We start from the raw sequence: 121,904 nt of genomic DNA, 5'->3' as shown, positions 1-121,904 counted from the left end.
CGAGGCGAGCGGTGTCGGGAGATGTAGTCGAGGGAGCGGCGGGTACGGGGATGGTGTGTGAGAGAGACAGTCATTGAGCATATGACTGTGTGTGATGTGTCAGTGTGAGTGCACGTGTATGACTGTCTGTGTGTGATGGGGTTAGGGGAGAAGTGTATAATCGTGTCAACGTGTGATTGTCGAAGAGAGTGTGTGTGATTGTGTCTATGCGTGATACTGCCAGCCTCTGCGTGTGTAATTGTGTCTGTGATGTCAGTGTGCGCACACACAATGGTGTCAGTGTGATTGTGTCAATGTGTGTGTGAGATACTGTCAGCCTGTGTGAGCGCAAAGGTGTCCATGTGCTGGTGTCAGTCAGTGTGTGCATGCACAGTGGTTTTAATGTGGCATGTGAGAGATGGTGTCAGTGTGACACTGTCATGGTGTGTGTGATTATAATAATGTTTTGACACTATCAGAATGAAATGTTTTTATTTTATCAGAGTGAAACAATTTAACAATATTGAAACAAAGCTTTTCAGTGTTTTGGAATCTAAAAAATTTGGAATTTCCATTCTGTGGAAAATTTTGACATTTTGAACAAAACCAAACTTCAAAATGTCAGAATTTCCCATGGAACAGAAATTCTATTTTCCAACCAGATCTAGTTTTAGACTTTCACCCTAGAATGTCCTATTGTCCTGCAATACATACAATCAACACTTAGTAAAGTTATACAGTAAAGGTATTAGACACATCTATGGAAGAACACAGTTTTACACAAAAATAAATTGTGATTAGCTGCTGTACTGTATTTTTCCATAACCATTTTCAAATGTCTTCACATGTGAAACAAGCAATTTCACATTTGGAAGAGGGCTTTAACTTGCCTACTTTCTATAATTTATGATAATCCTAAATGCAACTGAATACACATCTCTAATGAATGAAATCATTCTGAAACACATAGTTCAGGTGGAAGTACACAGCAATACAAACATTGGCCCTAACCCTTAATTGTTGCATTAAGGGTATGTCTGAACTGAAATTAGATACTGGTTGTTGGTCTGTTCCAGCTGACTTGAGCTCAAGGGATGCAGGCTAAGGGGCTGTTTAATTACAGTGTAAAGTTCCTGACTGCAGCCTTAGCTCTGGGACCTACCCACCTCTCAGGGTCTCAGAGTCGAGGGCCCAGCCTGAGCTTAAACATCCACATCACAATTAAACAGCCCCTTAGCCCAAGCCCTGCAAGACCAAGTCACCTGGCATGGGTCAGTCGCAGGTTTTTAATTGCAGTATAGACATACCTTGTGTAGATGAGGAGTAAAACATCATGCACAAGCACAAGGGGATAGTATTCACAATATCTTCCATGAAACTGGAGGTTTATTATTTTGCTCAACATGCAATGTACAGTAGATTAATCGTAAGGCAAGTTTACAGAGACAGCATCCCACAAGCATAAAGCAGAGACCTTGAAATCTAAATAGGGAAGAGAACAAAAAGTGCAGAAAACTCTGTTGGAGAAGCTGGACAACAGATGAGCAACTGCAGAGAGGGACAGAGCTTTTCAAGCTTATGAGGCTCTCTGTGGAGTAAATCTTCCACTAAAATCCCTTGACAATGTAACCCTGAAGGAGTACTTAGAAGGATCTGAAAAATATTGGAATCATACCAAGTTCAAGACATCTACAGCAATTCTACTTGCCAGCAATAGTTGAAAATCATGTAAATTAAATTAAAGAAAAGCTGAAGACTTGAGATAGATGGAATATTTGAACTCCACTAGGCTCATTCAGCTATGTCCTATAGCTAAAAAATTAGTTAAAATAAAACACTTTAATATAGCTACATACAAGTTCAGACATTTAAGTAAATACAATAGATGTCATACTAACAGAATGAGGGTCTATATCCTGGAAAGAAGGGACTCTGAAAAGGGTTTAGGGGTTATAGTGGACCACTAATGAAACATGAGGTCCCTGTCATGTATTTCTTGTACACAGTAGGTGACAGGGCTGCTACTAGCAGATCAGGCTTTTGTACAGATAGGAACTGGCTACAGAGATTCCTTCTCAGAAAGTTCAAAATAAGATCCTTGAATGTTCTGCCAAGTATGGTCAAGGTTAGCTTAAATAAGGTGTGTTTCACACAGTGCCAACTAATGGCTGAACTGCATAATACAGTTTAACATTTGTGACAAAAAGTTTCTCCTCTACCTTGGTGGGTCCTGCACTTATTGGCAGATTTGTTCACCTCAGTGATCTTCCCCTCTGGTGGAACCCACAGTCTGGGTCAGCTCCTCCTGTGTCTGATCAGGAGTTGGGAGGGGAACCCAGGCCCACCCTCTACTCCAGGTTCCAGCCCAGGGCCCTGTGGATCACAGCTGTCTATAGTGCCTCCTGTAACAGCTGCATGACAGCTACAACTCCCTGGGCTACTTCCCCATAGCCTCCTCCAAACACCTTCTTTATCCTCACCACAGGACCTTCCTCCTGGTGTCTGATAACGCTTGTCCTCCTCAATCCTCCAGCAGTACACTCTCTCACTCTCAGCTCCTTGCCTTCTTGCTCCCAGCTCCTCACACACGCTCCTTCTCCTCTGGCTCCTCCCTGCCTGACTGGAGTGAGCTCCTTTTTAAACCCAAGTGCCCTGATTAGCCTGCCTTGATTGGCTGCAGGTGTTCTAATTAAAGTAGCTATCTCTACTGCCTTCTAGAAAGATCTTAATTGGCTCCAGGTGCCTTGATTAACCTGGAGCAACTGCCATTTGGTTACCAGGGTACTAGGGATTTGTTTAGCCTGGGGCTAACATACCTGTTTCTCAGTACTTTACTGTAGCCATCTGGCCTTGCCCCATCACACATTCCATTACATCTCCCCTTTTAAGTTCTACATTCCTACCATATGCAAAATGTACACTATCATGATATCTTTGAAGTTCAGTATGCATCAGTCTGTTAAGTGTCTCTGAATCATACTGGCTTTCTAATTACATGACCAGAATGCATAACAACTTGAGCATCTGGCTGTCCATTAGTTGAAATCACTGGCTGGGGTTGGTTTGGAATCTTTGAGTCTTCTTTTTGTTCTGCACCTGCCATCTGTAGAGTTTGCTCTGTAAATTGTTCCTTTTGAGGAACGAACTGTAGATGTTGATGGTTTCTGCTGAACTCTCCACTGTTGGTCTTGATCACTCATGATTTGGGCAATTAATTTTTTTTCTTTACAACAGCTGGACCTGTCCATCCTTTTTCTCCATCCCGCTTGATACAAACAAGGTCACCAGGTTCTAAACTTGACAGTTTTCTGAGTGTTGTCTGTTGCAAACGTGTTTGTAAGCTTTTTTGCCTTTTAATTTGCTCTGGCTACACTCTTCATGTCTGGCCACTTTGGATTTTCTTCTAAAGTCAGAGCAACAGTCCTGACTTGTCTTCCCATCAGGAGTTGTGCTGGACTACATCCAGTAGCTGCTATTGGTGTTGATCTGTAACTCAGTTGAGCAAGGAATGGATCTTCCTGCTGCAGGATTTTCTTGGCTATCTGTACAACTCTCTCAGCTTCTCCATTCACTTGTTGGTAATATGGGCTGCTGGTAATACGATCAAATTCATAGTTCATTCAGAATGACTTAAATTCTGCTGCAGTAACTGCCTGGCACCAAAGCCGACTCCAGGGAAAACTGCATCTTGGAATTGTGGGAACGATGAGTATGGAGACAACTCCACACCGGAATGGCTGGGAGAAGCAAAGTTCAAAGCAATTGTCACTCAAGCCTGAGCCATTGCACAGCATCCAGTGACTGCTGCCTAGGCCCATAACTACTTGTTTTAGTGACCAGGGTGAGCTCCCAGTCCTGGCTCTACTGTAGCTCTTCAGCCCAGAGATGACATGTGGGATGATCACATAACCACCACCAGCCACCCCTTCCCCCCCCCCCCCCCCGCTATCAAGATTTACGCATCACCTCTGGGCTGAGGAGCAGCAACAGAGCCAGAAGTTCCAGGACAGCAGCGAGTGAGCGCCTTGGGGAACATTTCAGGGCAGTTGGGCTCTGCAGCCAGGGGGCAGTGCTGGCCGGTGCCAGCCTTCTTTGCAGGAGAAGCAAGAGTGCATTGGGGCGCAGCTTGGAGCTGTGCCACCCGCCCTGCCTGGGGAGCACCTGGCCATGCAAAGGCAGCCTGGCTTGGGAAGCAGGGCAGGCAGCCAGGGGCTCAAGTGGGCCAGGCAGCTCCCACCAGCTTCTGATCCGCCAGCTCCTGGCAGAAGGCGACGATTTTCAAACTGTGAGGTGAGCCCCACAGTTTGAAAACCTCTGGGCTAAATGGAAGGCAGAAATCGCCCCCGTTTTCCATCCCCATGGCATTGCGCACTGGACAGTTGCTCTGCTCACCCCGCCATGGTTACAGCCGTGGGAAGATCATCATGTCTAGGTTATTTTAGTCCAATAATTTCTTTATAGGTATTATTATTTCTGTTTGTACAGTGTAAGGAGCCTCCACTCTTAAGCCTCTGACTCCACTGTTTCCAGTCCCCCTCTCCATGCATTCCATCACTTATAAATGGAATGAAAATTCCTGGGGATATTTTGTTTTCATTTAAACTCAGGTAGACTCATAGACTTTAAGGCCAAAAGGAACCATTATGATCATCTAGTCTTACCTCCTGCATGTTTCGGGCCACAATCCCTCATCCACCCACTCCTGTAATAGACCCCTAACCTCTGGCTGAGCAATGTGGGTTCAGTTCCCTGGTCTGCAACAGACTTTGTGTGTGACATTGGGCAAGTCACATATCCTCTCTATGCCTCAGCTCCCCATCTGTGGAACATGAACAGTAGCTCTTCCCTGCCTTGCAGAGCTGTTGTGAGAATAAATATATTAGTGATTGTGAAGCCCATTGAGCTCTGCTGATGCAAAGTGCTATATTAGAGATAGGTTTTATTAGCAAGCTGCAAATCTCCAAGTACTTCATGAGCCCATTTGTTCCTCAATAGACAACATCACCTCATTTCCAAAACTGCCACTCTTCAAACCACTTACGCTGAAAAAGGCATATCATTTAAATTTCGGACACCACACTATTTACATACAAAAGAATGATGCATATCGGACCAAATGTCTCTGTGTAAGTGAACTGACTTAAATCTATTTTACACCAAGATTGGTTTGGGCCTAATCTGTATTTTTGATCATCAGTGTTTAAAAATCAAAATCGAACATGCTGGTATTACTGTAATATATAGTCCCATTAAGAAGTTATAATTGTGTTAAAATAGTTGGGGATAACTCCTCACAATCCCCTGGAAGGTAAGTAAGTGTCTTTACCCTCATTCTGCATCTGTAACAAGGCAGAGGCGTTTAGGGCCCAATTCAGTGTTGCCAGGTCTTACAATTTTATCACAAGCCTTACAGTATTCAAAGAGTCATATTAATAAAGTGCTTTGAAGATGAAAACTCTCAATATGATTAATGCATGGAATCTGCTTTCCTGGTCATGTCATGTCAAAGGACCATTGATTTCAAGGGGAACAGAGCCAAGTCCATTGTTATTACAATGAATTTTCTGTCTCTGCTTTGTGCTGTGTTTATTGATTCCTAATTTTTGTTTTTACAAGTTTTTAAAAAAAATGATGTGGAAATTCTGTAAGAATTAAAATTTCTCAAAAGCCAAAAAGAAGAGAGATTTGTAAAAACCACCATTACAGGATGCCAAGGGATTTGCTTTGATTAAATCTAGGGCATAAGGGAAGATTAGGAGAAATACTGCGGCAGAAGAATAAGAGAGAGAGAGAGAGATTATTTTTAGTGTAAAATTGACAGAGCTGGAATCATTTTTTGCTTGCTTGTTTTTAAAAACAGCCTTAAAAAAACCAGCATTTTCAGTGAACTTGCAGGTAGAACTCATTAGAATTCTAAAGGAACAGAGAAAAGTTCTTTTCAAAGCAATCGACATTATGGGCCCAGAAGGGAATCCTGGCAAGAGGACACCCATGCATGCCAGAATAGCTAATAGCACAGTGGGCAGGTACTTGGGTTATGGGAGACCCAGGTGCAAGCCCCTACTCTACTTGATTGAGACCACAGACTTGAACCTGGGTGTTTTCAGATACTTAGAAAAAAGGAATTGCAAGTATAAACCATGAGAGTCCTGAATTTACCTAAGGGTAGGCCATACCAATAATGCCAGCTGTCATTGATGATTTCACAGGGAGTGCTACTTAAAATTCAGTGGCACTGTATGGCTCTCACAATAATTTACATCTATGTTTCTGTTATTTTACTGACCACAAAACACAGATTTTATGAGGAAAAACTATTTGAGAGCAATCACTATCTCCCAGATGAGTATATGTACAGCCATCAACAACCATAGCTGTGCTTCTTGACCTTGTGTCTTGAGGTCGCAATATGATACGACTATAAATACTGCTATGTCCCCAGCGACACTGACTTGTTGGTGTTCCATTATCCTTTCCATATATACAGCCTTCCAGAGGAAATATGCCCATATGTTTTTCTAGCCAGGGATCTCCATTGCTTTCCACTTGCAATCAGTACTACTGAGATGGACTCCAGCCCAAAGCCTGTTGAAGTCACTGGATCCCAGGGGCTGTGAATTGAATCTGTACATACAAACAACCTTTTAAAATGACCACTAGGACCAAGTAGCGATGGAAGGAGGCCTTCTTCCCTTCTGTAAGATTTTTTTATCACATTTCTTTTTACTTCAGCACAACATGTTTTCTAATCTAAATCTTTGGTTTATCATTTTTTTATGCTGCTGGCCCAGAGACATACAGCGCCCCTGGTGAAAACTGAGACAGGAGCCCTGATGATCTCTGCAAGGTTGTGTAAAAAACACTAAGCATGACCTCTGTGATCTGTGGTCCCCAACACTATAAGTATAGGGCTCATTGTTTCCTAGCCTAGTGGCTTGAGCACTAGATGGGGACTTAGGCAAGTTGGGTTCTGTTCCCAGCTTGGCTACTAAGCTGCTGGATAGTCTTGTTTCACTTTTTGTGCCTCAGTTTTCCCCTCTGTAAAATGGGGATAATGGTACTGCCATTTTTGAGATCTATTGATGAAAAGCACTATGTAAGAACTAGGGGTGTCGTTATTTCAACAGCAACTCCAATAGTTTCTCTAAGTACTGGGACCACACAGCACTTGATTCCCATCCACAGCCTCTTACAGAAAACAGTGATTTCTCCAGGCAAAAGTAAAAACAAGGTGTGTGTGGGGGAAATCTTTGTTTTTCTTTCACCAGCACGAGTGCATTTTTAAATGTAGGGCACTGGATTGGGAACTAGGAGACCTGGGGTCTATTCTTGGCTCTGCCACTGATTTGCAGTGTGACCCAGGCAGGTCACTTCTCCACTCTGGGCCTATATTTACATCTCAGCCCTTGTCTATTTAGACTGTAAGCTCTTCAGGGCAGGGACTGTTTCTTACTATGTCTGTACAGCACATAGCACAATGGTACATTGGTCTTGCCGGTGCCTCTAAGTACTTCTGTGATACAAATTCTACTGTTAATAACAACAGATCTCCCGCCGCTTGCTATAGCCCACGTGGCCTGATTGCAACAAGCAACCAAGATGAATTATTCAGTTAAAGTTCCACCTAAACACATAACCTAATTATCTTTATATTCTTAGTCTATAACTTATCAAGCACTGGCCATCATCACTTTTCACATCTGGCTACAGCTTTGTTTCTTGGGTTGCCATTTTGGTTGGATGTATGACTGGAGGTTTCATCATTGCCTGACAATCTTTAATTAAAGATTAATCTTTAATTCCAGAAGACTCCAGGATAATCCCAGAGGGTCGGCAACCCTTCTTCTTTGGATGCTATCTATGGCCTCTCAAGGAGATGGGACGGACATTAATGAATGAGACACTGCTGCATACTGCAGATGCACTGTCCAGGCTGAGCACTAAGCAGCATTCACAGACCAATACGTACGTCCATGACACATTAGCACACACTTTGTAGTGTCTTATTCCCTGGGGTAGCTAAGAAAGGGAGCCCAGTTTCTACCCAAACCAGCGTGCAGCCTTTGGGGCATATGAGCTCCTGTAGCTGCGGAAGTGGTTCTGCAGGTCCCATCTGCTGCTAACAATCCCTAGGAGGAAGAGCACCACTGACTCTAAATGCAGAACTTCCACTCACTGACTGACAGGAGGCGCTGCTTTGCATCCAGGGCAGCCCATTCACCAGAGCACACAAGTTCTATCTACCACTAGACAGAACTTTCAAACAGGGTGTAAATGGGATTTGCCTGGTGTATAAGCCTTGCGCTGGCCTGAACTTAACCTTAAGTGAATGTAGAGCCTGTGAATGGTGCTGGATTGACAGCCCCTGCAAGATGCAGAATTAGATTCCCCAAAACCTATGAAAGCATGAGTACTGGCATTACAAGTGTCTCTCCAGCATGCCCCAAACCTCCCAGGGAGGAGCAATCTGCAGGCATAAGAGCACAGTTCAGTCTCCACCTCCATGCAGTACATGGCCTCTCTACTGACATGGGCAACATGGAGACGTACGATGATGTTTTAACCCGGTTCTCTCTCACTTCAGGTTGATGCTTCCTCACCTCAATAGTTCTTGCTCAGGTGAGTAGACCCAAGTCAATGGAGTTACTCACCTGAGTAAGGGATGCCCTGGTGAGTAAGAGTTTGCAGGATCAGAGCAGTGGATGATCAACAACATTGAAATTTTTCACGGGGGCATTTGACTCTCCTTGGGCTTTAAGTGTGGAACATGCAATTTCTGTGACAATAATAGTTCCCAGGGCTTTGCCCTGCTCCTTCCCAAAGGGCTGAACAATGGCACGCTTTGTGGGGGCTATTTTTTCCATTTCATTCCATGAAGATTCAGTCTATAAAGTCTTCCTGATTTTCGCTCACATCTATTCTAATGATCACATTTTCCCTTCTTTAGGCTTCCCCTGCCCTCCTCCTCTGACTTATGGGTGCCACATGAGCTTTCACATCTTGCTACTGAGGCCTGGACACAGAGTGTGCTGCTTTCTGCTGTTCTGCAAGGAACTCTGCCTGTCAAGAGAACTGGCTAACTAGCTAACTTCTGATTGATAGACATCCTGCTGGAGAAGGGGAGTATGAGACATATAGGACCAGCTCCTCAGCTGGCAGAAATCCGCACAGTTTTGACTTCAGTGGTCAGCTACACTGATTTACACCAGCGAGGGAGCTGGCCTTTGTTCTTCTCTAGAATAGACACAGTTGAAACGCCTTCTCAGCAAAAGATTCTCTCTCTCACTCATTCAGGCTCTACTTTTGTGAAATGTGTCACTTTCACCTTTGCCAGTTTCAGCTGCTATTCTCCCTTCTCAAAGAATCTGGGTTTTTTCCTGGACAAGTCCCACAGTGATTTTTTAAAAATTATTTTAAGACACACAGTGATAAACTCAGAGTAAAACTGAATTTGACACATATGCACAATAGATTCTGTTCCAAAGGGTGCTTTTCTTTCCCCCGGGCAGGTTGTCGAAAAGGAACTGTGGCAGATGTACTCATTATAATTAACAATACCTGTAAGACAGGGCTTCTCAAATTTTTGTTAGTGTGGCTTCCATATAAAGGCAGGGTTTGTCTTGCCCCTTCTAATCCTAGTTACTGCCTGAGAATGCATTGGGATCAAATATAGCGCTGTGGAGAAGAAGAGCTCTCAAGAAGGCACCTGAGAAGGCCATACCTGCTGGGGTAGAAGCCCAAAGAAGTTCTGGTTAAAAAACAAAGGATTTGGAGTGTTACTTGTAATTCCTAAATTAAATGACACTAGATTAGATTGAGATACATGGTGCTAAGATGCAGTAGTGTAGAGGTGTGTCTGCTGGGTGGTGGATGGAAGTAACCCATCTTGGGGAACTCCACCAGTGTCGCATAGAATAGTATGGAATAAGGTGCCAGAAACCAACTGTACTAGGAGAAGGGAAACTCCGATTTCAAACTGGGGCAGACAGGGCTCCCTTAGCCTCTTTTAGGCAAATCTGCATAGGAGAAGGACAACTGTGATTTCATATCCAAGCAGTCCAAGCTCGTTAGGCTTGGAAGGGAAGTGGGACTGGGGTGGAATCACTGATGCCTGTTCCTAGGAGGCCAGCAGGCTGTGTCATGGCATTCCCATAAGCTGGATAAAGTGGCTCGAGCTAACAAGACATTACTCTGACAACTTACTTTGTATAGAAACAGTACGGCAAGACAGACTGACTTATATGGATTTCGACCCAGGCCTATCAAACCTAGCAGATAGAGAGGGTTGTGGATTTCAGATAAGGGTTAAACGTATTACCTGTACTGCGAGCTGGAATGTACAACTCTATTTGTTCCAGGCCAGACTGAGCTAGTACCTAGATAAGGAATTTATAAGTTCCCTTTGCTGCTATCCAGGAGACATATTGGCTGGGTGCAGGCAGGTTCACCATTGGAAGTTATACTTTCCGTTATTCCAGACATTCAAGTGGACAAGCAAAGTCCAGGAGTGGGGTTGCCATAGCAGTGGATAGGACAACAGTTCTTCAGTGAACAGCTGGCAACCAGTGTCTGAGCAGATTGTCGTGGCAAGGTTTATTGCTGTCTACAATAAACTGCACAACAGTGAGCTGATGTTACATGCCATCCAAAGCAGCAGAAGAGGAAGAGAAGGATGGGTTTTTATCAACAGTCGGGTAGCACTGTAGACGAGTTTCCTGATCATGATATATGATTTTTATAATGGGAGATGATGATATTCTAGGGTGCCATCCAGACCAGAGAGGGACTGTGTCACCCCTGCCCTGCAATTTGGGGTGCCTCACAATGCTTTGCTGCTGTAGCTCCCAACCTGGGCTCCTCAGAAAAAGACAAACAGCATACAGGTCACCCCTGAGTGTTTGTGTATACTGTCACGGTTTATACTGTTATGTTCACCACTTTTACAAAACTATGATAAATTTTGTACAAAGTATGCCTTGTGGAATTTCATTTGAAACATCATAATCTGCTGAACATTAGTGTTCTGGTAAAATATGTGTATCAACATTGTATGTGAAGTAATTCCCAAGTGTTCTTTCCTGGGTTCTCACAATGGGTTGGGTTTTTTTGCACTTGGGTGGTAGCAGCATCTACCCATCCAAGGTCAGAAAGAAGCTGTGACCTTGGGAGTTTAATACCAGCCTGGAGTGGCCAGTATTAATTTTTAGAATCCTTGTGGGCCCCCATCTTCTGCACTTGAAGTGCCAGAGTGGGAAATCAGCCTTGACACATGCTAAAAATGTTTTTATACAAATATGAATTTGAAAAAGTCAGCAAACATTTGAAAAAGTTGACTCTTTTTTTTGCAAAAAAACCTAAATAAAATCCCATTTTTGAGAAAAGCTAATAGTCTTCTTTGCATCATGCCACTGATCTGCACTGTCCTTTCTCTGACAGGAGAGTAGGGTTTCTCAAAGAAGGAATCCCATCTTCCTCCGAAGCTTTGCACTGTGACCTTCTACCAATAGGTGGGAGGCCCATCAGACACAGCTCTCAGGTTGAATACTGCAAAGTAACATCATCCTTCCAAGCTCTGTGATGCCTCTGCAATGCTCCTTCTTCATACTGAGGTAGGACCAGAGCCAGGAATCACACCTCAGTCCATCACACAAAGCACCAAACATGGCTATCAACCTACAGAACTTACCTTATAAAGGAATGTGTGATCCAGGACTGGATAGAAGTGACTTGCTGCTTGAGGGGCTGAATGCTTGTGACCTTCACTGACACCAACAGGGAGCTGTGGGTGCTCTGCACCTCTTGGGGTGAAGCTAAGTGGTTGCATTTGTTGCATATCACTAGTTTGGAATAAAGATGGCAATCCAGAGGGATGGCCTGAGAAGCTGATGATTTAGCAGCGGGTCAGCAAGGGCGTTTTTATAGCAATATAAATAAAATGTTCCTCCACATGGCAACAGTTCCTATAAAACACCCAGCCTGGGTTATAGGTTTGATGCAAAAGTGAAGTGTTTAATTGTTCACCACACTAAAACAGTGTAAGAATTTCTTTGGCAAATGTACTCAATTCTTCTTGCCAGAGTTCTCAGGCCTAACTTGGCCCATTTCATTTTGTTGAAGGGGGGAGGAATTACATAGGCTCAATTAAAATTAATTCTTCATTACATGCAGGGAGCAGAATCAAGGTACCAAGCTGGGTTTTGCGGCCCATATTTCTTTCAGCTCCAGAGGGGGTGTATATCCTCAGCTGCAGACCGCAGCTGCTGGAATGGGAAATTCTTGTGTCTTTATTTTCCTATCAGCATTACTCAAAGGCAGTTGGCATCGTTCACCTTGGGAGCCCGGAGACCTGCAATAATCCAGTAACCTATTAAAGGCACCTGGAATGTCACAAACTCATGAAGTATCATTTGGTTCAGGAACCCTCCAGTAAATCAAAGATGGGCTTGCCCTTCTGTAGCCCGGCTAATTCATCAGGCTTCATTTCACTGTCAGGATCCATTAGGTGTTCAGAACAAAGATAGATATGGACGGAGAAGGCATTCAGGGGAGGACCGGAGAAGGTGGATGGAGAAGTTCATATGAACAGAACATCCATCAGGGCCAGATTTTCAAAGGAGCTCCAAATCCATGATCAAAGCTAGAGTTTGTTGCATGAAAGTGGCATATTTGGGGGAGGAAACTGCATATAACTGTGAATGAAGTCAATGGAGCTAGGTTAATTTACACCAGCTGAGGATCTGACTTTTGAATGTTAGTTTCTCTTTTACATACCTGCTAAGACTGGATTTCAGGACTGTTTCTCTAGACACAGTTCATGGCATCAGACAACCTATATTAGAGCTTGGGTCCTGGCACCCTAGATCAGCTCTCTCATGATGGCAGGAGTACTTGTTAACACCAACCAGGCCACAACGGGGAGTTGAAGTGGCAGGGGGAAATGAGGGTCTGGAAAAGGAGAGGTCCTCTAGGGAAGCCCCTGGGAACAGCCAAACATGGGGAATGAGTTTACATGAGAGGTGATGTTTTGCCATTATAATATAGGTACCAACTGAGCTAAATCACAGGAAAGAGAGGTCATGTAAGGGGTGGTCACACAGATACACCCTCCTCAAGGGCCTTGGATGCTCTGAGAGCAGTGAAAAATGGCCTTTGAGTAAATGAGAATCAGGCCCTTACTGTCTAGAATAGGGTGGGAACGTCACTGCCTTGCAGTCATCCAGAAAAGAACCTATGGTTGTAAAGCCACAGGGCTCTTGAGGATGCCCACAGCCAGACTGCCCTGTCCCAAAGGGAAGTGGAGCCGGGCTGGTTACCCCAGGGGTGTATGGATTCACAACCCTGGGAACACACAGTAGACAGACTCATTGAACGTGGGGTGAAGTTAAAAGCTCCCATTCCCATGGGTGGTGGGTATAATAGGCAAGAGGAGGCCTTGTCTCGAGCAGAAGGGATCCCCAAGTAACTTTACACAGTGAAAAAGCCTTCCAGAGAGGTAGTAGCAGAGATCACTGAAACTGTTAAAGAGCCATTCAGGTGGTAATGGAGCCATTTAACAGGCATTTGCCAGCGCCCAGAAAGCCTTTGGCCACATTCGCTGGCTTTTGTATTGTACAGAAATGTGTTATTGGGGTTAAAAACAGTTTCCAAATGATCCATCAGTTATTCTCTGTACCCAGCTGAAGTAACTGCTGTCCTGGCTCAAGGAGGAGCTGACGTAGCCAGTGAGTTTATTTCTTAATCTAGTCATTTTATTCAAACCCAGTTTAATTAACGAGCTTGGCCTGGAATTCTGTGTAAGGAAAGTGATTAAACTACTGCCCTAATGCAGGCTGTCAATGACAGGCACTTTTTCAAAAGGAGCAATCAGGCTTCAGGTTGGTGCAGGTAGCCCGGCTTTTCATCTCTCTCTGTACAGCATACACCGAACTCCCGCTACTCAGAGGAGCATAGATCTGGCAATTGAGCTATGCCTGTTGCCTGTTCAGTTCCCTTGGGAAATGTTGTTAGTGCTTTGAGGTGAAAAGGGAAGAGGGTGTCACAGGGAGAGGGGGCAGCAGCAGGGTGAGGAGGTGAGGGCCAAGCCAGCTGCACAGAAGGTGGTGGTGGTCTTGTGGTGGGCAGGGAAAGGGTCTGGGGGGGGGGACGAGGAGGCGAGCAGCAGGTGGGGGAGCGGTAGGCAGGTGGGGGAGGAGGGGAGCAGAGGGAGGGTTTGGGGGGGTAAAGAGGTGAGTGGCAAGTAAGTGGTGGGTGGGGTGGAGTGTGAGCGGGGCTGTGGGCGGAAGAGGCAGGACAAGGAGCTCACCTCCCCCAGGGGAAGTTTCACCCACTGCCCATGGCCGTTCCCCAGCAGAACTCCCAGGAAGGGTGGTAGAGCATTTCCTCTTTTCTGTGACTGACAGCAGGAGGCATCAGATGGCAGCAATGTTCTGCATTAAAATGAGAGCTACAATCAACTCAGAAGCACAATTATTGTGCATTTACCAATGGAAACGGCCTACATGGAAGCCAGAGGCTGCACCGGGATCAGAGAGTCCTGGGCACCAAGGAGCTCTATGCAGCTTTGTGGGAGTCATTCGGGACACCAGATTGGCTGGCTGGACCTCAGTGCAGATGCTTTCAATGGCACCAGAGGGTGGATCTAGAGGTCCGAAGCCGAGGCTCAGTGAAACAAGCCGAAGTGATTGTAAGAAGCCCTGTCTGCCAGATTCCTTAGGGCCCTCAATCTTCTGTCTCTGGCCTTGAATCTGCAAGGCTTGGAAGAGGTGCTGTAATTGTCAGCTTCAATGCAATGCGTAACAGACACCCATTCAGTGCCGCACCCTGCCCCCTCCCACCTGCCGGTGGTGGCTGGGTCACAGAGAGAGGTTGATGAGCCTGCTCCAGGCTTGGCTGACAGAAGGGGGGATTTTTTAGCTCAAGCAGTAGAGGATTGTGCTTTTCAGTCCCAAAGTCCAAGGTTCGGTCCTCCACCCAATGACCACGCTTAGTGCAGGGCCATCTAGGCATCCTGATCTTGGTGTAACTGGAGCCAGGTCAATGACACACAGTGCCAGAGCGTAGCCTTCCTCCCAATAAGATGCTCTTCCACAGTCACAGAGCCACCCCAGTCACCTTCCCCTGGGCCCCGATCCAGTGAAGTAGTTAAGCTCATGTGTAACTCTGAGCATGTGAGGAATCCTATTGGCTTTTACTCACATGCCTGAAGGGAAGCACCCACTTAAGAGCTTTGCTCGAGCAGGGCCCTCACGTGACATTCAGTTTAAAGAGGGATGGATGAAAGAGCTCCATCTAATTTCAAATCCACCCTACCAGCATGGGCGGGGAAGTGGGGGCAGTAGTATTCTTAATGTTGTGTTCTACTTAGGAGAGACTGTGAAAAAGGCATCAGAAAGAAGAATTCTAATCAACAACAGAGTAAAAGCCTTGGGTCCCATTCCCAGCTCCACCACAGCCTGCTGAGTGTCCTTGGGCAAGTCATGTGACTGCTCAGTGCCTTGGTTTCCCCTCCCCATTGGGTGCTGCCTCTATTTAGACTATAAGCTCTTTGGGGCAGAGACCATCTCTAACGATATGATTGTACACTGCCCAGACCCACAGATCTCTGTGGGGTGCTGCTGCATGACAAACAATACACACACTGACCTTTCCAAGGAACTCTTGCCCCTAAAGGGAGGAGAGAAGGAGAAGATAGCAGCCATTCCCTCTCCAAAGCCAGGAATGGGGTTTCTCCCCCCAAAAAAGAGCCTAACCACCAGTATATCAGAGATTCAAAATGTAAGAGGAAGTCAATTTCTATAATATTTTAAAATATATCATGTCTCCCTCGTCTTTCCCTTCCTATCCTTCACTTTTCTTAGAAGACAGAAACCCTCCATATATTTGAGACATTCCCAAGTTTCCCCTTTGACTAACTTCTCTCTACTTTCCTTTCTTTTCACATGTATAGTATAGCATTCCCCCTCTCCCGCCGACCCCTCCCTTTCTTCTGGATCATTCTCTTTTCCGATTTGTCTCTTCTGCGCCTGTTTTGAACGTGAAAATTTTCAGGCTGGAATTTTCCAACAGGCCTGTCACAGGAGGGGCTTCCTTGCCTTGGATTCCTCTTTGCAAGCAGTCCTCTACACACTCATCCTGTAGCTTCAACACTGCATGCTTCCTTCACGACATCCTACTCAAGAGTTAGGATGTCTTTCCCCAAGCGCCTAGCTATTCCCTAGGCACAGGCAAGTGGAGGTGGGAGAAATCTGATCTCTTTGAGATCCTGGGCATCTTTGCTCTCCCTTCCAGCCCTCCCCTCTTTCTGCCTGTTTCCCTTTTAAAGGTCCCCAGCTGACCTGTTAACTGGTTAGTCAGCCAATCCTTAACCAGTTCTCTCCCCAGTACGGCCCCTGAGCGGAAGGTTAGAGTGCAGAGTGGTGAGTCACTCCAGCTCTGTCACAGGTCCTAAAGGAGTAAGGCACCCAACTCACATTGACTTCCAGTGGGATTTGGGCACTTATTCTTATAGGCCTTTTTAAAACCTCAGCCTCAGAATTTTCTCCCACTAGCATTCTCTCTCTATCCTATCAGTCCTTTAGTTCTCTCTCTCCTTCACCTGTTCCCCATTGTGATTCATGTAGGATGGATCCTGAGTGTGGGTTCTGCTTTCTGTCCCAGTTGGGAGTGTCTTAAGAGGCTAACCAGCTGACAGATTGTATCTGCAGGAGTTGCCTACCCAGTGCAAGAGGGATGATAGCTCAGAGCATGACATGAGCTCAGCACATTAGGTTGCTGCATATTATGTGACTGTGCTAACAGGGAACAAAACCAGCTGGCTGATCCAATAAAGATGAAGGTTTCCTTATGGTCCTTCCAGGGGTGCTCTGTTAACCAAGCACTTTCTAGGAATTGCCAGACTGGATTAGAGCCAAAGTCCATCTAGTTCTGTATCCTGTCTCTGCAATATCCTGTGACCAGATGCTTCCACGGCAGGTACAAGAAACTCTTCCATGCACAATTATGGGACAAACTGCCCCCAGGAAAGTTTCTTCCTGACCTCATCAGTTAGAGGTGCCCTGAAGCATGAGGGTTTATCTCCCTTCTAAACTCTTCTGGGATTTAATCCTTACTTTTGTAAGTCTGGTTATTCTTGTTTTCCACATAAATATCTATTCCTTTTATGAATGCTGCTAAGCTCCTGGCTTCAGTGGCATCTTATAGCAATGATTTCTAGAGTCTAGTCATGCAGCGTGTGAAAAAAGATTGCCTTGTATCCATTTCAAATGTGCCACCTTTCCATTGTAGTGAATGCTCCCTGGCCTCCGTACTATGAGACAGAGTGAATAGACGTTCCCAAGCTACCTTCTCTGTACCGTCCATTATTCTCTCCACCTCTGTTGTGGCCCCTCCCTAACGTAAACAGCCTCATTGTTTCCAATCTTGTATAAAACAGCATCACTTATTATTCTCATTGGCCATCTCTGAACCCCCTAAGACGTGAAATGGGGTGAGGAGTACTGCATGTCCTATCCCAGGTGATGGGTATTAGTGGTTTAGGTCATCCCACTGTAATTCCGTTAAGGAATGGGTTGGAAGCTAATAATCATCCTAATGTTTTGTTTGACTGCTGCTTCATTGAGCTTCACACCGTGATACCCAGACCTTTCCCTGAGTTGGCAGAGTTAGTTTAGGGCCCAGTAAGATGTATGAACAGATCAGATTATTTCCTTCTATCTGAATTCCTTTGCATTTTGTACCACCAACTCTCATCCATGCTCTCTCTCCTCTGATCCGAGCTTCTCTTTCTAGTTCAGATCCCCAGAGTGTTACTTGTTGCTTTTCTATCCCTTTGCACCTCTTCCCAAAGTGGCATAATATTTAGCTCCCCAGGTTAATTCAGAGCCGAATAGTGGGCAGACTGCTGTACATTGTTAATTACCCTTTGTTACCACTTGATGGCAGCATCACATCGGTCACTTTCAAGAAAGCCACTATGCTGTAGAAGAGTCTCACAGGCCAGTTTAAGGGTGCCCCAGCTTCAGGAGCAGGCGTGAGAACAGTGGCACGGTTTGGAAAGATGGCCAGGCTCACATCCATCCTTCCCGACCCTGACACGTAGTGATGTTCTGCTGTGACTAGCATTTGTTTAAATGCAAACAGAAGGAATGCCCGCGCGTTTCACTGCAGCCTGGCGCATGTCCCAGTTCTCAGTTCCTGATTACATTTCCTTCCTGAAGGCTAGAGATTAAAACCAAACAAAATCATGAAGACGCCTTCGTCTGCAGCCTTTGTTTTTCAGTGATCAAGGCAGCACCAGAAAAAGCAGAGCTGCGTCCCTACGTTCCTGAGTCCTCTTTCTCACTATTCATGTATTATGCGTTCCTTGCTGGTAACAGTCACATATTCCAACTTCATGGAATGATGCAAGAGAAGAATGGCTCAGTAATATACTCTTGAAGGCCCTGATTTAGCCAAGTACTTACGAATATGCCTAAATTGAAGTACCTGAGTAATCTCAGCAATACCCGTGAGTTTACTCACTCGCTTAGAGCTAGGCACATGCTTCAGTGCCTTGCTGCCTGATGGCCCAATCCTTCATAATCATAAAGTGCCATAAGTTCTAAGTGGCCCCATTGACACAGAGGCCTGCGAGATCAGGGCTTTAGGGCTTGTTGACACAGGGACGTTTATTGCCATAACTGTACTATGATGGTTATGATGGTTTAACTCCCTGTTTTGACATGCTTATACCGGTATACCTCCCCAGAATAATTATACCAGTATAGTTATGCTGGTAAACTTCCCCACCTAAAACAAACCCTTTGTGTAGAATTCCTCAGCACTGCACAGAAAAAAAATAATGTTCCCTAACAGTTATGTTCGATTTGTTTTGCTTCCATGTTCGGCCTTAAGGCTGCAATTTTCAAAGCTGTTTGGCTGCCCAATGCCCCATCATATCAATATTAATACAAATCTCTGCTATAGCAAGTCTCTTCTATAGGGAACGGAGGGTTTTATTGACTGGAATTTCAACAGCGTTGTTTGTGGAGGGAAAGGGGACTCAATTCCCTTCTCTCATCAGCATGAGAACAAATGTTCCTGTGCAAAGTATAAACAGTTAGTTCCTATGACAAAGCTTCTTTTCAACTGTGTTTACAGAACAGTAATCGCTCCACAGAGAACACCTTGGTAAATATGGTGACTGCTATGGCTCAAACTGAGTGGGAAACACCTGCTTTAAAATCTAAGGATAAAAATAGAGTTCACGGAGTTGCACAAAATCTGGTCTTGCAGTCATAACCCGTAAAGGGACTTTGCATTTCTATAGCCCTTTATTATTGTTATCCTTTGTCTTACAGATTAATAGTGTCTAAGGACTCGTGTTTAGATCAGTGCCCCACTGTGGTAGGGGCACGGTGCAACCACATAGGAGGTATCTGGCCAGGAGAACTGACCATTTGAATACACAAGACAGCCAAAGAACGGGTTGGAGGGAGGGGAAGGAAATTGATATCTGCCACAGACAGAGACTTCTTGGGCAAGTCAGCCAATCTGCAATGGGACAGTCCAGCCAGAACACGCCAGAACTCCCCTTGGGTACTTTTGGGAAGAGTGCGCTGCACAGAGGATGCCATTTTGCAGAGCACGCTGCTCTGCCCGCGCTGGCATGACCTTGCACAGCTAATCTTATTTTGCCTCAATTCTCCATCTGTAAAAGAGAGGTAATGGCACTTCCTGCCTCCCATTCTCTGTCTCCCTTGTGTATTTAGATTGTAAATCTCTTCAGAGCAGGGGTTGCCTCTTACCATGTGTGTGCACAGAACCCTGGAGGAGTCACTCCTTGGCCAGTGCGCCTCCTCCTGGCCCATTGCTCCTCTTCCCAGCTGGGCATGCTGCAGCAGCATCTCCAACTCTGGCATCTCCCATCAACAGCCCGTCCGAGCCTGCAGTGGTTGGTCCTTCTCACAGCTTGGCCCTGCAGCAAGGTCACTCATAGTCCCCACTGATGGAGAGTCTAGCACACAGAGAGTCTCATGACCTTATATGGCAGGTCTGGGCTCTGTGGTCCTTGCCCCCTTGCACCAGGAGGGCTCTTACATCCCTTTTCCTGGTGGCAGACAGGGGAGCCCAGGCCCTCCCTCTCCTTTGGGTTCCAGCCCAGGCGCCCCATGCCAAGCAGCTCAGGGCTGCTCCCTCAGCCTCACTGCTGCTTTTCGGGGCCACTTCCCACCTTCACCTGCCTCTAAGCCCCTTTCTCAGAGCTGCTTCTTCTCGTGCTTCTTCCCTGCAGGGTCCAGCTCCTTGAGCCACTTCCTGCCAACTTGTGGCAGATGCTACATCCCCTCGGCTCCTTAGCAGCCTCCTCCTCTCTGCAACCCTATAGTTTAACTATAGTTAAAAAAAAAAAAGTGCTTCCAAGTTTTCCTGTCCTTTCTGTCCATCCCTTCACCGCCTCTCCCCCCACTCCCCACTGAAGAGAGCCCTTAAAGGGACAACAGTCCTTCCCTTCCAGATAGCTGGACAAAGAGTTTCCCTTTCTTTACTTCTGACTATCCGATGAACTAGTTTTAAAAGAACCCTTCAGCAAATCAGTACCTTAGTAAGACATAATCCTTGTTATACCTAAAATCTTGGAAACAAATTTTTTTAAAGTTGGTGAAATTTCATAACCATGTCTCTTGTTTGGAGATCACACAAAGTAAATTACTGTTCCCTTTTTCTAAAAGCAATGAACATTGTTATGAACACACTAACCTCCTCTGATTAATTTAAATAATGTCTTTGTTTCAGTGAGTTAAATATGTAGTAATCTGGAATGCTGGGCTTAAGGTTTGAGTACATTTAAATATATAAATTCAGCTTAGAAATACTGATTAAGAAGGTAAAACAAGAGAAAGCTGTGTATGTATTATCAATATTGTATGTTGTATTCAGCAGGACAGCTTACTCACCTTACTACGAAGTTTTTGCAAATAATCTCTGACAAATTCAGGGCATATCAAAAAACCTGTGACTGACATTTTTTATTCCCAATTTTTAGTGTTTTTAATTAGGTACTTTCTTCATGTCCATTCTGTATGAGGGAGAGGGTATGGGAGTCTCTGCAGGGAACTGTAACTCTCCATCACCATGAGGCAGGCTGGGCATCTCATTATCCTTTGCTGTCTCATCCCTCCTCCCCCTCCCCCACCAGGCTGTGAGCTTGGGCTGCCATCCGGCATAGGGGCACCAGTTTAATAATACTGCTTAGGGCCCCATAAATCCTAAGGACGGCCCTGATGCCTGTGCTAGTCTCTTGGCTTCTCGACTCCCAGCAGGCACAAGTTTCACAATTCTATTTGCATCCCGTCCTAGGTTTTTTTTGTTTTCAGTAAAAGTTGCCATTTCTTTGGCCCCCTGTTTGCAGCTGTGGGGAGGTGTGTGAAGCCATCATCAGCCTCTGCAAATGCGGCAAGTGTCTCCTGCCAGGTCCAAGTGCTGAGGCAGGCTTGCAAATAGACAATCATCCAAGTGATGAAGAACCAACTTCTCGCCATCACCACCCAGACAGAAGAGTTTCTAAATGTCTTAAAAAAAACCAGGCAGGAGGGAAACTGCTCCGCCCACAGGGACATAGAGCTCTCCACACCTTGTTCTAGACACAGGCGTATGGGGGTGCTCTGGGGCAGCAGTGACGGATTGTGAGCTGACAGTGAGACAAAGCTCGCCCGGCATGATTTCTGATTACTTTGGTCAGCTGGTGTAGAACAGGAGGTGAGACATCAACCACAGCAGAATAGTGGCAAATAGCTTCTTCCAAGTCACTATAATGGAAGTTGGATCGAGCCCTATATGTTAATTTCTTCTCTGGGTTTTTTGCGACATCCTTTGTTATCATGAGGTTTCCAGTCCCGTGTTGCTAAGACTTTTTGCCACTTTAGCCCTCTGGATAATCTGCTTTGAGTTGATCTCTGATATCTGGCTAGTCAGATACCTCACTAACGAAAGCACCTGGGCCCAGATCCTTTCAACCTTTTTTCATTTGTGGACCTCTAAAAAAATTAAAATGGAAGTGCAGACACCTTTGGAAATCTTACACGCAGTCTGCGGACCCCCAGAGATCTGGGGACCACAGGTTGAAAATCACTGACCTACATAGACAAGTAACTTAGCTATATATTCACTGCAGTGTCTGAAATACTCTGCTCCAAAATCCATCTGGCTGCTTCACTGCCTAGTCCCAGTGAAATTCAGACAAGTATCCTGCCTCCTTCCATGTTCTTTGCCCAATTGCTTCATTCTCCTGCATGCATTCGTATTATGCTAGAGACTTGTTTGGGGTTGGTCCTTTAGGGTACAATTTTTCAGCTCCCATTGAAATTAAAGGGAGTCTTTCCATGGACTTCAATGGGCTGCAGATCAGACCCTAATAAAAAGAACAACATTTTTCACTACCAGTCTATAGGACCTTGCTGCATTTTACAAACACACTTGAATTTCTGCTAACAATGGGAACTTCATTCCTGCTCCCTTGACACGGCCTGTCAATTTTCTTTGGGCGACATGGCCCAGCAACCACCATGCACCTGATTTACTGAGAAAGAAAGCACAGGGCTGTGTCCTCACTGTTATGAGATGGGCAGGCAGCCGCTCTTTACCAGTCCGTGGACCGGGAAAGTAGTGGAACAGACTGACACATTTCAGGCAAGCAGTTCATAGTCTCAGCTCTCTCCATTTTTAGAGACATTTTCACTGGCAAGCAGCTGCTTTTATTTAGCTGCACAGTTTCTTGGGGGAATGATTTGGCCAGAAGCCAAGTTTATCCTTTTTAGCAACTGAAAAAATGGGTCAGTATTCAGGCCACGTGTACACTACTGACAGTTCTGACATTGCTATGTGACTAGAGCATGTGCACGTTTGGCTGCTTTCGCTGGTGCCGCACATTCTTCCAGGAGAGGTTTTGTTAGCAAAAGACATAGTGCACCATGGGTAGGCATCCCAATGTCTTCTTCACCGGTGCAATGCCTTGTAGGATATTTTTGCCATGAATAATGGGATACCACCACTTTGCTCAGGGAATCATGGGATCTTGGGGTCAGGGTCCCACAATTCCCTTTCCTCCGTCCCATAATTTTCCCTTTAAAAAATTCCCAGAGTTCATCATGCTGTTTATTGTTCTCTCTGCCATCCCACCATCAGAACCATGGACCCAGCACAGATCAGCATCCTTGTGTCTGTTTTAGAGACAGGGCACACAATTCTTCTATATTTGCAGAACTTCGGTCACTATCACTCCCACAGTGGGTGGCAATGTGGCGATAAAAACGAGACTGCCCATTTGGAGAAGAATGAGTGAATGTTGCAGATAGCACATAAAAATCGCAGGATGCTGCAGATATTCGTTGACTAGCTATACGTGGTGGAAAACCCCTTTTGGACCTGAGAGATGAGCACTGACTAGGGGGATTGCAGCGTGAAGCTGATCTGGGGTGATCAGCAGCAGCTGCAGGACTTTCAGATGTGCATGGCCACGTTCCCAGATCTGTGTGCGGAGCTTGCCCCAGCCCTCCAGCACAGATAAACCAGAATGAGTTTCTTTGACAGGTGATGATCACACTCTGGGAACTTACAATCCCAGACTACTATCGGTCTGCGGGCAAACAGTTCAGGGTTGCAAAGTCCACAGAGGGGGTAATTGTCATCCAGATGGGCAGGGCCATTAAGTTACTGACTACAGGTTCTGCGGGTGCTGGTGGATGACTGGGAATATTTTACTCATACTACTGTTGGCTGGTCAGGGAAGGTGCATGATGTGCACATCTTTAGGAATACTGGACTATTCCAACAGTTGCAACCAGGGACATTCTTCCTGGACCAGCACATTCACACAGGTGGGGCTGAAATATCAACAGTGATTCTGGGGAGCCCAGCCTACCTTTTGCTTCCCTGGCTCAAGAAACTGGATATGTAGATTTTCTTTGGTGCAATGGTTAATTTCAGAAAAAGTGGGAGAAGGATTGAGGGAGGGAGGAAGATGGCAACACAACATTGTGATACAACAACTAAAAACACCCTAAAAATAGTGACCCTTTGTGAATCATAAGTGATACTTGCACTGGCCTCAGTACCACAAAGATGCTGACCCATGGCAGAAGTAACTCCCACTGAGATCTATTAATAGGATACCAGGCAGCCTTGATCCTACATTAACATGTGGTCACTGTCATCTTTCCCAGGATTCACAACTGCCTGGAGATTGATTTCTTCTCTCTGTGATGAGACAACTATTTTAATAATGCATCACACATGGGTTCTTTATGCTTTGCTCTTGGGCTAACCTCTCGGCGGTCATTGGCACCGCTCACTCACCAGCTCTCTGAAAAGTGACGAATTACGTATCAAAACAAAGCTGGGAAATTAATTCGCTAATTTCAACCCAGATGCTGCAGTCCTAATAAATTTCATGCTTAATTAAGACAGGTTGGAATTTTATTCCAGGCCTTGTCCTTTGCCGTCACAATATTTTCCCCTCTGAACAGTCTGTGGGGATATTCGCTTTGAGAAATAAGTAACATTTGTACCAGAAGTGTATATATGTGTGTGTGCATAAACACACACAGACACACACAGAAAATATCAGATTCTCAGGGAAAACATACAGAAGGGCAATGGGCCATAGATCTTCAACTTAAAGCCAGTTTACACCAGCTGGAGCTCTAGCTCATAAGAGAACTGCTATAGAGTAAGAGAGCCAGAAGCCTGATTCAAGTCAATGGGAGAATTCACTGGGTTTTGCATCAGACCCCAGATCCTCAACTCATGTAAACTGGGGTAGCTCTATTGAAGTCAGCTGGAGCTACACTAATTTACACCAGCTGAGGACATGGCCCAAATTATTCAATGCATTGAGATAACTAAACCAAATCTAGTGTGCAATGTCTAACAACCACAACAAGACACTAGGTTGCCAAGAAAGTGTCTAAATGCTAAACAGCTTCTCTGTCATACCCATGAAATACATACAAGGAAATAGAAATACTCCCTGCTGATAAATAGGAATTTGTTCTCTTGCAACTGAGTTAATGGATCAGATCCTCAGCTGGTGTAAACTAGAACAACTCCACTGATTTATGCCACCCCAACACATGACCCAATATTTGTAATTTGAGCTCCATGGCTAAGAGACTGTATAAAAAGGGAAAATTATTTATTAATGATTATTATGATAACAGTCATCATCTTCTCAGAGCAGCCTCAGCACTGAAGGTTTATTTAAGCCGAGGGCACTGAAGTGCCATGTTTGCCTCATTGTAATGAAGGAGAAAATAGTACTTTCCCTTTTCTGCCCAGGTGGGAAGCTCTTTTATTCATGCAATTCATGTCATGTGGACTATGCTTGCTCACATCCTCTTACTGTTCTCCTCAGCCCACAACTAACTCCAGGCTACTTCAGCTCAGTGTATATGAATGGATACAGGATCCTATCTGTACTGTGTGGTCCTGATTCCCCACATCCTTACACCAGCTGGTGGAATGTTGGCGTCACAAGTGCATACGTTGTTGGATCAGGGCCATAGGCTTTGGGGAAGGAGTGTTATTTACACTAGGGAAGGAGTCTCCTTAACACAACTCAGTGCTGGCTAAGCCACAGAATTCACTAGCCATGTTCCCAGGGGAGGCTGCTCACTTTAACCCTTGAACAGACGTAAGGAGCCAGATCTTCAGCACCTCCTAAGGTCTCTCTGCACTGCTGGAAGGTTGAAAGGGGAGAGTAACCCTGCCTGGGGCTGGCCAGGATTATACTACACCTGCCTCACTCTGACTGAGGGGGCATGCTGGGGAAGGAGATGATGTGGGACAGAGGGCACAGCCCTCTGGATGATCCTTGGTTGCAATACAGTCTCTATGGGACTTCTCCAGCCAGCATGACTCAGAGCTTGTCTAGACGAAGAGTTAGTACATGGCAAGCGGGAGTGTAAATCTACCTCGCACTAATGTACCATGCTCAGGTCCCTTTGAGTCGCTGCATTCTGTGAATGCCCAATCAAGCATGCTTAATAGTGCACCGCTCAAGGACAGCAGTTCTCAAAGTTACATATTCGAGTATCCAAGACGGAGGTACTTCTGCAGTCATCCAGTCAAGGACCAGAAGGAATACCATGTGACTTAGCTAACCAATCCCAACTAAGCAACGCAACTCAAAATCCAAATTCTGAGTATCAAATACTCGCAATGAATTTCTTGCAATCAGCCCTTAGAGTAAAATATTTGGCAAATAAATGGGTGCCAGTAGAACAACATCCTTGAGGAAAAGCAGAAGAACAAGCTAGGTTCTGTCACAACACTTAGTCATTGCATATTATTGGCTCAGCTCTAATTATTTGATACATCTTCCATGGGGCTCCAGAGGCGCCATTTGCACAGGGATGGATGTGATGATCTAACAGGCCCCTTCCATCCCTGACTTTCATGATTTATAAGCAAACCCCCAGCTGACCAAAGAGGCATAGGAACAACCCACGCCAGAGATTATCATTTATCAGTGCCATCCCTGGAGCTGGCTGGGTGAGTAGCTAGATTGTGGCCCCAGGCTGCTGTAGCATTACCACCTCTGGTAACAGTGCTGACCCAGAGCCCAGAGATGGGCTCCCACTCGACCACTAGGTCAGTCTTTTATCATCCCACTTAAAACTCAGCTAACGGGAGCAGGAGAGGAAAATCCTGATGAACAGGGACTGAGGCTTCAACTTTTTATGTGCTCCCCATTCTGAAGAGAGGACAAGATCCTCACCTAGTGTAAACAAGGGTAGCTCCATTGAACTCAGGAGAATGACGTTGATTTACACCTGCGGAGGATGCACTGAAAAAACCAAACAACACAAAACATTGCAGAATATGCAGCAAGGAAGAGATCCACTGAGCAGTGATAAGAATGCAAAAGAGTCTTCTATTCCCTCCAGTGGGTTGGTTTTGCCACATTCCAACAGCTGAGTTGGTTAAAAAAACATATGCAGGCAGGATGGCGGAAACTCCCAGAGCTGCTAACATGGGTCCTCCGAACAGATTCCTCTACACCCTCATTGCTAACAACCTGCAACACAATTCACAGCAGATAGCCTTTCCTGTTCATGGTTTGCTCAAGATCAGAGGCACTTTGGGGGACCAATGATTTGTATTAACAGGCTGTTAATTGTAGCTAGAACTGCAAAGAATATACAATGCTTTTGTGCAGAGCAAGAAATAAAATCTGAGCCAGCTCCCGCAAAGAATATCAGAACAAAGCAACATTATAATAATACCTGGTTGGAAATATTGTGCATATTCTGAGAGCTAATTTTAGCTAAATCTACCGGGGATGCTTCAATTTGTCATAACTATGCCAGGCTTCATCACTGTACGCCACTAGCTAATGACTTTTAATGAAAACTCAGTGGAGGGAAAAAATATAATAATTAAAGCGAATTGAGCAATGCTAGGATAAATGCCTATGGCTTTAGATAGATAGATAAATAGATAGACAATTATTGCTGGCAGAGCGATTGTGCTCAAGAAGTACAAAAGACAAAATGCTTTATTAGATTGTAACGATTGCTATTAATATTACAGCGCACCTCCTACCTCAACCAAAATGAGGGCCCCGCTGTGCTAGGTGCTGCACAAAAGTCCCTGTCCCAGAGAGTTTACCGTGTAAATCGACATGACAGAGAAACGGTGGGAGAAAGGAGTATTATTATCCCCATTTTACAGATGATGAACCAAGGCCCAGAGAAATTAGGATGAAGGTTTCCCAAAGTGCGTCAGGATATGGGCCTGAGAGGTACTTAGGTGCCAAACTCACATTCATTTCAAAGACTTAGTACAAGACCCACTGATCTTCAGCTCTCAGTGACCTATGCTTGTAAGTTACTCAGGTGCTTTTGAAAACCCCATGGGAGCAACAGGGAGCTGCAGGGTGCTCAGCAGTTTTGAAAAATCAGGCCATTTAGGTGTTTAAATATAGAGTTGGAAGGATCCCATTGAAAAAAAGTCTTGACATTTGGTCACATAGAGATAGGGTGACCTGATTTTATAGGGACAGTCCCAATTTTTGGGTCTTTTTCTTATATAGGTTCCTATTACCCTCCACCCCCTGTCCCGATTTTTCACATTTGCCGTCTGGTCATCCTACACATGGAGTCGGTTGCTGAATGGGAATAAAACCCAGATCTCTGTAGTCCCCTTTCAGTGTCTTAACCACACTTCACTGTCGTTAGTGCGATTCGTTATTTGTGTCACAGCAGTGATCACTGTTATTAAATTGTTGAAACATACACCCCAGACCAAACCTCTCAGGTCAAGAATGTCGCTTGCCTGGACTTTGATACCAAGTGGGGATGTGTCGTACTAGGAAGCAGACAGCTGTATTGTCATCAGCGGAAATATTGAGGCTACTTCAGAATAAATGTCATTTGTAAACCGATAACAAAACATTAACAGAAACTGCATACAGACACCCTGTGTTTTGTCTGTGTACAATGAACACTGAGAACAAACACACTGCATCCACAATGCACGTGCAAGGCTTAGGCACAGTGGCTGTTCTTGGAGCAGTTTCAGTAGGATAAGCAATGGGTTTAAAGGCAAAGAAAGAATGGAGAGAAATGAGACTACACAAGGTTTGTGGACAGGCTGGGTGCTGTTTGTTATCCCAAAGCTCTGGGTGACATTCCAAGTCTCCTATCACAAATACACGTGTACCCATCTGCCAGGTGCAGTCAGCAGCAACAAGGGCTGGGTTCAATATCTAGGGGTCCCTCTTAACAATACGAAACAGAACCGCCTCAAGCCCCTGCCCCCAGTAATCTTGGAAAACTGAACACTACCTCTGGTCACCTTTTAGAGGCAATTCTTCCCCTTTCTATTAAAAGGGAAAGAAAACCAGGCATTAGTTTGGGAAAACACCATAACCACATTCAAAAGCATCTGACTATAAGCAACTCCGACTCCACAGTTCACTGAGCAGTGTCTTTTAACTCAGTTTCCCATCTTGCGGTGGGAAATTGCAATGAATGAATGTTCTCTTAATACACCACTCCCCCCTCCTTCCCCACTCACAGTTGCCTGTACTTGGTTAGCAATGACTCAGAGTTCAGAAGTGTGTTCTATAGGGCTCATCTCCCACCCCAGAAAAGGGAGATGGGGGTGTTGAGCAATGTCTCTGTGGTCGCTGCATGCCTCTGCAACCGGCTGTTTGCTGCTGCCTCTGCTGCCGCTGGGCTGTCAGATACTCACTGCCATTTCTGCTCCCCCCTAGTCTGAGGTTCCACCACTTAACCCTGCTCTTTAGTGATGTCAGCTCTTAGTGCTTTCACTGGGTGGCAGAGGATCTCACTGCCAGCACAGCCTCTGCGTTGTCTTTCCTTGCACCACTGTCCCTGCACCAGGTCTAAAGCATAGTCCCTACACCTGCTTATCAGCAATTCAGCTCTAGTAATCACCAGACAGAAAAACTAACCAGGGCCACTCGGGGAGGAGGGGGAAGTGGGGCAATTTGCCACAGGCCCGACAGGGCCCCATGAGCCCTGGCCTGGCGGCGGTCTGGTCTTTGGTGACATTTCAGCGGCAGGGAACCCTTCAGTGCTGCCAAAGACACGGAGCAACTGAAGGGTACCCTGTTGCCAAAATGCCACCAAAGACCCAGACCATCGCTGGGTGAGTACAAGCACCGCAGCTCCCCCGCTTTGCCCCAGGCCCCCTGAATCTTCTGGGTGGCCCTGACTCTAACTCTTGATTGGCTCTAATCTGCTCTGTCTTTAGCCACTAGAGAGAAGGTCAAATGATGTCCAGGGCTCCTTAGGCAAAGCCTACACCACTAAGTAAGAACACCTGTCTTCCCCCTCCCCACTAGGGCTTTGGCATCCCTACTCCCTGCTTTGTGAGGTTCCGTTTAGGGTGACCTCCCTAGTCAGGGCAGCTAAATACAGTTCTGCTGCCCTTTCCTCACAGAATCAGGATAACAACATTCCGCCATCCCCACACTAAAGTGATTCGTAATCCAACACAAGCCAAAAATGATCATTTCGACAGAGTAGTTCCATCATGGTGCACACCTAGGCAGAGGAGGCGTGTCTATGCAAACATGGTCTGTTCCTGAAGTCTTTCGTCCCCATTCATCATTAGATGTCAGAGGACAGTTCATGCAGACCCTGCTCACACATGTCAATATGGTACCAGGTAAATAATCACTCTATTCCTGGGCCAAATCTATCCCTGTGTAACTCCACTGATTTCAGTAGGGGTGGTGCCAGGATGAATTCGGGCCTATGTGTTAATGCCTGTGTGAGTTAGCTGGCTAATGCCACAATCGGATCATTTCACTCTCCAGGGGAGGCTTTTTGTTTTCTTTTCTGCATCACTGGAGCAACAGAATGCGGGATGGTTTGCTTTGGACAGAAGCCCCCTGAGAAGGCAGCTGCCAGGCCTCAGATTTAGGTTGTGCCTTCCTGAGCTCTGACGCACCTCCCCTTCCCACCCCCCGACACATACCATTACACATACCCCTGCCCTGCTCTGCTCTGTCTTACCAGCAGGAGCCATTCGGTCCTCGGGGAATGATGGTCTGTGCATAGCCCTTTTCTCTGCAACAACTGATGGAGAGCCAACCCCAAGCATTAAAATATGAGAGTCAGGCCCCAAAACATCTTGAGGTAAAGGGAAATGGTAGAGTCCAGTGGTTGAAGCACTAGCCTCAGACTTGGGAAATGTGAGTTCATGTCCCTGTCTTACCATAGATTTCCTGTGTGACCTTTGGCAAGTCACTGAGGGGTAGACACCTGCAGCCGGCCTGTGCCAGCTGACTGGGCTCAGACCAAGGGATTGTTTAAATACTACAGTGTAGGCTGGGCTCTGGGACCCTCCCTAGAGCCTGGGTTCCAGCCTGAGCGCCGACACCACAGTAAAACAGTAAAACAGACCCTTAGCCTGAGCCCTGCAAGCCCAAGTCAGCTGGCACGGGCCAGATGCGAGTATCTAATTGCAGTGTAGACATGCCATTAGTCTTGCTGTGCCTCAGTTCCCCATCTGTACAATGGGGATAATGGCACAGCCCTGCCTATCAGCGGTGTTGTGAGGAGAAAGGCATAAAAAATTATGAGATGTTATGGTAATAGGGGTATATAAATACCTAAGATGGACAGATAAAATACAAAATGAATCGAAATATATCATGCACACTCTGATCGTTTGCAAGTTGAAGCTAAGGTAAAGCAATAGAGGATGAGTAGATAGTACAGGAATAGGAGTGAAAGGGCAGAAAGCCGGGTGAGAGAAATGGGACTGAAATTGCTTGTGATAAATTACACCAGTTGAGGATCTGGTTCATTTGACTGAGTGGAGAGAAACAGAGAAATGAAATCACATTGAGTGGGCATTAATTCCCAGACAGCTGCTAGACCAAAAGTCTCTAGTTAAGAAACATTTAAATGTATCATTGTTAACTAACATCTGTACTGCTTTTCCTTAGGTGCTTCATGCCCTTATGAACACCCTGGGCTGATTCTCAGCTGATTTCCAGCAGCTCAGCATCACCATTGTCAATGAAGCTAGGTTGATTTGTACTAGCTGGTCCTGAATGTCACATCATCTTCTTTAAGGAAACTCTAGTTCCTATGCCAGTAAATCAATTACCGTCTATGATATAACCACAAACCTGTGTACATTGTTCTCAAAAGCATGGCTGTGTCGCCTCGGGAATGGAGACATTCAAAGACCCCACAAAACTGCCAGCCTTTGATCCCATGGGCGGTTTAGCATTCTTGAGTGTTAATTTCAGTGAGCTAAGAGTTCACCTTATTAAAACCAGGCTGATTGTTCAGGGTATCTGTATTTCCTTTGGGTGAAATGAGGACACGCATGCACTGTAAAGATGTTTCAACCCCCCGAACTCATGAGAGTGGCTGGCCCAGTACAGGTTGCTAAGACAGGGATGGACTTTAGCACAGCTAAGAGGGCAGGTGATAGCTGGGGTGGATGCAGATGCTGTCTCTGAGGTTAGGGTTGGATCTGAATCTGCAGGAGCTGCCTCACTCAGCCCTACTTATCCATCTAAGCCAATTTAAATCTTCCATCGTCTTTGTTCTCACACTGGCTTCACTTTGTATCTGACTGAAATCCAGTGTAGGTACTTACAGGGCCTCCATTACTGTGGTATCTGAGCAACCCTCATTCTTTAATGTCTTTATCCTCACAACACCTCTCAGAGGGAGGGGAGTGCTATCATCCCCATGACGCTGATGGAGAACTGAGTTGCAGAGTGACTAAAGGCTAGATTTTTAAAGGTATTTATGTACTTGGTAGGATTTTCAAAAGCACCCACACCTCTAACACCTATTGCAATCACCCTTCTGAAAATTCCACAAGGTGCCTAAATACTGATGAGGTTCAGGGCTAAGTGACTTGACCAAGGTACACAGGCAGGGCAGGTGCTACCATTTAGGCGGACTAGGCGGTTGCCTAGGGCGCCAAGATTTGGGGGTGCCATAAAGCAGTGCCCCCCAATTTTTTTTAAGTATTTCAGCTGCTGCTGAGGGAGGGGGAACCTGAGCTGCTGCCGGCAGCCCAGGGCTTCCCCTGCATCAGCGCGCCGCCAGCAGCCCGGGGATTCTACTGCGCAGTTGCTGCTTCACTTCTCCCGCCTCCCAGGCTTGCGGCGCCAATCAGCTGTTTGGTGCTGCAAGCCTGGGAGGAGAATTAGAGCAGGACAGTGTGCTCGGAGAGGACGCAGAGCAGAGGTGAGCTGGGGTAGGGAGGTACCGCAGGGATCCCTGGGCCAGGGGGTGGGGAGCTCCAAGGGGGTGGGGAGGTACACGTCAGGGCTGTGGGGGCGCAAGGTGGAAGTTTCGCCTAGGGTGGGAAACTTCCTTGCACTGGCCCTGTACACAGGAACTCTGTGGCAGAGCAAGAAACTAAACCCTGGGATCCACATGGACACACACTCAAAAGAGAGGCTCCAGCTTCCCCTCAGACAACTCCTACTGTTCAATTATGTGTATTCATAGCAAAATCCCACAAAACAGTTAACAATTTTGGGTCCAGTGTAAAATCAATGGAATTTAACAATAGAACATTGGCCAGACATCTGTGATGGAACATATGGCACAATCTTCTTACCTTATATAAGTGAGCTTTGGAAAAATGTTTAATTAATCTCACTGCTCTATGTAGGGAGGACTGGGCCCATCTCAACCAGCCCAGTGCTTGGCAAATGCTCAGAAGCTAGGAGAAAAATTCCATCAGGCTTAGCCACCACAGTGCAGAGACCTAAATCAATTCCTTTGAGGTCTCTTGGCTTTCGCAAAGGAAACTCCAGGCTTGATTAAAGCAAATAAACAAAAGTGCAGGTGGCAGGGCCATACTCACTCAGAACCCGCAGACTTCAAGGAATAATTAAGGCTTAAAACCAGTCTCTCTCACCCCCTGGCCTTTCCTGCTTTTCGTTCTCCGCTGCCAAATGCCGCAGAGTGCTCATCTCTGCAGTGATGCTGGGGCTGCCTGTCTTGTGTTCCCATAAGAACAGGCAACGCCTGGCAGAAGTGCTGCAGTGGCATGCAAGTACTCAAAGGAGGGCTGCCAACTTTCTAACTGCACAAAAGTGAACACTCTAACCCTGCCCCTTTGCCAAGGCCCTGCCCCCTGCTCACTACATTCCCCCTCCCTCAGTGGCTTGCCCCCCCACACACACTTTCACTGGGCTGGGAAAGGGGGTCAGGATGTGGGAGGGGGTGAGTGCTCTGGCTGGGGGTGCAGGATCTGAGGTGGGGCGGGGGATGAGGAGTACAGGAAGGGGGTCTGGGTTGTGAGAGGGGTTAAGGGCTGGGCCATGGAGTTGGGGCATGAGCTTACCTCATGTGGTTCCCAATTAGCAGTGCAGAGGGGTTAAGACAGATTCCCTGCCTGTCCTTGCACTGCGCTGTGCCCCAGAAGCAGCCAGCAGGTCCGGCTCCTAGGCATGGGGGCCAGGGGCCTCAGTGCACTGCTCTCGCCCACAGGCACCGCCACCCCAGCTCCCCCTGGCTGCTATTCCTGGCCAAAGGGAGTGCAGAGCTGGTGCTTGGGGCAGCACATGGAGCCCTGTGGCCCCACCCACCCCTGCCTAGGAGCTGGACCTGCTGCTGGCCACTTCTGCGGCACAGTGCGGTGCCAGGACAGCTGGGAATAGCGCCTGCCTTAGCCCCACAGCACAGCCGACTGGACTTTTCACGGCCCAGTCAGCAGTGCTGACCAGAGCTGCCAGGGTTCCCTTTCAACGGGTGTTCTGGTCAAAAACTGGACACCTGACAACCCTAGCTGAAAGGGGCCAAGTGCTGAGGAGGCTGGCTTTGAAGAGGAAGAGCAGCAATGTCTCTAAAGCGCTGAAGACTAACATTTTCTAGAAGCTTCCTCTCACATCGGAGGCACCCCATGGTAAAGACAATTGAAGAGGTGGCTTCGCAGCACCTCTGAAACGCAGGACCGAGCAGTCTCAGGTTCAGCATCCAAAACCCAGGGCCTCCTACATTAAGTGCCCTCCTGGAAGTAATTTTAGGCCACTCTCTCTCCTCTGTTGAATCTCACCTCAAGATTCATTTTTTCTCTGACACCAAGAGAAGCCAGCCCTGAGCCAAGCAATAATGGTTAGGCAGGGCAGCGGCCAGGGTTTGGGGTTGGGCCTTTGGATGATTTGGAACCACTGAGTTCCGTACTTCGCTAATTCATGTCACAGCTCGCTGGGCCACCTGCAGAACAGAGCAGCTACTGAGGCCTGAGGGGACGCGCTGCTTCATCACAAGGGGGAGAAGGGAGCTCTCAGCTGGGATGCTTACACAACATGCCAGGAGCCGGGGCCAAAGGAGAGGAGTCAGGCTGCCTGGAGAGTGTCGCAAAAGTAACCTTGTCCTTGCAACTACTCACCGACCCGTTGGACACCAGGAAGCCTTCTGATGCCCGAGCTGTAGCTTTGTGTGTGGGGGGGGGGAGGGGCATAGCACCGGGATGGGAACGATGGGCATTCGTGGCAATAAATTAACGCTAGCAGAGACTGTAAGGGACACTCCACAGCGGGACTCTGCCCACATCGTTCCTTCGTTAGCAGGAGTTATCGCCCCCCTCGTTTCAGTGGAGAAACTCCTGTCTGAGGGGCCTCCATGACCTGCCCCATCTCCAGGACCCCCGAGGATACTCACTGCAGCCCACCCACGTGAAGGATACTCTGGCACGAGTTCTAGGAGGAGCTGAAGGAAACACAGCATTGAAGAGATGTAGAACTGATAAATGAAATTGTTTTTAATTATTCACTTTCATTAATGTAACTTCTGTTCACATTCCTACACTTGCTGCATTGTAACTCTGTTCACTGTTTGCCATATTGTAAATTCAAACCCATTTTAAATGCTTCACTCCATTTTGTAAAAGCTTCCCTCCAACCTTCATTTGCAATCCTGCTGTAATCTTATTCGTAGTTAGATGTGTGAATGAGGCCATGTATGGATGATTAAAATCACCTCCAGCCCGCTGTCCGATGAGGTGAATTCACTACAAACGGCTGAAGACCTAGACAACAGTGAAACAAAGTAAAAAGCATGCCACCCTAAAAAGAAGGACAAAAGAACAACAGAAGGAAGATAACAAAGCACAGTTCAAGGTTGATAAGTCACGCCGCAAAGTTGAAGGGATCAATCCAAACCCAAAAGCAGCGTGACACAGCAAGACCTATGACCTTTGAATCCAAACTAAAGCCTGTAAAAAGTAAGGGTGCATAAGAGACTTTGGGTAACATTCTGCTGCCAAATGGAGCCAACACCTGTGAATTAATTTAACAGCAGCAAAATGAAGCACTCCCATGAACTAACAGTAGGGAAAAATCATATAAACTATCTCTGAAGCTGAGGATTAGATGCCAACCTCTACATCTATTTAATATTTATATCGCGGGTGGTTCTGGGTACAGCCTCACCCCTCCCTTTCTGAAAGCAGCAGACAACCGTTTCGCGCCTTTTTCCATGGGTGAACTGAGCAAACGCCATAGCACAGCAATCATGGACCCTGAGATCAGTAACGCTATCCTGACCGTTGTCAACACCTCGCGTACTCTCGTGCTGTCTATGCTGAACCATGAACTGCAAAAGGCAGGGGAGAGGAGGCAGCTCTGGCAGAGCGGCGACGAGAGCGAGGAGGACATGGAGGCTGAATTCTCCGTAACCGCGGCCCCAGCGTTTTGGAGCTACTGCTGGTAATGGGGCAGCTTCTACCCATTGAACGCCGATTTTGGGCACGGGAAACAAGCACAGACTGGTGGGACCGCATTGTTTTGCAGGTGTGGGACGATTCGCAGTGGCTGCGAAACTTTCGCATGCGTAAGAGCACTTTCTTTGAACTTTGTGACTTGCTTTCCCTGCCCTGAAACGCCATAATACAAACATGAGATCAGCCCTCACAGTGGAGAAGCGAGTGGCAATAGCCCTCTGGAAGCTTGCAACGCCAGACAGCTACCGGTCAGTCGGGAATCAATTTGGAGTGGGCAAAATCTACTGTGGGGGCTGCTGTGATGCAAGTAGCCAAAGCAATCGTTAAGCTGCTGCTACGAAAGGTTGTGACTCTGGGAAACGTGCAGGTGATAGTGGATGGCTTTGCTGCAATGGGATTCCCTAACTGTGGGGGGGCCATAGATGGAACCCATATCCCTATCTTGGCCCCAGAGCGCCAGGGCACCCAGTACGTAAACCGCAAGGGGTACTTTTCAATGGTGCTGCAAGCACTGGTGGATCACAAGGGACGTTTCACCAACATCCACGTGGATGGCCAGGAAGGGTTCATGACGCTCGGGTCTTCAGAAGCACTAATCTGTTTAAACGGCTGCAGCAAGGGAATTACTTCCCAGACCAGAAAATAACCGTTGGGGATGTTGAAATGCCTGTAGTTATCCTGGGTGACCCAGCCTACCCCTTGATGCCATGGCTCATGAAGCCATACACAGGCAGCCTGGACAGTGGTCAGGAGCTGTTCAACTACAGGCTGAGCAAGTGCAGGATGGTGGTAGAATGTGCATTTTGGCCGTTTAAAAGGGCGCTGGCGATCATTACTTACTCGCTCAGACCTCAGCCAAACCAATGTCCCGTTTGCTATTGCTGCTTGCTGTGTGCTCCACAATCTCTGTGAGAGTAAGGGGGAGACTTTTTGGCGGGTGGGAGGCTGAGGCAAATCACCTGGCCGCTGAGTACGAGCAGCCAGAGACCAGGGCGATTAGAAGAGCACACCTGGAGGCGCTGCGCATCAGAGAAGCCTTGAAAACGAGTTTCAGCACGGGCCAGGGTACGGTGTGACTGCTGTGTTTGCTTCCCCTTGATGAACCCTCCGCCCTTGATTGACTCAGCCCCTGTAAGCAACCCACCCTTCCCCTTTGATTACAGCTTGGTGAAGGAAATAAAGTCAGTATCGTTTAAAAATCATGTATTCTTTATTAAAAGTCATTCTGTATCATTTTAAAAATCATGTATTCTTTCTTAAAAGTCATTCCCTGTAAGCAACCCACCCTCCCCCTTTGGATGTATTCTTTATTAAAAAGTAATTATAAAAAGAAGCAGAGAATTATCAAGGTATCCCTGGCTGCTGTGCTTTGGAAGGAGGGGGAAGGGAAAGGCCTTTAAGCACATTTCAACGTAATTACAGCTTTTGCTTGCACTCTCCAGGGGGGTGGAGTAGGCGGGTGCAGAAAGCCTTCCCCCACGCGTTCTTACACGTCTGGGTGAGGGAGATATGGGACGTGGGGAGCTTTGAGGGTGGTTATACAGGGGCTGCAGCGGCACTCTGGTACCCCGCTGCTCTTCCTGAAGATCCACCATGCGTTGGAGGATATCAGTTTGAGCACGCAGCAGATCCAGCGTTGCATCTCGCCACCGCTGATCTTCCTGCCTCCACCTCTGATCTTCCTGCCTCCACCTCTCATATCGTTCACTGGCATCTTTCCTGTAGTTTGCTACCACATCCTTCCACTCATTCTGATGAGCTCTGTCATTGCGTGTTACTTCCATAATTTCTGTGAACATTTCATCTCGCGTCCTCTTCTTCCTCCGCTTATCTGAGCTAGCCTTCGGGATGGCGTAGGGATGCCGGAGAACTGTGCAGCTGCATGGGGGAGTGAAAACAGGGAGAGAAGTATGTAAAAAGATACATTTTACAGAACAATGCTAGTACTCTTTCACAGTGAATAACACTATCCACCTTACATAGCACATGTGATTTCACTACAAGGTCGCATTTTGCATCGTTTAAATATTCTGTGCCTGTGGCTCTGGTGTTGCTTATCTACAACAGACGCAGGTCCGGGCACCCAACTTCCATATGCGGCGATGGTAAGGCTTTAAAAGTTTGACTTCTCCAGCGTTCATATACACAGTGATCTATGATGCCTTGTTCCTGTTAAGAGGAACCAGCAAACCCCAAACCCCCCCTCTTTCCCTCCCCCACACCGCATGGCTGCTATCATGTAAGATCGCTGCTAATGATCACCCTCCTTCCCCCCCCCCGCACCGCGTGGCTGGTAGCTGGGAAGATTCCTGCTCGCCAAACGCTGAAAACTCAGCGCTATCCTTCCTGCCCTCCCCCGCTCTGGCCAGTAGTAAAATCGCCATGTCTGCCCCCTATTTAAATTCCTGAATTTCAACCAGGTTACAATGGATGATATCACTCTCCTGAGAATAACACCGCAGGATGCAGATCGTATGTTTCTGGAATGCCATCAGTGCCCCGGGCTATACGCAGCCGTGCTCTGTGAAGCAATGATTCCTAATTACCTGATACATGCCTGGCGTGGAAAAGTTTCCTACAATGGGGGACCGGATAAGGCCGCCTTGCCCCGAAATCTTCTCCTAAGACTTTTGAGTACCTCCAAGATCGATTCATGGAGATTTCTTTGGAGGATTTTCGCTCCATCCCAGACATGTTAACGAACTTTTCCTGTAACTTTACTGGCTGCGAGTGCATCACAAGCCCTGATGGCAATGCAATCATTAAAAACCGCTTGTTTTAAACCATGTTTGATATTTACAAAGGTACACTCACCAGAGGTCGCTTCCATGGCTTCACTGTCTGGGCTTGTGGCTTGGGAGGGCTGGGACGGTAATTCTGGGGTGTCAAAAAGCTCCTGGCTGTTGGGGTTCACGGAGTGCTGTGTGCTCTCACCAAGCTCTTCCTCATCTTCATCTTCCTCGGCATCTTCCCCCTCCGCAAAATCCTCATCCAGGGTTGATATTACAACCCCGACGTCTGAATCCAGGGACAGGGGGGGTACTGGTTGCACAGCCCCCAAAATTGCATGCAGCTCTGCATAGAAGCGGCATGTTTTCGGCTCTGATCCAGACCTTCCCATTGCTTCTCTGGTTTTCTGGTATGCCTGTCTGAGCTCCTTCACTTTTACTCTGCACTGCACGGAGTCCCTGCTGTGCCCTTTTCCCATCATAGACTTTGAAATTCTTTCAAATATTTTTTCATTTCGTCTTTTAGAACGGAGTTCTGTTAGCACTGAATCCTCTCCCCAGATACCGATCAGATCCAGTACCTCTTCTGCGGTCCAGGCTGGTGCTCTTTTTCGATTCTCAGGAGACTGCATTGTTACCTGTGCTGATGAGCGTGGTCACCTGTGTGTGCTGAGCAGAGCCTCACGCTGGCCAAACAGGAAATGGAATTCAAAAGTTCGCGGGGATTCGGGGCATTTCCTGTATACCTGGCCAGTGCCTCAGTGTACTGTCCGCTGCTATCATGAGTGCCCGTGGCAGAAAATTTCTGAAAGCAAAATTGGGATTGACTCACTTGGGACTGAGTCAATCGCTCCCTTATGGTTTTTAAAAATAGAGTACGTCCTGCCTAAAATAAGGGGCAAGTGTATTAGAGAACCAGTGTATCACAGAGCACAGCTGCTCCGTGTCAGTATTCACAGGGGGTGCCCCTGAAACAACCGCACCCCTTGTTTCCCTCCTCCCCCAACCTTCCTGGGTTACCTTGTCAGTCCCCCCCCACCCCAATTTGTGTCATGAAGTAGTAAAAGGAATACAAGAATAAGAAACAGAGACTTGTTGTGGGGGGAGCACTTGGAGGCAGCCACCCGGGGCTATGAGAGTCAAGGCAGAACAGACTCTATTTTTAGAAACCATAAGGGAGGAATTGACTCATTGCCAATTGAGTCAATCCCAATTTTGCTTTCAAAAATTTCAGCCAGGGGCACTCAGGATAGCAGGACAGCACAGAGAAGGAGAGATAACCATCATCTCATTGCCAGTTTTCTAGCAGTAGACGGTACAGAACAACTGGTAACCATCTCTGCTACAGCTATCCTTGCAAAAGCAAGTGAATACTGCTGTGTAGCGCTGGAGTATCGCCTCTGTCTCCGCGGCATCCAGCACACATACGGTGCCGGAAAAAAAAAAAAAGGCTGAACGGGCTCCATGGTTGCCGTGCTATGGCATCTGCCAGGTCAACCCAGGGAAAAACGACGCGAAAGGATTGTCAGCTGATGTTTTCCCGAAGGAAGGAATGACTGAAGACATTTAGCCAGAACCCCCGCGACCATTAACATTCAACCCTGAATTTCAAGGGGGGGGGAGCATGGAGGGAGGAGGGGGTACTGAGGACTCCAGCTATCCCACAGTCCACAGCAGTCAGTCTATGAAACTATTTGCATTCTTGGCTGAGCTCCCATGTCTGTACCTTCAAACACAGTGTCTGGCGTGGTTCAGGGAACAGCTCATCAGTCTCTTCCCCCCCCCCCACCACGTGAAAAAAGGTAAAGAAATCATTCCTTGACTACTTAAAATGTCACCCTCTGTGTACTGAATGCTGCTGGTAGACGCGATGCTGCAGGAGTGAAGAGCAGTATCGCCTCCTTTCCCCTCCTCGGTGGTAGATGGTACAATATGACTGATATCCGTCGTTGCATCAGCTGTGAGTGCTCCTGGCTGGCTGAGGCTGGCCTGGGGTAGATGGTGCAGTAGGAGCAGCTAGTAACTGTCTTCATCAATATCTAACATGGTGACATTGACACCAATATTGCTGTTCTTCCCAGTAGATACTGGACAGAACGGGTAATAACCAGCTTCATCATTTGAAAATGGGGGGCTGCAAATTTTTGAAAGCAAAATTGGGATTGACTCACTTGGCAATGAGTCAATTCCTCCCTTATGGTTTCTAAAAACAGAGTCCATCCTGCCTAGAACAGTAAGCAAGTGTAATAGAGATCCAGTGTATCAGAGAGCACAGCTGCTCCGTGTCAGTATTAACAGGGGGTGCCCCTGCAACAAACCGCACCGTTGCTTCCCTTCTCCCCAACCTTCCTTCGCTACCTGTGGCAGGCCCCCCCCTCATTTGTGTCATGAAGTTGTAAGGAATACAAGAATAAGAAACAGAGACTGAGATACAATGAGGGGGGGAAGGAACTTGGAGGCAGCCACCTGGGGCTATGACAGTCCAGGCAGGACAGACTCTATTTTTAGAAACCATAGGGAGGAATTGATTGCCAATTGAGTCAATTACCAATTGCTTTCAAAAATTTGCAGCCCCCTATTTCAATGATGAAGCTGGTGATTAGCCATTCTGTCCTATCTACTCAGAGTAACCAGGAATAATTGCCTCTTGATAATGAGCAATTATCAGGCATAGGGTTCATGAGGACGGTTACCAATCCTATTGTACTGTCTACCCCGGGGAGGGGAGAGGAGCGGATAGTGCTCTTCACTGCTGCAGCATCGCGTCTACCAGCAGCATTTCAGTACACATAGGGTGACATTGAAGAAGTCAAGGAATGATTTCTTTCCCTTTTTCTTTCACGTGGTGGGGGTGGAAAGAAACTGAGGAGCTGTTCCCTGAACCACGCCACACACTGTGTTTGAACCTACAGACATTGGGAGCTCAGCAAGAATGTTAATACTTTTCAGAGACTGCTGTGGACTGTGGGATAGCTGGAGTCCTCAGTACCCCCTCCATCCCTCCATGCTCCCCTGCCCCTTGAAATTCAGGGTTGAATGGTTAATGGTCGCGGGGGTTCTGGGTAAATGTCTTCAGTCATTCCTTCCTTCGGGAAAACATCAGCTGACAATCCTTTCACGCCGTTTTTCCCTGGATTGCCCTGGCAGACGCCATAGCACGGCAACCATGAAGCCCGGTCTTTTCTTTTTTTTCCGGCACCGTATGTGTACTGGATGACATGGAGACAGAGGCGATACTCCAGCGCTACACAGCACATTCACTTGCTTTTGCAAGGATAGCTGTAGCAGAGATGGTTACCAGTTGTTCTGTACCATCTACTCTACTGCGGAGAAACTGTAATGAGATGACGGTTATCTCTCCCTCTCTGTGCTGTCCGCTGCTATCCTGAGTGCCCCTGGCTGAAATCGGCTGGGGGTGCAATGCAAAAGCAAAATTGGGATTGACTCACTTTAGTTCAATCCCTCCCTTATGGTTCTAAAAATAGAGTGAAGTCCTGACAAGAATAAGGGGCAAGTGTATTAAAGGAGCAGTGTATCACAGCACAGCTGCTCCATGTCAGTATTCACAGGGGGGCCCTGCAACAACCCACCTGTTGCTTCCCTCCTTCCCCAAACCTTCCTGGGCTACTATGGCACTGTCCCCTCCCCATTTTTGTCATGATGTTATGAAGAATGCAAGAACTTGTTAGTGAGATAAAATAAGGGGGAGGTAGCCTCCTGGGGCTATGACAGTCCAGGCAGTTCAAAATCTTTTCTTTACACAGGAGAGGGAGGGGGCTGATGAGCTCAGCCCCCAGTTGCTATGATGAAGACAGTTACCAGCCATTCTGGACCATCTACTAGGAGTAAGTGGGAGTCATTCCCATTTTTACCCAGGCGCCCCAGCCAGCCTCAGCCAGGAGCACTCATGAGCTGATGGTGATGACAGATATCAGTCATATTGCACCATCTACCACCAGGGAGGGGAGAGGAGCAGATACTGCTCTTCACTGCTGCAGCATCGCGTCTACCAGCAGCATTCAGTACACATAGGGTGACATTTTAAGTAGTCAAGGAATGATTTCTTTACCTTTTCTTTCACGGTGGGGGGGGGGGGGAAGAGACTGATGAGCTGTTCCCTGAACCATGCCAGACACTGTGTTTGAACCTACAGACATTGGACGCTCAGCCAAGAATGCAAATACTTTTCAGAGACTGCTGTGGACTGTGGGATACCTGGAGTCCTCAGTACCCCTCCTCCCTCCATGACCGTCCATTTGAGTCTCTGGCTTCCCGTTACGCTTTTCACACAGCGCTGTGTATCCTGTAGTTTATTTTTCAAATGCTTGGCATACTTTGTATTCTGTAACGGAGCTCTGATACAACAGATTTGTCTCCCCATACAGCGATCAGGTCTATTCTCTCCCGTACGGTCCATGCTGGAGCTCTTTTAGGATTTGAGACTGCATCGCCACCCGTGCCGATCAGAGCTCCATGCTGGGCAACAGGAAATGTAATTCAAAAGTTCGCGGGGCTTTTCCTGTTTACCTGCCCGCTGCATCTGAGTTCAGATTGCTGTCCAGAGCGGTCAGTGGTGCACTGTGGGATACCGCCCGGAGGCCAATGTCGATTTCCGTCCACACTAACCGTAATCCAAACTGTTAATGTCGAATTTAGCGCTACTTCTCTCGTCGGGTGGATACAGAAATCGATTTTACTAGCACTTTAAATCGATATAAATGGCAACATTGTGTGGACGGGTACAACGTTAAATCAATTTAACGGCCATTTAAACCGATTTAAACGAGTCGTGTAGACAGGCCTGAGTCTATGGTTCTGCTGCCAGCCTCCAGGAGCATCAGGTGCACCTGACCCGGACTCGGCTCCATCTTGTGTACAGAGTACCTGGCCAGTATTATGTCACAAGCAACTTTAGGCTGGTAACTATAATATCTACACAGAACTTGTATGAATGATTGTGTGAATGGATATATATATATATATATATAATCATAGAAATAAGTAACCAAACAACATTGTTTGCTGTTATCTTTTATTTTATTATGGTATTTACAATAAATGTGACAAATGTCTTGTCCCCTTTAAGATCCTGCTAGTTTTTATTGGTATAACAGAGACTCACCTTCGTCCAGGGACTTCAGGGGCAGGGTCAGATCTTGTGAACAGGCAGTAGCCAGCCAGTCAGCCTCTGGCTGGGTGGAGCAGCCACAGGCACTCAGGCGGGGGGGGGCGGGGGGAAGAAGAGGGTAAATTGGGGCCCAGATGGAGCCACCCCTCCCCCTTTAACCCCAGCTCCAGAACTGTGCAGGGGAGGACCCCTCCCCCCACCACTCCAGGGACACTAGTACCCAGGTGGTGCCTCCCCTCTCCCACCCTGTGTGGCCTTAGGGGAGAACAGCAGAGACTCCAACACAGGGACAGGAGCTGCCCAAGCAGGAGGCTCTGGGACAGTACAATCCAAACTGTGTCTGTGCTGTTCCTGTCCAGCACTGACTGGCCACTTGCTCCAAATCCCTCTGCCCTGCCCCCCCCCCCCGTTTCTTTACTTCAGCTTCCCTCCACGCCTGCCCCACTGTGTCCCCTTCAGCCCCCTCCCATCTAGCGGAGCCCCCTAACTAAATTCAACCCCCCCCTCACAAAAAACCCAGCTCATATGACATTTGGCCACACTGTTCACTCGGTTTGTGTGTTCTATCCTTTCATTCACTCATACAGTCTGTCTGGTTTACCTAGACACTATTGTTTCCTTGGATTCCCATCTGTGCCCAGCCGCTCTCTCTTGTTTTAAATGTGTATTTTAAACATTTGGGGCAAGGACTGTCATTTTGTCCTGTGTTTGTACAACGCCTAGCACAAAGGTGCCTAATGGATTTCTTAAAGGAGCTGCAGGAGGAGGAGGCAGCAGAGGAGTACCCTGGCACAGCTGCTGATACCCCCTATGAGATCACAGCAGAGACTGGTGGAATAATGTAGTCATGCAGACCCGCGATGACCAGCCACGGGTCCAGAAATGGAGCACTGGAACTGATCCAAGAGGTAAATATAGCTGAACCACTTGATAATAGCGACCATAATATAATTCAATATATCACTGGGGTGGAGGAAGGGGAAAACACACCAAAGAATCCCACCACCTTAGCATTTAGCTTCAGAAAGAGGAACTACACAAAAACGAGGAAGCTAGTGAAATGGACATTAAAAGGTACAGTCACAAAAGTTAAATGCCTGGAAGCTGCATGGGAACTTTCTAAAGAGGCTCATATTAAATGTATATCCCAAATTAAAAAGCATAGTAAGAGGAACAGAAAAATGCCACCCTGGCTAAACAAAGTAAAAGACGTGATTAGAGGCAGAAAAAGTAGTCTTTAAAACTCAGAAGTTAAATCCTGCTGACAAAAACAGAAAAGCATAAACTCTGACAAGTCAAATGTAAAAGTGTAAGTAGGAAGGGCAAAAAAAAATTTGAAGAGCAACTAGCCTAAGATTCAAAAACTAACAGCAAAAAAATGTTTGCATACATCAGAAGCAGGAAGCCTTTCAAACAACCAGTGGGGCCACTGAATGATGGAGGTTCTAAAGGACAGCTCGAGGAAGACAAGGTCTTTTCAGAAAAACTATACTAGTTCTTTGCATCAGTCTTTACTGCAGAGGATGTGAGGGAGATTCCCACATCTGAGCCATTCTTTGCAGGTGACAAATCTGAGGAACTATCCCAGACAGAGGACCAAATTGATTAACAGTAATAAGTCATCGGGACCAGATGGGATTCCATGGTCAGGTTTTTTTTGTTTGAACTTAGGTGCGGGTGGAGGAGCCAAGAACAGTGTTGACACTGGCGATGTGACATGGCAGCATTTACACACTGTCCTAACTGAAGTGCTGCTGTGTATTGTTAAGCCATTCCAATCCTAGTTGGCACAGCAACGCAAGATCCTACATTCAAATGTATGGCACCATGCAAGCAGAGGTACCTCTCCAGTGTCCCTCACTGCTGCCTACACACCACCAGCAGCAGCTTAATATGCTGCTCTCATGGGATGTACAGCTCAACCTACACAATCAATGAAACGTGCAACCCTCTAGTGTAGTTAGTACATCAGTTTGTAAATTATGTTGTATTGAAAACTGTGTTAACATTACAAGCTATCACGTTAAATTCTCTGAGTCTTCAAATCATGCAATCTGAGTCTTCACTCAGACTGTAAGAGAGCTAGTTTGGTGGGTTAACAAGCACTTGGGCATCTTTCAAGATAAATAATTGAATTAAGAACATTTTAAAATTTCATCACAATCTGCAGTCTTACAGATTTATGAATCTGAATCTACGTAACTTCTGTACCAAGTAACACCGCTATGATTTACTACTAAACAGTTGGCTTCAAACCAGTTTAAATAGTTAAAGAAAAATTAACAGCTGTTTTTAAATTCAAATTTATTTTTTTTAAATAAAGACAATTTCCAAGTACTGTGCTGTTTGTGGACGACAAAAGAAATTTAACTATGAGATATGTAAGGCAAGCTGAAAGAAACCCTTTGCCTCAAACTATTCAGTGGTGCAGGCCCAAATACATATTTGCAATTGTTCATGTAATCAATTCTATACAGCAATGACAGTATTTAAAGATTATAATACAAGCTATCAATTTCATTGTCAATTTACAACAAGGGAAAAATAAATATTTGGGTTTTTTTTTATTAGACATGAACACTTCAGTAAAAAAAGTTATAGCTGTTGTGTTGCCATGACAGTATCTTACAAGGTACAAATTGAAGAACATGCATACATACCTAACAGGATTTTTAAGATATAATTTTGGAATAAATTACAGAGGACAGACATCAGTCAACAGAGGATAAGGATTATCTGAGAAATCAATTTTGAAAGCAAAAATCACAACTTTTGCAGAATACAAAAGTCAGTGGTCTGTAACATGTAGTAAGATGAACTGTACATGGTAAAAACCTTATTTGAATATACTTACATATAGGCTCATGGTTTTAGGCAACAAAGATTAAGAGTTTTAGTTCATCCCTGCTACCCTCCACTCACTAGCACCTCAAGGATGCAAGGACCATTGCAAACACTATAATTTCATACTTAATACCTGAAGCATGCATTTTGTAGAATTTGTGCATTATATACTTTTGCTCTTTTAAGATTATTGTGCAACAATAAAGTTCTTAACCAATGAAAAATCTTTTGTGTGTGTCTAAAGTTATTTGCAACGTTTTGAGGTTTGGCAGGGTTGTGCAGGATTAATTAAAAGCTGTACTTGTGGTTTGCCCTTAACTGCCATATATAGACTTTATGCCATTCAGTTGGCTGGTAAAGAAAAAAAAATGGCAGCAACCTAAAGGTTCTAACAGTGAGAAAAATCAGCTCACATGCACTGCAGTTTACTTAAAAATATATCTATTCTGTATATACACACATTTTAAGATGGCACAAAGGTTTTGTACAATTGGATGCATCAGTGCAAATACATGCATACGAGGTACTAATTTATTCAGGCCAGATTTAATTGTGCATACATTACAATCACTCCCCTAATCTGATGTCAGATTAGTACTGGAATCAAATCTATGACAAAATTATACATCAGCAGTTTCAATATCATATCACAGTAACCTCTAGAATTTCATCTTTGAAACTACCACACCTCAGATTGCTCATTTTATAAAAGTCATGTTTGCACACTGTTACAGTACTCTGTTTCTATTAAGATTTTGAACTTGTTGATTGTGATATTTAAAAATTGTATATGTAAACTAGAATAATAAATTATAACTGGCCTAACATTTTAACAGAATTTTAAATTCTAGCAAGTACTGTCATGGAATAGGAACATAGTTATTGCTCAAAAAAAATGAAGGCATAGATGGCACTGCTCCAATGGTGAAAATTAAACACAGAAAGCAGAATCCTGCCTATGCACACTTAGGCATCTGATAAGTTATCTATGCCATTCATTTCCATAAGGCTATTACGACATTTACACAGAGACATGGTGCTAAAGTGGCTAACAGTGGGACATGTACAGAATTTCAGCTCTGGTAATTCTCTCTTTAGACGTTCCAGCTGTTCTACCTGGAATATATTTGGCTGTTCAGGCATCCAGTCATATATCCTGAATAAATGAGAATAAAAAGTCTGTAAGAAATGATGTTCTACAGAAATAATGCTACATAAAACTGTTAAATTTCCATTTTCTCTGCTTAGAGTGAAATTAGGTAGCTAACACCTCTATAAATTAGTACATCTGTACTTAACACTTGAAACTTGTCTCTCTGAACCATATCCTGCAACAGAAAGCGGTAGTCCTTTATCAGCATGGTTAACGGTTTGACTGGATATGCTAAAAAGCAAGCAACTATGACCACTAACATCCACTTATTCTTCTGAAGACATGACTTCACAGGAGGTATTGTATTAATTCAGATGGAATATATGAGCTAAAGATATTAACATAACCCAGTCACTATCCAACACTGAACAGTGTTAGACAAGATCCGGAGTTTCGTATGCAGAGATTTCAGCCGGCTTTGTACCATTGCAAACACCACTGAAAATCCTTTTAAACCTTCTTTTATTAAAGATTAGGAAGAGGAAAAACACTCTTATAGCATTTGAAATGTAAAGTGGTAAGAATGTTAAAATGAAAACCTATTTTCCTGTTCTTTTCTCTTTAGCCAGAGAGAGTTTTCAAAAGGAACCTCCAGCCCCTTGTTTGACAGTCCCTTTGAGCAGCAGTTCTCAGCCCGGAGTCTGCAGCCCCATAGGGGGTTTACAAGCCAGTTTCAGGGGGTCCGTGAAGCAGATCCAGTGTTAAACTGGCTCGAGCCCCGGAAGGCTGATATTATATATCCAAATAGTCCAAATTCAAGTTTGCTGTTGCAAATTATAAAAGTTTTTTTAAGGAGCATTGTTTGCGTTTAAATAATCCCCACAGAAATTGCCATTGCATTCAATATTGGTCCAATTTTTAAGACAACTCACTGGTAGCAGTGTGGTAGAAGAGAGGTGTGTCTGTTCTTCTCCACTATCTCTTGAATGGCTCCTCACAGGATGAAACTAATGCCCTCAATGGACTTGCATCCTTTCCAATCTCCCAAAACTCAGCAGTTCATTCCATTCTTCGCTCAGTAGCTCCCAACTTTCATCTTTGCTTGTCAACTCACTTATTTAACCCCCAATAATTAGCTTTTTAAGAAGGAGTTCATTTAGACATTAGTTAAGTATAAAATGTTGTACTTTAAAAGTCCAATTACAGCTTTGTATTAAAAACTAGTTCAAGTGCCACCAATATGAAACACAAACTAACACAAAGGCATATCTGAGTGGTTCTGTGATCAGTGTGATGTTCTGTTGTAACAAGATACTGACGCTCATGCAGTATAAAACTTAAGGGCCCAGTATCAGTCTTAGAAGGTGAAATTTCTTGATTCACATATCGTTATAGGAGTATTTATATGAGTGTTTCAATACTGGGTGAAGTACACAGTGTTTCAAAATTCTAGTGCCAATGAACAAACAGCAACAGTTTGGCTTTCCATTCCACTAAACATTTCCATCTGTTTACTAAACACTATTAATTCATCTACACTAGTTTTGTCAACTGGAATATTTTTGTTTTAAAATAAATGTTCAGGTCCAAAATACTCAAATCATTTCAGACCGGGCTTTTCAGGAGTACCATTTATAATGCATAATAAAGCAGAAAACTTGTAACCAAGGAAGCATGTAGCAACACAGTAAAGTAAATTTATTTCAGAGCTCAATAATCATTTAAAAGAGTGATTCTTTAATATTTGTATTTCAGTTGCATCCATGAGCCCCAATCAGAATTTAAGACCCATCATGCTAGACTATGTCCATGTCCTCAAAAAAATTACAGTACCAGGCAAGTAACATATGAAGGGACAGTGTGAAAGGGAAAATATCAAATATGTAAGTTTACACACAAACTAAATATAGTACATCTCTACCCCGATATAACACGACTTGATATAACACGAATTCGGATACAATACGGTAAAGCTGTGCTCCAGGAAGGCTGGGCTGCGCACTCCGGCGAAACAAAGCAAGTTCAATATAATGTGGTAAGATTTTTTGGCTCACAAGGACAGTGTTATATCGGGATAGAGGTGTATTATTAAATGGCTCAAAAAGTGAAGAAACCAGTATGACAGGCAGAAAGTCTTTTGAGGAAATATCTATATCTAATGTTTCTGTCATCAAGCTATTTAGGTGTCAAACAGTAATTATACAGTAATCTTGTCAGTAGAATTATTACATGCAGACACTATATCTGTATGCTTACAATATCTGTCTTATTAAACATAGCTAGTTGAATATAAATTAATGTTCAACATTTATTAAACATTAGTTCATCTAATAAAACACTATTTAACTTTAATTTTACAGGAAGGCACTGATAATTTACATGAACATTTAGGCAATTAAGGCCCCAAATTTAGAATTTGTATAACAGTTTTACAGAACACATGTTTTTTAAAAAGAAGTTATTCCAGTGAGTTTGGATTGAACATTCCCTTGTAGTATTTGCAACACAAATTCTAGAGCTTTGCATCAGTGCATAAGAATTAACTATACTGGGCTGCCAATAGTGCCTCATCTATGCTAAAGCTTCCGTTTTTGTGAGTACACATGACAACAATAGTGAGAGAAATTAAGAAAATACTGTTAGGTGGGTGAGGCCCAAGCTGTAAGTTATGTAAAACAATTATGTACCAAAACTAACACTGGAAATGTTTTTCCTTGATGGTTTTAACTGCAATTAAAGTTTGTTAGATTGGATGTAAATATTCCACTGTGTTGGTTGCAACCTAAACATTGCAGTTTTGTGCTAGAATGTAAGAGCCAGAAAACAAAACTTCAGTTTCGACAGCTTTACCAAAGTGAAAAAATAAATGGTGAAAAGTTTTTTTAATGTAGGTTTAATATATACTTTCACACAGATTTTGTTAAACTATTTTAATCATTAGCAAATTCTTTAACTTTTTAGCTATTAATCACTTAATTTTCTGTGCCTCTGGTTTCCCAGCCAGACCCCAGTTCTTTCCAGAGTACATAAGTTCTTCTGTCCTCATCACCCCTCTTTACTGTAGTATCTCAGCACCTTGAAAACATTAATGTACTTTCAACATCCCCATAAAATAGGCAAGTGCTAGCCTCTTTTCACAGCTGGGAAACAAGAGGCACAGAAAGTTAAGCAACTTGCCCAATGTCACAAGTTTAAAAGGAAAGCAAAGAAGGATGGCTTTGTGGTTGGGTAGTAGACTGGGACTCAGGAAATCTGGATTCACTTTCTGGCCCTCCCTCAGTCAGCAGATCCAGTCCTATGGGAATCCTCTCTCTTACACCACCAGCTATAATAGTTGTTCCTCCATGTACTGCAACTACCTTTTAGCATGTTCAAGAAAGAATTACTATATAGCATTTATTTCCACAGCTAAGAGGCATTCACTTTCAGCTGCAGTTTAGGAACTGCTGCTGACTGAGGTGTTAAGTCCTTTCCATCCATGAGACACTCTTATGCCAACAATTTCACCAGTACCTCCTCCCCTCCCCCAAGTTAGGCCTAGCCCTTTTCATAATCTCAGGACACAAAATAATCAGTCTTCTAGAATCAAAAGACACAAGGTGGGTGAGATAATATCTTTCACTGGACCAACTTCTGTTGGTGAGAGAGAAGTTCTAGAGCTTACCCAGAGTGCTTCTTTACTAATTGGTCCACCAAATCATATTATAGGTGTGCAGAGGTGGTGTACGCGCTCCAGGAAGCTATATGCAAGCCTCTCCTCTTACATCTCATTATTTCCTTACTTTAAAGGAGAGGTAGCATTCTACTGCAGAGTTGGAGAAGAGATGTTGTGACACTTTGGGGTTCAACCCAGACCAGTAAAGAGGTTGTGTCACTGTGTTCTCTCTTTTAGGAATCAAACGCAAGGCCACACAATAAACTGGCCATCCATGTACTCGCATCCTCCTCCTACAGAAGGAAGGGACATCTATGTTTCATATATGCAACTGAGACAGTATGTGAGTTTAGGACAAACTGTCTCTTGAACTTGGGTTTACAGACACATACAGAGCAGGATATTCTAACACCCACTCAAATCAGGCCAAAATCAAAGTGAAGTCAATGCAGGATCAGAAACAACAAACATTTCATATGCTCACTTTAGGTACTGTAATTCTAAAGAAATATCTGAAAAAATAAATACCTGTCATATATTAGCCCATTAATGCCATATTCTCTCAACTTCTTCCTGTTCTCTGGGTCATTCGTATCATCACCCCAACAGAAAATAACTAAACCTTTAGATTTGGCCTCTTGAATATATGATGGGTTCCTAAGCAGGTCTTCAGTGTGCACATTAATTCCCTGAAAAGTTATAAAAAACACTTAAGAAAACGCAAATATAATCTAGACTAAACACTTTTAAAAGTCAGCGTTCCTAGCTTTTGATCACTGAAGAGTTTCACAATTTTTAGATAACTAAAAGAAAAAAAATTAAATGAATTAAAAAGAAATTCAATGACTATTGAACAGTACTTAAAGAAGCAAGTCTTTAAAAATGCAAGAGGACAGAAGTACATTCTTAGTACTTTAAAGCAATGAAAATACATTACTTTAACATGTTTACTAAATCTTTATGTATTCTTTTAACAGTTTGCTTGTCACCTTCTTCTGCTTCTGTATTTTAAAAGACAGTTTATCAGCAATTATGGAATGTAGCAATAAGTTAATTTCATTTCACAGAGTAACAAGAGCATGACAATTTACCAGCAAGTTTTCAAACTGGGCAAAGCTCATGGCAATAGAAGTTGTACGAGACCTGAGATCCATAAGTTCTGGATAAATATCAGATTTTCCTTGTGTCAGAAACAACACAGGATACTTATTTTGCTTTTGCCGAATCCTGTAAAAGAATATAAAAATACAATTGCAAAGGGAAACTTCAATAGTGTTTCTCTCACACGGATGAGAATATAAAAGCAGAGTCACCATTCCCAAACTGTACTGACATGTAATATGCAAAGTATTAATCAAGGATTAGGCAGTTTTGTGGGCAGACACCAGTCTGTCTAGTCAGTTGGATATGACTAAAAAGTTAACATAATGCACTAACCTTTACTATATTCCAGAAAAGACAAGGCAAATGTTATGAGAAAATGGAGAAAAATTCTTTTTCACAAGACTTGATTTTTTTTTCTCCCCTTTCTTCCTAAGCAAAAGAGACATAACTGCCCTGGATTTTAATTCCAGAAAGATAATTTGGCATAGTGATGTCTCCCTTTCCTGCATAGTAATATGCACATCTGCATATCTGAACACATTCACTACAAATGACAAGTTCAGTCTTATGGTTAGAAGGGAATACTTTTACTTATTGGGTATTCATTTAATCCTTTGCAGATGCAACAGATAAACACTGCAGTTTTGCCTCAGTGTGTACAACATACCATTGTCCCTTTCACCACTTTAGAGATTTACATATTTCACACATATTTCAACTATTTAAAGTAAGCTAAAATATGTTCCCTCTCCCCAAAATTTTCCATATACAAAATTCTAGAAGCGAGTAGCCTTCTATCATTTTTCCCTTTGTAAAACACACAACAGCAAATGTAAAACATTTCCAAGCCACCTTGACCGCTTTAGAGTTGGTTCACCAGCACAGCTATGAAATAGTAATAGGCCCAAGTAGTATTCTGGGCATGGTGATTCGTCAACTTTGACTCCACCGTCACTTACTTTTCACCTTTCATTGCCTCCTCCTAACTAGCCCCTTTGCACCCTTATTCCACTCTTCTTCCCAGGCTGTCCCTCATGTTTGGAAGTCCTCTTATTGTCAAGTACTCGTCTTCTTTCAAATCTCTGCTTTAAAGATTTTTCTACACCAAGGTAGGCAACGTATGGCATGTGTGCCAAAGGCGGCACACGAGCGGATTTTCAGAGGCACTCACGCTGCCCAGATCCTGGCCACTGGTCTGGGGGGCTCTGCATTTTAAATTTAATTTTAAATGAAGCTTCTTAAACATTCTGAAACCTTATTTACTTTACATACAACAATAGTTTAGATATATATTATAGACTTATAGAAAGAGACCTTCTAAAAACGTTAAACTGTATTACTGGCACGCGAAACCTTAGAGTGAATAAATGAAGACTCAGTACAGCACTTCTGAAAGGCCGCCGACCCCTGTTCTACACAGTCTTTCAATAGGGAATTCTGCAATATTTCCATACAAAGACTGGTGTAGTATGTCAATTACTCTATGTCCTAGACCATAAGTTCCCTATTCAGGGTCTGTCACTTCTTTATTCGGCACCCAAAAACCAACATAAGATGTGCCACAACAGAAAGCCAATATCCAATAACTGTATTTATATAATTTAAGAATTTTCATGTTTGTTTTTTAATCAGAGATTTGTTGAAAATTGTCAATAGAGAATTCTATCATTATAGACGTATATTTAATTTGTGTGCCCTTAATAACTGCCAAATAAAGACGATACGACCTGTTCTAACATGGTCACCTATTGTGACAAGAATTGGTTGTTATTAAGTGTACTGTCTTGGCATTTGTTTGCACAGCAGCATATGGACACTGACATTACCCAAAACTGTCCTATAACTGAAGAGACATTAGTGCTGTTATCTGGTCCTGACTTTCCTTATGCAGTACTGTGAAGCAGAGCATTTCAAAACAGGTATTTTCTTGTTCTGAGACACTAAATATTTTATCCTCCAGCCAAGAGGAAGGAACAGTTTGACACATGCTGGAAAGGCCAGGAAACTGAAACCAGAAGGAAAGTGAAACCCCAGTATAAAGTCTGCTCTTTTCCCCGTTTTAAGAAAATAAAATGTTTACTCAAACAACTGAGCCACTTTAACAAATAGTAAATTCTCTATTTTTTCCAATGCCTTTTCTCTTAATATGTTGCTGGCTTTGTTTTCAGATTATATTTTTGGGCAGGAGTCAGATGGATGAAAGGTCTCAATCCATGTTTAGCAACTAAACTTAAGCATGTTGGCATTCAAACCCAAGTCACAAAAATAAATTCTTAATGAGTTTTCCATTGTGCACTAACATCGAAAGTGAAATCTATTGAGTCAAAAATGGCTTAAAGTTGAGTTGTAACTTACATTGTGCAAATGTCTGCATCAAATGAAGAAAATATAATTCTCCTTCTTCCAGCATTTTCTAGAATAGTTTTTAGAATGATATCTAAGAAGAGGTTCATATCAAAATAGGTTGACAGGTTGCCATCCCATTTCCCATCCTATAAAGACAAGAACAAGTAGTTGAACTAACTCAATGACTACTGTAATTATTTCAAATGACAGGAGTCTATTATTGAAGTTGAGTGAAAAAAGAATCTAGCTCGTCAATATGAATAAAAAAATAGCACTCTTCTCCAGTCTACCAAGTGCTGTTTGCAATACTATGGAGCTGGCTTTCAACAAAATTGTTCAGAACTATGCAGCTTTTAAATCAGTGTTTTAAGTTTTATAACTTTAAAGGAACTTTTCAAGATTCATTAAAATAACTTACTTTATTCCTAGGAACATCAACTATTCATGAAGTCTACTAAAATTAAAAAATCATTTGCATAATAAAATCATTTAAAAATGGGTTATATTAAAAAACAAAAATATATTAAAAAGCCATATGTAGTATAAATGAATAAAGGAAAGGGCAACTAACATTAGATGTTTTGTATAACCATCTGTAAGTGTGTAAACATTGTGGCAATATTTAATTATATAAATAACTCAGGAATCTTTTCATCTTTAGAAGATGATTGCCTACAAAAAATGGTCAGTTCTGCATTATAATCCCAAGCAAACACTTGTGCATGTGCTTAAAGGGAAGTACATGTCTGTTTATTTGCAGGTTCAGTGTCTTATTTTCTAGTTCTAAAACTAGTAGGATACACCATCAGTGAAACAAAACTGCTTTTAACTGTTCAAAAGAAAAAAAAGTCTGGGTAAGCCTAACTACTATTTTACCGCTATTTTTATTTAATCAAAGTTGTTTAGGTCTGTGTCACGTGCAAACTGACATATGAAGATATGCATGGTAGTCTGCAATGTAACACAAGTTATCACAACAAGGAACATTATAAATTGCTTACTCTTTGTTGGCAGATCCATTTTATTTCTATGTTAAACCCGACATCTTCAGGAAGGGATTCCAGAACCTGGATACAATAGTATTATAAAAAGGGACCAAATCACATGCCGCTCATTAAGTACTACTGGCAAGGATAAATACAGAACGAAAAATGCTGAAACATCACCCAGCAAGGGCCAAGAAGTACAGCATATATATGATTCTTTAACACTTAAAGGCACATTATCCTTCTTCTACTCTGGTCCAAAGTGAGTCAATGGAATAATGAGAAAAACCTTCAGGAATTAGCTACAGCATTATCTGCAACTAATTTCTTATGTGCTCACACTTTGGGATGTACGTTATTTACAATTTACAAATACTTAGTGCATATATTTTCTGTTTGGCTACTTATTACATATGTTTACATATCAAAAAAATTACATATGTTTACATATCAAAAACAATTGCTCTGATACATGAAAAAAGTCACAATTTCCCTGGTTAACAGCCAAAAATTGTCTAGGCCAGTTCATTATCCATTTGTTCATGTTTACCTCTCAGACAAAAGATAAAGATTTAATTACTTTCATTTGGATTTGGGAGAAAAAGTACTCAGTAATTGCTGTAAGGGGCAAATAGAAGCACAGTTCAAGAAAAAAAAGTTTCAAGCATTATCACAGACTAAGTCTGGTAAACAGTTTCTGAAGAAAAAGCCAACTCAGAAACACAAATTTGGCAAAGATTAGTTATTAATGGAATATACTGGAACTGTACTCACTCAGTGATATATGTGCCTGTGCTAAGTGGCAGAAGCTAAGCGGTGAACAAATGCAATTCTAAGGCTAAAGTTTTGAAAAGTGGCCACCAATTGCAGGTGCCTCAAATTTGGTGCCCAACTTGTCACTCCCCAGAGGTCTGATTTTCAGAGATGTTAAGCACCTGCAGGTCCCAAAAACTTGTAGAGTTGTGGATGAACAGCATTTCTGAAAAGCAGGCTCTAGGTGCCAAGCTGGGCACCTAAAAACTGAGCCATCCATAATTAGTGGCCACTTTTTAAAGTTCTGGCCCATAGCCTCCTTTTAGCGCCACTCCACCCATTTTCTTTGGCTTTAATGCATTGTTGCTGGTAAAAAGCATCTTGTCAACTGCTGGGAAGAAGTATTTCATTACCCATCAGTGAGCTCCTACTGCAGAAAAATCAGGATGATTCAGCACCTGGAAAGAAATGGAATTTTTTTTTCCAGATCTTTTTTGGCTTTTCCTCAAAATTGAAGCAGTAGATCAAAAGATGTCCCATTTATAATTCATGCTGGAAACTGAAGAGGTTTTGAATGTGGATGATACATTTACAGTGGCTATACAACCTGCGCTGGTGATTTACTAGACAATTACAGCATTTCAGTGCCGTGAATTTATGTGCACATAGACAGTCAAAAAAATGTTCCATTTTGAACCCTTTCCTCATCCTGTGACAAAAATCTTTGGAAGTTTGTGTTCTAGACTCCAATTCTCCATTAAGCATGCAAGAACCCAAACTTATTTATAAATATTTGCACATCAATTTGCCTAGCATTATATTGCTCAACATTGTCTAGTTCTATACTGACTGCTGCTTACCGTCTGGAGAGACGGAAATGGTTGGTTCTCCGAAGCAGGGCTTTCCTCCCCTTTAAAAGATGCTGAAATTAAATACAAAAAGTATATATTTAAATAAGGTGAATAGCAGTATTGCCAACCCCTAAATTAGGAGACTGTCTTCAAAATCATGAGATTTTTAAAGAGATTAACTTTTTTTGAAGTTCGTCCTCTGCTTATTTAACTCCTCCCACCCCACCTCCAACATATGTGAGACTTAGTGTTGCCAACTCAAACATATAGTGAACAAGGTGATTTTGACCCATGCTGCATGAGTTTTTCCTCAAGTACTCAACTGAGATGGGTCCCCCATTGTGCTATGGTCTGTTCAAACATATAGTAAGAAAGTTATGCCCTGAAGAGCTTACAATATAGTGCAAAGTTTGTGACAGGGCAGCTGAAAGTTGAACTCTGAGGCTACCAGACTTCCTTTAAATGGGAATGCCTTTTAATCCCTGTTGAGCTGGATTTCATACTGGTGACCTATGGTTGAAAGGCTCTACAGCTTATTAGCAAAGCCCTGAGACATACAGAGCATGTCTACACTGCAATAAAAATATCCACAGCTGGCCTGTGTCAGCTGACTCAGGCTGCGGGGCTATAAAGAGAGAAGTTCACAGACCCCAGGCTCCAATCCAAGCCTGGACGTCTACACTGCAATTTTGTAGTCCCACAGCCCTAGCCCCACAAGCCCGAATTGGCTGACATGAGCCAGCCATAGGTATTTTACTGTAGTGTAGACATACCCATAGTTCACTATAAGTGCTAATGGTATACATTGAGAATTCAGCTTGTTTTCTAGATGTTCTGACCTTTTGGAAAATTAGAGACAATATCTTCCACTCAGGAAACACAGACAGTCTCCCACATATTACTCTCAGTCTCAAATACCTCTCTCTATAGGCAGTCTTAATCTCACATTCTGTTCTTAAAGTGACCACTCCCATTAAACCAAAGTACAAGCACAAAAAAATGCAACAATAAGTGTTAATACCACATGTAAAGTCACTTCTAAAAGCAATGTTTTGCAATATAAACCATTCCAACTCTTACTTCAGGGTCCTATACTAACTTTTATTCATATTATACACACACACACGTTTCACTCCCACATGGGTCATTGTCAGAGTTTAAACCTTCTGTTCCACAGCACCCATCTCTTCTACTTGTGCTAGGGTAACTGGTGAAAGGAAAAGCATGCTGTTATTCTCAGTAGGAGCCTGTCCATACAGGGAGACATCATACACACAATGCCAGTGGACTACATTAGCATTTGAGAAACAGCCTAACACTGGGCATCAGAGTCCTTGGTTTTTCCTTCTGGTTACAGGACCAGACTGTGGTCTAGTGGTTACAGACAGCATAGCTAAATAGAACAATATCCCTGATTTGTTTTCTTTGGGGAATGAGACAGAGACCTCTGGATGTAAAAGAACAGGCCTTTACCAGATTTTTTAACATGGAAACCACAACAAAAGTCATAAGCTGCTGTGTGCGGTGACAGAGCCACACTGTGTTAGCACGGCTTACAAAAGCACCTAATTTGCCACATTCCTTTGGCAAACTGTCAAAATGGGTAAGACGTGGCTCTCTTATATTAGACACCTAGATTTGATTCCCAGCTCTGTCTAAAATGACCTTATACACATTCTCCATTATCCTGTGAAATGGATGAGTGACACTTAACCCCTTCTCCAATGCAAAAGATGAGACCTAGGCTCATAAATGTGAAGGACACAGATATATTAAAGAGCTGAAACTAAAATTCATGGTCTCTTGGGCTTGCAGTTCAGTGCACCTTCCTCAAGACTACAGTGTAGTATGTGGGGAGCTCACTCTGATTTTGCTTTCCCCAAATTATATAATGGAGGGAGCTTTTCACATCATCGCAAGACTGCCTATAGAGGTGGCCAAAATCATGTTATTTCCAATAAATCTGAGTTGGCAACACTGCGAATTGCAAACACCTAATGCTGGAAGACATGTATCCAATAACAAATAGATACAAAAGAATAATATTTATCAAAATTAAGCTAGTCAATGCATTCTATACATGAAAGTGGCAACCAAAAGTTCAGTTGCACAATACTTTAATTGGCATCTCCAGCTAAGTGGTATTACTAAAACTTTAAAAACAAATTACAGTACATCTACTAGCTCATGATGAAATCTTAATATATTTTGCCACTCGTACTTCAGTTTAATATAGTACAGTGTGATGCACAAAACCTGGGACAATTTGCTTCTGTATTTGTATGCCAGTCCTCAAAATTCAGTAATTTTGAATGTATTTCCTGGGGTATGCTCATTATTAAAGAAGTTAAGATTCAACTACAGTTTGCATAATGGATTCTGAAAAGGTACATCTTTTTTATGGAAATATTAAAAAAGTACATTGCCAAGTCTGAGCAGGATAATGGTCTAATACAGGAGTTGGCAATCTTTCAGAAATGGTATGCTGAGTCTTATTCACTCTAATTTAAGGTTTCGCGTGCCAGTAATACATTTTAATGTTTTTAGAAGGTCTCTTTCTATAAGTCTATAATATATGACTAAACTATTATTGTATGTAAAGTAAATAAGGTTTTTAAAATGTTTAAGAAGCTTTATTTAAAATTACATTAAAATGCAGAGCCCCCCAGACTGGTGGCCAGGCCCTGGGCAGTGTGAGTGCCACTGAAAATCAGCTCGTGTGCCGCCTTTCGCACACTTGCCGCAGGTTGCCTACACCTGGTCTAATACATGCAATTCATATATAAACTAAAAGGTTCAATGAGTGATCTTAAGGAAGGTTTAAAAGACCATAAGTCAAATAAAAAAAAAATCTCACATTTTTCTGATGAAGCTTATTATGAAAGGCATCAGGGAAAATGGCTGAGAACACAGAATTCTTACATCTGATAAGAAACTCCTGCTTTGAGAGACTCCTCTAGTTATTCTTATTTCCCCAGGGCCTTGTTTCAATAATGTACTCATACTTTGAGCAAGTCCAGTAAATTGATGATAGTGTTCACTTCATTACATCAACTGCACAATGGCAATATAAGTGGTAAAGAAATTCAGCTCAGTTTACAAATTTAAATAGTGCACTAAAAGTTTTTGTAATGCAGCAAAATTACGTATTTCACTGTTATCAGAACTAACTAAATCCTGGTGATATTTAATTCTATAGTGAACAGTACTATGAAATTCTGCAGCAACAGAGACTGTGTTATAAAATATGTAACAGCCCAAGTTTACTAGCATTTTAGGGCACACTGCAAGGTCCATCTTTGTCCCTGGAATATCAGGAGCTGAGAAACCAGTATGGTCAAGAAGTTGTTGAGGTAGACACTGGTGGTGATTTTGTTAACTGAGTAATTACAATTTTTCTTAAATATGTTTGAGAATGGTATTACATGCTACCAGTGATGCCTTTATACATAACTTCCCTGTGAAAATACTATGTGATGAACAGCGCTCTCAAATATTTGAAAATCTCAACTTTCAGTTTCTAGGAATAAACAAAATTGATTGGAAAGTAAACATTTCAATGACAATATAAATTCTTACAAATGTTTTTATCTGCTGCCTTATATTAGTACATACCATTGTGATCTTTTAATTTCAAGGCAGTCACATGAGCCAGCTAAAGATCACAAAAAGAATATATTAAATTAACAAGAATCCTTTCATCTGTAGAGAGTGTACTATTTTGGTAAAGAACAATCAGATTTTTCCTTCTCAATTCCCTTATATTTGTTTTTAAAAGTTTAAAAAGGTCTGCCACACATGCCGTTCTGGTAGGAAGACACAGAAAAAAATTCTAATACACATCTATTTTCTTTCCAACTTGCCTATTTTAAGATTTTAGGGAGAAAGTAAAAATAAATAAATTTTTAATATATATATTTTATATTATATAGATAAAAAAATTATCCAACCAAAAAAAAAGTACAAGTGGACAGGGAGATAAGGATAGAATTTAAAGTTAAGATGTGTAAGGCACATTATGAAAATTGTGCTGTCTCCTTATGTACTTAGTTTGCAAATGACCGTAACGTGCATCCATGAAAACTCATCTAATCTGTCTGTATACTTTCTGTACTCTGGGCCCCACTACAAGCAGACGACTGACCACAGTTTACGGGATGGGGCCATGCATCTGACTTAAAATACGGTGGGGCTTCGGCTGAGACCCTTCATCCACTCAATTTTCTCTTTGAGGCTGAAGGAGAAAATTAGGTAATTTTAGAAAATAAGAGTACCTAAAATTCTTGTTTCAGCCACATCTTTCTTTGACTCTGAAATAAGCAGTTTCATCCCCGTTTTCAACTCTCATGCTTCCCAGACTCATCTCCTGTTCCCAGAAAGTCAATGCCCCCATGGTATCCACAGTGACAGGCCAAAATCTTACTCTCCAATTTTGCCTGACCGGGTTGGATTATGCATCATTCCTAACCTTTGCCCTCACCTGCAAGGGTCTGTCTAGTTTAAGCCAGGACTATCTGATCTACCCTCGATGTCTTTTCCTAATGCAGACAAACCCCCAAAATAACAGATCTAGTTTTTATATCCCTTCCTTGGCAAAGATTCTGAACTATCAGCTTTAAATGACTTCTAACACCATCTTCAGGCTATTCTATTTTTTTTTTAAACTCATATTGTTGTAATACTCAATGTTAATGGGTCATCATCTGGATCTGTTTAGTATGCTGTTCCACTTTTCTACCCAGTGTATGAGAGTTATAAGGACAGAACAAGTTGAAAACAAAGTAGCATTCGATCAGAAAATAAGCTATTTTCTTGAAAAGCTATTGGATTGATCACAACAGTAAAAATACCTTTAAAAATCCTGTTAACGTGGGGAAAAAAAAACCTAGTGCCAGATTTTTAGAGTTACTGAGTACCCTCAGCTTCCATTAACTTCTAGGAAAGATGTGAATACTTAACACTTCTGAAAATTAGGCCCTTGACCTCATCTTCAGTATATTCAGAGTATCATGGTAGTGATACTACAGATATGGCCATTGAATTTTAAACCCCCTACTCCCAATCCCTTATATCTTTCTCTAAGAATATCCCTTTTTATTAAGTTTTTGGGAAAGTAAAGGGGATCCACTTAGTCATCTACAACTAAGAGGTAATTTTTTGTGCTCAGTAATTCATATGGCTTAATATTTAAACTCCCATCTTGATATATAGCTAGTCTTCCATAAGGAATGTTCTCTGCTAAAATTGAAAGGAAAAAAAAAAACAGTCAAATGCTTTTAAATTACTTATTGTGTAGTACATTCAGAGCAGCAGCAAGAGCTCTCTCAGACTGTAACTATTTCAAAATGAAGGTCTGATATCCAGTTTTAATAAAAACATCTACTGTGCAGCAACATACCAAACTAGCCTACCATGCCATTACCTTTAATAATTGCAGTTGGTCATATGAAAGTTCTTTTACTGGTATCTCAAACAATTCCAATGGCTCAGCATCGCATTTCTTGGAAAAAATATGTATTTGACATTAAATGTTGAAAATGCACTAGAAAAGTATGATAAGCAATACACTTATTTCAAGACAGACATCACTAAAGCATTTAGAAAAGCACACTAACAAATATGTTGTTTACCACTGATAATGTTAGAATAGCACTTTATCAATTTATGGATGAGAAGACCAGTTTTAAAAGTGGCGTTTTGATGTGCAAAACAGTAACTGTCTCAGTGCACTTAGTTAAGGCAAAAGTAAGATTTGCAAGCACAATTTAGGACTTAATTTTCAAGTGGTGAACTATGCACCAGGCTGTTGTTGTACGTTATTAAAAATTCTTGTAACTGCCTACATTTGTTCATTAAAAAAAGATTAATTTATTGACATTACTCTGCATTCAACTTGAAGTTCACAAGATGGAAAGTGTACAATGAAAATTCTAAAACCCCAAACACCTCATTTGACAACCCTTCCAAATTTTTGTTTTGAACATCTCAAAAACACTGATAAAGAGAACACGTCCTGGTTTTCATATGATGTCCTAGTGTCCCAAGAACTTCTTTCAAGACATCTGTCCCCATTTTTCATTTCAAATGTTCTCCCCATTCCAACTAAAAAGTTTTTGTTCAAACATTGCTATACTGATTTAAGATGTTTTGTACACCCATTTCAATCAATCACATACGGAGTGCACATTTCATGCCAACCACAATTCAAAGCCAAAGCTTGTCATGTGTCAGGTGACAATATTGCAAGACGAGTATAAGGAGTTGATAACCCTGTCTACTCAGTGAAAAACATTTGCTCAAGCTTTCCAGGGGAAAGGGGGTGCAGAACTGTCAAGTTCTCCACCTTCACTTCCTTCTTCTCTATGGATGTCAAAATGTAGAGAAGAGGAAAGAAAGTGTAAGACATAGGGTTCAGCCTACCTGACTTGTTCTGCTGGCCCATGTGGATAAATCCAATGAGATAATGTGGTGCACTCAAGCATTTTGTGACAAACTCTGCCACAAAAGAGCCCCATTCTTATTATGAAATCTATAGTAACCTTTTTCATGCACAATATTCAATGGTCTGTATGCTATGAAACTTGGAGGTTTAAGAGAAATTCTATGTCTGCTGTAAGATTGTGCCCTCCTTAGTGAATTTCTACCATAATCAGTATGCACTATAACAGTGTTGCTCATGCAATGAGTCACTTACAGGGGCCTCGAGGATTATACCCTTACTGTGAGAAAACAGTAGAACCGTTTTGGCAGGTGACTGAAGAAACAGCTTGCTTCCAGGACCTTTCTTCCTGCTACTATCACTTCTGCCTTGGCTATATCCTTTCTGGCATACCACTCAACCCCAGAGAAGTTCTTCAGCCCTAATTTTCCTCCCCACAGAATGTTAAGTACTAAGATAGGGTAAGCAGTGCTTCAAAGGGCTGAGAAGACAAAAAAAGGCCAAAAAAATCCAATCTGTGACAATCTATTATGGCCACAAAGGCTTGCAAGATATGGTAGATTACAGGAATTTCCTGCTATTTTGTGGGTCATGGACAAGAGGTTGAGAACCACTGTACTACAGCATGGAAGGAAGTATTTCAGATCACATATCTGAAGGGCCCCTAACGTCAAGATAAAGAATTACTATTAAATTAGCTCATCTTTTGTGATATATTTTCATACAAACCCATCATTTCCAATATATTAAGACTGTATTGTTTGTTTCCATTCTATACTTTTTCTGAGTTACCGAACTATTTTTACAAGACACCTTGGAATTTCAATCAAATAATTTGAGTTCCAGTAATTGTCACACTAACAGAAATATGGCCAGCACATTCATATATACCTTCTTCATAGCCATACAACAAGTAAGATCGTGATATACAACAGGCACATGATCTTTAGAAAGATGTACATCAAATTCCACAAATGCTGCTCCCTGCAGAGAAGAAAGAAAAAGAACTGCATATAAGAACTCGAGATAGTTCGGAAGAAAGTTTTCATACTTATAAATTTTATATATAGCATGTCAACTGAAACAGAATAACTACAGTAGCTGAAGAAAGTTAGAGTTCAGTACAGCATTGTAGGGAACTATTGGTTATATGTTGACCAAATTCTTCAGTTCAACAACTGATAAAAAAACAACATACAGGAAAAAATATTTAAATAACCAGTATGCAAGTCTGATAGCTATTATTTATGCAGTCTCTTAAGGGTTCAAGTGTGTGTCAGAGTATTATGCACTCTTCACTGAAGAAAAGCCATGAGAGGAGATACACTTCATATACTGAAATTTACATGCCTTTCCCTGCTCTGACATATAAGCTAAGGTCTGCTCAAAGGGGTGATTTCAGATACTGAAATTGCTGATGAGCATTCAAGTATTAGTTAAAAACTAAAGCAACAGCATCAAATAAATAAATATAACTTATTTGGATACAGCTAAATTGTTATTTTTTGTTATAACAATATAAAAGCACTTAGAAAGTTTGTTCCTTTTAAATAAGAAAGCTGAAGAACAACATGTGCTGCTTTTATTAGAAAAGTCAATTGAAGACCAGTTTTATTTTTCGTTGATTAAAAAGGAATTATTCAGAAGTAAATCAAATCCTCTGAAGGTAGCACTCATCAAAATTCCCACACCTGGATCATATGTTCTCTCTCCATTAGCTTTAGAAGCTAAATAGAAAGTCCAGGGCATTCCACTCTCTCTCTCAGAAGGCTTATTTATATAGTACCTTCAGAGAATTAATTTTTTTAATTTTCCCTACATCCAATGCTTCAGAAGACGGAAAGACAGGATCCTGATCTACAGACCACTGCTGTTTTTCTCTCCATTGGTAATTCCTGTGTTCCCATCATGGTCACCTGTTTCTTACTCTAGCCACCAAGATAACATCAGTACAGGTGGATCAGTAAAGAATAAAATAGAATTAGAATCAATTTCCATTTCTTGAAAACTTAAGTTTCATAGAAAGACCACATCTCCACTGGACTAAACAGGAACTTTGTTTTAAGTGAATGACTAGTATCAGCGTTGGCTAACAAAAATCCCTAACTCTGAGAGAAGAAGTTACTCACCTTGTGCAGTTTTTCTAGATGTATGTCCCTGTAGGTGTTCCACTATAGGCATATCTGCATCCCTGCGCTGCTGATCAGAGAACTTTGGTAGCAGGGTCCGTTTAGCCTGTGCATGCACCATCTCCTCCCCCTAGTATGCTCTGCCACAAGGCTAACCAGCATTGTGCAGACGACCTTCCTCAGTTCCCTCTCTACTGCTGAGTTTGTTATGAGAACTCTGAAGTAGAGGGGAGAAGGGTGGGCATGGAGTACCCACAGGGAAACACATCTCAAAGAATGATCACTACTGCACAAGGGAAGTACCTTCTTCTAGTAATGTCCTCATAGATGCTCGACTGTAGATGACTCCTGAGCAGTATCCCCCACTGGAGACTGGGACTTCGGAGTCGAATATATTTACGGATGATAGTACCCTGGCGTCAAATCTGGCATCTGCAGCAAAGTCCCCCAGGATCGCAGAGAGTTCTGCAAAGGTATGTGCAGATGTCCAGGTACTTGTTCTGCAGATGGTGACTAGCTGGGCTTCAGTGACGGACACCCTGCAGAGACAATCGTCCAGGTATGGGTAAATAATAATACCCTGGGACTGTAGGTCGTTGCCATTACTGAGAAAACCTTGGAGAATACTCTGGGGACTGATGAGAGGCCAGACGGAGTACTCTGAACTGATAATGGTCTTGGCCTAGTGTGAATCTGAGGTATCGTCTGTGACTTGCATGCTTCCACATTTTGATCATACCATCTTGAAGGTTGAGGGACGAGAACCAGTCTTCCTTTTCTAATGCTGGAATAATCAAGTATTGGGGATAGCTGTGTTAGTCTGTATCCATAAAAACAACAAGGAGTCTGGTGGCACCTTAAAGACTAACAGATTTATTTAGGCATAAGCTTTCATAAAAAACCTCATCACCAAGGGGACCATATTGAACTTCTGAGCCTTGACAAATTTGTTCAGTGCTCTGAGGTGTAGTATGGCTCTTCAATCTCACTTTTTTTATTGGGTATCAGGAAATAGCAAGAATAAAAATCTTTGCCTTTAAGATGTATGGGCACTTGCTACAGGACTCCTACACTGAAGAGATAGCTTATCTCTTGTCGTAGCAGGCTCTTGTGAGAAGGGTCCCTGAAAAGGGACGGAGAAGGGCATTAAGGGCTGGGAGGGAGGTGAAATGGATAAAGTACCCATTTTGAATAATTCTCAGCCTCCGACAAATGGGTGCTAACTGTTCCCAGGTGCTGCGGAATGCAGTGAGTCATCCGCAGGGATGAGCAAGGTTTTCCAGCTTCAGATGGTACTGAGGAGAGTGGTCTGATGGCACCTCAACCAATCTGTCAAAAATGTCATTTTGAGGTAGATGGCTGTGAAGAAGCAAACTGAGAGCCTGAAGGTTTCTGTATAGGGAACCTGGACTTCTTTCTTTGGGGTTCATATGATCGTTGAGATAAGTACTGTGATGAACGGAGTCTGAATGAAGGTTGAGGAGTATATTTTCTCTTCTAACCAGACATGTAGATTCTCAACGTTTGAAGAGTAACTCTGCAATCTTTAAAGTGTGGATGGAAAGTGTCTTCTCAATGAACAGTTTTGAAACTTCAAACGGAAGGTCATCCACAGTTGTTTGCACCTCCTTGCGGAAACCAGATAAGTGCAGCCAAGAGGCTCGTTTCATCACAGCTGCAGTAGAGATGGACTATGCCACCATGTCAGCTGCTTCAAGCGCAGATTGGAGTGATGTCTTTGCCACCAATTGGCCTTTATTAACAATATTTTTAAAATTGTTCTTTCTGAGAATTTGAGAGCTGCTCAATAAGGGAATTTAGTTTTGAGTAGTTTAAATAACCATATTCTGCCAATAAGGTTGATAGTTTGAATATGGAATTGCAGGTTGGCCGATGAATATGTTTTTTCCCCCCAAAAGATCTAGACGCTTCCAGTCCCAGTTGTAGAGGGTAGATCTGAGATGGTGCTGGCAGCCTCTTGAGTTCACCATCTCCACGAATTAAAAGGTAGGTCAGAGAAAAGAAGCTGTCTCTCTTTTGCTGGCACATAGTACTTTTTGTTGGCCCGCCTGCATGTTGGTGGGACTGATGCAGGGGTCTACCATATGAGTTTGGCAGGGTCCAAGACAGCCTCGTTAATCAGGAAGGTTACTCTGGACAAGGTAGAAGAATGTAAAATGTCCACTAGTTTATGGTGTGGCTCAGTCACCTCTGCCACCTGCTGGGCCAGCTCCTCAAAAAGCTTAAAGTAATCTGTCAACGATAGTGGAAGGTGCATCACTGTATTGTCTGGTGATGATGAGAAATTAGTCTGGGGGGTAGTTATCTCCTGTACTTCAGCCTCTTGTTCCTCTCTTAATGGTTCAGGGTCTTGGATGCCCTTGATGTGGCAGCCAAAGGAGGGTGTCTCCATGACTCTTGATAGGCCATGCTAGAGCTATGGGAGGCATAATGTCTGTGTGTCTGACAACAGTCCCAGTAGGGCCATTGAGAAGATGGGAAGGGGCCCCATGGTAGATATCATGGCTGTCCATATCAGGGAGGCTGCAGATCAGAGGGGCAGTACAGTTGAGGTCCATACTGGAAATGGGTACTGTAGGATGGGTGAGAAGAGCGGCAAGAGACCACATCCTCTTGTTCACTATCCAACTCAGTACTTGAAAATGGGGGTGCATTACATGATGTTGCCTCGAAGTCTGGCGCTCTAGGTGGACTTGTACCGCGGCCCAGTACCAAGTAGAGGTGAATCCAGTAGAGCAGGTTAATAGATGCCTTATGCTTGTCCAGACCTTTCAGTGTCTGACACATACCAGAAGTCCCGTTGTGCCTAAGACATCATTACTGGTGGCGGTTGACAGTGCCAAGATGTCTGCACCAAAGGAGACTGTGATGTGGACCTGATAGTGTAGTCCATCAGTGTCTAGTGTGCCAAAGACCATACTGATGCAGGCCGAAGAAACCTTTCCCATGGCAGATTCTCTGGATTTCTCACGCCTTGTTCATACCGATGATTCCTTGCCTGTGCCCATATGGTCCTTATGCAGCCCAACATGCTCTGTCGAGTTGATACTGTGTGAGCTTTAGGTACCAGACTTGGATGTCTTCAGTGCTGTCAATACTAATACTGAGCGAGCCTGAGATTGTTCTCAGCTCGGTTGGGCCTCACAAGTGGGACCTCACTGCCCTTTTCTTAAAGGCCTTGTGTGAGTGGCTCATGGTTGCCTTCTTGGGCTCACTACCCTTAGATGTAGAGGGCTGTGGTGAGGCTTCCCACCTTCTGGGGTCTTGGCACAGCTCTGAGAGTGGTTGAAGGGACACCTCCATTAGGAGAAGCTTGAGTCTCAGTTCTCTATCCTTTCTGAATCTGGGCTTTAGTTGTTGGCATAAAACCACACTTCTGGGGAATATGGTCCTTTACTAGACAGCAGATGCACTGAGAATGTCAGTCAGTCATCTGGATAGATTCCTTGCAACTGAGACACTTCTTGAAGCCCAGTGAACTGGGCATACCCTGTCCAGGGGAGTTCCCTAGACAGGGGGTTGAAGAAAGACTAAGTCTAAACAAAGCATATAAAGTTTTTTGTTGTTGGGTTGTTTTTTTTTTTGAGGGGGGTGGTGGGAAGAGGTTGATTGGTAAATAAAAGATAAAGGAGAAAAGAAAGGGAAGCTCCAAAAGGTAGCTAAAAATTAACAATTCTAAAGAAGTTAAGATCCACTAACGGACAGCGAAAGCTCCCTTGCTAGTCCAGGTGGTTGAGAAGAGTTTGCCCACACAACTCTGGTTAGCCTCATAGCAGCGCGGGGGGGGAAGGAATGGCGTGGGGGAGGCAGGACATGCAAAGGCCAAACAGACACAGCTTTCAGAGTTCTCCAATCGGCAGTGCAGGGACATAGACAAACCTACAGCGGAGCACCCAGAGGGACACTCTCAAAAGAAGAAATAATAAATCAGACTTTCCTTAAAAGTCCTTAACATGAATATGTAGTACATCTGGACTGCAACATCCCTGAAGTAGGCAATGAAACCTGCTCTGCTGCATACTACAAGCATTGACATGGCATTCAGACAGCAAGTTAACTATGCTACAGCAGAAAGTAATGCACAGAAATCACCTTTCAACTACAGGACTTCTGAGAAAACATAGTGACAAGGAAGTGACAAGCTAACAGAAAGGTCAAGGTCAGTCTGCTCCAAGCAGACTTTCAAGGATGCGTAATGCCAAGAATCTATCTCACAGCAGCATCTCCTCAAGAGCTTCATCTCATTCTCAGTGTCAAAAAGGGAGTGGGACAAGACATCTCATAACCTGCTTACCACCTTCCTTTCAGTCCCTGAGTCCATTAACACTTCTTCAACTTAGGCTGTGTCTACACTGCCACTTTCAGCGCTAAAAGATGTTAGGGGTGGTTTTGTTTTTTTAAAATCGCCAGGAACGCTCTCCACCAGTGATAAAGCATGTCTACACCACCCATGTCACAGTACGGCCATGGTAGTACTGCCGCAGCTGTGCTGTAACATGGGTAGCGTAGACATACCTATCCTCTGATCAAGATCTTTGGACAGGAAAGTCTGAATGCAACCTCTGACTAAATGGCAGAATATCTGCACTGTGAATTCTAAATGAATATCCCCAAAATTAACCATCCCACCTTTAAAAAGTCAGAGGTATTAGTTCTCGTTGAAGACAAGTAAAAATTACATTTCAATATAAAAACACATTTTGAAAAAATGAAAGATTTAATTTTTCAAACTCATCTCCAACATGTCTTTTCCAATTAAACTCCAAGACCATAATCCTTAAAAGATTTATGCAAATCAACTTCATATACCTGACTAGTTCCCACCAGATGAAATCCTGGCCCTACTGAAGTCAGTACAAATTTATCCATGGATTTCAGAGCCAGAATCTTGCCTATTGCCTTCAGTGAGCTACTCACATGCTTACAAGTTACGCATTACGTGTGAGTCTGTAGGATTTGAGATTAGCTCTCTAAAGTTCTCCATGTGTTAGAAGCAACATCTGCAAATTTTAAGGTGGAAAGGTGAGTTTGAGAATGAAAGTCTAAAGTGAGCTTATAAAAGAAAGTAACAACCATGCCTATGGAGTTGCTATTAAAGTTCCATACTTTGTGTATTTGACTATTTTTTTCTTTTCACTTAAGATTTTCCTGACTGAATTGCTGAATCACTAGATCCTTAACACAACATATCAGATGTATTTTTACAAATAGCTTGTTTCCATATACACCCACACATACATGGCTAGCAGCATTCCGCAGAGAAGCAACAGTGTTCTCCTGAACTTTAGCAAGTCTGAAATAGAAACAGAGGGAAAAATTGTTAGGAGTAAGACAGTGCACACACACACACACACACACACACACCCCGGCAATTTTAGTTTTAAAGGAACACTCACATTTAGAATAAAATCACTTAAAATCTGCTACGAGTTTTTCATAAAAATTGACCTGGCAAACCTATTTACACAAGTGGATACCTACAAAAATGAAGTATGTGGGACTAGACAAAATATCACAATTCAGGTACACATTTAACTTACTTGGTAGTTGTTGTAGAGTTTCCTGCACCCCTATGTCCAACATCTAGTGTTGTTCTTGGTCTCCAGTATTTAGCATATGAAGCTTGCATATCACAACTGTATCCTGATATCGGCTTTATAATTATGTAGTCCACTATAAAGAAAACACATTGTTTTGAATGTCATAAAAAGGTGATGGTTTTAATAAAGCAGTCTGGCTATATCTCTGGAGCAGATTCAGAGCCACTGCACTTGAGAATTTACTGCAAGTCTACAGAAATTTCCTGATGTACAACTACTATGCACACATGCTAGGAAATTATCTTTAAATACCACCACAGACATCTTAAAGTGAAAAAAAAAGAAATTAAGTAAGTTAATTTCTAAGGTCTGGTCTACACTACGATTTTTGGTCGAATTTAGCAGTGTTACCTCGATTTAAGCCTGGACACATCCACACGATGAAGCCCTTTTTTCCGACTTAAAGGGCTCTTTAAATCGATTTCTTTACTCCATCTCTGACAAGGAGATAGCGCTGAATTCGGCCTTGCCAGGTCGAATTTGGGGTAGTGTGGATGCAATTTGACGGTATTGGCCTCCAGGAGCTATCCCAGTGCTCCATTGTGACCGCTCTGGACAGCGCTCTCAACTCAGATGCACTGGACAGGTAGACTGGAAAAAAGGCCCACCTTTGAATTTCGTTTCCTGTTTGGCTAGCGTGGCGAGCTGATCAGCACAGGTGACCATGCAGAGCTCATCAGCACAGGTGACCATGGAGTCACAGAATTGCAAAAGAGCTCCAGCATGGACTATACAAGAGGTACAGGATCTGATCGCCGTATGGGGAGATGAATTCGTGCTAGATGAACTCCGTTCCAGTAAACGAAATGCCAAAACATTTGAAAAAGTCTCCAAGGGCATGAAGGACAGAGGCTATAACAGGGACTCGCGTGAAAATTAAAGAGCTCAAGCAAGCCTACCAAAAAACCAGAGAGGCAAGCGGCTGCTCCAGGTCACAGACCCAGACATGTCACTTCTATGATGAGCTGCATGCCATTCTAGGGGGTGCAGCCACCAGTACCCCAACCTTGTGCTTTGACTCCATCAATGGAGTAGGATGCAACACTGAAGCAGGTTTGGGGGATGAGGAAGATGAGGAGGAGGAGGTTGAAGATAGCTCACAGCAAAAGAAGTAGAGAAACTGGTTTTCTCAACAGCCAGGATCGGTTTCTCACCCTGGATCTGGAGCTAGTAACCCCAGAACCCACCCAAGGCAGGCTCCCGAACCCTGAAGGCAGAGACAGGACCTCTGGTGAGTGTACCTTTGTAAATATTAGACATGGTTTAAAAGCAAGCATGTTTAATGATTAATTTGCCCTGGCATTTGCGGCCAGTACAGCTACTGGCAAAGTCTGTTAACCTGTCTGTGGATGGAGCAGAAATCCGCCATGGACATCTCCAGAAAGCTCTCCTGGATGTACTCTCAAAGCCTTTGCAAAATGTTTGTGGGGAGGGCAGCCTTATTCTGTCCTCCATGGTAGGACACTTTACCATGCCAGGCCAGCAGCACGTAGTCTGGAATCATTCCATAACACAGCATATGGTCCCGGTGTTTGCTGGCTTTCAAACATCCGTTCCTTATCACTCTCCTGAGGATAACACTGAGAGATATCATCCATGGTCACCTGACTGAAATAGGGTGATTTTATTAAGGGGACATTCAGAGGTGCCCATCCCTGCTGGGCTGTTTGCCTGTGGCTGAACAGAAATGTTCCTTTCTGTTAGCTACACAGTGGAGGGAGGGGTAAAGCGATCATCCCAGAGAATTGGGTGCGTGTATGGGGGGGTGGGGGGTGTTAAGTTGGGTTTGTGCTGCACGTTAACCTGCAAACCGCAGCCCCTCCTTTTAAACTGCCAACTCATTTTAAATGGCCAATCCAACAGCTGCTTGGAATGGGAAATGCAAGCTCTGTTGTTCGAAACCATTCCCACATGTTACGAAGGTTAAAGAAGCCAAAAGACTGTGGCTTACCATGGCTGCCTCCAAGTCGAATTCTGTTGCCTGGCCCTGTGTGAGTGATTTCTCACACCAAACCGGCAGGCCCTCCCTCAATAAGAGGCAAAATGCGACCTTGTAACTAAAGCACATGGTGTGTTATGTAATGTTAACAACAAGGTTTACCATGAGAGAGTGTACCCATTGTTCTATAAAATGTCTTTTTAACTATCACTCTCCCCCTTTTTCCCCCTCCACCAGCTGCATAGGTTTCTCCTTCCTAGAGGCTAGCGAAGATTAGAAGGCGAAAAAAAAAATGCACTCAGGATGAAATGTTCTCTGAACTCATGCTGTCCTCCCACACTGACAGAGCACAGCAGAATGTGTGGAAGCAGACAATGTCAGAATGCAGGAAAGCACAATATGAATGTGAGGAGAGGTGGCAGGCTTAAGAGAGTAAGTGGCGGGCTGAAGATGATAGGTGGCATAAGCTTGCTGACAGAAGGCAGGAGTCAGTGCTCAGGCTGCTGGAGGTCAAACTCATATGCTCCAGCGTATGGCTGAGCTGCAGAAAAGGCAACAAGAGCACAGCCCACCACTACAGGCCCTGTGTAACCAACAGCCCTTCTCCCCAAGTTCCATAGCCTCCTCACCCAGACGCCCAAGAATACGGCAGGGCGGCCTCTGACCACCTAGCCACTCCACCCCAGAGGATTGCCCAAGCAACAGAAGGCTGGCATTCAATAAGTTTTGAAGTGAAGTGTGGCCTTGCCTTTCCCTCCTACCACACTCTACCCAGTGCTTCCCTCCTCCTCCACCCCGCCTGGGCTACCTTGGCAGTTATCCCTCTATTTACGTTATGAATTAATAAAGAATGCATGACTATGTGGCAACAATGACTTTATTGGTTCTGCAAGCAGTGATTGAAGAGGGGAGGGGAGGGCGGCTAGCTTACAGGGAAGTAAAGTGAACCAAGGGGTGGGGAGTGTCCATCAAGGAGAAAAACAGAACTTTCACACAGTAGCCTGGCAAGTCATGAACTGGTTTTCAAAGCTTCCCTGAGGCGCACCACATGCTCCTGTACTCTAACCGCCCTGGTGTCTGGCTGCGCGTAATCAGCGGCCAGTCGATTTGCCTCAACCTCCCACCCCACCATATACGTCTCCCCCTTACTCTCACAGATCTTGTGGAGCACACAGCAAGCAGTAATAACAATGGGAATATTGGTTTCGCTGAGGTCTATCTGAGTCAGTGAACTGCACCAGCGCGCTTTCAAACGTTCAAATGCACATTCTACCACCATTCTGCACTTGCTCAACTTATAGTTGAACAGCTCCTGACTACTGTTCAGGCTGCTTGTATGGCTTCATGAGCTATGGCATTAAGGGGTAGGCACTATAGGTATTTCAACACCTCCAACAGTTATTTTCTGGTGTGGGAAGAAAGTCCCTTGCTGCAGCTTTTGAAACAGACCAGAGTTCCTGAAGATGCAAGCGTCATGTACCTTTCCTAGCCATCCCACATTGATGTTGATGAAACGTCCATTGTGATCCACCAGTGCATATAGCACCATTGAAAAGTACCCCTTTCGGTTTATGTACTGGCTGGCTTAGTGCTCCAGTGCCAAGATAGCGATATGGGTTCCACCTATCGCCCCACCACAGTTAGGGACTCTTCATTGTAGCAAAGCCATCCACTATGACCTGCACATTTCCCAGAGTCACCACCCTTGATATCAGCAGCTCTTTGATTGCGTTGGCTACTTGGATCACAGCAGCCCCCACAGTAGATTTGCCCACTCCAAATTGATGCCCAACTGACCGGTAGCTGTCTGTCATTGCAAGCTTTCACAGGACTATCGCCACTCGCTTCTCAACTGTGAGGGCTGCTCTCATCTTGGTATTCTGGTGCTTCAGGGCAGGGGAAAGAAAGTCAAAGTTCCATGAAAGTGCCTTATGCATGTGAGAGTTTCACAGCCACTGGGAATCGTCCCAGACCTGCAACACTATGCGGGTCCCACCAGTCTGTGCTTGTTTCCCGGGCCCAGAATCGGCATTCCACGGCATGAACCTGCCCCATTAACACCATAATGTGCACACTGCCAGGGCCCGTACTTTGTGAGAAGTCTGTGTCCATGTCTATGTCTTCATCACTCTCACTACCGCGCTGCTGTCATCTCCTCGCCTGGTTTTCCTTTTGCAAGTTCTGGTTATGCATATACTCCAGGATAATGCGCGTGGTGTTTACAGTGCTCATAATTGCCGCAGTGATCTGAGCGGGCTTTATGATCTCAGTGCTGTAGCGTCTGCACTGAAAAAAGGCGCAAGACGATTGTCTCCCATTGCTCTGATGGTGGGAGGGGCAACTGACGACATGGCTTACAGGGAATTAAAATCAACAAAGGGAGTGGCTTTGCATTAAGGAAAAACAAACAACTGTCACACAGAATGGCCCCCTCAAGGACTGAACTCAAAACCCTGGGTTTAGCAGGCCGTTGATTTCACGGAGGGAGGAAGGGAGGGGAGAAGCAAATTAATACAAAACAAAGCGGGTCTATTTCTTGTTTTGATCCACTCCATCTATCTTTTACATCCTAGACTGGCAGCAGACGGTTCAGTATGACTACTAGCCATCTTCACCTCCTGGGTGCTTGGCAGAAGATGGGAATGACCTGGCTGAGTCACTCCCATCTCTGCCCAGGACTTAATAGACTTAGAGCATTTTGTGTGGGGACACACACAATCGATTGTATAAAAACGATTTCTAAAAAAACAACTTCTATGAATTCAACACAACACATTAGGCTATGCATTCTGAAATCATTGGATTAAATGGCCAAACGCGGCACTTTAACAAAACTGTCAGTCTAATTTTAAGGTATGTTGAAGTTCTTGTTTTGTATCAACCATACCTCTTACTTTTCCAATGGTTTTTCTTGAACTTCTGCTCATAATAGGAAGTGTGAGAATTCCAGCACTCTTTCCCAGTTCTGCAATCATGGAGGATAAGAGGCATGCAGTACCCACATGGCCTGGAAGTTCATCTCCTTGTAATACTCTTTCGCTTAGATCTTCCTAAAAATGACAAGTATTAGGTTTTATTTTTAAAAAACAGAAGAAGACATTAAATTACGGCTACATGTATGAATGACAATATAAACTCTCCATAGTCATGGAAACTCTGCCTGATGAGCAAATGTAGACAAGCACTGATATAAAATGAAAAAGATACCCCTCTAGTGTGCTTCATTATGAGATCCCTCTTTTTAAGTTCAAATGTACCTGTGTTACACACAAACCTGACCTCATTGTTATTGTAAATTATCAGAAATATGAAATCTGAATTTGATAGAACTGTAGGAAAAAAAGTTGAGACCCTTACAGAATTTCAGCCGCTCTTTTGGTTTGCATAGTTTATTTTGGCTTTATGACATACAAAGCCCAGTATCTTACTCAGGGCTTATAGTTAAACTAGGTTATTAAATATATGATTACACTATATACAGTATTTTTCTGGGGGAAGGAAAAGGTCAAAGGGTATGCAAACAGAAAGGACAGTTACCTGTTCCATAACTGGCGTTCAAGATCTCTTGCTCATCTCTATTCCACAATAGGCGTGCGTGCTCGCCACATGCACCGGTGCCGGAAGTTTTTCCCTCAGCAGTACCTGTAGGGGGAGCGCTGCTGTGACCCCTGGAGTGGAGCCACTATGGTGCGCTATAAGGGGATCTACGTGCTCCCCCCACCCTCAGTTCCTTCTTGCCGGGCCAACTCTGACAGTAGGGAAGGAGGGTGGGATGTGGAATAGACATGAGCAACACATCTCAAAGAACGTCAGTTACGGAAGAGATAACTGTCCTTTCTTCAAGTGCTTGCTCATGTGTATTCCACAGTAACTGATTACAAGCTATGGGTGAGGGAGGTTGGTAGGAGTTTATGGATCCCCTGGCTGGAGCACAGCCCTACCGAAAACAGCGTCATCCCTGGCGTGGGAGACTATCGCATAGTGCAACGTGAAAGTGTGTACGGAGGACCAGGTACCTACAGCGGCCCTACAGATGTCCTGGATAGGGACGTGGGCCACAAAGTCAGCCGATGAGGCCTGAGCCCTTGTTGAGCGAGCCCTTACAATAGGTGATGCGGGAACCCCTGTTAGGTCGTAGCATGTTCGGATGCACGACGTGATCCACCGAGACAGTCTCTGGATGGAGATCGGTTGGCCCTTCATGCGCTCTGCCGAGGCAACAAAGGAGTTGCAAACACCTAAAGAATGGCTTAGTCCACTTCAGGTAAAAGACAAACGCCCTGTGCACACTGAAAGTATGGAGGCAGCGTTCCTCGCTAGAAGCGTGTGGCTTAGGGCAGAAGACAGGTAGGAAGATGTCCTGGTTCATGTGAAAGGCGGAGACCACCTTGGGGAGGAATGTGCATGTGGCAAGCACGCATACCTACCGTGGAATAGACATGAGCAAGCACTCGAAGAAGAACTTTACTTTAAAAACTCATCCAAAGAACTCTAAAATCAATTTCAATAAGGATATTTCATTTTGTACATGTACTGAAGTCATCATTCTTTAATCTTCGAGAGCACTTATGGTCAGATGTTTTATAGAAGATATTGGTCAGTTCAAACTCACGTTTCCACTTAAAGGTAAAAATCTTTGCTGTTTTTCAAGTATGGCATAAGCCTCTTTTAAAATGTATATTTGCAAATATTTTGTATCTAACTGCAAACGTTCATATAATAACTGCTTGATATTGTTATATGAATAGTATGTACAAGTATAGCATGATCATTTGATGTTAAACTAATTACTAATTCAGGAAGCTATTTAAATACGCTCATCCATTTTTGGAAGACAAGAATTCTCTCTCCAAACTCTGTTAAGAGTCAGTGACTTAATTATTGAAGTTGAAGACTTTATAAGCGCTATTTAATTTTTAAAAAAACTGTTTGAGGACTAAAACGTAAGAAACAGGAGTGTTTGGACCTTTTAAAAATAAAATAATATATTCCCTGTCAAAAATCTAAAAACTGAAAGACTGTAAAAAAGTGGACTAAATTAAAAAGAAACTTTTGAAAGTTAGTTTTAAACTCACCTGAATCTTTCCTGCCACAAAAATACAGAAAATTAAAGAAATGTTGTATATGTATTAACAAACTATATATTCTTAAAGATGAAGGGGCTCCTAGAACTACAATGAAGACATGAAACCAATTAAAGGGTGACAGCAATCAACCTGAAATCTAAACAAGCTTGTGTTTTCTCTCATAATTTTATAGAAATAGGAAGGAGAAGAGTACAAGACTCCGGAGTGAGTAACCCTCACACACATCCTGTTACTCTGCTTAGACAGCAAGCACTTTGCAACTCATCCTGTCCATCGCTACAAACAAGCTGCCACAGACACCCCAAAACTTTAACATGGACTGGTGAGAGAAAGTTAACTAAGACACTGCCAAACTATTGGATTAAAAAAAACAACAAAACACTCTTGTAATGATTTTGTTGGAATAGTGAAATGCTGTTGTAACTTAAAATATTAGTAGTTTTACTCCTGCTAATCACAAAGTGGTTAGTCCATGTATTCCTGGACAGAAGATAGATGATAAACAGAAATAAATAGCGGGAGTTACATGGATTTAAGGTTCTTAATAAAGATTAACTGGCCTGTCTCAAGACAGGGTCCTTAGATGGTTTCTTCTAAGTAACTGATTAAAATATCTCTTTGATTTCATAGACATAGTTACAGTTGCTTCTTTACCAACTATAAATGGACTGGTTATTTATTAATAACCAACAGGTACACCTGCCCTGAAATTATTTTGACCATCTATAAACATTTAGTTAACTACAAATATACTGAAGAGTCACAATATATTGTTGATACAGAAGGGATTGTAATGGAAGTAACCAGTTTATCACTTGCTCTCTCATCACTTGCATTTTGTTTAATATTTTCTTTTTGGTAATAAAATAGCCCTGGTTAACAGCAGTGATTATTTTGCTTGGTTTTAAATCACAGGGACTGCTAAGGTATGTAAAGAACTCCTTGACTAAACAGTGGGACCCATACCTGAGCTGGCAGTAAGTGAAACAATTAGGAAGAACTGGCCTACTATTTCTTTCCTTTTCTGGACTAGTGGCTCTCAACCTTTTCAAACTACTGTACCCCTTCCAGGAGTCCGAGTTTTCTTGAGTACTCCCAAGTTTCAGTTCACTTTAAAACTATTTGCTTACACAGACAAAAATGTCACAGCACACAATTACTGAAAAATTGCTTGCTTTCTTATTTTTACCCTGTAACTATAAAATGAATCAATTGGACTATAAATATTGTACTTGCATTTCAGTGTATAATATATAGAGCAGTATAAACAAGTCACTGTCTGTATGAAATTTTAGTTTGTACTGACTTTTTCTGTAGCCCGTTGTAAAACTAGGCAAATATACAGATGAGTTGATGTACCCCCTGGAACACCTCTGTGTACCCCCAGGGATACAAATACTCCTGGTTGAGAACCACTTATCTGGACTAAATATTTTTAGTCATTTTTTAAATAAAATTGCTAGCTGTTCAGCAATCTAAAATTACCCCTTCCTGCACCAAGGACTCATCACTTCCTAATATACATGCCAGACAAGTACTCACTTCAAAAAAGTCAAAGACTAATTCCAAGTTATCTGGTTCCATTGTCTGTATGCTGTATTCTGTCCATCGATCAGGCTGCAAACCATAACCACATTCTGGTTGAGTGTGCCGAGATTTGTATTCAGTATCACTTATTAAGGAGATCTCCAGAGTGTTTGACATTTTCTGAACAACAGTTTTATCTTGGTTGTCATCGTCGTGATCTTCCTCCAAGCCTTCTAGAGTCAGTTTCACCCTATGCACCAAAAAGAAAAACAAATCAGATGCTAGAAAATCAGTGAAGCATCTTCAGTGACAGCAGCAACTCAAAAGCCTACAAAATACTAGGTCAGGAGATGTAGTAGGATTCTGTCCCACAAAAACGTTATATGCCACTGTATTACCTATATTTCCCTAAACATAGTGATGACCCAGATCTCAAGGCAACATTAGTGGGATAATACTTCCCTACTCCTCCCATCCTGGAGCCACTGCTCTCTAGTTATACTTTCCAAAAGCTCTATAGATTTAGATTTTAACCTCATAGCTTATGCTCTTGCACATCACAAAAGCTCAAGACACTGGGTAAGATTTTCTAAAATGCCTATGTGACTTAGGAGAATTGGAGTTGTCTACATGAGTTAGCATGCAGCAAGCCACAGTGTGACTCTAGAGTGTGGTAGTTTGCCACACTCTAACATGCCAAGTGGACATGCTACTCTGCCCTAAAAGCTTTGCAGTCCCAAAGAAGAGGATGTCAAAGCGCACTATAAAAATTTTAGTGTAGCAGGGTCCACATGGCGAGCTAGTACATAGCAAATAGCATGCTGTAGACTCACTCCCTGGCTTGCGGCATGCTAATTCACCATGCAGACAATCCCTAAGGGTATGACTATGCTACAAACTAGAGGTCTGGTCTGCAGCTCATGCACACCAACCCACATCCTCTTTCATCTGAGCTAGCATGCTAAAAACAGCATAGGCACAGCAGCCTGGCCATTGGCAGCACAGGCTAGCTGCTCAGTACAAAATGGCACCCTGGAATCCCCACAATCAGCACTGTACAAAACATACCATAATCATGTCACAAAGTATACCTTGTGAGGTATCATTTGAGAAGTCATGATCTGTTGAATATTACTACCTCGTTGGATTGTGTGACTCTGAAGATATGAAGTATTGCTATGTGTGTGTTACTGAAATACGTCGTAAAGTTGGGAGATGCCTACAGCCAGCCTTTCAGTGGCAACCTAGTAAAACAGATTTACATCAGGACCAGCCAGACATTTGTTGATTGCCACTGAGAAGAATCCACTCTCCCAGAGACTCCTCAGAGAGGACGCATACACAATTGGGTCTGCCTAACCCCCCATCACAGCAAGGATCTTTCTAGCAACTGGAAGCAGAGGAGAGGGACAGTGACATCACTTGGCCTCTCTCCTCCATCTCAATACCTCAAAGATTGTCCAGAAGACAAAGACTTTGAACTGGGGAGATTGGTCCCAGGCTGGGAAGGAAATGTATTGGAACTGTAAGCTCCCTGTAACATCTATTAGGGTGAGAAAAGCTGTTTGATTCAAACCTTACTTAGTCTGCAGAATTTTGACTGGGAGTTTATTTTTATTTCTTATGTAACCAACTTTAAGTAATTATAAGTAGTAGCCATAGAGCAAAATCGATCTTTCTGTAGTTAATAAACCTGCTTTATCTAAAACAGCATGGTTTAGGTTGAAATGTTTAGAGAATCTCAGCTCAAGCTAACAAGGACTGTTACATGTCAACTACCCCTGCTGGAAAGGAGAACTAATTAATGAGCTTGCACTGTCCAAGAGAGTCTTGAGCAGTGTAAGACTGTATTTGCTGGTGCCTCTCTCTGTATAATTCATGAATGATTGGGAAAGCCTTCATGCAATTTAGCTGTGCTTGTGGGTCTCCACATGCTGATGGCTGGGCGATCACAGCACCTGGAAAGGTTCACTGCTTTTCACTGGCTAGCACTGCATCATAAGTGACAACCCAGACTAGAAAGTTAAGGGGGCACAACAGTCCCACAGTTTCAGGTTGTAACCCATCACACAACCATAGGGTTCAGGCAGGTTTGTATCTGGGATGGCTAGACTGTACCCACCACTGCCCAAGCTACTGCAACTACGCTGCTATTTTTAGCATGCTATAGTTCAGATGAGAGCTAGCACAAGTACATGTATGCAAGCTTGGAATCACACCCCTCACTTGCAGTGTACATGCAGACTGAGTTGCATACTTTCAGAGAAACTTAGGCTCTAGTGACTACATTCCATTTTTCAAAAACGATTAATTTTGACTTATAAGTGCACAAGTTACTTTTGAAAAAAATAATTACTGGATGGTTTGAAAAATTTTCCCACTGTCTGAAAGTTAGTAATCTTACTGAAAGAAGAACAAGAGTACTTGTGGCACCTTAGAGACTAACAAATTTATTTGAGCATAAGCTTTCATGGGCTACAGCCCACTTCTTCAGATGCGTTGGCTGTAGCCCACGAAAGCTTATGCTCAAATAAATTTGTTAGTCTCTAAGGTGCCACAAGTACCTGTTCTTTTTGGAGATACAGACTAATACGGCTGCTACTCTGAAACCAATCATTGCTGACTAATTATATGGGTGCCAGAGTGAACAGATGGCCTCCTTCAGGAGATCACTACCAACAACCTAAAGGGTCACCCGAAGGTAACTGAAGACTAGGGTAATGGTCACCATCAGCCCCTCAGCCTTGAGCATATGACAACTGATGTATGAATATGCACGCACAAGTTCCTTAATATTCCTAAAGTCAAGTAATATAAGAAGGTATATGCTGTGCTATTGACAAGCCACAAAGATAAACGCAAAGAGTAAACCTCAGATTATTTTTAAATAAAACACAAAATTTAACTGAATGTAGTGCTTATGAAGGTTCCCAGACTGAAAATAGTAAGTGGTCCTGCATGGAATGTGGAGAATTCTCCCTGGCTTCCAGTGTGCTGAATTCTGGCAAACAAAGTTGCATCCAGCAAACATTATCATTCCATGAAACAGGTTTTCTGCCTCTTTGCTTCCTATCAAAGGAAGTATATATAACCAGGTTCCGATCCCTTTCTCAGTCCTTTACAAAGAAAGCAAAGTAAATAAAAAGCTATTTCACTCAGTGGTTACCCCCCCCCCCCCCAAAAAGTCCATATGACACTAAAAGCAGCAAACAAATCCCACTGAGAGAATGCTGCCAGTATAGAGCCTTTACATCAAATCTGTAACTTCAATACCACAGAATGAAAAATCTCAGTCCAGAAACTGAAATTAACCCTTCACTACAGGACCCCGGACAGTGGAAATGGCTGCCACAAATCACCTTACTTGTGCCGTTCTGACTATCCAATGGATTTCAGACTATCCATCCGTTCATGTACCAGAACTCTACAGGTCCTTGGCGCATTATACACCTCTTCTGATATTTAGATCACTTAACACATGCAATTTTTGCTTCTAAAAAGAAAGTTTTTGAGTATGGAACTCTATGAAAGGTGTCTCAATGCACCCATTTCACTAAAAACAGCATTTAGCCATCCAGATCTAATTGAAGATTACTGCCAGACCTATCAGGCCTCCTGTGAAAATTAGTCTAGGTATGAGTCATGAGACCAAGCTTTTGCAAAATGATCGAATTGTTACATGCAGATTTACCTCCTTTGTCTGACCTGGCACTGCCCAGAATTCCCAGTTTTGGCAGGGATATCGAGCTGAGACATCTTTATTAGAGTTCTTATGAATCCCAATTTTATGGGGGGTTGAGGGGGAGGAGAATAATGTGTATTCAATCTGCCATGCACATCAGGACTTTGATGACATGAATGGTCCTAGGCAGCAGAAGAACCGATGTACCACAAGGAAAGAAGTTCAAAGCCTCTCCCTGCCTTCCTGAATTGCTAACAAGCAGCCAGCAAGGAGGTCCTTGAAGTAATCAGCAAGCAGGCAGTGCACTGATTCTCAGGAAAACTAGGATCCGGATTCAAGAATTACCTTCTCTCTCTTGCATGCCCTGCCAACAGGGTGCCCCAGGAAACACTGTAAGGTGCTACAGTATTGGGACAGAGCAAGGACATATTAGGTGCAATTGTTCTCAGTAAGGCAATTACCTCTCCAGTCTCATGACAAGGTTGAGCGGGGTAGGGGTTTGGGAAGGCGTCCCTACCCTCTTAGCCAGGCGTTCATTATGACAAGGCTCTCAAATTACGGTCCATGATCTGCAGATCACTTGCTGGTGCTATGTGAAAAACTAGCTATTCACATGATGTGGGCTCAGTATCTGACTTCCAGCAGCTAAATCACACTGAGTTAAAAATACGCACAATTTAATTTTTTTTTCCATGTAAACAAGTATAACCCAATCCTCTAAACAATTGAAAACTGGAAGGCAGATGGTCAGCATGATTGAGAAATGGGAGGAAAAATGACACCAGATACGTTATTTTAAAAGCTGGAGAACCGCTGCACTATCAAAAGCTGTATAAAAATATCTGACAGCTAATTGCACTTAACACGATCAGACTTTAGCACTGCATATATATAAAACTTGAGAGATGAATCACATCTAATCACTTAGTTTATACTTTCTTTTTTTAGGGCTAAGGGAAATTAAGACAAAGGGATGTGTGTGTGTACCTACTGTGAGAAGCAGTCCGTTTACTTCTTGGTATATGATGCTATAATACTTGCTACAGAAAAAGCTGTTTTATCCAGCATGTTGGTGGAAGGGGGGAGGTGCTGGTAAGTGAAAAATACTGGTTAACTAAGAGGAAAGGAGTTTGGGTGCAGGGCTTGGGTGCGGGATGGGGTGCAGGCAGGGGCTCGAGACAGCCGGTTGGGGCACCTCCATCTAGAAGTAGCCAGGATAGGTTGCCACTTGTTGGGAGCCACCTGAGGTGAGTATCCCCCAGAACCAGCACTCACCCCCACGGCCCATGCCAACAGGATTATAAACTGGAATTTCAACAAAGATCAGAAATGCTGGTTTATAGAGCTTTCCAGTTGGTGAAGTGCTGGATAAAACAGCTTTTACTGTACACAGATTTTTTTTGGAGTTTGAGGAAAGGGACCTATTAAAATAACTTCTTATAAAAATATAAAGACTGAAAATGGACTAATACTGAAGTAGTTCTTTCATCTAAATCTACTGCTTCATTTTTTCATACAGAGAACTCTTTCAATATTCAATATTTAATGAAGAATCTCAAATATAGCTCTGAACAAAATCAGAGGACTACAGTAAAAATCAACTGAAGTAAAGATTGTAACAGCTATTAATTTTTTGCACATTCATCTAAATCAGAATGCAGTATTAAAAATACCAAATTAATTATTTGTATCATTTGACAACACACGTAAGGATACATAAATATCACATGTATGACAGTATTTCTCCCCCCCACCCCAAGTAGTTGTAAAATAGGTGGGATGCTAACATACATTGTGGCCTCTTAACATTTCTCTTTTGAACAATCAAGTTAGCAATGGGAGAAGCCTGAGGAAAGCAGCACCACTGATTTAATGTTATCAACAGATGTGAACTTGTGATGGAGCTTAACATTACAAAAATTGCAACTTATGATGATCTTACCTAAACCTAGATTTTTTAAATTTATTCTTGGATATTGAGACAGGTGGTTTTTCAGAATAATGTAGACGTAGTCTTATTTCAGTTTGACAGGACAGCCACCCAGAATCCAGAGTCTCAACACCATCTGGCAAAGTAAACATGATGAAAAGTAGTAACAGTTATATACAGTCGAAGAGATTTTCAAAAAAGAAACATACATCAATATAATTAAAAACAGAATATCGGTATAACTTTGAAATAATGTGATTTCACATAACTAGTTTCTTTGACAGAGTCCACCATACCTTGTAACCAATGTTCCCTCTAATTTTTTCCACCCATGTGCAGAATAAATATGTGAGTGTAAGTGTGAGCTGGTTAGAGGTAGAGAAGAATCCTCAGCTTCTCAGAATGAGGAAAGTAGTGCAACAAGTGGGGCTGCCAGGAAGGGGTGCAAGGTACCAGCTATCAGATGAGGTTCTGAAATTGGCTCTGCAGGTCTGAAGCTGCTGAGAAGCAACAGATTACTGTAGCAATGAAGAGAAGTGACAACTTTGGGGACAGGAGCAAGAGAGGTAGCTTGGGGGGAGGGACAGCATAAAGCAAAGACAGGAGAAGACAGAAGTTAAAAATTTAGTGGAAGGAACAGAACTGATGTGTAATGAGTGACAGAGTAATGTCAAACTTGGATAATTTTGTAAGTGTTAGAGGGCTGAGCAATGAGTGAATGGTGGAGGGGCTGTGAGATGTGTGAAAAAACAGTTGTAAAGTAAGGGAGAACTTGGTATGAAGCCTGTAAGTGTGGGAACATATATATGAGAGCAATCGGGGAAGTAGCATATTGATGGCTGTTGGCCTGATTATTTAGGCAGACTGTCCATGTTTGTTCTAAGGCTGGGCTAAGAACTTTGCCTAAACTGGAAAGTTTTGAAATTTTACAAAAATGGGCTTAATGGGTATGTTCAATTTAACATTACAAATTTTGACAGTTAACAGAGCAGGAGAAAGCAGTGCAGGATCCATCCTTTAACACAGAGATGACGAGCACACAGTAAATATGGGCCACTGAAAAATGCCACAAACCCACGATGCACCATGATCCACTCTGCCAACCTACAAGCGCTAGCGGCAGAAGGTGGTGAGGAGGATTGTGGGATAACTACCCATAGTGCACTGTTCTCACTGTTGATGCTAGAGCCCCAAGTGTGGATGGGCTCTGGTGATGGAGAGAGAGTATTATAACGCTTTTTGATAGTCAATATAACTTTTGTCAACATAACTCTGGGGTGTAGACAAGACCTAAAAGATATTACCAAACCTAACAGCTGACACACAGCACCAGAAAGGGGGAGGATCTGGGGAGGATGAAGATCATGGCCAAAACACGATGACACAGCATCTTGTGATCAGTGGAATCTCCCCCTGGGACGTGGCTAGTGCTCTTTGCCCTGAAAAGGGCATCATCAGTCGGAAGCAGGCCCTCAGGCACCGGCAAATGTTTTGTTTAACATGTATAATTTCATTATATTTTTCATCACTAACACTTGACTTCTTAAAATTCATACATGCTGGTAAGGATTTTAAAGTAATTAATACATCCTACTTACTATGGATTCCAAACTGTCCATCATCAACAGTGATGTCATTTTCTATAATTGAAGGGAGGGGAAACAGAAGGAAACTAGTTAGTACTCTTACCCTACACAGAGTCAAATGTCAAAATTGAACTACTGTATTTAAAATTTACAAGGAAAAAAGTAGACAAAGAATAAGCATATTTATCGCAAAATTCTATTAAATGCATTCTAAAAGTTTGGTTTTCTTGTAGTTCACACTATATTGCTAGTATTCTCCATTGCTAGTGTTCAAGATCCATTTAGTATTATATATGTTGACGGTGTTTAAGAAACATTTCTTAAAAGCATACAAGCTTTTTGCTATGAAAAGCTTCTAAATCACATTAGTCATAATTAAAATATTATTCTGTGCATCTGACAGACCCGTTTCCCTGGAACAAGACATTCAAAATGTTTCTTCACTTTTACCCTACTCAAAAAGGTTATAAAAGCAGGAAACTCAGGAAGTATGCAAACTCGCCAGCATAATCATAACCATTCAGATCAATAAAAAAAACCTAAAATAATCAACCTTTCTTTCTCAAAATTTTGAAAACCAAATTTGACTTCATCATATTTTGCCAATAATGCCATTAGCCTTTTGTAAAAAGCACCACAATTCTGCCCTCAGTCATTAAACAACATTTTGTGGTGTAATGACAAGTTTTCTATCAGCATTAACAGGCTGACATTTTTGTGACAAAAGAGATGTTTTATTTTTTCTATGAACTTGCGAAGAATGATTTCTGACCGCAAAAGTTTCCACACAGCTCTAGATCTCCAATATCCAGGTTTCACTAGATCAAGAAAGTACTTTTTCTTTAAAAAGACTGTTTATAAACAGCTGCTATATTAAATAAATAGATCCCTAGGAAGTTCATTTATTAGTACTTTAGCTTTCCTAGGAAATTATACATTTTAAATAATCACCCCAGAACTCACAGGACCAATGTATTTTTTTCAATGACTACAGGGTTAAAAAGAATAAAGTTGAATATTACTTAAAAATTCAAAACTGTTCAGAGTAAGGTAAACAACTGTATTAGAGACAAAGTTCAGAGGGTGGTATATAGACCAGAATATTAATTGCTGACCAATATATAGAAAAAACAATTTCCTAAAGGAACAGAAATCCTTAACTGCTCTAATTCACAAACTAACTAGTATGCAACAGTAATCCCTTATGGTACACATGATTAGTCCTAAGAAATATTTAAATAGAAGATTCTAACTAAAGGGTACACACTCTCCAGGAGCCAGAAGGTATTTAATCTATGTAGAATGAACTAATACAGATTTAGGAAACACTGGCCTTCTGATATATTTGACAAAAATATATGTAGAAAAGTGCCATCCTATGGCTGATAAAGAGATCTGAACTACATTCAATGAATGATTTCAATCACTTTTAAAAAAGAAAGTCTGGATTTCAGAAAACTCTTAGGAACTTAATCAAGTTTGTATTGTATGTCCCTACAACAAAAGGGGATTTCTGATATTTACAGTTAGAAAAAAACTCCATCACCTTGAATTATGTTACTATTGTTGTTAGTAATATCTACTTAAGTTGCCAACTCACTGGAATTAAAAATCGTCTTAAAGTTTACCACTGAAACTTCATATGAACAAGGACAAGGGTAAGTTCACACCCTCCCCTTCTCCACACTTCTTTTAAAAATATAAGTATGGATCCTCAGTCTCAAAGAGTGACAAACATTAAAAAGTTATGTTAACTCCAATTTAAATAGAAATAGGCAAAAGACAAAATTTAGGAAACAACTTCAAATCCATTGCTTTTTTTAAAGCAGTTGCTCAGAGTTTAAGATTTGACAATTTTAAGGTTTTGAGAATGAGGTCCATGATGTATAAAGAAATTCTTTTACCTGTAACAGTACTAAATTTAAATATTTTAAAGATATAAATTGTTGTCAATCCCACTAAACCAATGTGCAGCATATTAGTAATCTTATGCATATGCCTCAAACAGATGCAATTGATGCCCATACCTAAAGGGGTTATTGATCGTGGTTGTAGATGAGTCTCCCACTTGTGAACTATGACTTGGCAGGGACCATCGATAGTCTGTAATTTAAAAGTTAAATGTCTGCAATAATCTCTTATGTTATATCTGATATTCTACCCACAATGCCACTTTGGGTGCTTGTGATCTTAATTTATATGCTGAAGAACAAGAAAAGACGCTAAAGAATAAGAAAAGATAAGGCTTGCTTCTTACCACTGAGACTGCTGATGCTGCGATTTGATGAGTCAGGTCACACTATGACAAACTGACAAATTCAGACTGGGAGCAGAGAAGTTGGATGGAATTATTAAATCCTCGGTGTTTATAGCTACTTTATTGGAAAGTTACGCTTTCCAACAAGAAAACAATTCTCACTGAACTGAGGTTTTTATTTTAATTTGTGATACTGCAATAAGTATTCAGCTAATTAATGCTAATTATATTACTTAAATTTATTCCTTCAGGTAGGGTTCTAACGAACCTAAAACACAAGATTTTTTGGGGGGAGGAGGGGCAGTTGAAAGTTTGAAAAAAAATATCTATTTTATTTGGTGAGGAACTCAGACTGACACAAAAGTGTTTTGACTGTGGCAGAGATTTTGCTCTTCCACATTACCTCACTAAAATTCAAATAGAAGATCTGAATTTGGTTCACTGCCACAAAAAGGAATATAAAAATTTATACTGCTTAAAAGGCATAGCAAAAGCATGAAGAAAGTGTTCACAATGCTCAAAGTGAGGCAGAGAGGTACATCATTTTAGGTGAACCATATATCCATGTTAAATATTTTACATATTGACTATTCCTGGGCAAAGGAGAATGTACTCATAGAAGAATCCATAGAATAGGGATGAAGATGCCAGGGCAGCAGACTAAGAAATCCCACTACAAAAATATGCTTCTAGCTTTATTCACAACAAACTATCAGTGAAGTTCTTTGTGGTTAGTTTTGGTTGGACCAGGATTAAATTTGTGGGTCTCCCCCCATATTTTGCCAATTGTAGGGGGCAATATTTGGTTTTAGTGAATCTGATAGAAAGCCGATTAGATATTGAGACCAAAGACTGTTTCTCTGTTGCGAGGATCAACAGAACTTTAAAAATGCTTTCTAAGTTAGAGCTTATAGTGAATCATTTGGCTGGCTGCAGAAGCAGGAACTGAGACATTGTTGGGCCCAAGTCTCTGGATAAGCTGTACTGATCAGACCTCTTAATGACTAAAGTTATTTTTCTGCCTTTTTTTCTTAAATTATTTCCTTCCCGTATCAATACATGGTTACCATTTTCTACAGAAAGTGCTGTTAGCTATCTGCGGGGTTCACCATCTTGGTATTTTTGGCTAAGAAGCCACTCTAGATTTCATCAAGCCTACGCTGTCCCTTCTCTTACAAAGCATCACAATCTCCAACACCAGTTTTACCTCAGCAGAGTTAAAAAAAGACAAAAACATTACAATTTGTTTCAGATTAACAGAAACAACTTAATTTTCTGATAAAAATGGAAAAATCAGTCAATCAAAATATCCGAACACTGAATGTTTATGGCTCAGCATCATTTTTGTAGCACCAGCTGGGACTTCCTGATATTATGTCAAGGATATGAAATCTACTAAGGTTTTTGCATTAGGTGATCCCAAAAGCCAAAGATTTCAAAGCATTCAGTAAATTTAGGTTTGATATCTATATCACTGCTAAAAACAAATGCAAAGTTCCCATTTAGCTCAAAGCCGCATATCCCCACCCAAAGCCACTTCATGCAAAATACATATCCAAAGTTATTTAGCACTTGATGCTTTAAAAGGTAGAATACATCTAGTTATAAAACAAGATTAATATTACATTATTAATCTCTCTTTTGGTAATGTTATGCTAATTAACAGTACACACACACACACACACACACACAAAAGATAACTGCAAGGATAAAAGAGAGGGAAAGGGAAAACAGAACTGTCTAAAATATGAGTAAGTTGAAAAGAATGTGAAGTCAAGTTTCTTCCCTGTTTTCTTATAACAGACCAACATACTTTTGGCTGACAGACACACTCTGGATTCCCATTGTGAAAACTTTGTCTGCCAGCAGGGAGGCAGGTGCCCACAGCTTCTCCTATCAAGTAGGCTAGTGACCTCTCCAAAAGCTAAAAACAAACAATGATAGCAGGGCATGAACAAAGGAAGTCAGTCTCTGACCCGAAGAACTCACCAATGGAATCTGTGCAAGTGTCAAGCCAAGTGCCTAAATGGGCACTGAACGTGCACACCGTAAATCCAAGATTCTCAAAATGGAACCTATGTGCCACATAAAAGCTGGCTAAGAGCACAAGGCAGTTGAATGCCTTAGAAAACTAAAGCATATTTAACGTTGCACTTTTGACAATGCATGTCCATCTACCTAAGTTTTTATACCACACTGATAGACAATAATTGAGCACATCAACCAGCACTGGCACAGAATCTGAAAGTTCAAAGGGTAGCTGACTTCACAAGGCACAAAGACTCGAGAACACACATTTAAGTTACCTAACATAGAAAACACTAGGCTAACTAGTTTCAGTTATTGTTTGAAAATGTTTCAGGCAATCATTTAACATACAACTTGCTGCTGTAGCACAGTAAAATGGAGAACCCCTTCTTGCTAGCAGTTAGGCAGAAACTAGAAGTTGCTAGCCTGCTACTGACTGACAGCCAAAGGATTTTGCTAGGGTACTCTAATAGTAAACAGAGTATGAACACAAGATTCATCTTTGGAGTGTTTATTACTAGAAAATTAAGAAAATACAAAGCTCTGTTAAAATCCCTATGAATATATCAAATGGTATTCTGCCAATATTTAAAAGTAGCTGAAGAATGATGCCAAGTTTTCAAAGCTTTGCTACATCCACTGGTGGCTTAGTCACTCCATATTTCCTTCAAGGAAATTCCCTAGATGTGCAAACTTATTTACTGGAAGGGAAAAAATTAAATAAAGGCCAAGAGTTTATGTATTTTATTTATTCTGTATTGACCATAATGAGCTTTTTAAAACATACTGAATAGTATAGTATATTTAATTTATCTATCTATAAATAAAATATACATGCATGACTTATGTTCTAAACAGGATTGCTGTTTTTTTTTCAACAGGTATCTAGAAGCAACCTGCTCAAATAAAGAACTTCATAAAAATAGAAAGAACTTTGAAGCAAAGTAGTTGTAATAAGTGAGTATATCTTCAAAGACATATATATGTTTGAAACAAAAGCTCAGCTTGTACAAAATAGCAGAAATATCTAGACACCTTGCTTCAATAACTGTATGTAACCATTTGTTCAGAAAAATGCACAAGATGAATAAAAGCTATTGCAAAAGTTATCTAGAATTCATTAAAAGCTTTTTCCTTCTGCACAGATGTGCTGCATTTCATTAATGCACCCAATACATGCATTAATTGTTCATTAATTGTTTATTAATTTTCATTTCTACACCTCTACCCCAATATAACACTGTCCTTGAGAGTCAAAAAATAAATAAATAAAAATCTTACCACGTTATAGGTGAAACTGCGTTATATCGAACTTGCTTTGATCCACTGGAGTGCGCAGCGCCCCCCACCCCCAGCACTGTTTTACCTGTTTTACTGTGTTATATCCAAATTTGTGTTATATTGGGTCGTGTTATATCAGGGTAGAGGTATATTTATAAATGGGAGGGAGGGGAGAGAAATGGCAGCAAAACAACTCAAGACAGTTACTAACTGGTATTAAATATTCATATTGATTGTACACAAATACTTCAGTATAAACTGCCCTTTTAATTTGACACTATATTTCAAAAGTGAAATAAGACTGGTCAGAGATACTACCCAAAATGGCAATTTACAAGATTGAGGGAAAGGATTTTTTGGCTTATTTCTTCCTGAATTTGAATACTGATTAGAAGCATCTTTTGCTGTGCTAAAACGTTCAGTTTCTCATTTGTATTAGTATTTTGTTTCTAGATAGGAAACTGACCACTTCCATCTATATCAATGACCTTTAGCTTAGCCAATATTCACATATATATCAATATGATATTCTGATTCAAGCATATGAGGCACCCCCAGTTTATGAAGAAATGTGAAACAGAACTACTAACCACTTTACATATTTAAACCGGGTTTGTCTTTAGCATTTTTTATTCTAATGCACGTTTATAAATTTGCAAACTGAAACATTATGGGACTATAGTACAAAAGGACTTGTTCCAAAACATATTTAGAGATACTTAACCCGCTAATTTATTTATTAGCTGAAGGATTAGCATATAAGTATACAAGTGATTATTCATAGATAGATTAAAAGTTCAAGATATATGAAGTATCTTTCAGACCCTTACTAAATTTTATGTTAGTGCATCTGTACAGATGCAAAGTTTCAGATTTAGAAGTTAACCAAGAGTACTAAATAAAAACAGCATGAAATATATAATACAGTCCAGTGACTGAAAAGGTGTTTTGAATCTAAAATTATATTAAAAACAAAGCTCTTAGTTATTACATTATTGTTTCATCTCCTTTAGGTTCTCTGTATGCCTGGTTCATTTGTGTTGCATCTTTTATTTTGTTCTTAAACTTGTTCACTCCACCCATGCAACTGATCCTCCCTATATTCTTAAACAACTTAAGAACTAAAAAAGGGAAAAGCCACTAGAAAAGCACTTCTAGACACAAAAGCCAAATTTTATTAAAAAATGAAGTCAGGTGTTTGTAACAAGGTGCAATTTAAAGTTTGCGGGTGATAGTTATCTCACTATGGCTATTTATATGGGTTTTTATATACAGTAGCTATTTACTCTGCTATTCCATAAAATTCATACTTACCTTGGCAGCCTCTGCATCACACGGTACATAGAGCGTGCACGATACAGAGCACCTACTTAAAGAAACACACTCACCAATATATACTGTGAACTTTTGCAAATATTACAAGGGAAAAATGTGTTTTACTAGCAAAAAATTTCTTGCCAATTTTCTTTAAATTTAAGTGTGCTTTTTCCCCCCAGTTTGTTACTGCTTACATTTTAAATATTGGGATATGTGAACAATTAGAAAGATATTATCTGATTTGTTAGGCCTAAAAACTGACCTACTTTGACAGGAGTACCAATTTATAAATTTCTCATCTTGAAAAAACGATCATTGCACCCTCCTCTTATGTCCCCAGAATATTTCACAAATATCTATTTTAAGTCTCAGTTTAAGATTGGTTAATAAATAATAAATAATAATCATAATAATAATTGGAGATATACCAATCTCCTAGAACTGGAAGGGACCTTGAAAGGTCATTGAGTCCAACCCCCTGCCTTCACTAGCAGGACCAATTACTGATTTTTGCCCCAGATCCCTAAGTGGCCCCCTCAAGGATTGAACTCACAACCCTGGGTTTAGCAGGCCAATGCTCAAACCACCGAGCTATCCCTCCCCCCATGTTGATTTCACATGCTGGAACTGATAAACTAACACTATCTTTTAGAGTGTACATTAAATAAGCTAACGTTACAGAGAATTTTAATGATGTATTTTTCAACTCAAGAAAGAATTTTTCTGAATCTCCAAAAAATGAAAACCAAGAACAATCAATTTTTAGACCGATTAGCCATGAAATAATTTAAAATATTTGAGCTATACATAGAGGATGCACGATTCTGCAGCCCTTCTGCAATGCATTTACTTATTACTGAAGTCATACATAACTGACAATGAATTGTGCCCAGGTGAAGAACTACAATATATTTGTAGACATAATAGATGCAAAAAAGACAGTTGGGTGGGTTTAGTGGACCCCTTTTCTTCAGTATGGTGATTCTAAGAAAATGAAGCTGAACAGTAGCTGTTTGTTTTCCCCTACATGACTACATGATCAGATCATCTCCTTGGAGCTCTCCTATCCTTAATCCCAAGAGGTGCTTGGTATCCACAGATGAGTATGCTGCTTTCTAAGGGCTTGGCTACACTCACACTTCAAAGCGCTGCCGCGGCAGCGCTCTCGCAGCAGCACTTTGAAGTGTGACTGTGGTTGCAGCGCCAGCGCTGGGAGAGAGCTCTCCTAGCGCTGCAGGTACTCCACCTCCCCATGGGGATTAGCTTGCAACGCTGGGAGCAGCACTCTCAGTGCTGCAGCACTGTTTACACTGGCACTTTATAGCACTGTATCTTGCAGCGCTCAGGGACGTGTTCTTTTCACATCCCTGGGCGAGAAAGTTGCAGCGCTGTAAAGCGCCAGTGTAGCCAAGGCCTAACTCCTACTCACATGCATTTTCAATATGAATCCATGTAAAAACTGCAGGTGTATAACTCATGCAAATGCCTACATAGGAACTATGGAAAATATTGGAATGCTCTTTCATTTAAAAAAGCCAAAAAAAAGTAAGCAGTTAAGATGTGGCAACTCCACAAGAAAAGAGGCAGTTAACATTAAAATTTACATTTTTTGATAAAACATTAAAAGACAGCCCAGTAAGGCAGAATTTTAGCATGTTTACTTAAATTACCAATAATTTTCTTCTGCTATTACACATTCACATTATTATGATGCAATACTCTTACCCTGATTAATAAACTTGTTGGCTTTTAATGATTACTTCCATGAGAACAGATAAAAATGACCTGCAGTCATGATGGATTTTGTATGTATTTAAGCTCTGCATGATCCTCACTCATTTTTTTTTGGTGGAACAAAAACCAGCAATTGTGGGGCAGGGCAGTAGCATGACTAAAGTAACAAACTACATTTAGTAACATTAAGTTGTCGCAGATTAAGTATGTGTCTATGTTATTACTTTGCTGCAGTCATAAGACCTACTCCTTATGAAGTTAAAGTATTACAGTAAAAACTAAAAAAAAAAAGCTTAAAAAGTTATCCATACCTTGGGTTCTAAGAAGCACCCTTTAAAATATCGATACTGAACAGCAACTCCTCTAGTAAGTTCAACAGTAGTTTTCCATAACGTACTGCAGAAAAATAGTTTTAAGAAGTATTTGGTTACATGAAGGTTTTCAAAAAATTTTATTGTTAGCCCAAAACTAAAAGTTTTATAGAAACAGGTAAGCATACAAACATGGCTTTGGGAAAATATGATTTTACTATCAAAGTACATTTCTTTCTACCTTTTAAGAAAGCACCAGGGCTGTTTAAAAAAAAAAAAAAAAGTTAGTCAAAGAAACAGATTCAAGAATGCTAGCCCAGTGTATTTGTGAAACTTGAAGAGCAACACTGAATTTATGTAACAGCCCTCTAAAATGGTTTGAGAGGCTGAAGGCATTTTACAACATTTATAATGAAGTTGCAGTACGATTTTATTGCTACAACCATCTATTACCAATGCTGCAGTCGTGATTCAGCCATTTAGAAAGAGACCACATCTAGAATGTTGTGGTAATACAAATATGCAGCATTGTCAGCTTTTCCATTAAATATAAAAATCTTTGAAACTTGATTGTGATCTCAGACATAAGTGCACGTTCTCATATGTCTTAAATAAACTACATGTAAAAAAAACAACAACAAAATTTCTCTTCTAGTTGACTTAATTAAGCATGCATCAAGTAAAATAAAATACACAGCATTTCTATTGTGCCTTTCATCTGTAGATCTGAGGTGCTTTACAAAATAAGGGAAAAAAATTTCATTTAGAAGATAGGAGGAAAATGAGAAACAGTTAAACGAATAAGGTCACACAGTCACTGGCAGAGTTAGAAACACATTCCATGCATGCTATTCCCCAAACCAGAGAAAAATAAGCAACAGTGTAATTTTAAGAAAACGGGGTGACTCTTTCTGCAGTGTTTATTTCCATACTAAACCATTTAAAAAGTATGCAACACAAGTGTTAGTGTTTGATATTCCCCCACTCATTGTTACAAAAAAAAAGTACTCTTTTACTACAGGTTTACAGTCACAGCAACAGAAGTTTTTAGTGCAGATCATCCATAACAGCACTCTAAAGAAGATTTTGCAAGTGTACTGCTGAGCAGTGCTATCACCCCACTCCAGTATGTGATATCACTCATAACTGGAAAAGCACATGTGTACGTTACGAATTGTATCACATTAGTAAACATTTTTTCTAAAAATGTTTTCCAAATGATCAAGCAATGGAGAGACCTGATTAGATAAACATGTTTTATGAATTTTGTGTACAGTTTTTAGAATTCTGAATTCAGTATCAAAATGCAAATATTAGATCACTGTTTTTATTACTAAAAGCTTACCCATCTGCATCATCAGCCTGAAGTATCACTGCAGTTTGAGGGTTCCAGTTTCCTAAAGCGCTGCAACTCCCACATATTGCAAAAACCTCTCCTAGGAAGATAATCATAATTATTTGGACTTGTCTTCAATTAGAAAATACGTTCTACACAGTGGTTGAAGGGATTTAAAAACTTGTGATATATGAAAGACACCAATCCATCCCTCTTCATTATTTTTGATTCACAAAGGACATTTTACTACAGAACTGTGACTGTGCTTCAAATTTCATCTCCATCTTGAGGGCTTCATCTCCAGTTTACAGATGAGCAGGTCCATTGACAGTCACTGCTAAATAACAGGGACAACCACACAAATGCTTCTGCAGACAATGGTAGAGGCAGATTCTGAAGCACAGATGCTTAATGCCAAGTCAGTTTCCTAGAAATACATTTCAAATACGTAATAGTAGCTCAAGCAGAATTTTACACTCAGTAGCCAGCAACTAATTTGCTGTTTATTTTAAAGTCTCTTAACTGGTGTCAACAAACAGGAAAGCACTGATAAGAGAGCAGGCTGCTAATTTATTTTGGCATTTTCAAACCTGAATACTTGACTTTTCAACCTTAATCTTGTTCTTTTAGGGTTTTTTTTGTTTATATGAATCGAAAAGCAACACACAAAATTAATGATTGTGCATGTGTACATTACATATGCATTAAAAGGATATGCAACAGCGTCAAGATAAGGGGTTAATCCTTCTGTTGAGACTTTAACATTCAGAATCTCAAGAATTTTCCCCTGGATTACTTGAACTGCACAACTTTAATGTTCTTCCTTTTCTTGATGTTAAAATAGTACTTTTGGAGGTTTGAGGTTTTTTGTAGTTTACACAGTGAGCATTGCCTCCTGCCCCTCATGCAAAGTGTTCCACTTCAGAGCAGTAGTCTACACATGCAAGAACACAGAAATATTAACGCAGTGATGGGGTTTCATTTGGCTCTGCTGCAAGTTTTAGCAGAAGCTCACTGAGTTTTTCCGTCTACTCACCACCTCCCTCCCCAAAACGCCTATAAAAGTATTACTCATTTGGAACACTCTTAAAATACAGCAGATTCCATTTAAAAGCAATGATATTAGTAACTTCCAGTTAATAGCAACATATTGCTGGAAACCAATCCCATTTCATTAACATCAACATTAACTGGATTTGGGTATCAGCAATAGCATACTGCTTATTAGCAACATTTGGGCAGTGAAGAAATGCACCATCTGAAAGCAGGTTTGCAAGGCTGCAGCCAGGGACGGAAGTGCTGTAGTGCTTAATTTGCACCAGGGCTTACCAGCGCTGAGCCCCGGCATTTCTGGGCTTGCCACATCGGTTATGAAAGTTAAAAAATTGCTTGAGCTCTAGCATTACAAATTAAGCAGTGAAGTGCTGGGATATGCCTCCCACTGGCTGCAACCCCACAAGTCTGCCTGTGGTCAGTGTTCAATCCATCCCAAAAGTTCTTTCTTTCTGTGATGGCAAACCTGTCTGCACATAGGCCCTGCATAAGCAGTAAGGGGCTGTGGGAAGAGCCATAGCAGCGAGTGGGGCTGCAGCCTGGCTGCATGGTACCTCTCCCTAAAACCTTCCAGAAGATTGCAGCAGGGAAGGAAATGCTGGGAAGTGTTGAACCCCAAGCACCGGAGAGCACAAGGAGATGTACAGTGCAGCTCCATGGGTCTCCTGTGCTCTTGCTGCCCATGGAAACAGGGTTGCAACACCCCTCCCCACTGCTGTCCTCTGCACAGGCAGGCTTGTAGTGCTGCAGCCAGGGATGGCATGTCCCAGCGCTTCTTCCCGGGCTACTGCCTTGCAAACCTGCCTTCCACTTTTCACCAACTTCTGGATAAGAGCAACTTTTTTCTGGCAACTAAGGGGTTGCTAGAAAGCTTTTACCAAGTTTTTAAAGCATTTAAGAAGTTCATGGCCTGGATTATTCTGAGGAAAGAAAAAAAGGGGGGGGAGGAGACAAAAAACACAGATCTGTCCCACACGCTCATTACAGATACTATGTCTCTTGTCTTAAGAGTAAAAGTAAAGTCTGTGTACTGGCCAATCTCTAGATTAGATAATTATATTCTGCCTCTCTAAATTCCCCTGCAGTTTTATTTACCAATATTCTTCATTTCTCGTCCCAAATGTGTGAAGGTTTGGCAATTGCTTACCACACAGAAAGCTGCAACACACAGATGGCTATATTTAAATGATAGAGGAAGTGATCCCTAATGTACCTTCAGAAAGGTGTTGTGAGGCTTAATTAGTGTTTGTAAAATGCTGTAAAGTCCCTAGATGAAAGGCACTAGAGAAATGCATATTCTAAACGTGAATTCCTTAATGTTAAGAGAATTTTCAAGTTCACTGCAACACTCCTTAGCCGAATACTGCAGAAAATAGTACTGTAGTGGGACTAAAATACATATTTTCTCTCAATGGACTAGGCAAGGATTCTCATTTCATACATCACTTACTATTTATAGCTGTATTTTGACAAAATTCACATACACTATGGCTAGATAAGGAGGAAAAAATATATAACTGCACAGAGAACTGCTGAAGCCTCTTGGAAAGTTTGTTTACATGTCCACAAGGCTGCTTCTTGCCTCTGCTGATACCCAAAGCACTTCTCTACTAGCAGCAGCAGAATGAAACTAAGGGCTGGTCTTCATAAGACCTGCTAAACTGACAGCAGAGCGCTCTCCCGTCAACTCAGGTACTCCAGCTCTCCAAGAAGAGAGAGAGAAGTTGACTGGAGAGGTCCTCCCTCAACACAGCACAGTAAAGACACCACAGTAAGTCAACGTAAGCTATGTCATTATTTACATAGCTAGAGTAGCATAACTTAGGTCGACTTACCCCTGTAGTGAAGACAAGCACTCATGTCATGTCAGTATTGTTGGGCAACAGAATCCCCTTATGCCATCCACATTCTGTAGGTATTTGTCACAGAAAAGCTCCCCGCAAACCACTGACAAAAGGAATTAATTTTCTCTAGCCTTGTTGTTTACTGTTGCTATTGCAATTAGAAAAAAAAAAAAGTCTTACTCAAGTCTGTTCTGCTGGAGACAGCAATGTCACAACTCGCTGCTTTAGAAATAACAAGCTTGTAACTACAGGAAGGAAATAAGCAGCATAGCAGAAGCTTTTTTGGAGAACTGTGGCTTTTTTTTGTTATTTTTAATTTTTGCAAGTTTTCAGAATTCTACAAAAACGTTAACATACAAGTAGAATCATTTTTAAACAAAATACTCTCTCTGAGGCATCAAACAGTTCTTACAGATTGTGACAACTGGAATCATTGGAGAGTCATCATTTTAAAAATACAAAAATCAAAGACACTTGCTCCTTAGCCAGGGCTATATATTCATATTGGGTTTCAGGTTCCAAGCCCTGAACATTTTGCCTGTACAGCTGTTTAAAAAATTGCAACTTTTTTAATACTGGTAAAAGTATATTTTTGCCCTTCTGGCCTCATACTCAAATATGGCTGAAACATTTTGCTCAAATGCAAAAGACGGTTACTCACCTTGTAACTGTTGTTCTTCGAGATGTGTTGCTCATATCCATTCCAAGTAGGTGTGCGTGCGCTGCGTGCACGTTCGTCGGAAGAATTTTCCCCTAGCAACACCCGGCGGGTCGGCAGGAGCCCCCTGGCGTGGCGCCTTTGCGGCACCGCTTATATACCCCTGCCGACCCGTCCGCTCCTCAGTTCCTTCTTGCCGGCTACTCCGACAATTGTGAAGGAGGCGGGTCGTGGAATGTTGAGAAACAATCCGGAAACACAGTACAAGTGAGTACCGTCTTTTCTTTTCGATGCTGCTCATATCATTCAGCTTACTAGGCGGTGGGTCGGAGTTGGAGACTCGCGAATGCAAAAACAGCCAAGCAACGCTGCATCGTCCTGATGCTGCACCAAGGCGTAATGGCAGAAGAGTGTACCGAGACCGTAGCTGCACGGAGTATGTTGTGGATAGGACATGAGCGAGAAAAGGCAATAGAAGAGCTGAGTCTCGTGAATGCAGTCACTCGGGAGAGGCGTGGCCAAATTACCACGACCTAATGCAGGCGTAACTCAGGACGAGTATTTTTGAGAGAGACAGGCGACCTTTCATCTGTCTGCCACGCACAAAGGAACGTCTTGCGGTCTGGTGCGTCAATGTAGACGCCAGGCTCACGAATCGAGTGAGTGTAGCTCTGTTCTCTAGGATGCGTGGGTTAGGATAAAAGATCAGGAGGAATATGTCTGGTTAAGGTGAAGGAGAGGACACCTTGGTGAAGGAGCGCAGATGTGGGCGCAGCTGTACCTGTTCTCTGTGGAATATCGTAGTGGTGTCCACGACAAGAGCGCGAAGCTCTGACTCTCCTGGCTGATGTAATGGCCACAAGGACGCACCTTCCACGAGATTACAGAGAAGAGCAGTGTTGCAACGGTTCGAAGGGAGGGCATTAGCTGGAGAACCAGATTGAGTCCAAGAGGGCGCGGGCGACGGACCTGGTGGAAGAGCGCTCAGCCTTGAGGAACTGTGAGACTATAGGTGAGAGAGACAGTGGATGTCGAAATGGCAGCTAGGTCACGCGCATGGAAGAAACGCGAGGCCTGCTTGTTGAGGGCCATAGTAGTACCAAAAACATGTGATGAGCTCGTGTAGGTTTTGTGGTCTGACACCAAGGAGAACCTTCTCTTTGCATGTAATAGCCTGGTTGCAGCTTCCTCTTCCCAGAGTACCTGCTGCACTGAGTAGACAGCGCAGTTCTGAGCAGCTCAACCAGCCAGGAACACAGCCGTCAGTGGAGAGATGGAGTCGGGATGGAGAAGCCTGCCGTGTCCTGGGATATCAAGTCGGATGGTCCAGGAAGAACTGGTTGGCTATGATAGTCCGGAGCGGTGTGTACAGTGTGAGGCCACGTGGGCGATAGATTACTCAGCTTGTCCCTCGCAGCGTCACAGCTTGGCACCAGTCGGATAAACGTGGAAAGCATATAGGAGGGTCGACCAGGACAGGAAGTGCGCGAGATCGAACCGGGCTGAACCGCGAAAGCAGCAGAACGGCCTCTCCATTGCTTGCGTGAGCAGAGGCTTTCTGGGAAACCCCCACCTCGCGACAAAGAATGGCTATCCGGTGGAGAGGACATCGGTGCTAGAAAGGACTGGCGAGGTACGTCGCTAACCGTGTTTGGACTCCTGAGAGGAAGCAGAGATGCACTGAGTGGGCTAACAAATCCAAAGTTGATTCGTCTCGGTGATTCAAACCCGTGTATATGGTGATGCTCCTGCGTAGAGTGGAGGTGTCTGTCTCATGATGCACTAAACGCAAGCCTTGCACGGACGATAAGACTGACAGGCGAGGCAACCGCTGAGCTCCCGAATTGTTATATGGAGTGACAGCTCTGAAGGGACCAGAGGCTTGTGTCCGATGTGACCCATGTGAGCTCCCATCCGAGGAAACGGTCCGTTGTTATGATATGGACAGTTGCCTGGGGTGGAACGGCATGCCGCACACACCAGGGAGGGTTCTTCCACCCGGCGAGATTGCAATACGGTCTGTGAGAGCGTGACGACATGTCCATTGCTGTCCTCCGCTGTGGGTAAACGGGGCAACCAATTTGAAGGGGCGAAGACGGAGCTTGAGCGTCTGGTGACAAGGTGCAGGCCGCATGTGACCGAGCAGAGGCTGAGAGGAGACCTGGACGAGGTTGCGGGAAAGCTGAGTAGGCCTCTATGCAGAGACTATCCCCGGAACCTGGTGGAGTGATGTGCTGTCGCGGCGGGAGTCCAAGACAGCCCGATGAATTCTATCCTCTAGATCGTACGAGGATGGATTCGTTGAAATGATTATAGGCCAGCGGTATCGAATAGTTTCCCTGTCACTCATGATGTGCGCGCGACTGAGCCTCGGAAGACCCACGGACAAGCCAGTGTCCAGTAAGGAGAGACACATATCCTTGCCGACGAGGAAACGGCACATACTGCCTACATTTCGTAAAGACCCGCGGGGCAGAGGAAGCCGAAGGCAGACCGTGATATTGAAGTGGGTCCCGCACCACAACGGAGAAAGCGTCTGTGTGTGGTAGATAATAAACATGAAAGAACGCGCTTCATGTCGAAGCAGGATGAACCAGTCTCCAGATCCAGGACGGGATGAATAGACCCCAGGACACATGCGGAATCTTAACTTCCTAACGAGCGTGAGTCTGCGAGGTCCAGATGGGTCGAGCTCACTTCGACTTGGATTAAAAATAGCGTGAGTAAAACCTCCTGCCTCTGAAATCTTGAGGCCTCCTCTAATCTCCGATTTCGGAAGCGTGGACTCCTGGTAAAGGAATGCTCGTGAGAGGATGGTCCTGATGAGGACGCGGAGTGGGGGGAGGGTGCGAATAATAACTGGAGATGGTAGCCAACTCCCGTGCGCATAAACCCAAATCCGAAGTTAGTCGGGTCCACGCCGGGAGAAGGAGAACGCGGTTGAAAAAAAGGAAGGAGTCGGAGGACTGGTGCTCTGCTCTCGTGTGCACCTTCAAAAGTTTGTTCTTCCGGCGGCGGTTTGGCGAACCATTATTTTGCCCACCATGAGACAGACTGACGCCGTCGGTTCACACGGCTCGTCATTGTTAAACCTGACAGGAGTAGTGGCGGGGGGTAGTGGGGCTGTGGTTGTGCCGGACGGCTGTCGTTGTCTGCGGCATGTGCATGCCTAGAGAACTGCATTATGATGCCGGTTGTTTCAGGCTTTGAGTCGTGGTCGTTTATCTGAGAAAGGGCCCGTCTTCAAATGGCAGGTCTTCGATTGTGTGTTGCAGATTCGGTGCAATCCTGACCCTGAACCATGATAAGTCTTCTCATAGTGACCCCCGCCGCGACTCCGAGCCGCTGAATCTGAGGCGTCGAGGGAAGGCCTGCAAAGAGAGTTCTGAGATCTATCTCTTCCCTCTTCAAGCAGCTCTGAAACTCAGATCGGGAGTCTAGCCGTACCAGCTCAGTATTTGGCCATGTACTGCGCAGGTGTTAAATGTACTACTGAGCAATGCCTGTTGGTTGGCGACCCGTAACTGTAGACCCTGCGGAGTATACTTTGCGGCCGAGTAGTCCATAGTTTTGCCTCCGCGATTTGGCGGTGCTGTTGGCCAATGGCGCTCCTCTCGTTCACAGATGTACGACAGAGAGCATTGGGGGATGGTGTAGAGTCTCGTACTCTTTAGTAGTACCATGTACTTCTTCCACACCCCTGGCGTTAGGATGATGGACGCCGAGATGCCATATCGTTCCTTGTCTGTGATCAGGTATGAAGCAGACAAACCCGTGTGGGGCATCTGTCAGACAGATGTCATGACAAGGTCCTCTACCTCGGGGACCCCCCACTTGTAGATTATGCTCAATGGCTACACGGAGGAGGTCTTGTGGGCCCGAAGGCTCGATGGGGCGGGCCCGACGTTGAAGTGCCGCCACCCCGTCTCGTGGTGAGGAAGGAGGAGGAGTCCGGGCAACCACAGTCTCCTCCTGAGGTTCTGCTCAGAGGGGGCATTTCGGGACTGCCTTCAGGTCCTGGGTCCAGTTGACTGTCTCATCTTGTGGGGCGACTGACATTGCCTCCGGCACTCGACGCAGAATCAGACCGGGCCGCGTAGGTGGGATCGCCTTGGCTGTGTTGCCAAGGCGTCCGAGACCACTGTTGCGCTGTTCAAGACATTGTTCCGCCAATCCCCCATAGAGGGCGCTGTGCCGGGCGAGACGAACCGAGGGATGTCTCGACGCCAAGTGAGTGGATAAGCGCAATGAGCCGGTCCGTGCGTCGGTTGTGTCTGGCGAACGTGCCGGGAGTCGTACGGCTGCTGACCGGCGACCGGACCTGCGACCAGACCACGGTGCGGCGAGTTCGACCGGACCGGACCTGCGACCAGCACGGTGCGGGAGTCGACCGGAGATCTAGAATAGCAACGGTAAGAAGGGCTCTGTGACGCGGTGCCGGATAGACTGTCGCGTTGAGAAGCGGTCCATGATCTGGACCGGCATGCGCGAGTCGACCACAGCGCGAGAATGGATCAGTCCGGATGCGAGCGGATTCGAAGGAGATTGCAGGTGCGAGCGGCGAGTGCCGCTGATGATCGTGATTCGCTTGTCCGCTGCTCCGACGGACAGTGGCCTAAGATCGCTGGCTTCCCTGCCCGACGAGAACCCGCAGCCGGCGTGCCGGAGTTGGAGTAGGAAGGTTCAGTTAAGGCTATAAGTTCTCGCGCGACGCAAGGTCTCCGCGTAGTGGAAACTGGTGAACTGACCAGGCAATTCCGCCGGGGAATGCTTCTGCACCGGGACTCACGGCTCGTTGCCTGGCTGGAGTCACGGTGCATGGATAAACGGCATGCCGTGGCAGAGCATGAGCCCCGCACGTTTCCATGTCAGACTGGTGCAGTAGTCCGTTGCAGGAGCTTCAACTTTCCCTTCGGCGAAAGGCGGTGGCCGGCTGGCTTTACTGCGCCGAGACAGATTGTGAAGCGGCTGTTTCTGGCGCACCGGTCGTCTCGGTGCCATGCAAATCTTCTGCGCCGGTGCGGACTCGGTGCGCGCTCAGCTGCCGGCTGCAGGCTGGGACGCCGCCTCCATGAGGACCTGACTCTTACACGGCGATCCCTCGCTCCTTTTTTTGTCCTGGCTTAACGATACTACGATCGGCCTGTATCAGGAGATGGGATTCCCCAAAAACCTCCACCCCTTCTAGGCAACGGATCATGGCCGCGGCGCAAGACCAGATGCCATGTTTGAAACAAGGAGAGCCAGGCATGACCCGGTCCCGAGGGTGATGGGAGAATTAAACCTTCAAGCCCTCAACTATATACAAAAATCATAACTCTCTAATATACTAGAACTAACTATACTATATCACACTCTACAAATTAACTAACATGTGGCGAACTAAGACTGAATGAAAACGGGTGAAACCGTAGGGAAGTGGATGTCAGCTAAAGCCCACTCCACTGTTTCCAAGACCGACACGGCTAAGAAGGAACTGGCGGTCAGCTCGCAAGGTAAGCGTTGCCGCAAAGGCCACTCGGGGGGCCTGCCGACCCGCCGGGTGTTGCTAGGGGAAAATTCTTCCGACGAACATGCACACGGCGCGCGCACACCTACTTGGAATGGATATGAGCAAGCACTCGAAGAAGAACTGAAACTTATGCAACCAAATATTTGCCAATATTCATAACTACATGTTCAGCTGTTTCTGTTGAGCAACAGCAACTGATTTATTTTATGTGAAATAAATAAATGCTACTTCAATCTTATTGCAAATTTAAGTTTTTGTAATAAACCGCAGTTGGTTATTGGTAAACATCTGCACTTGAACTATCAACAAATGCTTGAACAATCAACAAATTATTATTGGTTTCTGTCTCAATGCATATTTCCGTTTTAATAGTCTGTTACTTCTCCTCTTGTTATATATTATAAGCTCAGTGTAATTTTAAACAAAAAGATACAATTAATGCTTATAGTTTTGAACTAAAATGTGACAGACAGTGTGCCCCTAAGGAGCTTTACCAGATGCCTTTTTCACTAGTCATCTATTATACATCCATTATTTTGCCAATATCATTGTAGTAATAAACCATGTATGGTTAACTGTTGCCCTGTTTACTTTCAGTTTCTACTTCTTGTTGTACTAATTACCGTCAAACAGAACATTTTTATATCAAAGAGCAGAATGATATATTGAAGATTTTATTAAGTTGCCACATAAGCTGCAGTAATACTGGCCTGCTACTTTTCTTGCCTCTTCCTACCATGCAAATGGTACCATTCAAAATGGCCCCTTTGAAATCATATGCTACAGAAAATAATGTCTCCCAGACTCCTACCTGCCTCCTCTACAAGCACTTTTCCAAGATAGCTTATAACAAAAAATAATTCAGATTTTTGGTAATGGGATCTAGATTCATCATTTTAAGTTGAAACTGGAAACTCTATAACCCATAATAAGCAAGAATTGCAACATCGGTACAGCAAAAAGCACAGCAAAACAAGGGTATACCCAAGTGGCATCTTTGTAGCAACACAAATGCAGATTCTTCTACCTAATGACTAACTGCTTAAAGAAGTCACAAGAAGGCGTTTGACTGCTCTAGGCTTGTCTACGGTTACCAGGGGAAAGACATGCAGCGATCGATGCATCAGAGGTTGGTTTAGTGGGTCTTCACTAGACCCACTAAATTGACTACAGATCGCTCTCCCATCGACTCTTGTACTCCGATTAAGAAGAGTAGGGGGAGTCGAAGGGAAAGCGGCTCCCGTCGACATCGCGTAGTGTGGATCCCACAGTAAGTAGGTCTAAGCTACGTCCATTTGAGTTACGCTATTCACTTAACTCAAATTGCGTAGCTTAGATTGCATTTCCCCTGTCGTGTAGACAAGGCCTCTGATTTGCAGCACAGAAGGAATGTAAAGGGACCAGTGGAACATCCTGAACACCTACTGAGTCCTCAACTTCACCAGCAGAGGAGGGGGAGACAGCTAAGCTCCCACAAGTCCAAGAAAGGGAATTTTCCTTCTGATTTTAGTAGAGGGGAGTGAATAGTGCTTAGTCATACCTCCACTAAGTTTGGCATAGCAGAGCATGCTCAGTAAGAAGGGGAGTGGGGGGCTTCTGGTGATTTTAGTGATTTATTATTAAATGGTTGTTGATGCCTTCTAGTGATTTATTAGAGTTGCTAACTGTGAATTTAAGCATTATAACACTATAAATAACAGTTGTGTATATACAGTTAGGTATTGCTATGCTATTAAACAGAGGAGCATGTATGGCTAGGCTGCCCAGGATGACTGAGAAGATGAATACCTTAGATACGTTTGTGGCAAATCAGGGTGGATAAAAATCAGTGATTTTTTTTTATTTAAATCAGATTTTTTGATAAAATGCTTTTTGAGGAAAAAACCTATTATAGCTCAAAGATATCTCATCATAGAATAGGGATTATAAATTCTATAGTATGAGACAATACATTCATGTAACGTTTAAGTTTTGTAAATGAGTTCCAATAGTTCATGGATTAGAGACCCAATCTTATGGGGTTCAAGGGGCTTTATAGATTATTTAGGTTAATCTTTCTATCTACCCAATGGGACTCAGTGCTCAGTCTAGAAGATATCATCAGAGATGCTTAGTTTTGCAGTTCTCAAATTATGGATTTGTCTCCCCAGAGGTAACATGCTTGTTAACAACACAAATGTTTTAAAATAAATAAATATAAAGAAGTGAGAAACAACAGACCTCAACTCTAATATCCCTTTGCAAATGTGCGTACACAGAGTCAATCCCTTACCTCTCTCTAAAATTGCAAAGTTTCAAAAAGTTCAACAAATAGAAGATTGTTGGAGGCGGAATAGATCTGGACAAGGAGAAGAAATCTGGAGATAATTGTGAGAAGTGAGGGACATATGCTTGTTTTGTTAAAATATTATATGTTTGCCGTTGAAGAAAAAAATCCAGAATATTTAACGTCGTTGTTTTAAATAAAAAACAAAACAATTTAAACGTCTGTCTGGTGATGTTCTCCTCCTAATACAGCATGGCAAGAAAATCCTCCAAATATTAATGATTAACCTGTTGAATTGGAGATATTTATGAAGTAATTGAGAGGTGAACTATCTGCTTCAATTACCTTATTCGTTTTCTGATATAGCTGTAAAACTAATCCGAAAAGTTTTCAAAATAAAATCACTGTTTAAAAATGTATAATGTGTACCTTCTAAAAATGAAACCTACATCTGTCTGAGTTGTGAAGAATATATATTAAAGTTACACCAACCAACAAGAATGCACTTTTATGTAGAAAACCATGATTAAATCGAGTCTTTCTGAATAGTGATTTTAGTCATGATTTAAATCAAATCCTGTGGCAATCATATAATGACTCATGGAGGAAGCACTCTGGTTGTTTTAGATGCAATCAACCACTGATAGAGGGGGGATCCTGTCTCTGAATTACAGAAGGAGGTGAAAGATAGGAAACTCAAAGGAATAGCTACCCAGTGTCTGCTTTTGGCTTGTAATGATTTAGGAAAAAAGTTGAAGACAAAGATTCGAAAACATCCCACTGGCTAGACACAGACAGAGCTAATATCCCAAACCCAGCTAGACAGAGATATTGGTTACATTTCCCTTCTGAAGTTTCAGAATACTGGATAAGATGGCACACTGTTCTGATCAAATATATTAACTTGTGTTCAAAACTCATTCTCTTGTTATATTTGGTTCAACAGGAACCCTCTGCAAACCTATGCACAAACTGAGGATTTTTTCCATATGCCTGCATATCTGAGGTCAGGATTAATGCTAAATATTTCCACTTGATAAAATAAGGGTATCACAAATACAATTCTTTAATTTTAAAAGTGTTCAGATTATTTCAGGGAGTATATCAAAATCTCTAGCATGCTAATATTTTTCAAACAAGTTATTAATAAATAAGATAAAATTTATTCCCCAACTCTCTGTTAAAGAATAATTATTTTGTAAAGCTCCTCTTTACTGACCCACCCTCCTGAACCTTGTCATCCCAGGTATCAAAATTATATGATTCTTTGCCCTCTAACTAAAATAAAAAAATAATTTTTTAAACTGTATGGCTTGAAGATTTTCTTCTAGTTTTACAACACACACACACAAAAGTGTATGACAAGTGTGATTTGCGTACCTTGTACTGATGTTCCTCTTACTTCAAAGGTAACTTGAGATGGGGTCATACTTGCAGATAATGACTAAGGAAGTCTGATGTCTCCTATTAGGAGGGGGGAAAAATAAAAGTATTTCAGTAACAATATACTGCCTCTGTAGCTGTCTCACTAAACGCTAGAGTATGAACTTCAATCATCTATAGGGGGGTGACCAAGTATTGATCTCAATGTTCTGAGCAAATGGCAGTACTTGTGAGCTCTGGATCACCCCACAGCAACCCAAAGCAAAGGACTGCCCAGATCAAGAAACCATTGTCCAGTCAGCAAGGAAGTCAGTGTGACACAGGGCTATCTACAGGATTAACAAGTGTTAAATAGAAATAGTGAGATTGATATGTGGAATGACGAAAAGCATTAATTCAATATTTTTAGGGGAGGATTTCTTTAAAGCAGTGCTTCTCAAGCTATCTGATGTGAGGGACTGGCAATTCCCCCACCCCCCTCAACGTGCCAGGGACCGGTGCCATATTATTATCCTAGTTGACGCTCTTATGAGGAAACTCGCCGCGGACTGGCAACCAATGGCTCGCGGACCGGCAGCGGTCTGCGGACCACCACTTTGAGAAGCACTGCTCTAAAGCACTCAGCATTTGCCTAATTCTGCTCTCCATGAAATCAATGGGAGCTTTATCATCAGAGAGAGAGTGAAATTATACCCTTCACTGGCCAATGGCTTTTCTATGAGTAAGGAGCTACCTCTAAGATATTCTTTACTTTTACTTAGTGTTGTCAGTTTTGGTTGGATGTATTCCTGGAGATTTCATCATATGACATCTTTAATCAAAGATTAATCTTTAATTCTTGGAGACTCCAGGCCAATCCTGGAAGGTTGACAACTCTACTCTTACTTTCAAAGCTACTCATGAAAAATAATGCAGACAAGCAGAAAACCAATTATGAATACACATAACTCTAAAACAAATATTTACAACAACAAAAAACAAACTTCCTTGGAAAGAGCATTTGCCTCAAAATAACATGGCAGCAATGAAAACATGATGATAGTTAACCTAACTATAGCAGTCCTATTTTAACCAGGAAAAAAAAACAAATCACATTTACTCAGAACTGCTATGACTATTAAAATATTATCTATGCCTTATTGCCCTGCCATAAATATGCAAGGTATTTTAGAGTTGAATAAAAGACAAAGTTCTTAGTGACAACACTGGCAGTCCTAGATAACTATGGATTTGAAACGTATAAGTTAAATTTCCTTTTCCATTACTTATAAAATAATTATTTCAGAGTCAATGAAGGCCATAATGTTTCTATATGTAAATAGCATGCACTGTATGTAAACGCACTACCAGCAGAATGCCAAATAATCCAAATGATTTTGAAAGGGTTATATACAGCAAGAAATTTTAGTACTGTACTCTCACCTTGTCAATTTCTGAACACTTCACACTGGGTTTCAAAAAATCCAGTTCTAAACAGAAGTACTGTTTATATCAGGGGTCTGCAACCTATGGCACATGTGCCAAAGACGGCATGCGAGCCAATTTTTAATGGCACGCTGAAGCCTGCCGGGACTCCAGCATGCCACTAAAAATCCTGCCCAGCCCGGCATGCTGTCCTCTGCCCTCCACTTCCCCCATGGGGGCAGGGAGCAGAAGCATAGCCGTGCGCATGGGGTGGGCAAATGGCCCCACTCTCCCAACACGGCAAGCCGCGGGGTCTGCGCTCCTGGGCTGGAACGCAGGGCTGAGCGCAGCAAGCTGCCGGCCCCTCCCCCACCTTCTCCCCTCCCCTGGAGCCCTGCTGCCGCGCGGAGCGCTCTGGGGGTTGGGGCTGCGCGCTCCTGCGGGGCAGTGTTTGGCTCTGTGGGGAGGCAGACACACTCCTTGCTTAACCGGAGGGGTGGAGCTGTGTGCTCCCGCGGATCAGCGTATCAAGGTCTGGGTGGAGCCTCATGGTAAGGGGCCCAGGGCTGGGGGGTTGGATAAGGGGTGGAGGCAGTTAGGGAACAGGGAGCAGGGTGGGTGGGATCCCAGGAGGTGGTTAGAGGTGGGGGGGTGTTGGACGCGGCATGGGAGTCCCAGGGTTTGTGGATAGGTGTCAGGGCAGTCAGGGGATCAGGAGCAAGGAGGGTCCTGGGGGGCAGGTTAGGGTGGGGGGTCTCTGCAGGGGGTGGTCAGGGGACAAGGAGCTGGAGGGGTTGGATGAGTTGGGAGTTTGGGGGGCGCTGTCAGGAGGCAGGGGTGGGGAGATGGGTTGGGGCAGGCAGGAAGCAGGGGGGGGTTGGATGGGTCAGGAGTTCTGGGGGTCCTGTCAGGGGGCAGGGAGTGGTTGGATAGGCATGGGAGTCCCGAGGGTCTGGCTGGGGATGGGGGTGTGGATGAGGGTCAAGGCAGTCTGGGAACAGGTAGGAGGTAGAGTCCAGTCTGGGGACAAGGAACAGGGAGGCTTAGATAGGGAGTGGGGTCCTGGGGAGCAGTTAGGGGCAGGGGTCCCAGGAGGGGATAGTCAGGGGACAAGGAACAGTGGGGTTGAGAGTTTTTAGGGGGGCAATCACCCAGCACTCTCCCCTGAGCCCTGATCCCCGACTCCCCCCCCCACACACACACACACCACGCCCTCTGCCCTGAACCCCGGACCCTCCCAGGCCCCTGCCCTGAGCCCTGTACCTCCCTCATACATACCCAGCCCTCTGCTTGACTCCTTCATCCCCACCCACAACCCTAGTCCTGACTCTGGCACCCCCACCCATACCCAGCACCCCCTCTGCCCTGACATCTACACCCCCTCACATACCCAGCCCCGAGCCCTCTGCCCCCAGCTGCCAGCCCTGTACAGCCCACTGCTGGTCTAGGGTTCTGGCTGACGGACGCTTGCCAGCCGGGGTCCCGGCTGCAGGCCCCGCTCAGCCCGCTGCCGGCCTAGGTGAACAGAACCCCAGACCAACAGCGGGCTGAGCGGGCCAGCAGCGTAAGATCAACATTTTAATTTCATTTTAAATAAAGCTTCTTAAACATTTTGAAAACCCTGTTTATTTTACAATACAACACTAGTTTAGTTATATAATATATAGACTTATAGAGATAGACCTTCTAAAAAACATTAAAAATGTATTACTGGCACACGAAACCTTAAATTAGAGTGAATAAATGAAGACTCGGCACACCGCTTCTGAAACGTTGCTGACCCCTGGTTTATATAATACAATGCTGACAGCAGCATGCCTGAGTTGAGAGCCTTAGTATTACTGAACAAAAAATATTCAAGTTACAACGCTAGAGGGCAAGCCTCAGTCCTCCAGTGATTGCAAACCGTATACAGAGCTGAGCAGGAGCCCAGAAGGCAGAGTGAGAAGATCTAGGGTATGGCTTCACTTACAGCTGTACAGCGCTGGGAGTTACAGCTGTCTTCCTACAGCTGCGTAGGGAAAGTGCTGCAGTGTGGCCACACTGACAGCTAAAGGTACTGCAGTGTGGCCACATTTGCAGCATTTGCAGGGCTGTTGGGAGTGGTGCACTGTGGGCAGCTATCCCAGCGTTCAAGTGGCTGCAACGTGCTTTTCAAAACATGGGGGTGGGGTGGAGTGTGACAGGGAGCGTGGGGGAGACACAGAGAGTAGATTTTTGGAGCTGATACTGTTCTCAGCTCCCTGCCTTGCAAGTTCTAAGGACTGGAAGATACACAGTACCTACCTTCAATCATTTTAAAAGTTCTGACCCCTTCCCCCACCCCTCTCTTATTCACTAACTGCAAATTATGCACTCCTAAATAGCCTTCAGACCACATAAGCAGCTGCTCAACACGGACTCCCCCCTCCCTCAGGCAAACAGATGTGAACATTCCAAAGCAATTTCCCTGCCTCCGCTAAGAGCAGCTGTGTTTGTTTTTTAGATAAGTAGCTCGGGGGAGCTCGGAGTTCAGCCATTCTTCCGGTTTGTTGTGGACAGGAATTCTGGGATACCTCTTAATACCCTGGAGGCCAATAAAAGCGCTTTTGGTGGCCACACTTGATAAGCAGCGCTGCATCACCAGCACTGCAATCGTTACACCCCAAGCAGACTAGGTGTACAGCCAGCGCTGTAGCCAGGGAGTTGCAGCGCTGGCTGTGCCTTGCAAATGTGGACACAGAGTAAGTTGCAGCGCTGTAACCCCATCACCAGCGCTGCAACTCTCCAGTGTAGCCAAGCCCCTAGAGACCAAATAAGGGAGAATGCAGAAAGGTAGCTCTTCAGAGCCCAGAGCAGAAAGTCAGAGCGCTGAAGAAAACAAGTTCTAATGTTTGAGTTTCTTCCTTCTGTGTCCTCCACACTTCTTCCCTTTGGGTCTGTCCCTCATCTGCCCCACACATTATCACACATTATTTTACCTCTTTCACTCCTGTTCCTTTCTTATTCACCCCACCCCCTTTCTCTTCCATCCGTGAACGTGGGAGGGAGGAGATTTCACTTAAGTGGAAACAGGAAGGAGCTTTCCCCCAGCCCACCAAAGAGAAGCTGAGGCACAGAGGGGAAGGGAGCTGTCCAAGACTATCACGCAAGTAACTGGCACAGCTGAAAACTGAACCCAGAATTTCTGGTGTCCCAGACCAATGTCTTATCATTGGATAATACTGCCTCCAATGGTGATGCAGCATGTCTCACAAAGCTGAGGCGGATATGAAAGAGACTATGCCTATGCTACACTAACTTTGACTCCCACTTAGTTTCTAAACTGAATTCAATGTCCTGATCTTAAATCTGTAAGGCTGCTTTAAGTGCTTTATAAAGTTCTATTCACTCATTTACTGACAGATAATATTGAGTTTGGGCTTTTTAGCTGACAGGCAAAAAGAATTAGTTTTTCATTATAATGTTCAAGGATGGATGAATGGATTTTGAGCCTGGGCTGAAAGAACTTTCATTTGCAGTTTTGCAAAGCTTTCTTCAATGGAAAGGAAACGATCTACCTCGAGACTACCTCAACTTCCACAGGGATAACACACCTGAAAAAACCCTAGTTCACACTCACACACAGAACATTTTCAGGGACATTACTGCAGCTGTAGAACTCCTTGCCAAATATATCAGGCTTATGATTAGTCTTACCAGGTTTAGGTACAAAAACTGAACAATTTTCAAGAACGTTCCTGAAGGAAAGCTATGCCTGCAAGTATGGAATACAATACAAATTCACACACACATACACTTCTCTGTGGCATCAAGTTACAATATTTCAGTTTAGATTTCCCTCTAACTTTACAATAAATGCATGAAAATCCATGCTGTATATTCTGCATTTGTAAAGCACTGTGTACATTTGTGATACTGGATGAACAACCTGATATATCTTGAAAAGAATACACAATGAAACTGTCCAGAAGGCTTTAATTTTATTCCTTTAAACTCTTGCAAGGGGAAGAGTTTCCTGGCTAAGAATACTAACTCTCTGGCTAGTCAGTGTCATGCAAATTTTATAAGCCCGGGACCCTATTGGTATGCAAGACTCCCTAGCCAATTAAGAGTGGTCAAGGAAAATTCTCGATTTCCCCATACCTGCAATAATCCTCAGGGTTCTGAAGAGGCTGATGAATCTCCAGAGCTGAAGAGAGAAAGGAGCACCTCCCTTCTCCCTCTGAGGAGATGTGATCAAGTCTGGATGTACCACAATTAATAATAACAATTGTTTCCCATAAAGACTGTATGTAGCATAGTTTAGGGCTGTTAGCATAAACAGGGTACTGGTCTAATTTTTGGCTACACGCAGGATGTACCAAAATAAGTCAACATTTTGTTAATTTCAAGCTTAGGTGGTATTAATCACTTCATGACTAGACCTCCAGTACAGCTCTTTGATGCTATAGTGCTCTTTTGAATTTTCCAACTTTCACAGGAACTTACCAAAAAACCCTCAAGCACTACAAATCTTGAAGAGTCTCTTGCTTACATTAACTTATGACTTTCAGAATCAGAAAGGAGACAATTTTGAGACTGGAGATTGACTGAGCTACTTTCCATTCACTACCCAAAATGGATGAAGAACTGTTAGACCCTGAAAGAAGTGCTGATTTTGTAAACTACAGTGTATCTGGAAGGAGAGCAGAGTAGCTGAGTATTGCATCATTCGCATAAAGACAACTAACATTTTTACATTTTAATGAAAAGAATCCAGTACGAACCCTTTGCAATTTGGAAAGTAAAGAAAGAAGGCAAAATTCCAGCTGGTGCCAGAATAGAATTCAAAGCAGAAAGAACTAAAAGGTAGGACAAGTTAAGTAAATTGTCTAATCTAGCTGTACATAGACAAAACCCAAGGATTTTGATATGCTAAAGTCTCTAGGTCAGATCTTCAGATAGCATTAAGGTGGAGTAGTTCCAATTAACTTACTGGAAATAATGGCTATTTACATCGTATGAGGATTTGGTCCTCTAGGTGAACCTTACCCACTGAGGTTAATCAGTATTTGGCAAGCTGTGTTTTAAGAGAATTTTAAGAGTAAGACTGTTCAGCTCAGAAGAGAGACAACTAAAGGGGATATGACAGATCTATAAAATCCATGAACGTAGTGGAGAAAAAGCATTATTTATCATGTCACATAACACAAGGACCAGGGGTCATCTGAAGAAATAAATAAAGGAAGGACTTCTTCACACAACAGACAAATCAACCTGTGGAACTCGTTGCTAAGCAATGTTGTGAAGGCCAAAACATAAATGGATTCAAAAAAGAGTTAGATAAGTTAATGGAGGATAGGTCCATCAGTGGGTATTAGCCAAGATGGTCATGATTACAATCCCATGCTCCAGGTGTCTCCAAGACTCTGACAGACAGATGCTGGGACTGGGCAAAAGAGGATGGATCTCTTGATAACTGACCTGTCCTCATTCTCTCTGAAGCATATGGCATTGGCCACTGTCATAAGACAGGATACTGGGATAGATGGACCAATGGTCCAACTTAGTATGGTCATTCTTATGCTACTTTTTTTTTTTTTTTTTTTTTAAATGAGAAAGACAAAAGGAGCAGGATTTACCTGGAACTAAGCTTTGCTTATGTTATATCAATTTCCTGATCTAAAATAACATTTTCCAGCTGACAAAAGACCATCAGAAACTTCTGATTGGCACATACTCCACCAACCTGAAACTCACCTAGATAATGTTATCTTGAAGGAAGAAATTACAATATAGAATTCAGATCTTTCATTGGAAAAAAAAAAATCTCTTACTTGCTATTTATGGAGGGTCAGATTTGTAAAGTTATTTCGCTGTCTAAAGATGCAAACAGGCATCTAGTAGAATTTTCGGACACCTATCTACATCTTTAATTTTAGATATTTAGAGGTATTTAGGTGCATAATGAGTTTAAGGGACAAAGTCACTATACTATGCTTAATCAGCCATATGAAAATAATGGTAAATACATAGCATGTTTGTGTGAACTTCACACTAATCACCAAACAGATCAAAGTGTACAATGCTGGTACTGCAGAAAATAAGTATTTTGCTTAATTATATCAAAATGTGACTATATTTTCCAAATCCAAAATTCATAGGCATATACATGAGGGCTGCATTACAGTGTTTTTAAAACTGCATGTTTCCATCTTAAGCAGTCCTTCTCCCTATTATAATATCCACAGAATATATGGATGCTATCAACACCTGCCCCTACTGACGGGAAAGTATAGACAAGACACTTGCTGGCCTCCATATTTGCCCTACCCTAAAAATCATATTTATTGTTTTACATATAATTAGTATATATGGAACAAAATGTTCAGTACTGCAGGGAACAAAAAAGGAGATAAGTGCTAACTAACATTCTAAGAGGTGATTTTTACACGTATTACAAAAATAAGCCCTCAGATACCAAATATTCCAGCATCATGCATAGTGTTTAAATGATTTCCAGCAAAAACTCATTAGGCTAATGGTACAAAGAATAGAATTCTCTTCTGCTCATACACAAGATATCAGAACGTAACAAATCAGATACATGCAGTACAGTGACTACAGGCAAATGAATCAGCAATAATCATATAACATTTGATATCAGAACCAGTGCCAAGGTTGGACAGCATATCAAATCATAACAGCTATCATTCTTTACAAAAAGAGTTCTGAAACCCTCTGTTTCCATCTGAACAGTCACAGACAGACAAAAAGGACCTTACTTTGTCATCTTTCCTACACAGGTAAGCACCTCTACAGGTTCTGCAGCTCTCCTTAACACTGCATTGCAGCATTAACATTTAGATATGAGCTAAGCTAGGTGCAAGATTTGAACAGACAACCTCTGATCCAAAAGCAGAAATTCTACTGACAAAGCAAAATCCTGTTGAACATTTTAATCCATCATTTAGGAAGAAGCGAAACAAATACTATTTCAAGAAATATCAGAATATGCCTGGGGTTTAAAATAGCAATACTAACATTTAAGAAAATTGCTTATCTTAAATATGTCCCCAAAGGTAAGTACTTACAACAATAACCCAACATCCTGCCCCAGCCCCCTCCTGCACCCCAAACTCAATATCAGTTATATTTCAGTTGCTACCATAATAAAACAAATTTGCAGCTGACATTAGCTTACATTGTCATCTCTTAAAAACAGACAAAACAAGAAATCACTGAACTCTGTCTATATGCAAACAGTTCTTCCAGCCCAGTCATTTAACAGTAATTCTGAAGAATGAGTTCCTGAGAAAAGAAAGTGAAAATGATCTGGGCATGTTTGCAATGGCACCAAGTTGTGTAGGTATTCCTTGTTTGTTTAGTGTTTTAGTAAAGAGCTAGTTTGGGATGAAATATTTTGGGATGAAATATTTCAGTGCTGAAACTTGACAAAAAAAGTCTCAGTCTAGGAGCAAGTCCCCTGCTCAACCTCCTCCCTCTAGGGTTGCCAGGCATCTGAATTTCGACCACAATGCCCAGTCGGAAAGGGACCCTGGCAGCTCTGGTCAGCAGGGCAGCAGGGGCCCGGGACTAAGGCAGGCTCTCGGCCTGCTCTAGCTCTGTGTGGCTCCTGGAAGCAGCCGCCACGTCCCTGCAGCCACTAGATGCATGGGAGGCCCCATGTGCTGTTGTTGCCCCGAGTGCTGGCTCCGCAGCTCTCATTGGCCATGGGAGTCACAGGGGTGGCACCTGCAAGTGCAAGGGCAGCACGCAGAGCCTCCCTGGCTACCCATGTGTCTAGGGGCTGCAGGGACCTGGCAGCCGCTTCCCATGAGCCACAGTAAGCACTGCCGGGACCCCACAGCAGCTCCCATACCCCAACCGCCTACTCCAGCCCAGAGTCCCCCACCTCCCCCGCACCCAAACTCCCTCCAGGAGCCCACACCACTCCCAACACCCTGCCACAGCCCCCTCCTGCACCCCAAACCCCTCATCCCTGGATCCACCCCAGAGTCCACATCCCTAGCCATATCCTGCACTCCTAACCCCTTGGCCCCAGCCTGGAGCCCACTTCTGCACCCCAAAACTCCTCATCCCCAGCCCAAACCCTGAGTCTGCACCCCCCGCTGGAGACCTCACCCCCCCACACACACACCCTAACCCCTTGCCCCAGTCCAGAGCCCTCTCCCACACCCTGACCCCCTCATTTCTGGCCACACTCGAGCCATCACTCCAACCCTGTGCTACAGCCCAATAAAAGTGGGTGTGGGAGAGTGAGCAACAGAAGAGGGGGGATAGAGCAAGTATGGGTGGGGCCTTGGAGAATGGGTGGGGCAGAGGTGTTCTGTTTTGTGCAGTTAGAAAGTTGGCAACCCTACCTCCCACATACCAACTTGTGATAAAATGAAATGGACACAATCACAAATTTTCAATACTCCCCACAGTCTTAGGACTAAAAAAGTTTTTTTTAAAAAAAAGTGCTTTTAAGTTATTTACCTATGATGTGGAGTACTGAATTCTGGTTTTTTGGACGAGAGAAAGCCAGCTGACTATTTTGTAAAGTGGCCACTATTCAAGCCAGGTAATTTTCCCAGGAAGATTTTAAACATACTTTACACTTATTCCAGAAGTGACAGTGACACTATGGATTAGTTTTGGTTTACAGGTGTGACATATTTCTCTTATTAAAATATTTTATGACGTGACCGCTAAAAGAAGTTAGTCCCTTGACCAGGGCTTTGGAGCAGAGCCCGGAGCTGGAGAATGGACCAGTAGGTTTTTGCCTGGAGCTGGAGCAGAGCCAGAGTGGAGCAATTCAAAAATTTGATTGCTTCAAATCCCTGCCCTTGACTATATTAAAGTAGCATTAGGAATCCAATCAACGGACAAGTTCAACAATTTACAATTTAAACTTCAACCAATACCTAATGAACTTCTGCACCCAGTAATTGATGCACATAGGGAATAGTGTACAAACCCTGAAAAAGTCATGGAGGAGACAAGGTAGAGGATGGAATGAAAACTTAAATCTGGATTTTCCTGTTCATTTACATCAAATCTGTATGACTAAAATAAAATATATTTAATAATTACATTGGAATAAACAATGAATTGGAATAAAAAGCACTTGAATTAAATATGGCCAGATAACATCCCCAGGAACTGAAAAGTTACTACACCACTACCCCGATATAACGTGACCCAATATAACACAAATTCGGATACAACTCAGTAAAGCAGCGCTGGGGCCGGGGGGGATGAGGCAGAGCTGCACACTCTGGGGGATCAAAGCAAGTTTAATATAAGGCGGTTTCTCCTATAATGCGATAAGATTTTTTGGCTCCCGAGGACAGTGTTATATAGGGGTAGAGGTGTATCTATGAAAGTACCCTAGTTTGTAAATTTGATAAATCCTCCTAATCCCTTCACATCACCTCTCCTTTTACTCTGGTCAAAAGAAGAGAGAGGCACATGTGGAACAAAACATTAATTAAGGTAACTAGCATCGTTTCTTGTTTTCCAGCTCAGAAGCAGCTCAAAGGATGGCGACCCCATGTTTCACGACAGCGCTCCCGAGGAGACACAGGAAGCACTGGGAGATAGCGCTGTCAATGACTCATCGTACTCCCAACCAAAGAGCTATCCCGACACTTGCCGACTGCAGCTACCCAAGATCCATCTCCTCAGTCTGAGAACGGGTTATATAAGGTGAAGTGAAAGGCGATTAAAACAGAGTTCGGGGCGGGGTCGTCACCGGCTCTGCGCCCAATCAGGGCCGTAAATAAAACCTCCCTGCATGAAACAGCTGCCCGGACAGCACCTGCCCCGACTGGCATCACCCTTCACCGCAGCGCCGGGCGACTAAGACACCGCAGCCTGCTCCCGCCCCCCCCTTCTCCCCTCCTGCCCTGACACCCACACCCCGACTG

At 43.1% G+C, this 121,904-nt stretch overlaps 1 protein-coding gene across 3 annotated transcripts; it reads right to left on the bottom strand.

Annotated features, from left to right (window-relative positions):
• Window positions 1-46,339: 46,339 nt before the first annotated feature.
• On the bottom strand, window positions 46,340-115,130 carry GPCPD1 (glycerophosphocholine phosphodiesterase 1). Of its 3 annotated transcripts, none has more exons than XM_032779065.2 (20): window positions 114,969-115,116; window positions 110,602-110,685; window positions 97,898-97,988; window positions 96,553-96,637; window positions 89,652-89,727; window positions 87,637-87,678; window positions 86,051-86,174; window positions 80,442-80,676; window positions 76,700-76,862; window positions 71,814-71,946; window positions 71,512-71,566; window positions 65,015-65,107; window positions 63,107-63,184; window positions 61,300-61,339; window positions 57,694-57,755; window positions 56,096-56,161; window positions 55,104-55,240; window positions 52,736-52,871; window positions 52,173-52,333; window positions 46,340-48,052 (listed from the first exon to the last, which is right to left on the bottom strand). In XM_032779065.2, the coding sequence occupies exons 2-20, from the start codon at window positions 110,648-110,650 to the stop codon at window positions 47,863-47,865; spliced, it is 2,016 nt and encodes a 671-aa protein (XP_032634956.1). In that variant the 5' UTR covers window positions 110,651-110,685; window positions 114,969-115,116; the 3' UTR covers window positions 46,340-47,862. The 3 variants fall into 3 exon arrangements, with proteins under 3 accessions (XP_032634956.1, XP_032634957.1, XP_032634958.1); XM_032779066.2 differs by lacking the exon at window positions 46,340-48,052 and adding an exon at window positions 50,905-51,064 and having other exon boundaries at window positions 114,969-115,119; XM_032779067.2 differs by lacking the exon at window positions 46,340-48,052 and having other exon boundaries at window positions 52,179-52,333; window positions 52,788-52,871; window positions 114,969-115,130.
• Window positions 115,131-121,904: the final 6,774 nt, after the last annotated feature.

This window comes from Chelonoidis abingdonii, chromosome 3 (assembly GCF_003597395.2).
Source record: "Chelonoidis abingdonii isolate Lonesome George chromosome 3, CheloAbing_2.0, whole genome shotgun sequence".
Lineage (NCBI taxonomy): Eukaryota > Metazoa > Chordata > Testudines > Testudinidae > Chelonoidis > Chelonoidis abingdonii.
This window is presented reverse-complemented; position numbering and strand designations above follow the sequence as displayed.

Excerpts from the sequence above, each read along its gene's own strand:
- GPCPD1 (XM_032779065.2), bottom strand. The coding sequence starts at position 110,650 with ATGACCCCATCTCAAGTTACCTTTGAAGTAAGAGGAACATCAGTACAA. Across the intron at positions 97,989-110,601 it reads AAGAGGAACATCAGTACAAG|GAGAGGTTTTTGCAATATGT; the intron begins GTACGCAAATCA and ends TTATCTTCCTAG. Across the intron at positions 61,340-63,106 it reads ACCAACTGCAATTATTAAAG|CTGGCTCATGTGACTGCCTT; the intron begins GTAATGGCATGG and ends TGTGATCTTTAG.